A 144,179-nucleotide genomic window follows, 5' to 3' on the forward strand; every position below is an offset into this window, starting at 1 on the left:
TATTTTAGACCATTCAAAGTTCTAATGCAACGGTTACTTTCTTTCTTTTCTGAAAATATATAATTTAATTTTTGAAATCAACTATGCAATCAGTCTATGAAGCCTTAAAAGTCATTGATTCTCAACTCGGCGAGGGACATTTGAGGGCAACACAGATTATTGTGGTCACTGACTCAAAATCTGTACTACAGGCTTTGCAAAGCCCCGGACCATGGCCTCCCAATATCGACACTGTCATCTTGGCTTCACACAACATAAAACAACGCTATGGCACCCCTGTAATAATGCAGTGGGTAACGAGTCACATAGGTGTGACTGGCAACACTGTTGCAGACTCCTTGGCCCACCAGGGAGGGCAAATTCCACCCATTGAACAGGCTGTAAGTTTCCACCATGCTCTGGCTATAATTCAAAAAAACAGAAATGGAAAAGTGGTTTGAGTGCTGGGACAATTCCCAAAAAGCCCGTAGAGTCTGGGAGCGCATATGCGCCCTGACCGCACTTCCCCGTGGTGGAGGTTGTCCAGGCCTGAGCAAGCTATTATAGCACAGTGCAGGCCAGGCCATTGTCCTGTTGGCTCATATTTCTCACGGCTATGGCCAAATTTCGATTCACGGTGCCCCCGCTGCGAGGAGGAAGAGGAAACCGTGCCTCATATTCTGTTTGACTGCCCCAGACTTGCTGATCTCCGTCTCGACAGGTCTGGGAAACCAAAAATTCTCGACCTGTATGGGGACATTCATGCACTACGCAAGACAGCAGGGTTTCTGTCCAGGGCTTTTGCAAGAGAGGATTTGAGCCTCTCAAGCCCTAACTCAAATGGAGTTTGATGATGATGATGATCAGTTTTTGTTTCATAAAATTACTCCATTTTTACAACTTTTCACTATTAATACTAACTAACACGAGAGGCTATTTAGATAGGGAAATTTCAAATTACTATATTTTGAACACATTTATGCAAACGGTTTATGATTTTTCGTCAAAAAAAATCTTTTACAATTATATTGCTAAGTTAAGTAAGTTCTGTCATACGAACTACTACATTTACAAAAAAAAATGTTTACTTTTATTTTTGAAGGGAAAAAAATCTATTTAGTATGCTCTGTATGCATATATAATAAGTGGAACATAATTTAAAACAACAATTAATAAGTAGTTGTTCATATTATCTCGTGTACTGAACTGCAGTAATACTGCTATGGTATACGGAACTAAAGGAAGAGGAGAATTGTTTCAATTTGTTTATGGAATTTTTTTTTTCTCAAGGCTTTGAATAAGAGATTTACCCTTTTCAGAACAATAAGATCAATTAGATAATCATTATATGACATTAGTTAGGCCAGGAACACATCTAACTTCTCCTTCACTTTCACCTATTCCAAGATCTGTCAACCTTCTTTCTCTATTCTTCTCTGTCATTTTCCATTGATAGAGTTTCATTCTGATATTCTTTCTGAAAAAAACTGCCATTCTACCTGCCTGGGTGGAACACTTCGGTGGCCGATTTTGAGTTTGTGTTCTCACACAAACTGTCGTTGTAACCTTTTTTTTTTCATTTGGAGTGTAAATAACAAAGAGATAAACCACGTTGCTTTCTGTTTCATCTTATCGTCATCATTATCTGTCCCTTGATTTTCGTCCTAGGGGGGCGCTATGACAGTTCGCGTAACAAAATTCCTCCATTTTTCCCTGTCAGAGGCCGTTCTTAGCATGATATCAAGAGAGAGGCTGGTCTATTTTGAAACGTTGTCCAGCCAGCCTTTCTTTGGACACAGTTTCTTCGTGCTTCCTCCACTGTACGTTGAGGAATGACTTTTGACAGTGAGTCATATCTTACAATAGGACCAAACCAGCTCATCTTTCGTCTCTTTACCGTATAGAGGATTTCTTCCTTTTTTCAGTCTGAGTGATGACTTGTTGAATTACAAACACATTTGTCTTCTTTTCCTTATATCTGATACCCAATATTTTTCTGCAGCATTGCTCTCAAAGCTTCTTGCAGAAATATAGAGACCACTGGCGTAGAATACAGTTTTCAGTGTCCAACTTTCACAACTATACAGAAATACAGAGACCACTGGCGTAGAATATAGTTTTCATCTTATACTAGTGATATAACCATATAACGTGATTCAGAAATGAAACATTCATTACTTTGTTCCTGAAAGTCTGTACAGCAGAGCGGTCAGTTTCAAAGTTGCGATTGCAATATATTGACATAAAGCAGACTGACTTTACTCTCCACTGAGCGTTAAACAACAAATAGTTTAGATAGGAACACACTTTAGGTACTTGAGTTAGAATGGTCCTGTGTATATTTTCTGATACACATTTTTATTGACAGTTTAGCTCGATTCGGTTTTTGTCAATTTGAAGGTGGGGCGCCACCATTACATTCTTGAACCGAGACCAGTCGTTATGGGAGGCCTGAACACTGATCTGCTACGTCACAACCTGTGGGCAGTTGCCACGTCACCCGGATGCACGGCTACCTTGCTACACCACATTAAAAAAAAAAGCAAAACAAAGAGACATTTTTTTTATTTTTTTTTTTTAAATAGGTTAGAAACACTTCTGTTTTTCTTTAAGCCATTTAAATGTACAGTTTTTCCGCCAATATCTATATATAAATTATATTGATTCTAAATTTTAAAAATCAAAATGCTATTCAACTTTTCATTGGATAGATAAGAATATTATTCTTGATGCTTATATTTTGTTACATTCATTTTGTTTCAATATTGATATTGTTTTATTATGAATAAAGATACCAAAAAAGCTTTGACTCAAAGACACAAAGATAAAGGCACATACCTCGTTCCATATGCTAGGACAAATGTGTACAAATGTTCCTTCTTCCCTAGTGCTATTAGAGCATGGAATGGGTTGCCTGAGCTAGCCAGGAAAACCAGTGACTTGGCAGAATTAAGTCATTGGTTAACATAATATGGATGACTAGATGTATAACGCGTAGGACGTAATCATCTTTTATTGAAGTACGTCTGTATTTTATAAGATAAGACATTTCCCTCCCCCTTTTGTTTAAATATAAGCCAATGTAAAAAAAAAATCCTAAGTAGCATATAATATATAGCCCTATACTTAATAAATTGATAATAATAAAGATGTAGACATGGGCGCCCGCAGGGGCGGGGGGGGGGGGTGCAACCCTGGATTCTGGGCAGCCAAATTCTAGCCATTTTTGGCACCATCAGATCAATCAAAATCAAATTAAAAACTGAACAAGTAGTGCTTCCACTGGTGACTGAATTACAGTTGTAGTAGACTAGCCTAGGCTTATCAGGAATTGATGGCTTACCATGTACGTGCACCCCTCTGAATTCTGAGTAACCAACTTTTAGCAAGTTTTTTTTTTTACACCTTCAAATCAATTAACTTCTGCTAGGAAACAACTTAACAGTTAATAAGGATAAGCTATTATTGTAATAAACTAGAATAGGCTATATATATATAATCTGTAGTGCATGTCCGACCATGTGCGCTTCATTATAGGCTTGCAGTTCAATATTCTATAGCATGTTAGTCATGACGATTTGTTTTCACCTGCACATTATTATAGTTATCATTATATTTAGTAAAGGCCTAGAATATTAAAAAAAATAATTTTTGTCTTGGAGGACAGCTATCTTTTGATTTGATATATGGGAAAGTTTCTTTGAACAAGATTGAGGAGTGCAGTTATCTTGGTCAATGTATTTAGGCCTACGACTTGTGGAGTTGTGTTCCTAGTCAAATTATTGACAGTTTTGGCAGCGTTTACATTTTTTTTTTGATCGACCGTTGGGATGCACGGGCCGTACGGATAAACAGTAAATAGTTTTTACAGGTTAGTTATTTTGTTTGTTTGTTTGTTTCATGAAACAAGTATTTACAGTGAACCTAATATCAAATAGGTAGGCCTATAATATCTTATCTTATCTTATATATTACAGACGTTACTTCAAAAAAAAGATGATTACGTCCTAAGCGTCATGCATTTAGTCATGCATATTAACCAATGAATTAAATTCTGCCAAGTCACTGGTTTTCCTGGCTAGCTCAGGCAACCCATTCCATGCTCTAATAGCACTAGGGAAGAAGGAGTATTTGTACAAATTTGCCCTAGCATATGGGATGAGGAATGTGCCTTTATCTTTGTGTCTTTCAGAGTATTTTATTAAATTTTGCATTTGAAGATTATGGTTCAGTGTTTTATGTATAATTGCTACTTTACTTTTGAGTCTTCTGTCCTGAAGGCTTTCTAAATTTAGTGATTTTACTAAAGGTGTTACTCTAGTCAAATATGAATATTCGTTTGTTACGAATCTCACTGCTCTATTTTGTGTCTGTTGCAGTTTCTTAATGTTTTCTTGAGTTGAGGGGTCCCAAACTGAGGACGCATATTTTATTATTGGCCTAACCAAGGTTAAATAACATTTTAGTTTTATGTTCTTATTTCATTTATAGAAATTTCTTTTAATAAACCCTAAATAAACCACTAAATGCTTTGTTTGATTTTTTTTTTATAGTTTCATCAATATGTGGATTCCATGGCAGTTTTTCATTTATTATAACACCTAGGTATTTTGCGTTTTTAGTCTGTGTTACCATGGTTTGCCATGAATAAGATATGTGGAATTAATTTGATTTAGTTTTTTTGTTACTCTTAACAACTGACATTTTTCTGGGTGGAAAGACTTATCTTATCTTATATAATACAGACGTTACTTCAAAAAAGAAGATGATTACGTCCTACGCGTCATGCATTTAGTCATGCATATTAACCAATGACTTAAATTCTGCCAAGTCACTGGTTTTCCTGGCTAGCTCAGATCAAGACTTGCTCCAATTTGATTCCCATTTCTGTAATTCATCTAATTCTCTTTGTAAAATATCTGTATCTTGTGTTGTTTTTATTGTTCTATATATTATGCAATCGTCTGCAAATAAATCTGCCTTTTGTTCCTGAAATAATGCAATTTGGTAAATCATTTATGTAAATTAAAATATGGGGTGGGGGGGGGCAAGGGGGCACCAATTCTTTTCTTTAATATTCTCTGTAATAAAAAAGTTGAAGCTACGACTTTGAGCCATAGGTGGCAACTTGCACGCCTCTGCAAAAAATCCTGCGGGCGCCAATGGATGAAGATCTTTTGATGGCCTCCTTCAGTACGTCATAGAAGGATTATGGTATAACACACCCATTCTGATTCTCGAGAGACACATTGCCGTTTACATGGAAGGCATTTCCTTAGGTGGTAGAGATGCCAGCTTTTCTTCCAGAGCAGATATAGGTCTCTATATAATTATGTGGAAACTATTACATGAATAAGTAGATCTACTAACTATATATATAGAAAAAGAATAAATATTTTTTTTTCATTGATTTAGATCTATATATAGTATATATAGGTATGTGCATATAATATAAGTAAAAAATAGAATGTAGATATAGAAACGAAACAAAACGAGTTTAACAAAATGGCGGAAGATACAAATGTTTACAATGAAAATTTGTTGTTAATAGTCTAAATAGACCTACATGGAATATAATGTAATATATCCAATAACGAATAGATCTAGATTCTATATCTCATGTTTTATCGACTCCAGTAAGTACTAATAACTATTATTAGATCTAGATGTGCATAAGATTTAATTAATTTTAATTAATTAATTTTACTTGTCTTTTATTTAGATTAGATCTACTTTATTAATAGTAGAGGTCACTACTAGAAGACGTCTAAAAGACTTTAGTTACTTTAGTTTTAGATCTAGAATCTATAGTAGATTCTTATACCTGAACACCGACTTACGGGAACTAGGTCAACTTTTTATTTTATTTTTTTATTTGGTGAAGGTTTAACTTACAAAAAAACTGAAAGCAGATTCTTATTCTGCAACTAAAGGACTATAAAAATAGCTGTATTCCTTTGTATTACCACTCATAGTCAAGATTTTATTTTAAAATAAAGTGGGTCACTTCATGCTCCTATATTGAACGCAGTTTTTGGGCTTTCTCCTCAATTGGACAGTGAGCACCGTCATTGTACACCACTATGTAATTGCTAATAAATTATATCTGTGCTACTTAAATTTTTTTTTAGATTGCATTAAAAAAAGTAGATTCACTATTGCAATATGTATTTATTTCCTCATATACTCTCTCTCTCTGTCTCTCTCTCTCTCTCTCTAGTACTCTATATATAGAATATATAAAGAATATATATATATATCGTTTATAGTTTATTATTTATATACCTATGTAATCAATGTGTAGAAACAGACAGAAATAAATCTATATAGATTATATATCTATAAATTAATTATTATAATTTAATAAACATGATATTTTCAACTAGGCTACATTGGCTACATGTATTTCCTAGGCTCTGTCTTTCTTTTCATTGCCATCCAAGGACCCTCTTCTTGTTTTCATAAGTTGGATGTTCGTTTTGTGACACATTAACACCCCCCTCCCTCCTATAGATGCTTATAATTCTTTTCATGACTCTCTCCCCCTTCCCTCCACTGCATGTTGGATAGTTTGTGACACTACAAGCTGAGTGTATACTTCTCCTCACTGCCAGCTCATCTGGAGTGATCACCTGCAGTGGGCATGGTCTCTGGCTTCAAATTAGCAGCCCGCACTTTTTCTTTCATTCATAAATTATATATTATAGACATCTCGATCTAGGTCAAGCTTATTCATTGAAAAAATCATAGATTTATTAATCCCAATAATATTTCTTATTACGATTTTGCTGTGTCCAATGAAGGAGAATGAGCTGAATTCATTATTATTCGTTGTACACCCCCTTATTAAATTTTATTTAGCAGCTAACGGTATAAATGTGATTGGCATGTCTTTCTAAAGATGTTTGGAAGCTTATTTTGATATGCCCATCAGCCTACAATCAAACAGGCTCATAATATAGCCTTCATCCCTTGTATGGGTATGAATTGCCGGGGGAGGTTAAAACAACAGCTTTACATGTATACATGGTTACCGAGAATCTAAAAAACTGCCATCTGCTTTGGAAAAACGGAACAAAATTACCGGAACTTATCTAAAATTGGACATGCGCAGTCCCGAAACGTTGATTTTTGCTCCAAACATAAAAACAAATGAATTACAAACAAAAAAAGCAACCCGTTCATTGAAGGAGAATTCAATGGGGTGTCCAAAATATAAGAAGCTACTATAGATCTTCTAGACTTCTAGAATCTAGAGTGTAGAATTCTAGATAGATAATTTTAGATTGATAGATCTAGAAAGTAGAATCTACTAAGAGTAAACGCATAATCATGATTATCATGTCAATCTCAATCATGATCACGACTCATTATTTATAATAATTTTTTATTTATAATTAGATCTATTTGATAATGGTTTGACATAGTCGACATAGAAAAGAAAATGAAGTACCAAAATGTTTTTTAGTTTAAAAGGAAACTCTGATGGTTTTGACAATTTTTTATGTGTGTGTTTTGATTTACAGATAATAAATGCATTATTCTTTTTTTTTAAATTTGCAATAATAACTTAGTAATTGATGTTTTTCTGGCGTAATTTTCCTGCGCATCCAAAACGATCAGATTTTCACTGGGTTTCTATGTGACGTCACACTAGCCTATTAATTAAAAAAAATCTATTGATTTTTCTATTTGTATAATGGGAGACCATGTACAGTAAAGTTTACATTTTTGTAAAAGAAATATATATTAATATATCTTCGTCTATGCAGTTAGATCTAGATCTTGTAAGCGAAGAAAAAAATGCGTGTTGAAAGTAGATTTTCATGCATAATTAACCACGGCAGTGTGTATTTTTCACTTGACCACTCAACATACAAACAAACACTATCGCACTTGGTTGTTTTGTCATGACCGTCTACACGCAGTCTAGACTAGCCTTACACTGGCTAGTTTGTGAGAATCAGTCAGAATCTATTTACTTTTTAGGACAGGGAGAGGCTTAGATGAAAATGTTACTTTTTTCCTCAAGTTAGTTATAAATAATCCTAATGCTTTTAGAGATCTTTCTCTTATAACTGTACCATAGCTCTGGACTAGGCTGTCTCTAAACCTAACAGCTACTGTAAGATTGAAGCAATACGATTAATATTAACTAAATTTTAAGATCACCAGGCATAGCCCCTCACATGAAATCATAAAGATGTTTTCAAATTATGCATAAAAACGAAAACAAAAAATAAAAATATGAACACACTTATTCTACTAAAATTAGGTCACTTAGATAGTGACTTCTACACTGACTTTTATACAGATGATCTTTTGTAGTCTAGTACAGGCTAGGATGGCCATTATTGTCTAAATAGCTGAATCCTTTATATTCTCTCTTTATAAATCTAGATCTATCTAGTAGGTTTAGATCCAGACATTTAACTTCATTCAATGTATCAATCTCACTCCAAACATTTGCCCATTTATTCTCTATTTTAAAAAAAAAATCAACAAACAAACAAATATAATATATTAGATCATTAACATTGATGTCTAAAACTGGTTGTTTGGTATACATTTTGCTAAGAAAATCGTAATTTAAACAAACACCCTATTAATTTGTTTTGTATGGAATCAAACAACTTGGCTTATGAATCAAATAAATCAGCTTCAAAAACTGAATAAATATTGCCAGGCTCATTAGCCAACCAAAAAATATAGTCTTAACCCTAGGAAGAGGTAGAGTCATCCTGGTAACAGAAAAAAAAAACAACCCTTACTTATAAATTTGAAATTCTTTTTTCTTTCATAAAAAGACAGCTAAATGGAAGGAAATTGTGTCAGAATCATTGGAAAAAGGAAACGCACATTATAAAGCATGCTAGTTTCATATTAAATATCAACATAAAGATGTAATGACCACAAAAACAGTGAATTGTACTGATTCATGTCCGGAATAAATAAATACTCTAGATATGGAATTATAAATCAAATAAAAATTAAAAATACTCAGAAACTGACAACAAAGTCACAAAGATAAAGGCACATCACTCGTTCCATATGCTAGGACAAATTTTTACAATGCTCCCTAGTGCTGTTATTTCATGAAATGGGTTACCTGAGCCAGCCAGGAAAACCAGTGACTTGGCAGTATTTTTATTAAGTCTAATTTTATGAAGTCATTGGAGTGAGTCATTGGTTAACATGCATGACTAAGTGCATAGGACGTAATCATCTTCTTTTTTGAAGTAATGTCTGTATTATATAAGATAAGATACTAGAACTCTAGATTAGATTAGATCCCAGATCTTTCAATATATATATATATATATATCTTCATAATCTAGAACTTCTATCACTAATATAATAATATATTAATTTAATAATAATATCATTATCAATGAATATCATTATAAATCTTAGAATTAGAATCTAGATAGATCTAGACTCTAGATCATAGAAAATATAATTATAATATATTACAGAAGTTACTTCAAAGAAGAAGAGCTATACTAAAAACTAGACTAGATCTCTAGAGAGGAGTCTAGTAAGGTAGACATTGATTTAGATAGCCTGACAGCATAGTTTAAGCCACTGATTTAGATGATAACATGCATGGCTAGATTTGATCTAGAGACTTTTTCTAATCCAGTCAATTTAAGTTCATCTATCTGTCTTTTTAGTCACAATTTTTTTTACAAAGGCTAATTTTTTACTACTAAAATTGTCATAACTTCCTTCACAATTAACTCAAGAAAATAAGATCATTGGTATCTTTGGAAAGTATTTCTCAAGCTCTATCTAAGTAGTTTCCATTGCATTGTGATCTTTTTGAATTATTTATCGAAGTTGATTTGTTTGTTATTGAAGGCTTTGAGATCTAAAGGCTTGTATTTGTTTGACTGTTTTTAAAATTTAACCACTCATCAAGCTTTTGAATAGCAGAATAGAATATTTATATATATGCTTACAAATATACAATTGATGGGTTTTATGCATCTTCTTAGATCTCTTTAAAAAATGTCTTATGATTCACTCAAATTTGTAACAACCATATATAGTATTGGATCAAAATTATCCCCAAGCATGGTGAAGAAAAAAAAAACACCATTGTAAAGAATGCAGCCTCCTCCTTGATATACAACACTGATTTTAATCGTTTAGATTGCGTAATCTTCTAATTAATTAATACACTTAACAAAAAAAAGATACTACTAGGGCTATCACTCATGGCGCCCCATATTATCCTCTTTTTTTTCATAGAGAAAGTAAATTTTTCTACGTTAATAAAAAAATGCATACCTTTGCATCTACTTAGTATGTGAAGCAATTGGAAATATTTTTGCAAGTTATAACAATTTCCTTGTTTGGAAATCCTATGCCGAACTGGGAGTTGAACACCTTGTGAGGTTGTGACAGAGCGTAGTGTGAAGCTTGCAGGACATGTTCTCTGACTAAATGAATTGCATTTATGCATACTTAAAGCTGCAATGACAGGAGGCCTATACGAGAGGAAATCGCAAACAGGGACCTCCTCGTATAACTTGCGTATAACTTGCATCACACTTTCATGGAAGACCTCAAAGCAGTGGAAAAAGTTGGGAAGAGGCTTCAGACATTGCCATTAACAGATCTTTGTCGAAACAGCTTACAGCCCAATGTGCCAAATAGTGCAATTTAGGTTTTATTGGTGTTTTATCATTTTGCCTAAAATTTGTCTATGATCTATATTTAATAAATACTAATATTATGATATCTATCTATGTATCTGTGTAAGTATGTATTTTAATTTAAAAAAACACAATACATGCATGTATATGTGAATCCTAGTATTAATTATTGATATCCTTTGATAAAAAAAATGTTTAATTTCTTTTTTTATTCAACAGCTACAATAACTTGAAATGGCATCTGTCTTGACAAGATCAATGTCACTAGAAAGTAGCCCACAACTAGAACCAGAGTCTCCTTCCAAACGTCGTAGTTCAGCCCTAAATAATGCTATGAGTTTTTTTCTACAATGTATGCATTTCAGATTTTGTTTGTTTCTTTTATTTTAATGTTTTGTTTTTTTTGACTGAAAAACCAACTTTACTCCTTTTAGCCATGTAAATATTAAATATCTTTTTGACTGCCTCAGACTTGCCTATCTCCACCTTGACAGGTCTGGGAAACCTAAAGTCTCGACCTGTATGGTGACATGTAGGCACTATGCAAAACAGCAGGGTTTCTGTCCAGGGCTTTTGTGAGAGAATTTGAGCCTCTCAAGCCCTCACTCAAATGGAGTGTGATGATGATGATGATAATGATGATTACACTTAATAACCTGCTACACATAGAATTATTTGAAAAGAAATAAATTCAACTAGTGGTAGTAGTAGACAAAAAACAACTAGGTTAGATTTCATATAATAGACTGGACACGTACACACATTCCTTCAAAAGAAAAGGTAATTACGTCTTAAGCGTATCTGTGTGGTAATCAGTAATCATTCAGTGATTTAAAGTTATAGAGCTTTATTACATATTGTGTATAAATAGTAGCTGTTTAATAAATGTTAAAAATGTTTTCTTTCTGATTCCAAAACCCTTTAACCATCATGTGATATGTGCAGTGGATGCAAACACAGTTCTTAGAGGCAACGTCAAGTTTCATCTCTCAGTTGATCAAATTGTCAAGCATGCAATGAACCATGGATTAACTCGAGAGCAAATAACTACTCTGATTAAAATTATTGTTCACCCTAATACCAAGATCTGTGAGTATTTTTATTTATTGTCTTTCTTTGCAAGTTTCTCTAACTATGTGAAAGCTAATCTATAATCTATTTCTCTCGGGTGTGATTGTTGTCTGATTGAACTTTTGTTTTTGTGAGAAATCAGAATAAAAAAATTTGAAGATGTAAATTATATTTGAAATATTCAGATCTGTTACTCTAGTTATATAATGCTGATAATCAGATAAACTGACATTTGTTGCTTTAGTATTGTTCCATCCATTTTTTTATAAAACTAAGTTTAATTCTTTTAAAAAAGAAAAATATTAAATGTTGAATACATTAGATTTAAAAAATGCTTGTAAAAGTTTAAATCTCATTAACTAATTCACTTATATTAAATAGTCATTCTTGTTTGTTTGTTTCATTTTCTTAGCCCAAGCCATTAGGACCAAGTTAGTCAAATGTCTTGTTCCAAGTAGTAAAGTTCCACAATCTGCTGTTGTCAGAGTTATCTCTTGGATCAGTACTAGAGTCTTTAGTGACCCAGGACCTACCAATCTACATGTAAATGTGCTGCAACTAATCAATTATACATTAGTGTTTTTTGTTTGTTTCCCACTGTTGATCTTACATCCATCTTAAAATGATATCTTATTGTTATCAAATGAAATTGTATTTTAGCCATTGGATTTATCAATGTATATACTATTCATGTCTGCAAAGGAAAAAAATTCTTTGAAATTGTTTGGTCTTTGGTAAACTTTAATCTAGTTTGTTCTTAGAGGCTGCTAGTTTTGTCTAAGAGGCTGCTAGTTTGTTCTTAGAGGCTGCTTTTCAATTGGAAATAATGAACAAAACAAAAGTAATGTATTGAACTTCAGTATTTACTTTTTTCAGTGTAACTCTAATTTTCTCTGAAAAAAAGTTTTTGGGCATTGTCAAAAATAACAGCTGAAGAAAATATCAATATTTTTGTTCATCATTGATTTTACACTAGGCTACTAGCAGTTTAGAAATATTGCTCTGTACACAAAAATGACATTTTTTGTCTTATTTTTTTTATAGAGTGTGTTGCTCCGTTGGATACTTCTGATCTATGATTACATTGATGGTTATGACCAGCTTCATAAGCTCTATGATATAATCTTCTGTTTTATTCATTCATATCTTTTGGTAAGCTTTTTGTTCCAAGTGTAGGCAACAAGTCCCTGTAACAGTCATTCATTTGGCAGTTGTTAATATGCTAGAAAATATAATGAATTTATTTTACAATTGAAAGTATATATCATCATATATATTTCACACTAAAACCTAAAATGTCTATAAATAGAGCTGCATTAATTTTAAGACGAAACTGAACGCATTAATATTGTACACTAATTAAAAAGCTTGAATGTATCTTTGTAAATAGTTTTACCATGTGTAATGAATAAAAAACAAAAAACAGACAATATTTTGATAGGGTCATCTATTTGGTTTTGTAATACATTGAAGGAATTTTGACCTTTTCTGTTCCAGCTACCCCATGCGTGCCATTTGTTGTTTTTATTGACTAGAAAGCATGATGTAAAGTTGTTCAAAGTGCAACAGTTGCTACAGTTAACACGTAAAGTTGTAAGTTGATCCCAGCCTTAGTATTAATAAACATTTGTGTGTGTGTGTGTTGACTGAATTTGCCCTATAATTACATGACTTCATATATACTCTCGTCTTGGCTATAACAATAGGGCACTTTCATTATAGGACTGATAGATGAAATAGAGGCTGTTCTAATTTAGTCTTATATTTGTTGCTGATAGGTCTTAGGTAAAATATAACTATTTATGATCTTTAAAAGACTGAGAGACCTGTGGACCACTCTAACATGATTAGTGTAATGGTCAAACATTGATTTCTTCAGTACAAAGCATCCAATGTTTGTTTTTTTCTTTTTATTTACAGGGCCCTGAATCTTGTATCATTGGGCTATTGACAATTTATAAAGTATTCTGTCCACATTTAGTTCCCATGAAGTTGGAACATTCTCACAAGGTAAGTGAAACATTTATTTCAGTAAAGCAAAAGACTTTATCGACTTGTTTACAGACCTGCCTACCGCCAGTACGCAAATACGCATTTAACCCATCGCGTTACGCATTTCGTATGCTTTTTTTTCTCCTCTCTAGACTAGCTTACAAGCGGTCACGGAGGTCACGCTAAGCCCACCTGTGGGGAGAGGGGCGAAACAGAAAAGGTGGGGTGAACACAATGTGCCCAGATCTATACATTGATTGGTACTTAATAGTAATTAGATGTCTAGAAATGAAGAACGTGTGAGTGAGGGAGTGGCAGGCTGGTACCAGGTTGGTACCGTCAGTTAGCTGATACACCAACGTGACTTTTTTTTTTTTTTTGTAAGTTCATGAGTAGAAATTAATTATGTTGGTGCATTCCTGATTCTCGTATTCATTTGTATAGAAAAAAAAATCGAAGAGCTATCGATTCAAAACACATTGAGTGACACTGTAGATATCTAGTCTAGATCTGGATTCTAGAATCTAGATAACTTGTTATACAGGAATAGATCTAGCTCGAGTCTAGCTAGTCATTACGTTATGATTCTCTACATTACCCTACAAACTAGTTATAGATCTAGATCTAGAGCTAGTATGATTTAGAATTTAGATTGACTAGATCTAGATCGATAACATCTACTACCATCTAGTCTAGATCTAGACTAGATTCTTAGTCTTAGTATAGAATAGATCAAGTATGAAGGATCACGTAAGTGTTACGCATTCTGGTGCCAAAATACGCATTTTGACCGTAAGTGTTACGCATTTGGACTTTTTTTGGTAGGCAGGTCTGTGTTTAGAAACAGGTAGCAGTTGGAAGATTTTTTTCTCAGTTTTTTTTTACAAAGTTTATCTTTTTTTGTTGTGTCAAGATCTTTCCTCTAAGTTTATTTCAAAGCTCTGCCAATGAATGCAAATCCTTCTTCTAGGTTTATTTTAAAGCTCATGATTCCACATGGAGGTCCACTATACAAGAAATAGTTGCAGCTAATCAAGCAGCAGGAGATGATAATGGCCTTGACACAGATAGAGCAGAAATTAAAATCCGTAAAGAAAAAGCTTTTATCCAGGTGGTATGTCCTCACATTCTTTTTCAACATTTTTAAAATTTTATTCCATAAAACTGATGTCAAAGTGCAAAGTACATGATACTCATGTTGCATTGCTTTGAATCTGTTGCTGATGTAGAGCTTGTGACAAGCAGCAATATTCTTTGGATCGGGATCGGGCCAAGACATTTTAAAAATATAAAAAATGACACGTTGAAAAGAACCAAAATAAGTACATAATCAATTATAATTGCAATACTGCTGGTTGGAGAAAAGATTTTTATTTATTTTTTTGAGTTAATGGTTGAAAAAAATAATAACAAATGATAATAAGGTACTTAGTGTCTTTGAGATAAAAGGAAACCCAACAGTGACCTACAAATTATGTCAAATCTAATTCACATGAAGCTTTTGTTTACTAGGGGTTGATTAAGTCTGATTTTATAAATTTACTCTATTTGAAGCATTGCATTGAAGGAAATGCTTACTAGTATGAAAACATGAGTATGGTTTCTAAATTATCTTATAAGCAAATGGGAAACATAATTTTGTGGCTTTAAATTTTTTTTTTTCTTTCACATTTCTATAACATGAAGCACATAAAGACTCAATAATAAGATTAGACAAGAAGGCAACAAAGATCCTCATATTTCTGTTATTAAGTCTGTTCAAAATAATAATGATTTTATATTTATTTATTCATTGTCAATTGTGAGTGTGATTAGGCATGAGTTTGTGTCTAATGCTTGAGTACGACTGACCCACAGGGTCACAAGTTTAGTTCTGTTCATTACTTTTGTTTTCTATATTTATTTATACATAGTTGATAATTCTTTTCATCCAGAAGTCCAAACGTCAAAAGCTGTTGGTACCTGAACCTCACTCAGCTTCAGAGGAGATATCTGAGGAAACTGATCTGAACACCACCAGCCTACCTTCAGACTTTGAACATATTCATTATGCACAGCTGGACTCTTTTAGTGCCTACTTAGAAGCCTTAGATAAAATTGAGGTGAGGTTGAAGAGTTCAGCTCTGTTTGATTGGTTGTTTCTTAAGAAAGAATGAGATGGTCTCCACATTATTTTTGGTTGTAGCTTTTGTTTTGCAAAATGTCTCGTGCCTTTTGGATTACTACAGACTCAGTGACTATTTGACTTAGCGGCTGCAGAGCTGAATGGTTTTCATGTTTTTAAATTGTCATAAGCTAAGAGAAGATCAGGTCGTTAGTTATAAACTAGAACTATTTAACACATTTAGCAATGTAAGAGTCTAGGCTGGATTGATGACTTAATTTTATTACACACTAAAACATTACACATTACAATAATAAATTCCTTGCCAAAGTACATAAATAATATAACAGCATCAAATTCAGAAAATCCTTAAAAATTCTTGACCAAAAAAAACCCACCTTTTTTTTTGTTCTAGTGATCTCAAAACACTGTTATAAACTGTCCAATGCACAATACTTTGATAATAAGCTTTTCTTTTATGTATGAGAATTACTTGTGATCACAGGACACTGACGTTTCTTCCTTTCTAAATTATTATGTTATCTTATTGTAGTATCCAAGTCAGATAGCTGCTGCCCTGAAAGACAAAAAGTTACAACTATTGTTGTCCTGCCACCCAGACCAGATTGTCATCACACGCTTATGTTTGTGGATACAACATGTGTTTGCTTTTGGTAAGTCAGATCAATTCTACATTCAATGAAAACAATATATATGGCAGGTGAGGTCAAGGCTACATGCCATAAGCACAATCTACATGATTGGTCAGGTCAATACTACATGCCATAAGCACAATCTACATGATTGGTCAGGTCAATACTACATGCCATAAGCACAATCTACATGATTGGTCAGGTCAATACTACGTGCCATAAGCACAATCTACATGATTGGTCAGGTCAATACTACATGCCATAAGCACAATCTACATGATTGGTCAGGTCAATACTACATGCAATGAAAACAATATATTATATATATATGACAGGTTAGGTCAATACTACATGCAATGAAAACAATATATTATATATATATGACAGGTTAGGTCAATACTATATGCAATAAGCACAATCTTATTTTTAAGTAGTTGATAAACTGATTCATAAAGGACTGGTACTAATATTGTGACTCACCAAAAAAAAAAATTATTGACCTTACTGTTTTTTTTTAAATTATGCTTGACTAAAACAATACAATTTTTTAAAACTGTATTAGATTTTTTAAATGTCACTAAAAGAAACATCATATTGTGGTGTTTATAATTTTTGTTTTAATTCTTGGTAGGTTTCAGAAATACTGATAAAGATGAATGTGAAAAGTATGAACAGCTGTTACAAATGTTGCTCAGTTTCTCACAGAATGTTCAGGTAAGCTTGAGTTTATCTTTACTTACAATTGTTTCTAGATATTGATTAAAGGTCAACTTTAGCTGTTCAACTTCTCTCGGTAGGTTATCTCTTTTTTTTTTCACTCAAGGTCATTGATGGTGTACATTGGAATAAATTTGAAATATAGTGGGACTTAAGCTTAGGGCAACAATCTGTTCTGGAAAGTTGGATGGCACCAAAATGTTTAGAATTTAGAAATTTTCCCCTAAAGAAATAAAAGGAAATAGATTTAATTTGTTCCCAGTCCCTGTTGACTTTGTAATATATAGGTGTGTTGTTTTTTAATGAGAAGTTATAATACAATATACATGAAGTTAAATAAACAAAAACATTATAGAAACATATTTAAACATAAGAAAACAGTAAGTGAACATAGGGAAAACTTACAGACTGCAATGTGATTCCTGGCTGGGTGAAGTTGGTGGGAAGAAGGGGTGGAATTACTGTTTGGAGGGGGTGGGGAAGTCTCGTCTAAGAGAACATGTCACATTATAATATTAGGGGTTGTTTGGTGTCCAAATTTCTGTTCGGTGTCCAGTGCTAATCTTTGATGAAATTTTTGGTTGTTATCCAAAATGTTTGTTATTGAAGACCTTCACTAGATGAGATTCCACTGTACAGTGGGACTCTAAATGATGGGAGATTTTTGCTCTCTCACCCCCCTTCCCCTTTCACACATGGTAAATATTTCTTTACAGTAACAACATAATAGATATTTTATATTCAAAGGCAGTTTAATGAACAATGTTTTATTTCTCTCTATTTTAACACTATTTGTTTTCAATGTGACAATGTCTAGTTCTAAATATTGTGTTAGAATGTTGTTGTTGTTTTTTTCTTTGTATATTGTAACAGTATTTTTTGTTGTTGATATAGTAGAATAATGTTTAGTTCTGTATATTGTGAAACAATGTTTTTTTTTTCTGTATATTATATTGTTGCAGAGTTTCTCTGTTGTTGAAGGATTCCTAGAATGTTCGCTTCCTCTTTGGGATGGACAAAGATTTACACCTTTAATTTTTTCTCTCATCACCTGTTTTAAGCCATCAACGTATAATGGTAATGTTTCATGTATACTTTGACACTTCTTAATTGTACTCCCTTATTTAAAAGCTGGCTCAATACTTTAATTTATTTTATTTCAGTGTTTTTTTTCTTGTAAGTTACTTTCATTTCTTTTTCTTTAATGTTTCACTAATTAATTTTTGACTTGTGTGTGTGCAGAGCTTCACTATTGTGTTTTGGATCCATTACATAGATTGTTCTTCTCTTGTGATGTCTATTTCAAGGTCAGTGCTTATTTTTCTTCTCAGTCTTTAATTTTGTTTTTGTTTTAAAATATTGCTTTTATTACAGCACTTTTATATTGCAAAACAAAAAAACACAAAAAAATTAAGGTCAAATAATGTAACTAGTTAACACTAGTTTGAATGCTTCCTTAGACGAGAGAAAGAGGAGGAGGAGACCTGCCTAGGGACAGAGTCATTCTCATACTTCAACTGTGCAAAAGTAGGACACTTTTGAACTTCTGACAATTCAAATTCATGCAATTAACACGAGTAATTCATCGGGTGGAATGCATTGTATCTCACGAAAGAAGGATCAATATATATATATATATTGACATTTGACTTATTATTCTCTCTCCAGTTATAATGCACCTAAGAAAATCTAAGAGAGAGCAAGAAGGCAAAAGTGTTGCTTTACTAAGTTGTAAAAAAAAATTCTGAATGAAATGATTCATTCTCTCAGGCCTTGTGGTTCAAGTACCATACTGAAGATTAAACAAAATATTGGCTACTCCTTGCAGCTGGCTTAAAACTTGAATTCTCCTACTTTTAATTTGTTTCATTGCTAGTGCCACTACATGGTTTCAATATAATACAACCTTTGACCTTGTTATAAAACAAAGCAAGCAAGCCCTGTGTTTTCACTTCCTTTTTCCTCTTTATGAAACTAGTTTTTTTTATCTTTTTTTTTTTTTTTTTTTTGTGTTACTTTTGGCATCAAGTCTCCAAAAGAGTGTGTCTAGCCAGGAGGCAGGTAGAACTGACAAAATAATAAAGTATGGGGATGACAAGTAGAGTGGAAAAAAACATAGGTCTATTTCAATATAAACAATATTTTTGTAAAGGTCTGTTTAAATCATATAAACCTTTTAATTTTTTAAAATAACAGTTATAGACAACAGTTGTAATGTATGCATCAAGATTTTTAAATTAAATACTTTTTAAATACTTTGTAAATACTCTGTTATATAATATGTGTCAGATGGCATTTCATAAGCAATTATTTGGATACAAATTTGTTTGTATTTCAGTCTATGTGCATTACTGCCCTGACAAAATTGTTACATAACCTAAGCATCATTAACTATGGCAACATGTCGAGTCAAGAAGAACAAACGCAACAAGAAGGGTATTGTCTTTTTTACAGCACTATTTTTTTGTATAACTTTTTAAACAAATTTGGTCTATTTTTGCTAGAGTTATGACTACAAATTTAATTAGAGGATGGGATCTTTCATTTGGAATTTTAGGATGTCTTGGAGTCCAATAATCAAAATAAAGTAACAAAAAAAAAGTTTATCTTTAAGGAGGGTCATGTGACACCTTTGTGCAGCTTGACATTCACTCTTCCTCCTCCTGTGTGTTCTCTAAAGTAACTTTTTTTCCCCGTAATTTTTCCCTTGAAGGGACTAAAAAAAAAAATTTTCCTTAATGAATACTCCCCCCCCCCCTTTCCCCTCCCAATTTTATCCCTTTCAACCTTGGACAGAATTTTGTTTTTGTTTAAAGTAGTTCTTTTCAAACTGACAATGATTGTAATGGTATCAGTCCATTAGGATGAAGTATTGGTTACAGCTGTACTGAAGACATGTTTTGATTCTAACAGTAACAAGTCAGCAAGAGATGCTACGGGAGACACGGTCTTGAATGAGACACATCTTCCCTCTAGCACACTGGACAACACCCAAAGCATCTTGCTCAAACTTATTAGTTTTCTAGATGCAGTGATTGTAGCCGGCATGATGATGGAAGATGACCACTACCTGCTACAAATGACCACTCTGGACTTCCTGGAACTGGTAAAGTCATTTACTTTAACTTTTTAAAAAAGTGTGATTTACTACAGTTTCTTTTTCAAATAATAGAAAAGTAATAAGCTGTTCAAAATTACTTTGTAACTCCTATACATTGAATTAATTGAATTTAACAAACTTTGGTAAGAGTTTATATCAGGTTGTTACATTAAAATTAAGTGTCTGGTATCTATTTAAGGCTAAATGTCCTCAAGGATTCTTGTCCAAAAATCCAATTTAAATGAAAATAACAGAACTACTTTAACAGATCAGACTATCACATTAATGCTCACTTTGGCAAGACATCTGACTATCCTGCAAAAAAAAATAATTGTCTTGATGTGGCATATTGTCAAATCACTGAGTCAATATCTTAGAGTCTGTAAATTATGATTACTTTTCTAGTATCGAGAGGCTAAGTATGCTTGAACTTAGCTTGGCTTGGCTACCTTTGAAGAGGGTCTTGAGGTTCGACACCTGACTCAGGCAGAGTTGTGTTTACTGAGCGCCTAAAGGCAGCATGGAAAACATTCTCCCATATATCCCCCTCCCCCCACTAATTCACATATGAGATTGGACCAAAGGGCTCTGAGCATGCTATAAGCATGATAGTAGCGCTATATAAAAGCCATAATTAATTTTATCAGAGCTAAAAAATCATGACTACTTTTTTGAAACATCAGTATATATGAAAGAGCAGAATACATGAAAACTATTTGACAAAAGAAAAATAGTGCTAAAAGTTTCCATACATACTTCCTTCTTCTATGTTTTTTAAACTGGGACAATTGTATGGCCACAATGCCGTGTTGTTTTTCTTTTCCTATTAATCTTCATTTTTTGTTGATGTTGAAAACAGGTATCAAGTTTGTTTCAGAAGTGTCACATACCATTAGTCTGTCTCCCACTTCGAGTCATTCATAGACTGCTATTGTCTGATTGTCCAGCTACTCTAGCTCGTCTCTGTGAAGTCATCAATTCGTAGGTGTTTTTTTTTCCTTCTCCTTTTTTTTTTCTAGTTTAATTAATTCTGTGGCATTTTAATTTTTTTAAAATTAGGTATTTATATAGTTAAATTAATCAAATATTTTAATTACTACCATTCTTTTTGGTTGTAGTTTTCGGGAAGCATTTACTGCTGTAAGAAGCAGCAGACGAGATGCAGTGACCTGTGATACAACGCTAGCCAATCAGGTGTCTGTTCTCCATCCAACTGGGTCAAAGAGTAAAGGAGTCGACAAATTTAATGGTCTACTTCTTGACATCATGGGCATGCTGTGGCAAGGTATGTATTTGATCTCTTCATAAAGATCAACTTGATATATATAAACATCCACCTGTACTTGCTTTCTAAGTGCTTGGATTTTTCATTGGGCAGTATAGTTTCTATGCTTGAAGATCTTTCATTTGTAAATCTGAAAATGTGTCTTGAAAGTTTCAATTTTTTAAAAAGAATTAGTTGTTTTTTTTGTTCATTGCAGCCAGAGATTTTATTTGTAACCTTTTAGGCTTTAAGTCACTTTAAAATTAAGTGAATTTATTAATTAAATACAACAAAAAAGTTGGTCTGCTCCCCCCAACATCTAAGTTAAAAGTGGTAGCTCCTCCTCTGTAAGGATATTACTTCCCTGCCTTACAGTTTGAGAAGTGCTTGGTTAAGGTTAATGCAACTGTTGTTGATAGATTGACAATTGATATCAAACTAATGTATTATCATGTATACAGTATACTTTATTTTATGTTCAAAGTATTTTTTTAAATTTTTCATTTTTAACTCATATAAAAATGTTCATTAACTATCTAGGACAACTATAGTTATTTGATAATGGTAAATAGAAGTTCTCTGGTAAAATGACAACGATAAAAGATTGGGGCAATGATATAAAAAGGATTTTGTTGTATTTTTTATTTTTTGATTGCTTCTGGTCTGGCCTTAAAAATCATGTAAACTACATAAGTATGGAATGAAAGGGAAAGGCCGGTTGGAAGAGTATTTCTTTTCCAAAGTACTATGAGCCACTCTTGTTAAGGAAAGATTCTACTGATAAATTTCTCTATATTACACCCTTACAGGTCGTTTGTTTCAAGAGCGCTCAAACAAGCTCGAGTCGATATTTCACTTTAAGCCGCCATCACACCTGGCAGATAAAATCAAAGACAACGCCTTGACCATCTACATGGGACCTGCTTTTCTTGGTCTGGCATACAAGTTCTTGAAAGAGGTTTGTTTGGCAATCTAAGTTATATATATATATATATAATGATAAAAGAAATACTACCATAATCTTGTTAAAAAAATCTATTGCTATGAACTAGTCGACATTAAGACTATTGAAAAGACAACATGTCAAGTGAAAAGAGAAGACTATCTAAAAAGCAATAACAAACTGAAAAGACATAACCATCAAATTGTAATAGTTATATCCCTTGTTTAGGCCTCCAGTCCTAAGAATTGATTTCCTATTTCTCTTTAACATCCTGTTCAACTCCTTGCATCCTCGACCCCATCCATGATGATGTGCAGCACCAAGTCATAATAATATCATGATCAAAAGATACCTATACAGAACAACGCAGCTCGAATAGTCCTTAGAAAAACAAGACGAGATTCTGCTACTATGCTCTTGGGCATGCTCCATTGGCTTCCCGTGAATACAAGAATCGACTACAAGTTGGCCACACTTTGTCATCAGTGTATATATAACAATGAAATACCTTAGCGAACTGATCACTCCATATGTCCCTCAGAGAGCCCTGCGCTCAATGGACTCAACGCTTCTAGTGGTGCCATCTTTCTCTTTCTGCTGGCTTTTTCAGTTCATGGACCAAAGGTTTGGAACTCAGTCCCCATTGATCTCAGACAGACAACATGCTACTCAACTTTCAAGAAGAACATTAAGACCTACCTGTTTAAACCTTTTTTAGATTAGTTTGTCATGTTAGCTCTTGTCTTTGTGTTTGTAATGTTATAACAGCGCCTTGAGCCTACGATTTGTTTGTTAACAAAATAAATAAAATGATTGTAATATGATGGTCATTCATGTTTTGAGAAGGTTAAAATTAATGCTGTAAATGAACTAGGTTGTTTACATTTTAGTTTGAATCTCTTTCTGGACCCTTGATGCAAATATTCTTTGTCCTTCAATGATACTCTGCGTTTTTTATTTTTCATTTTTTTTGTTCTCTTTCAGACTCAGAGAGAAGATAAAAAAATTCATCCCTTGCAGATAGAGGTGAGTCTGCTATTAAACTGTATGCATTTCAAAACTTGGTTTCATTAGGATACCACAGGAAAGTGTTTGTAGATTTGTGCAGTTTTTTATAGTAAATCAAGGGACATAATCACACTTTGTTTTTAAATCTCTCTATTTCAGCCCTTCAAAGACAGATACTTGTTGTTCCTAGAGAGAGAAAACTTTCCTGAATTCAAAAAGTTGGTCAGCACTAACATCAAAAGTCGAATAGACAAAACTGCCCACTTGTAACCATATAGAAATGTGTACAGACTCATATACTCCTTTAATGTGATCATACAACATTTACTTGTATGCAATAGAAACTATTTCTGTCACTTTCTGTCGGTAACAAAATTTTACCATATAACATTGACATTGACCGAATGACATTGACTGTCCATTAAAAAGGTAGAGTCCTTCAACTATGTGATGTTATAATGGTCCTGTGTTTCTACATCTTGGAAAAAATAGGATCTGATCCAAGTTTGAATAGTTTTGCTGTTCTTGAAACATGTTTCTTTCCTATTCTACCATGTTTAAAGAATTTGTATAATATAAGAACTCATCCATGGAAGATTAATTTTTTATTTTTTAATTTCAAAATGTGTTCTTATGTTTCTATACAAAACGCCATGTCTACACCAAAACTTGTTGAGTGTCACAAAATGTCATGTCTACACCAAAACTTGTTGAGTGCCACAAAATGTCATGTCTACACCAAAACTTGTTGAGTGCCACAAAATGTCATGTCTACACCAAAACTTGTTGAGTGCCACAAAATGTCATGTTTCTCTTGAGAAATTGATCTATATATAAGTCTTGCTGTGTTATAGCTGGTATGGTCCAAAAAATTGATCAAGTAGCATTATAGGTTGTTGTTTTTTTTACCAATGTATTTGATGCTAAAACTGTTTTATGTTGCCTTATCAAACCATCAGGACACTATAGTATGACTGGAATCAACTCTTAAGTAAAAGACACAATTGTACCCTTGCTCCCCCCATATTTTGATCCTGATATAACACCCAAGTTACTGGCGTAAATAACAAAACAAAAACAATAATGAATGTGTAAGATCTAAAAGAAAAAAAAAAGGATGGGGTCAGTCAAAATTATTAATTAAACATGACCAGGAGTGGACTGACCATGACAACATGGGGGTAAAATGCCTAGTGGACTGACCCTAAAATGGGTTGGTGGGGCATTAATGAGGCACTTGGAATGGCAGTAAGGTCTATAATGTGCTGTATTGATTGGTCCTTACCATTTATAAAATGATCTTTTACAGACTTTACATGGCAATACCAGCCTAGCAAATTTTCTGTAATAATGGAATATCCCATACAAATAAGCCATGATTCTGAGGAACAAAATTTAAAAAAAAATTCTGTTTCACCTTGACCCTTATCAATACACTCTTCTACCCAATTGCTTGGTTAGTTTAATATTCTGCACATTTGGGAGTTTGTAAAGGAAAAGAACTTTGAACAAGAGTTTTCTTACTTGAACCAAACCTTTTTTTTCTTGCCCTTAAATTTCCAAACCAAGCTTCCAAACATTAAAAAAAAGGTGGATTGCACTGCTACTTGAAGGGTTCATTCTAGGTTTAAGTCTGCCTTGAATGCTTGAGTTTTTGTTGACAGTCTGCAGCTACTTTATGTGTAAATGGAAGCAGAAGTTACTAGTCAAGCTGCTGGTCAATTAACACTCAGATCACTGGTTAGAGACTTGGTGGCTTAGTGGGTAAAGTGCTTGGCATCCAAACAGATGTGTCTTGATTTCAACCCTGGAGAAGAATTTTAGGACGCCCCTGAGTCCCCCAAATATTAGTTGTGGAAAAGTAAAGGTGGTTAGTCGTTGTGCTGGCCACATGACACCCACATTAATAGTCAGCCATAAAAACAGATGAGCTTTACATCATCTTCCTCCATGGATCAAAATGTCTGAAAGGGAAAGTCACTATTTACACAAATGTGTGTACTGGAAAATGTAAATTGGCCAGGCTTTGTAGCCAAGGCTTTATTGAAAAGTGCTGTACAAAACTGTATGATATATGTGTAGCCCATTCTTGAAATGTGGGCTGATTTAAAGTAGGGATGAGTTCTGTTTTTTTAAATGTACAGTTTATAAATATATATAGGCCCTACCCTTTGCAATGTCACATGACTATTACATTGTTTTATTGTGTACTTTTACATTCTAAATATTGATGTACACTTGATGATTGTTACAGAAGCTGTACAGCCAGACAAAATAAAATTGTCATTAAATGACATTGCATAGAAAGAAGTTTTCTCTTATTGATCAAAAATATGTTGACTTTCTCTTCCTTGTCCTGCTTGTACCCAGACATTTTGTCCCATTAATTATTGTCATAAATCATTTGCTGGTTCTGTTTGGTCTCTCACTGGTGTGTTCCACATATTTTCACACATGTTGTGGGCCGCACTACAGATAAAAGAATAAAATAAAACAATTGTAGACTCTCTGCTTCATTATCTTATCAATGACAAACGTTGCTTCCAATAAGAAGATAATTACATCTGTGATCTAAAGTATCAAGGAACTGAATAGAACCGCGTCATGTGCTGCAGATTTTGTGGGTTAGAAAGTAATGTATTGAGACAAGTAAGTTGTAAGTTGTAAGTAAGTAAGTTCATTTACACAGAGAGAAGACGTCAAGCTTCACTGGTACTTCATGGGAAAAGTTCAGAATTTGATATGTCACCCTAGGTAGCTAGCCTAATTGATGTCACCCTAGGTAGCTACCCTAATCGAGTGTATTCCTACAGAATCTTGAATATGACTTAAGTGTTGTAATGGAATAGAATAGTAATACACTAAGACTCCCAAGTCATATTTAAATCATTATTTTTAGTGTAAGGACTTAAAAGTGAAAGTATCAACTTATCAATGAAATCTTGGTCTATGGAAAAATCCCCAAAGAAGTTTATTGTTCGCGAAATATTTGAACCTTACCTATAACCTCTAAGCTTTTTTTTTTTGTTTTTGTTTAGTGCAACTTTCATGGTCCAATCACTTTTGTGAGCAAGTTTTTTTTTTTTTGGGAAAGGGGGGGGGAGGGGAGAGAAGGTTTCCGTGCTGCCCACTTCCCAGCTTGCTTAGCGGTCACTTAGCCTCACAGCCCACCTACTTTTTCTCATAAGAACTTTCTGTTGGAGCTAGCTTAGCGGTCACTTAGTCTCACAGCCCCACCTACTTAGCGGTCACTTAGTCTCACAGCCCCACCTACATTTTCTCATAAGAACTTTCTGTTGGAGCTAGCTTATAGCGCTCACTTAGTCTCACAGCCCACCTACATTTTCTCATAAGAACTTTCTGTTGGAGCTAGCTTATAGCGGTCACTTAGTCTCACAGCCCACCTACATTTTCTCATAAGAACTTTCTGTTGGAGCTAGCTTATAGCGGTCACTTAGTCTCACAGCCCCACCTACATTTTCTCATAAGAACTTTCTGTTGGTGTTAAGATTAGAGTAAATGTTGGGTAAGTGTTCAATCCAGGCCAGATAACGTTTCATTAAATCTTATGCACAAAAAATATGTCATCTAGGTTAAGCTATCGCCTGGGCAATGGAATGATCCCACTTGAATAAAATAAGTTTATAATAAAAGTTTTACTTTAGATCAGAGGTTAAAAGATGTAGCCAATCAACGGAATAGTTTGGTCGTAAAACTATTGAAAATCACAACAAATTCGACCCTGTTGTTATAATAATAATAATGTTAACCAACAAAATGTAAGTTCAAGGCACTGCGATAACATTACAAACATAAACTCGAGATAGAGTAAAAAACAAACAAACAACAACCCTAGCCCTGTTCAAGTGAACCTTCCTTAACCCTAGCCCTGTTCAAGTGAACCTTCCTTATGCACTTTTCTTACATCGCCTCTGACAATTGGGTACAGTTTGCCTTTCGTGTGACATGATTGTGTTTCCCGTCTATGTAATTCAATTCCATCCAGCTATTTGGCCAACCACTCAGAAAATATCTGGCAAGCAACGATCTTTCTTGCTATTCAGGGGCGAGAACATCCCTAAGATGACCTACAACATGAGATAGAGATACTGGTAGTCAAATTCTGTTATTTAATAAATAGGTTAGATCTATTTGGCTTATGTTGGGATCTGTGTCAAGAGTAAACACACTTAGAAATCTCAGAACAATGAATATTCACATTTACACACGTCATTGGCAATAAGGTTTGTGCATCCTCATGGTTTGAATTACGCTCGACGGCATCCTAGAGTTAGTTTGGAGTTGGATAAGTCTATCTCTAGCAGGCATGATCTAGTTAGCTTTACGATTTAGTCTTTACATATATATCAAGTTAAGCTTTATTATATAGTCTTTAGATAAATATCAAGTTTAGCTTTACAATCTAGTCTTTGCAGAAATATCAAGATAGGCTTTACAATGTAGTCTTTACATAAATATCTAGTTAAGATTTACAATGCAATCTTTCATACATATCAAGTTAAGCTTATAAAATAAGTCTGTGCAGAAATATCAAGTTAAGCTTTACAATGTAGTCTTTGCATAACTATCAAGTTAAGCGTTAATATGTAGTCTTTACATAAATATTAAGTTGAGCTTTATATTGTAGTATTTACAGAAACAAATCCTCAAAGATTTCGATGACTTATGTTCTCTCGGAACGTTCTTCCTACATGTATGAGACAAACAGACACAGTTTCTATTGAATGCATGCAGCTCGCACTTTGCTGGTAACAACAACAACAAAAAAAAAACATTCTCAGAAAAAGAGCAATCCTAGTCATGATTTGACATAATTCTTATTTGATCGACTCCAGTTTTGAAATACTTTTCAAAATTGTAAACCTACGTCACAAAGACACAGTAGGCCTACTCGTGGCCCTTATGACCATTGCTCGCTCTTTACAGTCACATTTTTAAAACCATAATAGTTGAACATTTAATTTCATTATTTGTTAATTATAAATCTTAAAGTAAGTAATACAGTAAATAAATACTAATGGTAGATTATTTTTTTGGTTGGATTATTCGATAAGATGATCTCCTCTAGTGCGCCTTCTTCCACAGTGCCATTAGAGCACAGAACCAGCCAGGAAAACGAATGAATCAACGAATCAGCAGAGCTTGTCTATCGAACACATAGAGACGGGTAGCACTTACCGGAAGGAACGTTTCTAATTTAGAAGATCATATGAAATAGATTTTGAAGAAAAACGCTCTCTCTCTTTCTATATATAGGCCTATATATAGAGAGAGAGACTCTTTCTTTAAAATCATGTCTTTGTCGTCTTTTTTGTGCCTTCAAGTATTTTTTTTTCTGTTTCCGCTACTGATTCTCTACAATGTCATCTCTCCCCTGTATGGATCTATTAAAAAAATGGCACGCAACCACCAAAACAGACGCTAATCCTAACCCTAACCACTGAAGTATTTTCCTCTATTGAAATCCCTTTCGTCTGACTGACAAGCCCTTGTCTTCCCCCGCCAAGTCTTGTGTCTGCTTGAATGCTCCAAGCAAATTAGTTTCCTGGATGAAATTAGCCCGCACGAACATTATGCAAGATCTAAATCCAATCAAGTTTTGTACGCGCACATCTTTTTTTTTTCACCTCTATTTTCACAATCATAATTCTTCTGTTCAGCAAATACTTTCGCGACATCTTTTTCCCCGACAGATTTATTGGCTATTCGATTTAGCCGGATCATAGTGGCCGACAATTGAACTCATGGAGACAGATTTAGGCTATTCGATTTAGCCGGATCATAGTGGCCGACAATTGAACTCATGGAGACAGCTCCTTTTTTTTTTTTAGTGTTGTGAATTGTGGGCTTAGAATAATTTATACACTACATCACGATACCCCCCTTTTGTTGACATGGGCGTGTATGAGGAATCTGGGAAAGCTTTGAAGAGTTTTTCACGTTTACTTTGTCTGTGTAGAGTTCCAATGTTACAGCGTTACTGCGTTAGATTCTCGTGTTGTTTTCTTTCTGTTTCGAAGCCAACTCTAGACCAGGATCTCTGCCTCTGGTCGTGTAGATTGTCGTCTTGTTGGTCCAGGGTCTGCCCGCCGCCATCCCGCAGGAAGTTGGGGCTAGGATGTAATAATCTTTGATTCTGACTCCACCCATCCATTCCAGTGGCGTTACAGCTCTGGCTTGCTTTAACACATTTTCCATTTAGATAAGTCTTGAGAGCATTTCATCTTCAAGCCCGAGCTCTTTAAGTTGTAGCTGTGCATCGCCAATCCATTGTATTCGTGGTCTTCCTTTGGTTCGCCTGGTGGGTGCTTTAGAATGCCCTTTTTGTCTTCTGCTATTCGTTCCTATATTTCTGTCTGTAGGTCATATTTGCATTTTTCGATTTGGAAGAAAAAAACCTGAAACATTGCTCAACACTTGTATAACGTGTGAGATCAGTGGCCTAAAATACAGACACTTCTGTAACATCTTTTCTTTTGTAGAGTGTCTGTAGTACTTGAAGGAAAGCATCGTGGTAATGCATCTTCTCATGACAATATTAGAGTTTGTGAAAGTAAAAGTTTGCTTGATCTGACTTTAACCTTGAATTTCGAAATTCCTGTCTCAAATCATGAAGGAAAGAATTGCATCGAGCAAGTTTGTTTCATTAAAAATGTAAATGGAGAAGACTTTGTTATAGGGGGAGAATATTTTTTTTATTGTCTCCCTGTCCTGAATTATTTGCGTTGTTTGTTTCTTTTGTTTTTCCAAACATGGTTGCTTAATTGGTTTAAATGTTTGTGAATGAATTGCGTTTTCCTTCTCATTTATTTTTGCTTTGTTTTCAAAAGCATCATTAATGAAGCGCCATTTTCCAACATTGTCTTTTATTCTAAGCTCAAACACAACAGACAGCGATCACGTGATAACAACAAAAACCTTCACTCCGTAGACAAAAAAAAGTTTCGTAATAAATAAATTAAAAAACTGTACAATTTCCTTATTGAATCTATTCAATGTATTTATTCAAAGAACGACGAAACATGTCCTTCAGCGCAGTTAGGATTAAATAATAACAAATGTTAATATTGTTAACCATTACGTCCATACAAGTAGGCCTCTAGCTTGAAAAAGAAAAGAATAAATCTGTCCTGTTGGTATACTGTGACTTGTTTCACCAAATGCACTGCGAGTTGTTGTTTTTTAAACCTTTAAGAATCACGTTCGTGTTGTCCAGCTCAGCTTTCGATTCTCCAGTCTTGAAGAGTTCCTCATTTTTGCCAGCCAAAGTGTTGATTTGTTAAAGTACAAGCTCATTTGTTTCGCGATAACCCGGTACCCAGCAGTTTTCTGAGGCTTTTACTCTCAAAGGCTTCAATTTTTCTTTCAGCCTCAGCGGTCAGTGTCCAGCTTTCACAACCATATAGAAGTACAGAGACCACTAGGGAAGAATACAGTTTAAATTTGACTGGGAAGCTGATGTCACTCAGTTCACTCACGACTGAAGATGCCAAGCTCATACAGGCTTGTATCTCTTATTTAATGATCCTTCGTCACTTGTTATGTTAGAGCCTAGATACTTCTATGAGTCAACGTGAAAGAATGGACCGAACTCTTTTTTGACATTCTGCAAAAGACAACTGATCGAAAAGCGTGGAAAGATTTGGTTAAGTAAACCCTTAACAGCACCCTTACGATGCAAGTCAAGGACTGATAATGATGATGATGATATAATAATATCAACCATTTAAAACTTCCAAGATTTAGCTTTCGTTCTACAAAAAATATCCAATGATTGTGGTAGGTTTTCAACATCTTTGTATGTCTTGTTTAATACCGCCATTAAAGCAGGTGTTATTTTCTAGTCCTGTTTCTCTTTAAAAAACAACACAAATCGCAATTTAAAACTTTGCCGCTATAATATTATGCAGAAATCGTTTGCAAGTTTGAATCTGTTTGCAAAGTGCATGACGGGATAGCTACGTCTCAACGTGCAATCAAACGAGCATTCACGTTCAAACATAGAAACTTAGCCCGTCGAAAACTGGTGAAAAAGTCTGCTCAGCACTAGGATGCAGCCATGTTTGTGTTTCTCATTACGTGGGTTTAGCCAGCTCACGTCTAATCACGTCTTGGTCAACAGAGCACGAGACGAGCAGAAGCATGCAGAGCTCGCCATTTCTCCTTCTACTTCAAGGTTGTTTTTTGAGCTGTCATTAACATAAGAACATTTGTAAAAAAAAAATGATATCCAAAAACAGGTGTGATGACTAATTATAATAAAACGAAACAATTTAGCATTTAAACAAATACATTCACTACATTGTAAATTATGTTTAGTTGAAATGTGTAGGAAAAGGGGAGGAGGGTGTATCACCTGCGATCCGTTTGCAGTTTTACTGCGTCCAGTCCCTTGAAGGTGAACAGATTCATCATAATACAAGAGTGACAACATATGTACAAGAGTCACTTGGCGGTGGTTGAACATAAAGATTTCAGGTGATAGAAACACAACATTGAAAGAAATACACACACACACACATACAATAAATAAATCGTATAAGGTTTTAAAGATAGTTTGTGTGAAAACATAAACTCAGAATCTGCTTCCGGAGTGGTCCACTCATGCAGGTAAAAATGCAGGTAATTTCAGCATGACTATCAGAAGCTATGAACTATCAACAACTACAACCTTATCTGCGTCCAATTGAGAAGAAGAGACGTGAGCGTGTCTAGCGTGTTTCCGATATAATTTTCTTGTTAGTCCGACTGACGACATGATACTCACAGGCTACGGAGATATTCTAATATTTGTATTCTTATCACATTGTTAATATTCATATGTATTCAATGAACTGGTTGTTGTTCAGTGTGAATAATCGTCTAATTGATGGTTTTGTAAAGGACTAAATTAATTGTCTTGTGCCTCAAGGAAGAAGCCTTTCCTTTTTATATGAAGTCCAGATTTGCACTATACATACTACACTCGACATGGATAATAGTAAACACTTCTTAGACTTAAATACTAAATGCATTCTTTCTCTTTTAAAACTAAAGTAAACACTTTTTTTTAAAAAAGAAGTCTGTAGCTGTAATAACAGATAACAATTTAGTAATACATCTACAAATGACATTTATACATCTCCCCCATTTTTTTAAACTATCATGTACCGTATAAATTAATAGTTTAGTTCCATATTAGTTAACATCTTCATTCTACTGACTTGGTCTTGTAAAGAACGCGGGCTACAAATTAAGAATTCATCGACAGTGATTCTTTAGCATAGTGGTCCTCACACAGTGGTAGTTTACTGGTCCTCATCTTGTGGTAGTTTATTGGTCCTCACCTAATGATACTTTTGTTTACTGGTCCTCACCGAGTGGTAGCCTGCTTGTTCAAAAAAGTTTGAAAATCACTGGCTTAGACTACTTCACCTAATAACAGGTTTGTCTACCTAAGAATTAGACAAAACTCTACAGCAGACGTCACCATCTAGTATTATGAAATCTCTTGACAGTGGTACTTATCTAAGAATAGATTGCCTAATGACGGTGGTGTCTAGCCTAGAAACACTGCCATAATGACACATTGTGAGTATCTATGCCGGGATTTCAGCAGCAAAATATAAACACGTCGCTATTGAACTGAATATGGGGATAAACAGACTTGATGTTAGCCGCCATTAGATGGGGATTTGTGGAGACCGGAGTCACGGCTCACTTCAAACATACACACACACACACGCACATTCTCAGATGAAAACACAGTGCCCGGATGATGACGGCAGTTTCTAAATGTAATTTAAAGTGATCAAGTTTGGCATTAAAAGAGAAAGAAAAAAGTCGCCAGTTTTTATTCAATCATAGAACAGCGTTTCTCACTCTTTAGTCTTCTTAGTACCCTGAGTAGATTTGTTCCTAGTACCCTTAGTAGATTTCTTCCTAGTACCCTGAGTAGATTTGTTCCTAGTACCCTTAGTAGATTTGTTCCTAGTACCTTGAGTAGATTTGTTCCTAGTACCCTGAGTAGATTTGTTCCTAGTACCCTTAGTAGATTTGTTCCTAGTACCCTGAGTAGATTTGTTCCTAGTACCCTTAGTAGATTTGTTCCTAGTACCTTGAGTAGATTTGTTCCTAGTACCCTGAGTAGATTTGTTCCTAGTACCCTTAGTAGATTTGTTCTTAGTACCCTGAGTAGATTTGTTCCTAGTACCCTTAGTAGATTTGTTCCTAGTACCCTGAGTAGATTTTTTCCTAGTACCCTTAGTAGATTTGTTCCTAGTACCCTGAGTAGATTTGTTCCTAGTACCTTGAGTAGATTTGTTCCTAGTACCCTGAGTAGATTTGTTCCTAGTACCCTTAGTAGATTTGTTCTTAGTACCCTGAGTAGATTTGTTCCTAGTACCCTTAGTAGATTTGTTCCTAGTACCCTTAGTGGATTTGTTCCTAGTACCCTTAGTAGATTTGTTCCTAGTACCCTTAGTAGATTTGTTCCTAGTACCCTGAGTAGATTTGTTCCTAGTACCCTTAGTAGATTTTGTCCTAGTACCCTGAATGGATTTGTTACTAGTACCCTTGTATAGATTTGTTCCTAGTACCCTGAATGGATTTGTTACTAGTACCCTTGTATAGATTTGTTCCTAGTACCCTGAATGGATTTGTTACTAGTACCCTTGTATAGATTTGTTCCTAGTACCCTGAATGGATTTGTTACTAGTACCCTTGTATAGATTTGTTCCTAGTACCCTGAATGGATTTGTTACTAGTACCCTTGTATAGATTTGTTCATAGTACCCTGAATGGATTTGTTACTAGTACCCTTGTATAGATTTGTTCCTAGTACCCTGAATGGATTTGTTACTAGTACCCTTGTATAGATTTGTTCCTAGTACCCTGAATGGATTTGTTACTAGTACCCTTGTATAGATTTGTTCCTAGTACCCTGAATGGATTTGTTACTAGTACCCTTGTATAGATTTGTTCCTAGTACCCTGAATGGATTTGTTACTAGTATCCTTGTGTAGATTTGTTCTAGTACCCTTGTGTAGATTTGTTCCAAGTACCCTTGTGTAGATTTGTTCCAAGTACCCTTGTGTAGATTTGTTCCTAGTACCCTTGTGTAGATTTGTTCCAAGTACCCTTATGTAGATTTGTTCCAAGTACCCTTGTGTAGATTTGTTCCAAGTACCCTTGTGTAGATTTGTTCCAAGTACCCTTGTGTAGATTTGTTCCTAGTACCCCGAGTAGATTTGTTCCAAGTAGTAGGCCTCCTCTGTGACAACAACATTTCGAGAATTAAAAAAAAACTAATTCATTGTCATGGCACGGTCTCCTACTAGATTTTAGTAAAACAGTAAAAATAAGTTTTTCTTTCCCTTGGATTGATTTATTGTTAGGAGTCACAAATCGAGTGAAAATAGTTGAAAAAAAAAAAGAAAAAAAAGTCTAAATGACGTTGACAATATGTTAAATCAATAGTTCTGCCAACAGCAACCTTACAGAGAACTAAAAGAAGCGTCTAATACAATTACACAGACTTTCGCTTCTGTTGGCCTATTTGCCTTGCTCATGTTCCGAGCCACCACATGTGGCTCCCCCTTGTGACAGCTTGCTAAGCATGACGGGTAATTCTACGATGACCTACTCATCTACTAATCTTGTTCAATCAGAGTGACGGGGCTTTGTTTTGCAGACATAGAGCTGATTGGCGGGGTGTTGAGTCAAAGGGCGTGACACATCAAGTGTTCTCAAAGTATGACTGCTACAATGGGGTGGTGAATACGCTTGGGGACCCAATATTCAGCTGTATACCGGAGATCCATGTCCTTGTGTCGAACTAATATTAATATAATCACTCTTTACGACTTGACGAGATAAAATAATTCAATCCTACAAGAAAAAATTATATTTGAAGCAATAAAAGGCCTATACTTTATAATTCATCTTCAATAATAGATTCACAAAAGTAGACTTAACATAAAGCTTGAAACTTAGGGACGTTTAGACCGTGATATAAGCGTGTCACTTGTAGCCTATTTATAGATTTTCAAACCTAAACAACTTCAAGTATCGGAAGCTATATAAACCATTTCGTTTTAAAACATTTTCCATACATAATATGCACATTGTAGAGACTTGAAGATTCAAAAAAGTTTTTAAGTAATAAAGTATTTAATAGTTCTCGTGGAAATCTCCAACTGCGAGATTATGACGTAAGAAATGAAACTCTGTTTATATTTTTGTTTGTAAAATCCGGCATGCATTTCAAAGGCATCTTCTTAGCAATACAATACTGAAAGAAAGAAAAAGAAGATAAAGCAATAGGGAGAAATTTGAAAAAAAAAAGTGGAGGGCCGTTAACCTAAAGAAATGATATGGAAATGAAATCAACAAATGAAAAAAAAAAATTAACAATGTCCTATTAAAAGACGGGCCTGCCATTAATAGAGGTTGTATTCAAGGGAAAAGACAAGAGAGGAATGGAGAAAGACCGTTGACAAATCTTGTGTGGTGCCCCAACGGTCCAACAGACTAAGGGATAGGTGAAGGTGATTGAAAGATCCGTCTTGAAAACTATATACAAACAAATAACTTTATGTAACTTAGATAGTCCATGCTTAGACATTTGATTATCAACATATTTCTTTGGACTTAACGAGGAAAGCCTAGAGCTTAGATTGTGCACTGCTTTAAAGTGCGAAAAAATTATTGTGTGCATTTCAAAATACGTAGTTTATCTATCTTATATAATACAGACGTTACTTCAAAAAAAGATGATTACGTCCTACGCGTCATGCATTTAGTCTACTATATTGTGTACACCAGTTACACCTTGAAGCTGGCATAGTTTTAGATGCGCCTCCATTTATGACAATGCACCATAGAAAAGTGAAACTTCCGCAGATATTCATCTAAGACCACTTAAGTATTACAGAGTACAGTACAACATGGAAACTTCATTCTATTTCAGGAAGAGATACTATTTTATACAAATGACACACTATGGCTGAAATATAGATATACTATAAGCCATTCTTCAGTCACAAGAGATCGAATGGCATCATTACAGGATCCAACTGACACGAGTTAATGCCCATGATTTAGAGGCGACTGACTGGTAGCTTACGTAGTGACTCCCAAACACAAACCAATAACTAACGTAATGACTCAAACATATAGAATATAGAGATTAGATAATGACTCAAACATATAGAATATAGAGATTAGATAATGACTCAAACATATAGAATATAGAGATTAGATAATGACTCAAACACATAGAATATAGAGATTAGATAATGACTCAAACACATAGAATATAGAGATTAGATAATGACTCAAACACATAGAATATAGAGATTAGATAATGACTCAAACACATAGAATATAGAGATTAGATAATGACTCAAACACATAGAATGTAGAGATTAGATAATGACTCAAACACATAGAATATAGAGATTAGATAATGACTCAAACACATAGAATATAGAGATTAGATAATGACTCAAACACATAGAATATAGAGATTAGATAATGACTCAAACACATAGAATATAGAGATTAGATAATGACTCAAACACATAGAATATAGAGATTAGATAATGACTCAAACACATAGAATATAGAGATTAGATAATGACTCAAACACATAGAATATAGAGATTAGATAATGACTCAAACATATAGAAACTAGCATAGATAATGGCACAAACACATAGCAGCTAGCTTAGCTAACAACACCCACACATACACACACAGAGAGTAGATAAAACGCCATATCTATTGTTGGGGCAATACAACGTACACGAATGTAGAACCAGAGAAACCAAAGGCCACGATAAAAGAAAATCAATAACTCAATTAATTATCTATCAAAGAAGATTATTTTCTCAAAGAATCTTATTCCTGGCGATGGTCACCTCAAACACAATCAGTTTAGCATTGTGACACCTTGACTATCCTGAGGATCACAAAAGTACAATGAAAGGCCAAAATACACCAAAAGAGTGTGTAAGTCTGAAAGAGAGAAAGAAAGAAAAAGAAGTAGAGAGAGAGAAAGGGAGAAGAGGTATACAGTGAAATGTAAAGAAAGAGAGAGAGACAGAGAGGGGGGGGGGAGAGAAAGGAGACGAAAAAAAAAAGCGAAATAAAGAATGAAGTGAGAAAGGAAAAAAGAGAAGCAGAGAGAAGTGGCTAGAAAGAAATTATGAGAGAGAGAGAGAGAGAGAGAGAGTTATATAAATAACGTGAAAGAAAGAGGAAGAGAGAAAAGAAGATATTGAGAATGAGATACCTTGGATAGGGAGAGATAGAGAGAAAAAATAAAAGCAGTGACTATAGCTAGAGAGATAAAGAAAGAGAGATATAAGAAGCAAGAGAAAGAGAGAGAGAAAGAGAGAGAGAGAAAAAGAGAGAGAAAAAGAAGGCAAGAAAGGGAGAGAGAGAAAGAAAATAGAAGTAGTGACTATAGCTAGAGAGATAAAGAAAGAGAGATATAAGAAGCACGAGAAAGAGAGAGAGAGAAAGAGAGAGAAAAAGAGAGAGAGAGAGAAAAAGAGAGAGAGAGAGAGAGAGAAAGAAGGCAAGAAAGGGATTACTAATAACTTCCATCATTTATCTTTCTTAAGGCAGTCAGTACTCGAGTGTAACATGTTCCCCAGGGGACACTTTCTGATAATTACTGTCACCACGTTGTGTTGGTGCGTCAATGCGTGTGTGTACTCACACTCAAGTGCGTATTAAATGGTCCTCGTTTGGTCAGTTACGACAGTACAAGTTCTATCACTGTCATATTCTGTGTGTGTGTGTAGAATACTTTTTTTTCCACAGAAAACATTGTTATATCTATATCTATATATATCTAATTAAAAAAGCAAGCTCCTCTTTCAGACCTTGTGGTCTATCTATCTATCTATCTATCTATCTATCTATCTATCTATCTATCTAATCTATCTATCTATCTATCTATCTATCTATCTATCTATCTATCTATCTATCTATCTATCTATCTATCTATCTATCTATCAATAAATCTATCTATCTATCTATCTATCTATCTATCTATCTATCTATCTATCTATCTATCTATCTATCTATCTATCTATCTATCTATCTATCTATCTATCTATCTATCTATCTATCTATCTATCTATCTATCTATCTATCTATCTATCTATCTATCTATCTATCTATCTATCTATGTATGCTTAACTTTAAAGAGTAATAAAACCTGCAATTTGAAAATGTTTACCAACTGCTAATATAAAATGGATTCAGTATATATGAAATAAACACTATTAAAAGCATATCGCTGTGCTGATTAGAATTTTAAAACTGTTTTATTCTTAATATTTGCACATGTTTTCATTATATACCAAACATAATAGGATAGCTTACATTGAAGCATTTAGACATCCTTAATAAAATGTGATGTAATGTAAAGAGGACCATCAATTTTCTAAAAGCACTTTATGAGACTAATATTGCAATTCACAATGTGAATTTAAATTGCGAATGTTGTTTCTTAGCTTAAGCCTCGTTTCCACTTCGCCAAATTTTATATGGTACCGACATAGACATAAATAAATATAGACTGGCCGATTAAAGAGTTTTAAGAAACGAAAATTTGTGACGCAATTTTGTGTACTTTATTATACAGCATTTATGAGCAGTATAAAAGTTAAGTATTCATATCTATTTCAGCCACACACCTATATATATATTGTAAATAAGGGGGCAGTATAGTTTTGTTTAATCTCTAAGAATGAAGGTCATGCAATTTTCATAATTCGGAAATCCGAATACAATAGATATGCATGTTTTCAAGTTACATGAAGTTACTTCCTTCGGCCAGTCTATATTTATTTATGTCTATGGGTACTGACCATAGACGTATATATATATATGGTACCGACCTATGAAAAAATACCTACCACAAATGCTCATACTCACCTATTTATAGTCATACGAACCGAAACTATATTGGAAAGGGGGTTAACATTTTTTTACATTATTATTATCACTATTATTATTATTATTAAACTTCTCTTATATTATCCGCAATATAATATAGAAACTCGCATCTTCTCAAAGTGTTAAAAAAAAGGTTACATTTCTATGTCAACCTTGAACACTACCTAATACTTCAAAGATATAATCCTATTGTATGATACTGCTGACACATTGAACTGCGACATTAATTGTCATAGAAGACATACTAAAAACAAAACAAAAACAAAAACCTGAACGGACACATGCGTATCTTGACATTGAGCGATGAAAGAAACAAAACCAAAACCAAAGCTGCTTACCAGATCAGCAGGAACAATTTACTTTCTCTACCCAATAAGGCGATATGGCTCTAGGAAAAAGGTCAACACATCAGACACTTCTAGCACCTGATAGTTTAGCTTGAACGAAATGCCCCTGGTCAGTTAGTTCAAACTCAGACACTTTCTTTCTAGAACTTACTATTCTGATACAAAACGAAATTCCTGTCAAAGTTTACATGGTACCCTGAGATAAAAAGACGAATACATGAATGATGTGCTATTTTTAACGCTGGAGTATAAATATGTCATCTTTAATGTTACTTTTTACAAAGCTTATATCAACTCACTCTGTCTGTCTGGTAAATAAATATGAACATGTTTTTTCTCCCATTTCCCAATCTCGGATGAAGTTAAAACTTTGCACGATTATTCATTGAAACTAACAAGACACGAATCATTAAAAAATTAACCAATTAGTTAAGTAATTAATTGTGATTAATTTCTTAGTTTGATATTGAAATAAGGGGAATAAATTCTACTTAATGAGAAATGAGGATGTATTTATGGATTTAATCCACTTATTTACGTTTTGAGACGTTTTTTCTTCCACTTCTCGTTCTCGAATCACGTTGAAATTTTGCAGAATTATTCATAGTCGATAACTCTACACGAATCAATCCAGAAATTAACCAATTAGATAATCAATTAGCATTATTTAATTTTGTTTTATATAGCAGAAAGGGAGCTAAACCGTGCCATTTTTAGATAAGTAGCCTTAATTAGCGATTATTCCCCTTAGATAAGCTTTGTTTTTGGAAAAAAAGTTGTTTTTTTTTTACTGTTTGTTAAAATTTCAGCAATAACGTTTGATCCATTTGTTTTTTTTGTTTGTTTGTTTTACACGTTTTGAATGTTCCTTCCAAATAGACAATGATTACATCCTTGACATAGCAGAACGTCGGAGAGATGGGCAGAGCTCAAAACGAGGACTATCGAGACGCCTGTCCAGAGCGCAGACCAAACGACCAGACAGGCTTCGGCCTAAACCAGATCACTATGAGAACTCTTCTGCCAAACTCTGATATCAAAGTAAGTTATAACCAAGACTTTAGCGAATGTAAGGCCACATCGTAATTAATTTGACAACCATGATACAATAATGGACAACCACGAATCATTCATTGACAACCCTAATTCCATCATAGAAAACTAAGAATCATTAATTGATAACTATGATTCATTCACTGAAAACCATGATTCATTCATTGACAACAACGAATTAGTTATTCAACTATGATTCTTTCACTGACAATCACTATTGATTCACTGACATCTATGATTCATTCACTGATATCAACGATTCGATCATCTACACTTATGATTCGACAACTACGATTCATTCATTTACATCCATTATTCATTCACTGACATCTATGATTCACTCAGCGACATGTGTACGATTCGTTCATTGATACATTTTATCGTGTTTCCAAGTCATTGCACATGCATTGAACACAACACATAGCAGCAGTGGCGTAGCTAAGGATTAGTGGGCCAGGAGAGGCGGGGTGGGGGGGGGCTTGACCTCTTTAGGAGCCCCCGCATTTTGACATTCAACATCATGACATGAGATAAGGGAATAATATTTAACGTAAAAACAAATTTCGGACACTCATTTAGGCCCCCCCCCCTCAAGTGGGAGCCCTGGGGGATTTTCAAATTTGGACCTCCCCCCCCCCACCCTAGCTACGCCACTGCAGACAAGTTTTTTTTTTTTTTTTTTAGCCTGAGTAGATATGACATAAGAGTAATTACAGAGTTGACTGTCCCAAAGAAATGAGCACAAAAGTCTGCGACCTTGTGAATTGTTAAGAGCTGCACAGATGCTGCAAACAGCGACCAATGAGTCGACAAGATGGTAGGGTAGTGGGGTAAAGTGCTTAACAACATTGTGTGCAGTGGTGCAGCGTTGGGGGGGGGGCGTCGTTTGAGGGGAGGGGGCGGGAGCGGGAGAGAAAAGCAGGACAAAAAGAAAGAAAGGAAATAAATAGAAACCACAGACCTATATAAACATTATATCTAGACTGGAAAACGGAAACAAATTCTTATCCACTAGTGATCAACTCACAGACCTATATATATTGTTATGTACGTAAATCTTTTTCAAGATCTTATCTTATCTTATCTTATATAATACAGACGTTACTTCAAAAAAGAAGATGATTACGTCCTACGCGTCATGCATTTAGTCATGCATATTAACCAATGACTTAAATTCTGCCAAGTCACTGGTTTTCCTGGCTAGCTCAGGCAACCCATTCCATGCTCTAATAGCACTAGGGAAGAAGGAGTATTTGTACAAATTTGTCCTAGCATATGGGACGAGGAATGTGCCTTTATCTTTGTGTCTTTCAGAGTATTTTATTAAATTTTGTTTTTGTATTTAAAGATTATGGTTCAGTGTTTTATGTATTATTGCTACTTTACTTTTGAGTCTTCTGTCCTGAAGGCTTTCTAAATTTAGTGATTTTACTAAAGGTGTTACTCTAGTCAAATGTGAATATTCGTTTGTTATGAATCGCACTGCTCTATTTTGTGTCTGTTCTAGTTTCTTAATGTTTTCTTGAGTTGAGGGGTCCCAAACATGCATTGTTTGATGTAAGATGTAAGGGAAATCGCCCCGAATCTAGGAAAATCGATGTTTTCTGTCTTAGAAAAGTAAGGATCTTTAGTTTTCAAAGTTTAGAAATAATGCAATACCATTTTCTCGGATTTTAATTAGAATGGGCTATTAATCACAGAACTATATATTCACGCAAAAATATGAAACAAAACCATTTCCTGTTAGTTTCCATTGAGATAATGTTTCGAAATCCTAGAATGAAATGATTCACGTCTATTTATTTTAATAATCTTATGTATATTTAAATAGATTGATTACCTAGATCTTGAAATAAAACACTTGACTTCTTAAAACTTCTTTACAAAACAACGCCTTGTTTCAGCTTTATTGAACATTTTCACATTTTTGAAGTGTTAAAAGATCTCAATGTCCAGTCTAGATATAATATTTATAGTCAGTGCTTGTAACATAGAAAATGTTGTTGTTTTCGGTCACATTACTTAGGACAACGAAATAGTTTAAATCAAGTGCGGGGATTCTCGTTTAAGCTGCGTCATCAAACGACGTAACTTTTACTTTAATATTAAAATGCTTACGTTTTGAACCATTAAAATGGTCAAACCTGAGTTTTCATTGTGTGGCCTATTAGGTAGTTATTATTTCCCCCAGAGATACACATAAACTGTCAAATTTCTAGAAAACGCTTTAGAGCTTTTTATGTCTAAATCCTTTGCAATTGTAACACAAAATAATATAAATATTAATCAATCTGGAAGAAGTAGAGAGGTTAGCCATAGGACAGTGTCAAAACAAGAAATATATTTAAAAGCAACTTAGAGGTTATAAAGCAGAATGGATACGAAAATGACCTGCTACTCTCAAGATAGTCAACAGCTTTTTCGGCCTTTATCTCCAAATGTCTTTATCGTTATTTGTTTCCCTTTCATATTGTTTGCTGAAGATTTCCTAATATTGCCCAAACGTTTCTTCTGTAATATGTGTGTATATCTCTCTATATATATACAGTGCTTTTTTTTGTAAAACAAAACAGGTGCCGGTACTCAGTGATTAGATTCCGGTACTTAGTAGTTGATTGCCTAACTTTTAACTAATAAAAATTAATAATATACGTTAAAATACAAGAAAAGTAATAATTGTTTCATAAAGGTGCCGGTACGCCGTACCGGTGCGTACCGTCACAAAAAAACAAACAAACCCGTATATATATATATATATATAGGGCCGTCGCGAGGGTTGTGGCCGCCTGCGTGCGAAATAAAAAATGCCCCCCCCCCTTTTTTTTTTTCCAGATAAAATTCCATTGAGACTGAGCTGGACACTGTTTCAAAAAGACCTTTGATTTAAATCTATTTTTTGCAGACCATTCCATTGTTACCTTTCATATTCGTATCGTTGTTGTATCCCTCAAATACAACTATGAACCATGTACTATCAACAAGTTCAGATTTACCGGCCTTCAGAAATCTGACATTTTGGTTCTATGTGATAAAACATTAAAAACTAATCTCGTTCTGACTACTCGCTTTAACTCGCTTATGCTTCTGTATTTGCGACGATTGTAATTAATGAGCTGCAACAGGTAGGCCTATAGTACAATGAAAATGATCATGATCTATGTATCGATAACTTTGGCAGCTCAAAACAATTATATGGTATGGAAGTGGACATGTTCACTTGTTTGTTATTGTAACTTAAAGCAAAAAAAAAAAAAAACTCGAAATACAAATCCATTAACGGTGGAACTTTTTCAACTTTCTATACACTTTCATGATAATTATCACGATTGTCTTTTGAAGAGATGTGCATTATGTATCCACAATCATCTGACATACACGGTATCAGAGTTGACTAGAAATTTATTCAACTAATGAAGTAACTCAGAGCTGAATATTTTTCTTGAGTTTAATACAAAGTAAATAATTAGAATTGAAGGCACGGCAGGTTTCGCTTAAGTCGGCAAGGGTTCTAAACATTTTTTAGCCGCCCCCACCACCTGTTGTTGGTCGGTTGTTGGCTTGTAGCTCCAAATAGCTAGTACAAATGAGTCGATGTAGGTGTTATATATATTTTTTAAATAAATCAACTTTAAATAACTTGAACAAATTCTTTGAGAACAAAAAACTCAATATAATTGTTATTATCAACGATTTAACTTGAGATGAAATATAGATGTAATAGTAATGAAATAAACTGAGATTTAAACAAAATCTAGCTCACAACAAAATAAAATCTTAAAATCGTTTCACATTGGCACTAGGTTCGCTAATTTCATCATTGTCAATGCATAACCAACCAATCAATTGCTTAACCTCTTCTCACTGCCTCTTAGGAAACACACACTCCATATCACCTCTTTTTGTCAGGACGTTGCGCCCTCGCTCTTCCACATGAGAGGAACTAGCGCCCCAGCACCCAGTGAAAATGTTTTTAAAATTGACTTTGTAATTACCGGTACTTACAGTGCGGGCTATTCGACTCAAAAGAAATATTACAAACAACCACCCGCGAATATTCAAGGCCAGAAATAAATAAGAAGCTATAGAAAAACCCGTGGGAATCCCTCGTACGCTCTTCTGTTGTTTTGTTCTAGCTTCCAAAATAGTTTCGTATGTACGAATGTCGTTTATATTTTCAAAGGATAATTGAATAATTGAAATTTATATAAAATATTTAAGCAATTTTTTTTTATTTAACTACATTTTTAAAAATAACCTTGGAATTATGATTTGGCCGCCCCCTAAAGTCGGCCGCCTGCGTGCAATGGACACATTGCACAATAGGTAGCGGCGGCCCTGTATATATATATATCTTCTTTTCCTATGTTTGTGTATTTTAAAAAATGTAAACCGGATCTTGAACTCAAACTGTAAACAAAGAGCAGATTACTGTGAATGAAATTTCTCCCCCCTAAAAAACATCAAGTTATGATTAAAAGAAATATATTACATTTGGTAGAGCGCTAAAAAAAAAAAAGGAATACCCTGTCCTGAATGTGCGTGTGTGTGTTCGTGTACGAGCGCGGGCACCCTGTAGCAAAGTGAATGCTTGCGTCTGGCTGTAATCGACCCCCCTCCGTTTCTTGCCCGCTTCCCTACAGCAGTTGCTCCCGACGCCAGGGCTGACCATTAAGAGTAACGCCTAGGTCCAGGACGAAGACCAGCAAAGCAGTCCCCAAGATTTCTACAGCCACTTAGATCCAATTTCGTTGGTCATTAATTGACTTTGATAGGACAGGAGAACTACGAATTAAGGAGCATCAAGAATTACTTACGAGTACAAAAAAAGAGAAAGAGTTTGTTTTTTTTCTACTTTCGACCTTAGCATCAAGTTCTTTTCTTTCAGTCAGTTTAAGGTAAGTTTTACTTTTTGAAATTCCCATTCACATTTTTTTAAAATTTCGCCTTTTTAAAAACTTAGGCACTTGTATAGTGTTAAAACACTGTATGTCTAAGAAATGGAGTACTGGATACACGTTTACAACTGAAATCCGGGAATCTCTAAAAGGAAATGAAAAAGTTATTATGGAATACACATATTGATGAAATAAATAACAAATCGAACAAAGCATTAGCCTAATCTTTATTAAAAAAAAAAAAAAAAAAAAAAAAAAAACAACGGCTATATTCAATAACACTAAAAAATAGAATACAATAAATAAATGTTATTTTGTTTAGTTTGTTGAGTTCAAATGAATTTCACAACAAAGGCTTTTTAACTCTTAATCTCCGTAATTGTTTTCCGCAATCGGATATAATTTTTTCATTTTTCACATTCTACCCTGTTATGATTAAACTTTAATATTTTTTTTTGTTGGTAATCAGAAAACGTTTTACTTTTGGACTTTTGGTCTAGGATTATAGGAGAATGCGTGCTCTTTTTATATAACACAAATTCAAGTTATAAAGTCAAAAATTAATTTAATTTAATGGGGTCAAATCAACGATGGTATCGTCAATTAGGAGTAGGAGAGAAAGAGTTTTAAAAATATTTTTACTATTTATTATTTGAGCCTTTTTCGTCTTCAACTTTTACACAATCATTTGCGACCACTGATGTCTGCGAGTTACTGTAGGTTTTAAGAAAGAAAAATCATATTTGCGAAAATGGTAATAAATAAAAACAATGTTAATTACCAAATTTATTACAGTTTTCTTTATAATTGATTAATCTAAAAAAAAAAACTACAACAGGTGCTGTTATGATGTCAAATACAGATATGATTCATCATATGATCTGTAACATATAAGTATTTTATTTCACTCAAGCTGTCATTCAATGCTACTGAAGAGCCAGTAGTCTTTTCATTTCCTCCAATGCTACTGAAGAGCCAGTAGTCTTTTCATTTCCTCCAATGCTACTGAAGAGCCAGTAGTCTTTTCATTTCCTCCAATGCTACTGAAGAGCCAGTAGTCTTTTCATTTCCTCCAATGCTAATAGCTTGCTCAGTGCGCTACAGGGATCGTTGTCCTCGCCCCCCCCCACCGCTCCCAATTTTCAAATCTATCCTAGATAAAGCTTTGCTAACAACTATCTTAAAATGTATAAAAACATTTCTATTTCTACTGAGGCTGAAACCAAGGACTTTCATCTCGCATGCTTGTTCTCTATCACTGAGGGCACCATGTTTCTCAATTTTAGTTTTAAAAAATTCTCAATCTAAATGTAATCTTTTTAATTTAAAGATTTAATTAATTACAAGCTCCATTATGATTTTTTTTTAATTGGAGAGCTCGTTCCTTATCAAACCTTTAAAAATACATTGATTGAAGAGATTGAAGAGATTGAAGAGATGAACTCATACGAAAACAAATGCTATTCCTTATTGACAGCATGGAAATATTTCATCTCAACTGTAATGTACATTTTAATAAAAGTCACATGACGATGTTTCTCAATAGTGGATAAATCTAAATAGCTAGCTATTTTGTGTATTCGGTTTAGAGAATAATGACCGTCAGCACTGCTGGGTAAAATGTCCAATCTCTTAGGCCTGCAGTAAAAAAACAAATTTCATAAAACTTTTATCAACTTGCTGTCTGTTAGGTAAAAATTTTAAACAATTTAGTTTTCCCACTATTATGGATGAAGTTGAAACTTTACACGAATCAATAAAAAATTAACCAATTATTCAATTAACTATTGGTAAATAAATTATTTTGTTTGATATTGAAAAAAGGAACTAAATTCTACATTATTGATATATAGCTGTAAATGTGGTGTTCCTTCCCTTAGATACGACTTTTTAAAAAAAGTATTTTTTATATTTCGCTTATTATTTTTTAATTGGGTAAAAGTGATCTAGTGATAGGCACTTAGAACAAGGCACTAAAAACAAGGCACTAAAAACAAGGCACTAAGAACAAGGCACTAAAAACAAGTCACCTAAAACAAGGTACTAAAAAGAAGTCACTTAAAATAAAGCACTGTATACAATGCACTTAAAACAAGATACTAAAAACAAGGCACTTAAACCAAGGTACTGACAACAGGGCACTTAAAATAAGGTACTAAAAACAAGTCAATTAAAACAAGGTACTCAAAACAAGTCTCTAAAAACAAGGTACTGACAACAGGGCACTTAAAATAAGGTACTAAAAACAAGTCAATTAAAACAAGGTACTCAAAACAAGTCTCTAAAAACAAGGTACTGACAACAGGGCACTTAAAATAAGGTACTAAAAATAAGTCACTTAAAACAATGCACTCAAAACAAGGCAGTCATGTTTAACGATTTGCGCCTGACGTGGGTCATGCCCAATAAGTACATCAAAACAAAGCTTGGAAAAACATAATGAAACAATGATCTCTACAAGAAGTTCCCCCAAAATATATTTTACTTTTGACATCAGTAAACAAGTTCAGGAAGTAAAACCAAAATATTTTAAAATTTTATTTTTCTGGAAGTGATTTTCTTCTCCAATTTTCTTTTTAAATTAAAAAAAAATATTCTATAAAACTTGAACTCAAATTTTCTTGTCATCTAAGTACTTCCTTCTAGTGGCAGAGACATGTTCTCTTGCAGCCTCAATGATCTGCTCGAACGTCGCTAGGAACTAATCAGAAATTTCTATCTAACATAACACGATATCTTTGTTATTTCCCTTTTCTCTTCTTCATTCTCTGTCTACTTGGGTGCTGTTGTGGAGTGTGTTTGTGTTTATATGGTGACGCTGGGAAGAGTTAAGAGATTGGTTGTGAATGATGCAATATAGGTGATATGTATAGTTATTACATCCTGGGACAGACGACTCAAGAACGTTAAATTGTACGATTGTGTTACTGTAGTGTAGTGAGTTCGATTTTGTTGAGAAATATTATTACTCAAGTCTACTACATTCATTTCATTTATCACAAATTGATTTTGTGAATATTATAAGTAAAGTTCTATTTCGTAGGCCTATAGTTCACAAGGAAGTTATTCAAGTTATTTGAAGTTGTATTAGTGAAGATACATTACGCCTTCAACGGTTTAGTTGTCTACCAGAAGTTTGGTGTTACAAGACAACGACCTGTAACAATATGTGACTTTTTTTTTTGTTCTGTTACAATAATACTAGTGTTATAGGTATTAAACTATGAATTAATGTGATGGTATATTTTTTAAGGTCTAAAATCGTAGTCTAAAATATTTTGGTCTATAGATGAAATAGTATTTGTGCCTAGATAAAATGGTCTAGAAATGTAATCAATGGTCTAGAAATGTAATCAATGGTCTAGAAATGTATTTATCTAAAATGGTCTATAGAAGTAATGATGTAAAAGACATGCACTTTTTTTTTAATTGTAAGTAAGCAACCGAGTGTTTCAGACAATAAGTCAGCTTGTATAATGTTTCGCCTGTTTAATGGCTGGTATCTGACAATCTAAATGTGCGAATTATTTTCATTGTATTGAATGGAAACTTGTGTATGTCTCAATACTAGTTAATATAGAATTTGTACATATATTGCCAATTTAATATTTGCTGTCATTAATAGACCATTCGATGTTTGAGAGAGAGACAGAGAGAGGCGGAGACAGAGAGACAGACAGAAAGAGAGAGAGAGATATAGACACAGAAACAGAGAGAGACATAAACAGAGAGAGACAGAGACAGACAGAAAGAGAGTAAGAAATAGAGAGAGACAGATAGAGACATAAAGACAGAGAGAGACAGAGAGAGACATAGAGCAAAAAGACAGAGAGAGAGAGAGAGCGAAACAGAGACAGAGAGAGACATAGAGCAAAAAGACACAGAGAGAGAGCGCGAAACAGAGACAGAGAGAGACATAGAGCAAAAAGACACAGAGAGAGAGAGCGAAACAGAGACAGAGAGAGAATTACCTTTTAATTACTTATTACAAAACTTAAAAGTTCGATGCTACAACCGTTTAGTGCTACATTGCTTATCAACATTAGATCGCTACATTGGTTATCAACATTTGATCGCTACATTACGTCTTTACAAACCTGGTCTAATTACGTTACAGATGTTATCAAGGAGTTTCAACTCATGACGTTTGACTGTAGCTTTCAAAGTAAATAAAAAAAAAAATCAAATATTGGAACCCAACACAAAGCAAAGGAATGGAGCGCACTGGCTCGCTGTGTCCACTGTGTCCACTGTGTCCATAACAACAGCCTCCAGAGTTTGAGTTTCCAATATCTCTGTTGAAATCTTCATTGAGTTTGACCCTCACTTGAAATGATTCCACATTACATTGCCCAAATATTGAACCACGTCATGTTTCATGTTGACATTTGAAATGCGTTTTATGTTTGTGTTCCCGTAAAGAAAAGACAAAAGCTTGTCCCATAATTTAAAGAAAAACTTCAGTCCGGTCAAGTGCAATAACATGCTGTCCAATGTAGCGGCTAGAGAGTCTCACTACGGAGTTGTCCAGATGGACACGATGACGCTACTTACAAGTAAATATCACTTGTGGTTTTTGATAGTTGCCCATGACCAAATTGCCTTAACTGGCATAGAAAAGAACAGCTAGCAACAAATGGCTTCAGCAGGAGATATAGTACACGGGCCGCGGGACACACATTTCAGACTAAAAGAAGATCTACTGCAAAATCAGGCATAGACATCGTAAAGAGAACTTAAATCCACGGTTTTTTGTCTAGTTAGATTTGGCAAAATATGTAGGTCACCGCTAGGACTGCTTAGCCACGTGAAATACTGAACTCTTCCTTAATCTTTAGATTCCAAGACAGGCTTTTTTTTTTTAAATCTACCCTCTGACCTTTCTCTACACATGGCAATATGATTGCGATATGAGTTATCTCGCTCTAATAAGAAATATTTCTGTTCATCAAATAGTGCTGTAGATTATAGTTTCACAGTATTGAGTAAAGAACTTATTTTTGTTTATATCGAGATCTAGATTTAAATTTGAATGGTTTTTCTTCCTGTCTAGTTACAATGTTACATTAGTTACTTTAGAATTAAAAATAATTATCAGAATTGTTGTAGACATTAGTTGAAGGTCCTTGAATTTTAAAGTCAATTACTATTAAAAAAAAAAAGATTATTTATTGTCCTGACTACCAATAATGAGAAAGACAAAGAATAGGACATGTCCCTTGAAACTAGGATGTAAGAAAATGAAACAACAACGACAAACAAAACTACAACTTGCGGTTCAAATTCTAAATTATTTGTCATCCAATCTATTCCACTGTCTTCATGATTTCAGCAGACTGCAGGTCACGTGATGCCAACACGATGTCCGAGAGCAGGGCCGGCCTTAGGCCACTGCAACCTATGTGGTCGCAGTGGGTCCCGCGCTTTCATAGGCCCCGCGCTAATTCTAAGTATTAAATTAAACCATTATAACGTATATAAATTAACATGGTTTTCGCGACCTCCTGATTTTCCAGTGCCTCCAGGAAATCTCATGAAAAGGCAAAATATACGATAAAGTCCTGAACTTTTTTTTGAATTTATTTAAATCTCCTGAAGAATAGACCAAATGGACATTTTGGGGTGCCAATAAATAAAAAGTGGCATTGCGAGCTTTCATTTGATAAAAAATTATTGCTAACACAAAAGTAGGCCTATTTTCTAATTCAAAAAAAATAATTTTGACATTATGCTTATCCCTACCCAGACTAGGCCCCGAGCGATCCGTTTCGCATAGGGCCCCGCAAATGCTTGGGCCGGCCCTGTCTGAGAGGTCCAGATATTAGCCAAAAACACGGCTGTTTAAAAAAATACTTTTATTTCGTAACAATTTTGGTTGAAACTGGCGTTCCAATAGTTTCTTGCTGAGTAGGCTCTTGGTGAAAGAATCCTCTCTCTCTAATGATGATGCAATGATGACGCTTCGTGACGTTGAATAAAATGATTTAGTCACGTGACTTATTGAAGATCAATGATTGGTTAGTGCCCCTGAACTTTTTAGTTTCCAGGTATCTTGATTTTCGTAGTTCTTTGATCCTTACCAGGAAACTATCAAAGCACAATTTTATAATCTAGAGAGTGGACAAGCAACTTTTATTTCAAATTTTGTATTTTAAATTGTGTATGTTGGCCTTGAAAATTGAAATACTAAGCAAAGCAGACGCAAAAAAATAAGTCTAAATACAGTTGAAATACAACTTGTAAATTTTGTGATATGTTTACAACATTCATGACAACCACTCTTTTCTACAATTCATTTTTTTTTTAGAACGGAACTTTATTTCTTTCTATTCTTGAACATAATGACAGATACTTGTCCAGTTGACTTTTAAAAAAGAAGTGATTTAAAAAAAACAACTGATTTGAGTTAATTAAATTTAATTAAATTAACTAGTCTAACCCAATTCAATGTCTCTTGCATATATTATGACTTAATTACTCGTTAGTTTGCCTCGCATTCATTAATTTTTTACTATTTTTAAAATTCTAGATTATGAAATTGTTTTTCATAGTTTCCTGGTAAGGATAAATAATATTCATATTTAGTACAACTACTTTTCGAAACAAAATATATTAAAGTTATATTTTTAAAAAAGTATAACACTAATGACAACCTGAAGCACATCTTATAAATAAATGACATTACTACATTAAAGAAGATAATAACGCCCAACGCGTATCTATGTGAAAATCTGGTCAAGCATATTAATCAGTGACTTAAAGTCTGCCAAGTCGTTGGTTTTCCTGGCTGATTCAGACAACCTATTCGATGCACTAGGAAAGAAAGAGCACTTGTAAACATTTGTCTTAGCATATGGAATAAGAAATATGCCTTTGTGTGTGTGTGTCTTTCGAGTATTTTATAAGGTTTTGTTTTTGAATCTTAAAAATCATGGTTTAATATCTTATATATTATTGCTACTTTCTTCATTATTACTCTATCCTGAAGTGATTCTAAATCCATTGATTGTATAGATGGTGTTACTCTAATCTAATGTGCATTGATTTGCCGTAGAATTACTTGTTCTTGTCACTATGTCAAATCTAGACATTCAGTTTTTTTTTATTTTCAACAAAAGCAAGTCAATATTCTAGATCAGTGGTTCCCAAGTTTTTTCTTTAACGGAATTCGCACATTTTGAGTATTTAGCGGACACTTTGCTTATTTGTTTTAGAGGTATTAATAGGGATTAATTCACCTGGTGGTCAACTAGTTAATTATTCAAGTAGTTCGTGGAAAACCTATTCAAGTCTTGCGGAACACTAGAGTTCCACGGAACACAGTTTGGGATACACTGTTCTAGATCTTCAAGATCTAATTACCGTCTAGATAGTCTAAATTTAAACTTGACATCATATCACGTCCCAATGAACCAAATCTTTGAGCCAGAAGAATGTACATTGTTAGAACACGCTCACGTGACCACAATGAGACTGAATTTTTGTGTGGCGGATGTACACGTCATCAGGTCTGTAACGTTTCACGTCTGGCTTGGTCTTTACAAGCAGATTTCACTTGAAAGCTAATACAGGCAAAGAAAAAAAAATCAATTAATTTAACTACAGAAGAGGTGGGGTATAACAAATATACATATATGTGGACATACATATTCATAAAATGTCAAACAGTTTTAACAACGTTCTTATCGTGATTAAAAAATTGTCTGCGCTTTTACCAGTGGCGTAGCTAGCGATTATGAGGCCCGGGTAGCTTGACCTCTTCAGGGAACTCTGCATTTTGACATTCGACATCATGACATGAGATAATGGCGTAATATCTAACGAAAAAACAAATTTCGGACACTCATTTGGAGGCCCCCCCCCTTTAAGTGGGGCCCAAGGGGATTTCCAAATTTGTTCCCCCCTCCCCCCACCATAGCTACGCCACTGGGTTTTACACTACTATTGGATGCACTGGATAGGTTCACATGGAGAGTGAGCATAAAGGCAAGGTCCTGGATTGCAGATGGCATAAACAACAGAAGTAGAAAAAAGGGCGAAAGGGCAACAGCCCCTGGTGATTACAGATGCCAAACCTGCGATCGCAGCTGTGTATCAAGGATTGGCCTCTTGAGTCACACAAGAAGTTGCGAAGGGAAAAGATCGTCTCTCGAGACGTAAAATGCCACAGATCGGAGAAATCTATTAGGTGTTGTAAAATTCTCGAGTATGTCGTATAACGTCTGGCTTTAAAAGTAACCAAAGACATTGACTTTCAAAATAATCCCCAACCATAAACGATGGACAATTTCAAATTTCGGCTACATGTGGTCAGAAATCTAAAGCTACCATCCCATAAGAAACTAATTGATCTCGTTCTATCAGCTCACATAAGCTCCTAGATTCAGGACGATGAATTTATAATTCGGGAACTGGTATGAATATAATACAATAAATAATGTAAATGTAAAATATAAGTGACCCTACAAAATAGCGCCAATATTTTCTTAATTATATCAATATTTCTCATTCATTTTACCGTTAAAATCTTCAGACATCGTAAAATATGAATATGCAAACATAAGAGAATACAATTCATAATAACTAACAATGAACATCACAAATCTAGTTCCTATTTATTCCAAAGCTGACATCAACTCACTCTGTCTGTCGTACTGGTCCAAAGTTTGTACACGTTATTTCTTCGCTATCTAATCTCGAATCAAGCTGAAATGTAGCACAACTATTTTCTTTGATCTAACAACACAAGAATCAATAAAAAAATTAACCAATTAGCTAATTAATTAAGTATTGGTAATTAATTATTTTGTTTGGTATCTCAAATAAGGTAAAGAAAGTGTGCTTGACTAAGATGGTGGTATAAGCTGAGTTATTCCCCTTTAAAGGTCGCCACTTTAAAGTAAGTTGAAACAAACAATACACAACTATACAATCTTCCATTTTCATAGACACCGCAATAGCAGAGTGGTTAGAATATCGGATTGATGACGCTTGAGTCATGAGTGTGATTTCCTCTCATCCTCCTCCCCTTTTTAAAAAATAAAAACTTGAAAAACGATGTAAAAATTCATCCAGATATCCCCCCCCCCAACTTGTCCAGATAAATGATAGGATATTAGCGCAATGAGAAAGATAAAAGCATAACATAGCACTAAACAAACAAAAAAGTTTTTAAAATATTTCTAATCGCACAGATTTATTATTTTTAGTCTACATCTATTGCAAATTGAAACATATACACTTCGTATAAGTTTTTTTTTTTTTTTTTTTTAATTTAAAAAAATATTTTTAGTTTATGTATCAAAGATACACTTCAAAAACACGTGTACTCTTGTTCTCAATGTACTCAGGTACTCAGTGTACTCTTGTTCTCAGTGTACTCTTGTTCTCAATGTACTCTTGTTGTCAATGTACTCAGGTACTCAGTGTACTCTTGTTCTCAATGTACTCTTGTTCTCAGTGTACTCTTGTTCTCAGTGTACTCTTGTTCTCAATGTACTCAGGTACTCAGTGTACTCTTGTTCTCAATGTACTCTTGTTCTCAGTCTACTCTTGTTCTCAGTGTACTCTTGTTCTCAGTGTACTCTTGTTCTCAGTGTACTCTTGTTCTCAGTGTACTTCTGTTCTCAGTGTACTCTTGTTCTCAGTGTACTCTTGTTCTCAGTGTACTCTTGTTCTCAATGTACTCTTGTTCTCAATGTACTCTTGTTCTCAATGTACTCTTGTTCTCAATGTACTCTTGTTCTCAGTGTACTCTTGTTCTCAATGTACTCTTGTTCTCAATGTACTCTTGTTCTCAGTGTACTCTTGTTCTCAATGTACTCTTGTTCTCAATGTACTCTTGTACTCAGTCTACTCTTGTACTCAGTCTACTCTTGTTCTCAGTCTACTCTTGTTCTCAGTGTACTCTTGTTCTCAATGTACTCTTGTTCTAAGAGTACTCTTGTTCTCAGTGTACTCTTGTTCTCAGTGTACTCTTGTTCTCAGTGTACTCTTGTTCTCAGTGTACTCTTGTTCTCAATGTACTCTTGTTCTCAGTCTACTCTTGTTCTCAATGTACTCTTGTTCTCAGTCTACTCTTGTTCTCAATGTACTCTTGTTCTCAGTGTACTCTTGTTCTCAGTGTACTCTTGTTCTCAGTGTACTCTTGTTCTCAATGTACTCTTGTTCTCAGTCTACTCTTGTTCTCAATGTACTCTTGTTCTCAGTGTACTCTTGTTCTCAGTGTACTCTTGTTCTCAGTGTACTCTTGTTCTCAATGTACTCTTGTACTCAGTCTACTCTTGTTCTCAATGTACTCTTGTTCTCAGTGTACTCTTGTTCTCAGTGTACTCTTGTTCTCAGTGTACTCTTGTTCTCAATGTACTCTTGTTCTCAGTCTACTCTTGTTCTCAATGTACTCTTGTTCTCAGTCTACTCTTGTTCTCAGTGTACTTTTGTTCTCAGTCTACTCTTGTTCTCAATGTACTCTTGTACTCAGTCTACTCTTGTTCTCAGTGTACTCTTGTTCTCAATGTACTCTTGTTCTCAGTCTACTCTTGTTCTCAATGTACTCTTGTACTCAGTCTACTCTTGTTCTCAGTGTACTCTTGTTCTCAATGTACTCTTGTTCTCAGTCTACTCTTGTTCTCATTGTACTCTTGTTCTCAGTCTACTCTTGTTCTCAGTGTACTCTTGTTCTCAGTGTACTCTTGTTCTCAGTGTACTCTTGTTCTAAGTCTACTCTTGTTCTCAGTGTACTCTTGTTCTCAATGTACTCTTGTTCTCAGTGTACTCTTGTTCTCAATGTACTCTTGTTCTCAATGTACTCTTGTTCTCAGTGTACTCTTGTTCTCAGTGTACTCTTGTTCTCAGTGTACTTCTGTTCTCAGTGTACTCTTGTTCTCAGTGTACTCTTGTTCTCAGTGTACTCTTGTTCTCAATGTACTCTTGTTCTCAATGTACTCTTGTTCTCAATGTACTCTTGTTCTCAGTGTACTCTTGTTCTCAATGTACTCTTGTTCTCAATGTACTCTTGTTCTCAGTGTACTCTTGTTCTCAATGTACTCTTGTTCTCAATGTACTCTTGTTCTCAGTCTACTCTTGTTCTCAGTGTACTCTTGTTCTCAGTGTACTCTTGTTCTCAATGTACTCTTGTTCTCAGTCTACTCTTGTTCTCAGTGTACTCTTGTTCTCAGTGTACTCTTGTTCTCAATGTACTCTTGTTCTCAATGTACTCTTGTTCTCAGTCTACTCTTGTTCTCAGTGTACTTCTGTTCTCAGTGTACTCTTGTTCTCAGTGTACTCTTGTTCTCAGTCTACTCTTGTTCTCAATGTACTCTTGTTCTCAGTCTACTCTTGTTCTCAGTGTACTCTTGTTCTCAGTGTACTCTTGTTCTCAATGTACTCTTGTTCTCAGTCTACTCTTGTTCTCAGTGTACTCTTGTTCTCAGTGTACTCTTGTTCTCAATGTACTCTTGTTCTCAGTCTACTCTTGTTCTCAGTGTACTCTTGTTCTCAGTGTACTCTTGTTCTCAATGTACTCTTGTTCTCAGTCTACTCTTGTTCTCAGTGTACTCTTGTTCTCAGTGTACTCTTGTTCTCAATGTACTCTTGTTCTCAATGTACTCTTGTTCTCAGTCTACTCTTGTTCTCAGTGTACTTCTGTTCTCAGTGTACTCTTGTTCTCAGTGTACTCTTGTTCTCAGTCTACTCTTGTTCTCAATGTACTCTTGTTCTCAGTCTACTCTTGTTCTCAGTGTACTCTTGTTCTCAGTGTACTCTTGTTCTCAATGTACTCTTGTTCTCAGTCTACTCTTGTTCTCAGTGTACTCTTGTTCTCAGTGTACTCTTGTTCTCAATGTACTCTTGTTCTCAGTCTACTCTTGTTCTCAGTGTACTCTTGTTCTCAGTGTACTCTTGTTCTCAATGTACTCTTGTTCTCAGTCTACTCTTGTTCTCAGTGTACTCTTGTTCTCAGTGTACTCTTGTTCTCAATGTACTCTTGTTCTCAATGTACTCTTGTTCTCAGTCTACTCTTGTTCTCAGTGTACTTCTGTTCTCAGTGTACTCTTGTTCTCAGTGTACTCTTGTTCTCAGTCTACTCTTGTTCTCAATGTACTCTTGTTCTCAGTCTACTCTTGTTCTCAGTGTACTCTTGTTCTCAGTGTACTCTTGTTCTCAATGTACTCTTGTTCTCAGTCTACTCTTGTTCTCAGTGTACTCTTGTTCTCAGTGTACTCTTGTTCTCAATGTACTCTTGTTCTCAGTCTACTCTTGTTCTCAGTGTACTCTTGTTCTCAGTGTACTCTTGTTCTCAATGTACTCTTGTTCTCAATGTACTCTTGTTCTCAGTCTACTCTTGTTCTCAGTGTACTTCTGTTCTCAGTGTACTCTTGTTCTCAATGTACTCTTGTTCTCAATGTACTCTTGTTCTCAATGTACTCTTGTACTCAGTGTACTCTTGTTCTCAATGTACTCTTGTTCTCAGTGTACTCTTGTTCTCAGTGTACTCTTTTTCTCAGTGTACTCTTTTTCTCAGTGTACTCTTGTTCTCAATGTACTCTTGTTCTCAGTGTACTCTTGTTCTCAGTGTACTCTTGTTCTCAGTGTACTTCTGTTCTCAGTGTACTCTTGTTCTCAGTGTACTCTTGTTCTCAGTGTACTCTTGTTCTCAATGTACTCTTGTTCTCAATGTACTCTTGTTCTCAATGTACTCTTGTTCTCAGTGTACTCTTGTTCTCAATGTACTCTTGTTCTCAATGTACTCTTGTTCTCAGTGTACTCTTGTTCTCAATGTACTCTTGTTCTCAATGTACTCTTGTTCTCAGTCTACTCTTGTTCTCAGTGTACTCTTGTTCTCAGTGTACTCTTGTTCTCAATGTACTCTTGTTCTCAGTCTACTCTTGTTCTCAGTGTACTCTTGTTCTCAGTGTACTCTTGTTCTCAATGTACTCTTGTTCTCAATGTACTCTTGTTCTCAGTCTACTCTTGTTCTCAGTGTACTTCTGTTCTCAGTGTACTCTTGTTCTCAGTGTACTCTTGTTCTCAGTCTACTCTTGTTCTCAATGTACTCTTGTTCTCAGTCTACTCTTGTTCTCAGTGTACTCTTGTTCTCAGTGTACTCTTGTTCTCAATGTACTCTTGTTCTCAGTCTACTCTTGTTCTCAGTGTACTCTTGTTCTCAGTGTACTCTTGTTCTCAATGTACTCTTGTTCTCAGTCTACTCTTGTTCTCAGTGTACTCTTGTTCTCAGTGTACTCTTGTTCTCAATGTACTCTTGTTCTCAATGTACTCTTGTTCTCAGTCTACTCTTGTTCTCAGTGTACTTCTGTTCTCAGTGTACTCTTGTTCTCAGTGTACTCTTGTTCTCAGTCTACTCTTGTTCTCAATGTACTCTTGTTCTCAGTCTACTCTTGTTCTCAGTGTACTCTTGTTCTCAGTGTACTCTTGTTCTCAATGTACTCTTGTTCTCAGTCTACTCTTGTTCTCAGTGTACTCTTGTTCTCAGTGTACTCTTGTTCTCAATGTACTCTTGTTCTCAGTCTACTCTTGTTCTCAGTGTACTCTTGTTCTCAGTGTACTCTTGTTCTCAATGTACTCTTGTTCTCAATGTACTCTTGTTCTCAGTCTACTCTTGTTCTCAGTGTACTTCTGTTCTCAGTGTACTCTTGTTCTCAATGTACTCTTGTTCTCAATGTACTCTTGTTCTCAATGTACTCTTGTACTCAGTGTACTCTTGTTCTCAATGTACTCTTGTTCTCAGTGTACTCTTGTTCTCAGTGTACTCTTTTTCTCAGTGTACTCTTTTTCTCAGTGTACTCTTGTTCTCAGTGTACTCTTTTTCTCAGTGTACTCTTGTTCTCAATGTACTCTTGTACTCAGTGTACTCTTGTTCTCAGTGTACTTCTGTTCTCAGTGTACTTCTGTTCTCAGTGTACTCTTGTTCCCTTAGGAAGTGAGTAATCAACGTGTTTTACTTTGGGCCTACTTTACAACTTAGCGTTGAAATAGAAAGAAGTATCTGCTTCAGAACAGAACTAATCCTGACACTCCTTAGTTTGTCAATGTTGTGACGCCCTGATTTGATCAAACAGATCTGCCACATATAATCACAAATTCTGACTATATTTTTTTTAAAGTAAAATCTGCATTTTAAGAATTCAAGCACTCTAATTCTTTCTTTACAAATATTTCATATTTTTAGATTTATTTACCCAGGACCTTTACATACTATAATCCGGTACATATTTTAAATATTATAAATAAATCCACGATATTTAATTTTGTCATTCGCTATTTTGTCGGGACATTGCACTCTACATTGTCAGCACCATTAGCCCTACTGACGCCAAGGTCCAGTAATAATGCAGTAAACACAGAATATGAAGGTCAATTGGAGTTAGTAAAGGGTCAAAGGTTGATTGGTGTTAAGGTCTTAGTGGGTATATGGACATGTCGATGACGAGTGAAATTAGGGATCTTATAAATTGCTCATTATGTATTGAGACAAAAAGATATAGGACTTACAGCACTGTAAGCACGTAACAGGTATACCGTATATGTACACACATTTGTTTTATTGCTTTTGAGTTACTCTGCACTCACGCTTACAGCATACACACTGAACCAGTGGAAGGGGGGGGAGGGGGTATCTGAGAGAAGGTTTCCGTGCTGCCCTTAGGCGCTCAGCGAACACAACTCTCTTCGAGTTTGGATTCTAACTTGTGTCCCCTTGCTGTGTAGCTTAGCGGTTCATGCCACTCGGCCATACATTGAGTTTACGTTGTTCACAGAAGAGTATTTGAAGTTTCTAACGTGTCGAGTTAATGCACATACCTACAAGGTGTGGTTGGATTAGCTATATACAAACTTTATTTCAACACAGAGCTACACAATACTATCGATATGTCCTCCTTCAGTCGCGAAACGACTATGGATCATCTCATGGAAATGAAATGAATGCCTGGGCATTGGCTATTGTCGGATCGATGTCAGCCACACAGCAATTTTTCCCTCTCCACGCAGCTGATGTATAGGCAAGTGCCCATAAATATTGGTGTCAGCAGCTGAGGTAAACAGCTTAAGGTGTCGTCGGCTCCTGACATTTCCTTGTGATTGTCAATCGAAGCCTTTCCCACGATTGGGTACAGCTGAAAGGCAGCATGGCTTTGAATTCCCTTTCTGCCCGAAGCTTACTGGTTTAGGCGTCAGCTACTTCTCCCGTGAGTGAAAACAGTTCCGCTGGACTCAATATATGAGCCACACGTAAAGGCCTGGAGTTGATAAAACTTGGTATAAATGTTTCTCAGGTCATGGTAGAGACCGTAGTGTTTGTTTAATGTCCCTCCCACAACCGGAAAGCCCCCAAAACAAATAAAAAGTACCCAATTGTATATGTATTAAAGGATGACATTTTTTAACAAATCTGGTGAACCCGCTTTCGCAGTATTTAATATTTGATATGAATATGTCTGCTGAAAGGGTAAACCCATTTTCATACTACTTTTATTTTCGTAGAATATCCAGCTAGTATTTATACATGATCAAGTTTTTTTTTTTTTCCTATAGCCGTCTATTAGCGTAGGCCTACCTGAAACATTGCTTTGAGACAAATCTTGCAGGTTTAGAAATGTACAACGTACTTCATACTTATGATGTTGCTACTAGTCTTAGAGAATCCAGAATGTGATATGTCCAATAGGTCATTGGATGTATGGCCTGTTAGTCTGGAGAAAAAATGTAGATCAACAAGAAAACATTAACAAAAAAATACATTTAAAAAAGAGACAATACATCCGTTATACAACTTAAAATAATTTTAAAAGAATTTTATTGTAGCTCAAACTGGGTATCGAGCTTGTTATTTTGACAGTCGTCTACGAACGACGCTACCCATTACGCCAGCGGGCATTGTATTTAACTGGGTAATTAAACCCATTTATTGGTTATTTCATTAAATAAAAATCTAGCACTAGATCTAGACTTCTGACTTTAAAACTAGAATAGATCTAGATTCTAGATCTACTTATAAAGCTAGATGCAATCTATGATAGATTTACGTTAAAATATATAAAAAAAAGCTTAGATCAACTTATAGCAACTTTAAATCTACTCAACGGTACACTACGGCTGACTACGCCATGTTTTTTTTTTTAAATTATTTTTCTCTTCATAACTAATGAATGTTAGATTAAAAAACGTTTTTTTTCTCTCCCAATACTGTACATATACATTGGGCGGCCGATTAAAAAACCGTTGGTGTTAAAAAAAATTACAAAAAAAAACAACGCGAAGTATTTTTTCCATTAATAGTTTTTGAAAACCCGTGCTAAGTGAAAGTCAGACCCGGGAAAGTCAAGGGACCGCTGTATCTGTTAATGATAAAAATTTAATGTATAAAACACCTTATCAAACCAAACGTAAGCTCCAGACGCTGTGATGGCATAAACAGGAGAGTTAAAATAACCAAATGATCTAAACAAAAGTCTTTTTATTTCAATTTGAATAATTTTGTTTGTTTTATTACGTCAAAAATCTTCAGATTCCCATCTCTCCTTGTAACAAATCGTAACAAATGTGTGTACCCCCCCATACCCCTCTAATCCCATCAGTCGTTAGGTAAGTATCCGAATATTTCCCATGCAGGACTCGTAAGACGAAGGATTCATTTCATAGCCTAGCTGTAGGTTTTAATTTCATAAAATGCATTTTCCTCAATAAAACTAGCATATTGTCAGCTTGCGTCCAATATTATACAGGTTCCTAATTCGGGGAAAGGGGATTAATTAAAGGGACTTAATCAATAGCTGTGACGCGAATGATCTACCCCTGGCGTCTTGCGGGAGGCAGTACTATGCCGGGCCATCACCTTGGGGAAACAATGAACCCGATTTTACGACGCCGTGAGAGCGAGTCTCCGGTGGTCACACTATGACATAGCCGGTGTGACGTCATGGAGGCAGCAGATCTATCACTCTCAGGAATCATCACAATATTAGTCTCGCACGAAAGGTCAGATCCTACCAGAAGTCTATACCAGTCTGTACAAGTTTCATGTAATATCGTAACGAAGAAATTGCGAAGAGTTTTACTTTCATTTGCGTCTAAGTTGAAATAAATGAGGGAACCATGAAGCACAAGTTTAACCAGCAAGCTTTTCATTAAGTTTAACCAGCTAGCTTTTCATTAAGTTTAACCAGCTAGCTTTTCATCAAGTTCAACCAGCTAGCTTTTGCATAAGCTCAACCAGTTAGCTTTTCATCAAGTTCAACCAGCTAGCCTTTCATGAAGTTTAACCAGTTATCTAATTTAACAGGCTGAAGCCTGCACAGTTGGATAGCTAACTAGTTTTCTAGCTAGCAAGCTAGCTAGCTAGATAGATAGATAGATAGTTAGACAGATAAAAATAATATTAACAATGAGGGCAGATAAAATCCACATAAAATCACACAGACACACACACTGATACACACAATAGATAAATGCTTTTCAAAAGCCATTACAACAGACGTCCTCCAAGTGCAGGGAGGTATCATTGGACTTATAGAACTTAATCCCAGTATTAGACAGTATAGCCCAGCAGTAGCTACCACTAGACTCTAGCAACATTGGTGCTGGCGTGAGTTCTGTAGCGAGATATGGTTAGTGACATCTCGACCGAGAGGCGTCAGAAAGGTTAGCTTATGGTGTCATCCCCTTTCCCCTCTTCCGCAAATTATTACTTCCCAAAGTTTAGTTAGAGTCTCTTGTTGGTTATTATTTTGTAGAATAACAGAAATAGCTATTGACCTACATTAGTTGATTGGTACTCAGCTCATGTGACCTACATTCATTGATTGGTACACGACTCACGTGATCTACATTCATTGATTGGTACACAACTCATGTGATCTATATTCATTGATTGGTACACAACTCATGTGGTCTACATTCATTGATTAGTACACAACTATTGTAGACTATATTTATTGATTGTTACACAACTATTGTGATCTATATTCATTGATTGGTACACGATTCATGTGATCTATATTAATTGATTGGTACACGATTCATGTGATCTACATTCATTGATTGGTACACAACTCATGTGACCTACATTCATTGATTGGTACACAACTCATGAGATCTACATTCATTGATTGGTACACAGCTCATGTGATCTATATTCATTGATTGGTACACAACTCATGTGATCCATATTCATTGATTGGTACACAGCTCATGTGATCTATATTCATTGATTGGTACACAACTCATGTGATCCATATTCATTGATTGGTACACGATTCATGTGATCTACATTCATTGATTGGTACACAGCTCATGTGATCTATATTCATTGATTGGTACACAACTCATGTGACCTACATTCATTGATTGGTACACAACTCATGTGACCTACATTCATTGATTGGTACACAACTCATGTGATCTACATTCATTGATTGGTACACAACTCATGTGGTCTACATTCATTGATTAGTACACAACTATTGTAGACTATATTTATTGATTGTTACACAACTATTGTGATCTATATTCATTGATTGGTACACAACTCATGTGACCTACATTCATTGATTGGTACACAACTCATGTGATCTACATTCATTGATTGGTACACAACTCATGTGACCTACATTCAGTGATTGGTACACGATTCATGTGATCTATATTCATTGATTGGTACACAACTCATGTGATCCATATTCATTGATTGGTACACGATTCATGTGATCTACATTCATTGATTGGTACACAGCTCATGTGATCTATATTCATTGATTGGTACACAACTCATGTGATCTACATTCATTGATTGGTACACAACTCATGTGACCTACATTCAGTGATTGGTACACAACTCATGTGACCTACATTCATTGATTGGTACACGATTCATGTGATCTATATTCATTGATTGGTACACGATTCATGTGATCTACATTCATTGATTGGTACACAACTCATGTGACCTACATTCATTGATTGGTACACAACTCATGTGATCTACATTCATTGATTGGTACACAACTCATGTGACCTACATTCATTGATTGGTACACAACTCATGTGATCTACATTCATTGATTGGTACACAACTCATGTGACCTACATTCAGTGATTGGTACACGATTCATGTGATCTATATTCATTGATTGGTACACAACTCATGTGATCCATATTCATTGATTGGTACACGATTCATGTGATCTACATTCATTGATTGGTACACAGCTCATGTGATCTATATTCATTGATTGGTACACAACTCATGTGATCTACATTCATTGATTGGTACACAACTCATGTGACCTACATTCAGTGATTGGTACACAACTCATGTGACCTACATTCATTGATTGGTACACGATTCATGTGATCTATATTCATTGATTGGTACACGATTCATGTGATCTACATTCATTGATTGGTACACAACTCATATGACCTACATTCATTGATTGGTACACAACTCATGTGATCTACATTCATTGATTGGTACACAACTCATGTGACCTACATTCATTGATTGGTACACAACTCATGTGATCTACATTCATTGATTGGTACACAACTCATGTGACCTATATTCAGTGATTGGTACACGATTCATGTGATCTATATTCATTGATTGGTACACAACTCATGTGATCCATATTCATTGATTGGTACACGATTCATGTGATCTACATTCATTGATTGGTACACAGCTCATGTGATCTATATTCATTGATTGGTACACAACTCATGTGATCTACATTCATTGATTGGTACACAACTCATGTGACCTACATTCAGTGTTTGGTACACAACTCATGTGATCTACATTCATTGATTGGTACACAACTCATGTGACCTACATTCAGTGATTGGTACACAACTCATGTGACCTACATTCATTGATTGGTACACGATTCATGTGATCTATATTCATTGATTGGTACACAACTCATGTGATCTACATTCATTGATTGGTACACAACTCATGTGACCTACATTCATTGATTGGTACACGATTCATGTGATCTATATTCATTGATTGGTACACGATTCATGTGATCTACATTCATTGATTGGTACACAACTCATGTGACCTACATTCATTGATTGGTACACAACTCATGAGATCTACATTCATTGATTGGTACACAGCTCATGTGATCTATATTCATTGATTGGTACACAACTCATGTGATCCATATTCATTGATTGGTACACGATTCATGTGATCTACATTCATTGATTGGTACACAGCTCATGTGATCTATATTCATTGATTGGTACACAACTCATGTGACCTACATTCATTGATTGGTACACAACTCATGTGACCTACATTCATTGATTGGTACACAACTCATGTGATCTACATTCATTGATTGGTACACAACTCATGTGGTCTACATTCATTGATTAGTACACAACTATTGTAGACTATATTTATTGATTGTTACACAACTATTGTGTACTAAATTCATTGATTGGTACACAACTCATGTGTGCCGATACCTTTTCTGAGATCTTATTGTTTCTGACTATTGACGAATAGATGCCACTTCTGATAGGTTCTACTTGCTGCAGTCAGCAGCCTCTAACTCCCCTTCTCTCGCGATGCCATTCATTGTCTCACTAATTTGTATTGCAACAATTTTTTTATATAATATTTTTGTAGGGGCACCAAAGTATTTACTTCAATATACCATTAAATGAGAGACATACATTAGGGAAAGTATTTAAAAGTGACTTCCCTCTGCCTCCTAGATATTAAACTCTTAAAATCACTTCTACCCTTTTAACTAAACCCACATCACTTAGGGAACAAAAATTTATTATAAAACTTAATTTATTAAACGATAAGAACAAAATAATAAAGGCAAAGAAAAACACTAAGTATTATAACAATCGTCTTGATTGCTGCTTCACGTACAAGTCTATCCTCCGATTGGGCCCTAGTCTTAGTAGGTCTAATCAAAATACATTGCCAGAGAACTTCGCTGACATTATAGGATGGAGAAGTCGTGTCTGGCAAAGCGCAGACGTACATTAAGAATGAGGACCAGGACTTGTAACTAGTGGGCTACTATTTATCACATATTCCACTGCTACGGACAGTATTACTTAAAGCATGTTTCTTTCTCTTATTTAGAATATTACATGCATGTGTTATCAGAGCTAGCCTACTTATTTCTCTCAATATGCTCTTATAATATAAATCTCGTCATGTAAATATATAAAACCAATTTCTTTCCATGGAATAAGAACATTTCACGTTGGATAGAACTTTGAAACTGCTATAAACAAAAGTCAACCATGTCGAAATGCATATACACATTTATTTGGGCATTACTGAATCGCAATGAGTAGAGATTACTTTTATTACAAAGCTTATCTCAGCTTACTCCATCTGTCTGTCTATCTGATACACATTTTGGACAAGACACGAATCAGTCAAAACTAACCAAGTAATGAATTTTGTTGGAGGAAACTAAATTTGATAGTAATTGTGATAATAGGGCTACTATATAGTGAAGCTCTCCCTCCCTTTTTACAGTTTTGTTTTTCACAAAATTATTTGTTCACATTTTGTCATTTTATACGTACAGCTCAACTTTCAACTTTCGATATCTACGTTTTTTTTTTTTTTAATTCAAGCTTTTTTCTTTATCCCTTAACAAATCTTCCTATTAGGTTCATGGGTTGAAAAGTAAACAAAAATTTGAAGCCTGGGTGGACGGGTAGTTAGAAAATGTCTCTAACAATTTTCTAAGAAATTTGACAGTTCATTTACTTATATTGTATATAAGTATCTATTAATGTGAAATGTCTGGCTCGGCTAATATAATATTTCAAAACATAGTCATCTTAAAATTACATAAGACTTACGCTTCCTTTTTAAAAACGTCTTCAGCGGGGAATTGCCGCACTGGATCAATTGTTTCTTTGTTTAAAGTTATAAACAGGAAGACTTTATCTATCATATCAGTTAGTCAGAAAATGGATGAAGTTTTTACAGATCTAATCAAATATAGTGTAAGGAAGTTTTACACTCAATGCAGGTCAATCCATGTGGCTTTGGCATCATCATTGATTTCTCAAAAAGGTACGATGCGAGGAAGAAAATAGATGCGCGACGGCACTCTGCTCATAAAAACTCGGAGCTGTTGTTCCATTTGTATAGTTCCATGGTTTAGTATAGTTCCATGGTTTAGTATAGTTTCATGGTTTAGTATAGTTCCATGGTTTAGTATAGTTCCATGGTTTAGTATAGTTCCATGGTTTAGTATAGTTCCATGGTTTAGTATAGTTCCATGTCTGGACTGTTTACAGAATTTGATTTCGTAAATCTCACAGGAAGTATTTCAGTGGCCTCGTTCTGACTACTGAAAGGAACACCACTCTGTTGAAGACAATGTCACATCTTATGTTCTAGCTAACAAGTTACCCGTGACAGCCCAGACTTATACTGGTTACAACTTTACGATGAGGTCACAAAAAGAGATGACAGCGGCGGCCGATGCCAGGCCTAACTAGAGGCGCACTGAGTCAATAAAATCCTTCCCAAGTCGGCCTCCTAAAAATGGCAGATTCCATTCATTGACCTACTTTAAGGATCAAACGCTGGCCCGACGTCATTATCTCTGATGGTGAGATGGCGCCAATCTCATTACATTATCTGGTGGCGGGGATGACTCAAGGACTCTTCGATATTGTTCTTGTATATTTATGTAACCGGTGTTGTGTTAGTAGCTGACTATGTGACAATGTGACTATGTGACTATGTAGTTTGCTGGGACTGATTCAAAGCAATGTAGTCTCGACATCTCATCAAGATTTACTTTCCTGCTGTTTGAAATAATCCTAGATGTTTAATATTTAGAATGTTCACTTTCATACATCACACTTACATGTTTTTTCTTTAGTTTTATAGAGTATTACCTTCGTAGTATAATCAGAGATGATAAATACAGACTGAGTATTGGTACATATCAGCACACTCTGTCTGTCTTTCTGGTCAAAATCTAGTACACGTAACTTCTCCCACTTCCCAGTCTCAAATCAAGTTAAAAGTTCGCACAATTAGTTATTGCCCATGACAATACATTTAATCATAAAAAAATAGCCCACATTTTCATGTATTAGTCGAAGTGAATTAATATTTTTGATGTGGACGTTTTTCGTCTAAGTTGATGTGACTATGCATTATTTCATATGCATGAAAGTTGTGCTTCTTAAGCTTAACTCCCCTGTTCCTATATTTAAATCAAACCAGAAGAGTTAATTTGTGGGTAACAGCATGTCTAGAAGCTATATCAATGGCTTAGATTGGAACAGTGTATTTTGACGACCTGTTGTTGGAGGATCACCCATACCACAGCAGAAGTGAGGGGTTCTGGGAAAGGAAGCCACAAAGTATTTGAATGTATTAAAACACTTGAGACGAACTGTATTTTGATAAGAAATACATGACAAAAACACGAATAACATTGTGAAAAGAATAAACAAATACATTACAAATACATAAACAAATACATTACAAATACATAAACAAATACATAAACAAATACAAAAACAAATACATTACAAATAAATAAAAAAAAACACACACACATAACAAAAACATAACTTTATAACAAAGTGGCGGGAGAAAAACACACGACCTTTGTTTGTCGGACTTTGGAAGTTGAACCCTTGTCGCGTGAGCAAGTAACTCATTAGCGCGTGCAATGACTCCCCCAAGGACAGTTCTAGTGGCTTAAATCCTTTGAACCAAAACAATGCGAGTAACTTAAAAAAAAAGACATTAGTTTGGAAAGGCTTAGCACCACACTAATTAACTTCCACACTCTTAGAAATACAAAAAAAAAAAAAAATATAGATAATAAATAGCTGTTAGCCTGATGACAAAAAAACCCACATAGGGGAATGTTTGTCTATGAGGAATAACTCTAGCCGGACTTTTGGTGGATCCGGTGTACAGAGCAAGGAAGAGTTATCTATGTATTTGAAATGGTTTACGACAACTTTTTGCGCATTATTTAACACTGTCTCTGGCTAGTTCTCTTGGGACACTAAATTATTTCTATTGTTTAGTTGACAACAGTGCTCTTTCAAAATGGCGTCCTTGACACTGTTTCTGTTGCCAATGTATTTCAAAATCTCAGCTTCCTCTTTTCATTGTCTTACGTATTTGTTAGGCTCCATTATATCGCCACCCCATTTCTTCATATTACTTTCTCTTGTTTTTCTATTTTATTGCCTAAAAACTTAAATAGACTCGTAGAATTCAAGTGTTACAGAGAGAACACACGAGATTAAAACTAAATGGTATAATCAGTCTTGGTATAATCATTGTAACCTGTTCCTAGACCTTAATCTTGCCAATCACAATCACACACATAGTCACCAAAGCAGACTCCCTGTTCTAAACTAAAAAAGAAAATGTTCCCCTTTCAGACCTTGAGATCTATAGGGCAGATGATGTAGATGTCATCTGCTTCTGTGGCCCACGGTTAACGAGGGTGTCATGTGGCCAGCACAACGACCAACCGCCTTTACGTTTCCCCAACTATTGTCAGGTACCCATTAGAGTTGGTTTGACTCAGAGGCGCCCAAAGATCCCAAAATCCTAGTCCTCACCAGGACCCAGGACCCCGGGGGGACCCCTGGTTCTGAAGCCAAACGCTTTACCGTTTCCTCACTGTTCTAAACTACACATACAATTAAACTAAAGAAAAAAAAGTCCAGTTTAAAAAAAAACTGTATTGAAAATTGTTCTTGATTATTTATTTGTTTACAATCAATCTTTCTAACCATGTCAAACTTGTGTTCCATATAAGTCTAGAACTTGATGTCGGGCAGACTCCCAGCATGTGCGACAACTCGTTGGAGAGTCTCCGATCAAAGTCTGGTCTTGGAATCAGAAAATTAAAATTAATGGTGTTGAAGATCAGGAAGATCAAAGGTTTTTTTTTGTTAATCATCATCTCAGACAAAATATTATCCATCGTTCACAGTGAAGAGAGAACTTTTTTTTTTGTTCAAAGGATGGCTAGAGCTTCGATAATTATATTTACATAAGAATTTATATTTATACCATCTCATTCTCAGCAGGCACGTAGCTAGGAAGTTGTCATCATTTGAGGGATGGGAGGGGGGGGCTTGACCTCTTTGGGGGCCCCTGCATTTTGCGTAATATTTAATATTTAATGTAAGATGTGGTGGCCCCCGGGGGGGGGATTTTAGAATTTCCCCCTCCCTCTTCTCCCTTCCCTAGCTACGCCACTGATTCTCTGTGTGTTCTGTAAAATTTGTTTATTTTTTCATGATAATTTTTGGCCTTGGCTCCAAGATATATCTAAAAAAAGTTGGCGCTCCGAGAAGTGGCGTAGATAGGAATTTGCCATCATTTGGGTGCCCGGGGGGGTGGGGGCTTGACCTATCGTGGGCCCCTCCATTTTGCGTAATATTTAATGTAAAAAAACCCACTCATTTGGGGCCCCTATTCAAGTGGGGATTTTCAACTTCTCCCTCTCCCCCCTTCTCCCCCCCTTCCATCAGCAACGCCTCTGCTCCGAGACAAAGCAAGTAGTTTAAAGTAATGTCTGTAGACATCATGCAGTTCTAACTTTAAGTTTTCAATATTAACTATAATAATAATAATAATAATGGCAATGTCTTCTATTCCGAAAATTAAGAATGAGTGCAGTGTTTCACGTGACTACGCAAACCCAGTTGCGACCTGCATATTTTCCAGCCTCACATGCAGACAAAGCCGTTGTCTACTAGTGGTCTATTAAAGTTTTCTTTCCGTCTTCTGCCCCTGTCTTCAACGAGGACTTTTCTTTGGGTCTCAAATGTGGTACCCGCGGCCTTTGTGAGAGCTCTACAACTGTCTCTCGCCAGCTACTATCTTCTATGCCAGTAATGGCAAAATGGCGCCTGAGTTTATAGCGCATTCCGGGTCATCTCTGTTACGCCGTCCTCCTTTAAGCTTGAAAAGAAGACCGCATTTGGCATACACTGCGTCCGACCCAGCGCAGCTGTCGAATGGTATTTACTATTAAGTGCTTCTAACAGTAGCGTTTAATGCATGAGCAATCATAAAGGAAAACAAATTAAATGAAGATGTTGCATTGTAGTTGGTTTCACAATCTAAATTGTTTCGTTTTTTTTAAATCGTGTCCTAGTTCGACTTTTGTGTTTCGTGCTACTCATAACGTCATAACCATTGAACAGAAATGTAAAAAAACAAACAAACAACAACAATCAAAAGCTCTAAATTAAATCTATATTTAACGTTTGACACTAGAAATTGATTGCTAAATGAATCACTCACGTCTTCTCTGTGTGAAATAACACTTAGTCTGTTCAATAAGGCATATCTCAGAGTTTCTCAAACTGTCAGTCGCTCAGGGGGTTCCGAAGCGAAGGTAATCTATTTTTTTTTAAGGCGATAGAAACTTCCTGTACTTGCATTGTATTTATAAACCCAGATTTTATTATTAATCAAGTAAGTAGGTCAATATTACCTTTTGGTTCATTCATTCAATTTAGTGAGATCGTTTCATCTTCTAAAACTAAGTAGGGCCCATAACTGTTCTCGCTAGAGAGTCGTCTGCAACAAGATGAAAACATGTAAAGAATGCCAGTTCAATACGTCACCGATGTGATTCTAGTCTCTGACCGTCTTTCTTACATCAGATCAAAACGGACCGATTTCTCCTGAGTGACGTAACATTTTTCTGTTTATGTCTTTTTGCGAGCCCGCTTTACGTCCCCTTGCTGAGCTCGAGGATTATTTATCGAAGGTTAAGCACATTATAAACTACTTGGAAGCGACGTCATATAAAGGGTACTAATACAGCTTATACCACCACTTCAGTGAAGTACAATTTCTTTCCCTTGTTTGAGATACCAAACAAAATAATTAATTACCAATAGTTAATTAACCAATTGATTAATTTAAAAAAAATTGATTCTTGTGTTGTCAGATAAAAGAAATAAGTGGGCAAAATTTCAACTTAATCTTAGATTGTGCGTTGGAGAAATAACGTGTACACTTTTTTTACCAGACAGACAGACAGACAGACAGAGTGAGTTGAGAAAAGCTTTGTAAAAAGTACACATATGTAAATTAAATATTGAAGGTTTGTTTTTTAATATTCTACGCATTTTATATGTAGTCTACTGTTTATGTAAATTTGATGTCAAGCTTAGATTTTAAAATTTAACAACGATATTGTATTGAACAAGATTTGTAAATATAACAGTGGATAAATCCTTCTACAACAATTACATTTGCTATCAGTCGTTGAATGTCCACGAATTCGCGCGTTCTGCTTTGGCTTCTGTGTAAGTAACATTAATTTGTTGACGATGGTAACAGAAAACTGGCGGTGAACTGTCCGATTTGCTGGTGAAATGTCACGTCTGCTGGTATCACGTGGTGTTTCAATGGAAACAGTTTAAACGGTGTTTGCTAATTAAGTCAATTAGATCTAACTATAAAACTATTTCTTTGTCACGTGGTCACGATCTCATAACACCAGATAACATGTTGCCACGAGAGAGAGCGAGAGAGAGAGAGAGATGGGATTTCACAAAGTGTACAGTAACAGTGGTTCTAAATTGGTGCTGAGGTGACACTTGCCAAACATTTGTTATTGTTCTTGTTCTCAAATTCTATCTAGAACTACTTCCAGGCCAGTGATTCTTGATATTATTCTTGATTTTATTTATTTATATTAAGGAGAACTCTTACCCAGCTATTCTCAAATAGGTGTCGTCTCCCTTTTTGTAATACAATGAAATGGACGTCCCTATTATTCAAAATCAAAAACAGAGACGGGGTGGGGGGTGGGGGGGGGGGAGGGTGTGATATGGAGGGTGTAAGTTTCTAATGTGACGGTGAGAAGAGGTTAGGCGATTGGCTATGCAGTGTGAATGATGAAATATGAGCTGATTGGTCGTCATGCACAAGTTGAGAACGGAAGACGAGCCATTCTCTTTTATATAAACTTAATTAATATCAATAAAATACAGTGGTAATGGTAATGGGTTATGAATACTCCACTAACTATAACATGCTCCATATTGGCAAGCATCTCAAATGGCCTCTGACAATCAGTCCAACTCTTGGCCTTCTCGTGAAGCTCAGAGTGTCCGGTGGAACTGTTCTTACTAACAGTAGAAGGGGCGAAGGCGAGTAACTGGCCCCTAAAACCAGTAAGCTTGAAGAGGCTAGTTACCAAAGTCTGGCTACAATCCTAAGAGAAACTCTGAACTCAAACCTCTGCTGCCTTGCAGCAATCATGGGAAAAGCTTTAGAAGTCAACCCAGAGGAAACTTCAGTAGCAGTTTGCAGCACAAAGTAATACACCCTGACAGAGCCTTCAGGAGTCAACCCAGAGGAAACTTCAGTAGCAGTTTGCAGCACATAGTAATACACCCTGACAGAGCCTTCAGGAGTCAACCCAGAGGAAACTTCAGTAGCAGTTTGCAGCACATAGTAATACACCCTGACAGAGCCTTCAGGAGTCAACCCTGAGCAAAATTCAGTAGCAGTTTGCAGCACATAGTGATACACCCTGACAGAGCCTGCGAAGCTTCTGACCCCAATTTGTATCGGACCTTGACGTTCCTTTGGATACATCAGCTGCGCGTAAGAAAGGTGGCGTGAATGATTTGTGGGCGACAACGTTCCAACCATAACTAAGGCCCTGGCATTCCTCTCATTTCCGTGATGCATAGTCACTTTGCAAATTAAGGAAGCCACACACACACACATATATATATATATATATATATATATATATATATATATATATATATATATATATATATATATAATTTATGTTTATGTGTTGTTGTTGTTTTTTATCTGTGAGCAGTTTTTGTATCTGTTTCCACAAGGTTTTGGTCCAATCTTCTATTTGTAATGTGTTAACATTCATAAGGTCGTCCTGTTACATTCTCTCTCCACTCCCCCTAACCGAAAGTAAAAACTTAATAATGAAGCAATCATGTTGGAAATTGAATTAAATCATTAAAAGCGTTCCGTTCTTGAAAAGTGGAATTCATATTTAATTTAAAACCAGAAGAAAAAGAAATGAATGAAACTTCAAGGCTCGATGGGTGCGTTCGTAAATTATAAATCTTGCCATTTCTCTGAAAGCATTATTTGTTTCCTTTGTTTTTCCTGTCCGATGGTTGTACGAGTTTCACTAGAAATACATCTTTTTAAATTCCATGTTCTGTAATAGTGTTCAAAGATTTGTCAGGCAGCCATGTTAGGTCAGACAAGCAAGTCTAGTGTCAGGCAGCCATGTTAGGTCAGACAAGCAAGTCTAGTGTCAGGCAGCCATGTTAGGTCAGGCAAGCAAGTCTAGTGTCAGGCAGCCATGTTAGGTCAGACAAGCAAGTCTAGTGTCAGGCAGCCATGTTAGGTCAGACAAGCAAGTCTAGTGTCAGGCAGCCATGTTAGGTCAGACAAGCAAGTCTAGTGTCAGGCAGCCATGTTAGGTCAGACAAGCAAGTCTAGTGTCAGGCAGCCATGTTAGGTCAGACAAGCAAGTCTAGTGTCAGGCAGCCATGTTAGGTCAGACAAGCAAGTCTAGTGTCAGGCAGCCATGTTAGGTCAGGCAAGCAAGTCTAGTGTCAGGCAGCCATGTTAGGTCAGACAAGCAAGTCTAGTGTCAGGCAGCCATGTTAGGTCAGACAAGCAAGTCTAGTGTCTGGCAGCCATGTTAGGTCAGACAAGCAAGTCTAGTGTCAGGCAGCCATGTTAGGTCAGACAAGCAAGTCTAGTGTCAGGCAGCCATGTTAGGTCAGGCAAGCAAGTCTAGTGTCAGGCAGCCATGTTAGGTCAGGCAAGCAAGTCTAGTGTCAGGCAGCCATGTTAGGTCAGGGACTTCAGACTTCATTGAAGTCATTTCTTTTGGGACGAACTTCATTTTTATTTTTGGTCTAATCATGTTGCGTTTTTTTTTTAATTATTTTTATTCCTGCTTCAAAAACATTGTTTCCTCTTGTTTCAATGTTTAATTTAATATTCTGCTGACATGGCAACACACTCACTAGTAGGAGCCTTGAAATTGTTGACCGGATGTAAATAAATAAAAGCACCAAAAACAAAGAAACAAACGTCACTCATGGGCAAAACTTGTATTCAAAGCTCCGTCTTGTTCTGACAAATAACATCCTAGATAACATATGTGTTTGTTTTTTGTACTAAATCTAAGATAACACATATGTTTTTTATTTTACTAAATCTATAATAACACATATGTTTGTTATCTGTACTAAATCTATAATAATACAGGTGTTTGTTATATATACTAAATCTATAATAACACATATGTTTGTTATTTGTACTAAATTTAAGGTAACACATATGTTTGTTATTTGTACTAAATTTAAGATAACACATATGTTTGTTATTTGTACTAAATTTAAGGTAACACATATGTTTGTTATTTGTACTAAATTTAAGATAACACATATGTTTGTTATTTGTACTAAATTTAAGATAACACATATGTTTGTTAATTGTACTAAATTTAAGATAACACATATGTTTGTTATTTGTACTAAATCTTAGGTAACACATATGTTTGTTATTTGTACTAAATCTTCGATAACACATATGTTTGTTATTTGTACTAAAACAAAGATAACACATATGTTTGTTATTTGTACTAAGTCTTCGATAACACATATGTTTGTTATTTGTATTAAATTTAAGATAACACATATGTTTGTTATTTGTACTAAATCTAAGATAGCCCATATTTTGTTATCTGTACTAAATCTAAGATAACACATATGTTTGTTATTTGTACTAAATCTTCGATAACACATATGTTTGCTATTTGTACTAAATCTAAGATAACACATATGTTTGTTATTTGTACTAAATCTTAGATAACACATATGTTTGTTATTTGTACTAAATCTAAGATAACACATATGTTTGTTATTTGTGCTAAATCTAAGATAACATATATGTTTGTTATTTGTACTAAATCTAAGATAACACATGTGTTTGTTATTTGTACTAAATCTAAGATAACACATGTGTTTGTTTTTTGTACTAAATCTTCGATAACACATATGTTTGTTATTTGTACTAAATCTAAGGTAACATATATGTTTATGTTTGTTATTTGTACTAAATCTAAGATAACATTTATGTTTGTTATTTGTACTAAATCTAAGATAACATTTATGTTTGTTATTTGTACTAAATCTAAGATAACACATATGTTTGTTATTTGTACTAAATCTAAGATAACACATATGTTTGTTATTTGTACTAAATCTAAGATAACACATATGTTTGTTATTTGTACTAAATCTAAGATAACACATATGTTTGTTATTTGTACTAAATCTAAGATAACACATATGTTTGTTATTTGTACTAAATCTAAGATAACACATGTTTGTTATTTGTACTAAATCTAAGATTACACATATGTTTGTTATTTGTACTAAATCTTCGATAACACATATGTTTGTTATTTGTACTAAATCTATAATAACACATATGTTTGTTATTTGTACTAAATCTTCGATAACACATATGTTTGTTATTTGTACTAAATCTATAATAACACATATGTTTGTTATTTGTACTAAATCTAAGATAACACATGTGTTTGTTATTTGTACTAAATCTAAGATAACACATGTGTTTGTTATTTGTACTAAATCTTCGATAACACATATGTTTGTTATTTGTACTAAATCTAAGGTAACATATATGTTTGTCATTTGTACTAAATCTAAGATAACATATATGTTTGTTATTTGTACTTAATCTAAGATAACACATATGTTTGTTATTTGTACTAGATCTAAGATAACATATATGTTTGTTATTTGTACTAAATCTTCGATAACACATATGTTTGTTATTTGTACTAAATCTATAATAACACATATGTTTGTTATTTGTACTAAATCTAAGATAACACATGTGTTTGTTATTTGTACTAAATCTTCGATAACACATATGTTTGTTATTTGTACTAAATCTAAGATAACACATGTGTTTGTTATTTGTACTAAATCTATAATAACACATATGTTTGTTATTTGTACTAAATCTTCGATAACACATGTGTTTGTTATTTGTACTAAATCTAAGGTAACACATATGTTTGTTATTTGTACTAAATCTATAATAACACATATGTTTGTTATTTGTACTAAATCTAAGATAACACATGTGTTTGTTATTTGTACTAAATCTTCGATAACACATATGTTTGTTATTTGTACTAAATCTAAGATAACACATATGTTTGTTATTTGTACTAAATCTAAGATAACACATATGTTTGTTATTTGTACTAAATCTAAGATAACACATATGTTTGTTATTTGTACTAAATCTAAGATAACACATATGTTTGTTATTTGTACTAAATCTAAGATAACACATATGTTTATTATTTGTACTAAATCTAAGATAACACATATGTTTGTTATTTGTACTAAATCTAAGATAATACATATGTTTGTTATTTGTACTAAATCTACGATTACACATATGTTTGTTATTTGTACTAAATCTAAGATAACATATATGTTTCATATTTGTACTAGATCTAAGATTACACATAAAGTTTGAGTGAAACTAAATGTACATTTCATTTGCAATCGTTATGACCTTTAATCACTGATGCACAATTCTAATTGTATAATAAAGATTATTATTTATTTATTTTTAAACGGTAGTTCGTTTGTTAGTCTAAAGTCTAAACCAATTATAGTGAACTAGTAACATGAGAGGGACATACTTAAAAAAACTGTATTAGGTTCAGAAGAGAAACTGCAGTTAGTTACGAGTCAACCGACGGACTAAAGGCGCCCTAGGGGAGAGTGTTTTTTATATTTCAATAATCAGTGCCAAATGATCAAATGTCAACAGTCTTATGCCTGCCAGCATCTTGCCTGCATCTTTCAAATCTGAGTTAATGACTAAGTACTTTTAACGTTTTTTGCAGCAACTAAATCATTTTATTTTGGTACGCACCGTGATGTGATTTATTTGATGTGTTCACTGGTGCGCAAACTTCGGTCCGCGGTTCAAGTCCAGTCTCTGGAAACTTCTGCTCACAGAACGCAGGCCTCCGTTCTAATGGAATGGACATTAGGCCTATATATTTCGGTGTGGCGGTGTTAGGCGCTTCGCGCCGTGTCTTATGCAGATAAATCAAAAGGAGGTAACTCTCAAATAACAAAACCCAATAACACAGGCGAAAGGCCAACACTAGAAGTTAGTCGACGCTGATAATGTCGAACAAGAAGTTAAATAATAACGAAGGGAACTGTCGAATGTCGTCAAGCTAAATCTTTACGTCCATAAAAATTGCCTCTCTCTAAAGCCTTCAGAAGTTTTCTGTTATTCTTCTCAAATCCTAGACTTGTTTTTACTAGTCGCGTCATTGTCTCTAAATCAAAACTTTCCCTTTCTAATAGTGCCATAACATCGGCTAGTGACATGCGTTAGGCAAATGTTAATGACCTGTAGGCTGAAACAGGATGGCATCAATGGATTAACTCACTCTATGCTTTTCAATTAGGCGAAGACAATTCACTTAGATGTCAAGACAGTCTCTGCTTTTCATTTGAACGTGAAGACAGTCTCTGCTTTTCATTTGAACGTGAAGACAGTCTCTGCTATTCACTTGGATGTGAAGACAGTCTCTACTAGACGTGAAGACAGTCTCTGCTAAACGTGAAGACAGTCTCTGCTAGACGTGAAGACAGTCTCTGCTAGACGTGAAGACACAGAGACGTGAAGACAGTCTCTGCTAGACGTAAAGACAGTCTCTGCTAGACGTGAAGACAGTCTCTGCTAGACGTGAAGACAGTCTCTGCTAGACGTGAAGACACAGAGACGTGAAGACAGTCTCTGCTAGACGTGAAGACAGTCTCTGCTGGACGTGAAGACAGTCTCTGCTAGACATGCAGACAGTTTCTGTTAGACGTGAAGACAGTCTCTGCTAGACGTGAAGACAGTCTCTGCTAGACGTGAAGACACAGAGACGTGAAGACAGTCTCTGCTAGACGTGAAGACACAGAGACGTGAAGACAATCTCTGCTAGACGTGAAGACACAGAGACGTGAAGACAGTCTCTGCTAGACGTGAAGACAGTCTCTGCTGGACGTGAAGACAGTCTCTGCTGGAAGTGAATACATTCTCTGCTAGACATGCAGACAGTTTCTGTTAGACGTGAAGACAGTTTCTGCTAGACGTGAAGACAGTCTCTGCTAGACGTGAAGACAGTCTCTGCTAGACGTGAAGACACAGAGACGTGAAGACAGTCCCTGCTGGACGTGAAGACAGTCTCTGCTAGACGTGAAGAAGTCTCTGCTAGACGTGAAGACAGTCTCTGCTGGACGTGAAGACAGTCTCTGCTAGACGTGCAGACAGTTTCTGTTAGACGTGAAGACAGTCTCTGCTAGACGTGAAGACAGTCTCTGCTAGATGTGAAGAAAATCTCTGCTTGCCACTTAGATTGTGAAGACTTTAACTTTTGACTAACAATATTGTTTTTGTTTTGTTATTTCAGTAACCTAGCAACAATGCGTTCTTGGCTCACAACGTTTCTCTGTTTGACGGGAACACTGATAGCAGCTCACGGGCTCAGACATAGCGCTCACCTAGAAAAGCCGTTGACCGACACCTTGAACCATGGGACCGACTACCAAACTATTTTTTTAAACCGCCAAATTAGGAGTGCTTCAGACGGATTGGTGAGTCTTTTAAAAATCACCTTTTTACAATGTAGTCAACATTCTATAACTACAGCGTATCTCAAACTAAGGGGCACCCCTCTCTGCGTGGGTGGGTATTCTTTATATTAAATACTACAATATGTCCACACTTACAGTTGAATTGTAATTGGATTGCAGAGGGATTGTTAAACAAATATAAGCTTTGTGAAAAAAAAATGGTACCTTCAAGATGGCTTTGAAAGTATTTTGTTTCAGTTTCAGAGAAACTGATACATTAAAACAATGTTTTCCGACTGATGATTGATTTCACATAAAGACATATAGATCAATGCTTTTCATCATAATGATTGATCTAGCTAGTATCGATACATTACAACGCTCGAATATACAATCTGACACTAAATTGTGACTAAATAAACGCTTGTGGTAAACATCAACAACTTCGGCTGAAAGTCTAGAGATTGAAACTCAATAATATGACTTTGTTTGCAGCAACGAATCTCTCTCTCTCTCTCTCTCTCTCTCTCTCACACACACACACACACACAGAGGGAGAGAGAGAGAGAAAGTATTTCCTATAATGGAATTTTAAAAAAAATGTGAACCAGACTGTTGAATATTCAAAAAGAAAAAAAAAGTCTTTAAAATGTTTCCAATCAGGGAAATAAGAGACGCCATTTGTTGGATGAAGCACATGTCATTAAAACAATCTTAGATAAGGAGACAAAATAAAACAGCAACAAAGACAAAAAACAAACAAACAAACGAAAAAATGTGTAATTATTTACAGAGAAAAAAAAAATATAACATCTCCCTTGATTTTTTTTTCTTTGTATCTGTCTCTGTGGTGCAATAATCACGTGACTTTGTAGCAAGGACACTTTTATTGCTCTTACATTACTGCAACACTTCAGAAACACAAGTGAAATAATTTCTTAAACAATTAAACCAAATGTAACTCCTTTCAAAACCATTGTAAACACACGCCCATCTTTCGGTCTTCCACTTCTGCTGACTTCTCTCAGCCGTTCAGCCCTACTTATAACCTAATGGTCTTACTCGTGGCTACATCAGAATCAGGATGTCATCCACTGTGTAAAGAGAATGTCTTCCACTGTGTAAAGAGAATGTCTTCCACTGTGTAAAGAGAATGTCTTCCACTGTGTAAGAAAGATGTCTTCCACTGTGTAAAGAGAATGTCTTCCACTGTGTAAGAAAGATGTCTTCCACTGTGTAAGAAAGATGTCTTCCACTGTGTAAGAAAGATGTCTTCCACTGTGTAAGAAAGATGTCTTCCACTGTCTAAGAAAGATGTCTTTCACTATGTAAGAAAGATGTCTTCCACTATGTAAGGAAGATGTCTCCCAATGTGTAAGTACGATGCCTCCTACTGTGTAAGGAAGATGCCTTCCACTGTGTAAGAAAGATGTCTTCCACTGTGTAAAAAAGATGTCTTCCACTATGTAAGAAAGATGCCTTCCACTGTGTAAGAAAGATGTCTTCCACTGTGTAAAAAAGATGTCTTCCACTATGTAAGAAAGATGTCTTCCACTGTGTAAGAAAGATGTCTTCCACTGTGTAAAACTGATGTTCTTCATCTTGTTCATATCTAAAGTACATTCACCTAAGCTCTGTCAAGTGTCAGCCAAAATGACAAGTTGACACAGTGACAGATTGACAAGTTGACACAATAACAGATTGACTAGTTGACACTGTGACAAAGATTGACTAGTTGACACAATGACAAAGATTGACTAGTTGACACAGTAACAGATTGACAAGCTGACACAGTGACAAAGATTGACTAGTTGACACAGTAACAGATTGACTAGTTGACACAGTGACAAAGATTGACTAGTTGACACAGTAACAGATTGACTAGTTGACACAGTGACAAAGATTGATAAGATGACACACTAACAGATTGACTAGTTGACACAGTGACAAAGATTGACTAGTTGACACAGTAACAGATTGACTAGTTGACACGGTATCAGATTGACTAATTGACACGGTAACAGATTGACTAGTTGACACAGTGACATATTGACTAGTTGACACAGTGACATATTGACTAGTTGACAAGCTAATTGATAGAAATAAAAACACTGAGGGTGTCTCTCGGGTACAGATGGTGGAGGAGCGAACATTTTGAAAAGTTTAACGGTCGCGATTTTGTACAAGGCCGACTTGAAATATGTTCTAATCAGACGTTCGACAACTCTTGTTATTACCTAAAATATGTTCATCGATTACCTCCTCTTCCCGAACAAGACATTTAAGTGCTTTCTTTTTTAACAACAGCTTCACACACCGCTTTTTCTTTCTCTTTTTTTTTCGCTTTAGAAACACATTTTTAAGCCGTTTCTTTTTCAACTTTTAAAAAAAAGATTCGGTACTTGATCTATAACAAATGAAGAAGAGAATTTAAAAAATTCACTGTGTGATTCTGGGAAGTGGATAATGGAATCTGTCATCTAGTTCATGTTTATAGCAAAGCATGGGTGAAGCCAAGTCCCAACTGTCTATCTAGAACAGACCTTTCTCGAATAAAATAAAAATAATATTAATAAATATGTAGCTAATAGCATGGAGTCTACAAGTAAACGCATACAAGACATCTTAAATAGATAGGTACCCGAAACTAGCCTTGGATGGAACCAAGAGTATGGGAGTATGATTGTTGATGGTAAGTCCTTGGATTCTAGCTCCAAACAGCTAGTACAACTAAACCGATGTTGGTGTTTTTTAATTTAAATATAGATTTAACTTTAAAAAAATTGATTAAATAAAATTTAATGTATCATTTATTAAGAAATCAACACAGATTCACCTTGAAAGTAGATGGATATAGAACAAGATAAACTGGATGTAGAAACAAGAAAGAATGGATGTAGAAACAAGATAGAACTCAGTACAAAAATACAGGTCCCATCTGCCTTACGTCTCTGATTCGTCTCACGTTCAACTCTCACACACGTGAATTAACATTCATTATGACAGACCATTATGACCAGGATATCGATACGCAAGTCAATATGCTAAACACAGCAGTCACAGATACAGCCCTGGAAATATTAGGGAAGCTCCGCCCGCCCAAAAAACCCTGGGTAACAGAGGATATACTCCAACTCTGTGACAAGCGACGGGAGCTTAAAGGGAAAAAGCTGTCCGACCCAAAATATGTCCAAGAATACAAAAGCGTCAACAAACGGATTAGAAAGGGAATGAAAGAAGCGAAGAAAAAGTGGATAGAGAATAAGTGTCAAGAAATTGAACAGGGACTTAATAGAAACAACAGCAAAAAAGCGTACCAATTAGTAAAGGACCTCACTACTTCAAAGCATGGAAGAACCAACACAATACAAGACAAAAACAACAAATGCTTAACCGAGGACAAAGATGTGTTGAAAAGATGGACGGAATACTGTTCAGAGTTGTATAACTTTGAAATATCAGGAGATCCAGAGATACTAAATGTCCCGACAGTTTCCAACATTGACGACTATCCGATTCTTCGCTCGGAAGTAGCAGCAGCAGTAAAAGCCCTGAAAAAGGGAAAATCGGCCGGAGTTGACAACATTCCTGGCGAACTTCTTCAGGCGGGAGGAGAAACTATGATAAACGCACTCTATATGATTTGCAACAAGATCTGGCAATCAGGAGATTGGCCCAAACCCTGGACCCAATCACTCATAATAACCCTTCCAAAGAAAGGCAACTTACAACTCTGTCAAAACTATCGCACCATCAGCCTCATAAGTCATCCCAGCAAAGTACTGTTAAAAATCATATTAAACCGGCTAAAACCGATAGCAGACAACATCATATCAGAAGAACAAGCAGGTTTTAGACAAGGTCGCAGCACAACAGAGCAAATCCTAAACCTCAGAATACTCTGTGAGAAATATCTCCAACACCAAGAGAATCTTTTCCATGTCTTTATTGATTTCAAGAAAGCTTTCGATCGAGTATGGCACGGAGCACTCTGGGCGACAATGGAAAAGTACAACATTAATAAAAACATAATCAAAGTTATCCAGAACCTCTACAAGGAGGCCACCAGTGCGGTGTATTTCAACAATAATATTGGGGACTGGTTCAAAACCACAGTTGGAGTAAGACAAGGCTGCCTACTGTCACCAACACTCTTCAATATCTTCCTTGAAAGGATAATGGAAGATGCCCTCGAGGGCTATGAAGGTACTGTTAGCATTGGAGGAAGAAGAATTACTAACTTGCGCTTCGCAGATGACATAGACAGCCTAGCAGGGACAGAAGAAGAACTAGCTGACCTGGTGATGCGCATTGACAAGACTTCCGCAGCATATGGCATGCAAATAAATGCCGAAAAAACACAAATTATGACCAATAGCCATCAGGGCTTTAAAAGAGGCATCAGTATTGGAAGTGAAAAGCTAACTAGTGTTAACAGCTTCAAATACCTCGGAGCTATTGTCTCAGATGAGGGAACAAAACCCGAACTATTGGCCCGAATAGCACAGTCCACAGCAGCCCTTTCAAAACTTAAAATAATATGGAAAGATAAGGGCTTAGCCCTCGGCACCAAAATCAGACTGATGCGCTCTCTGGTCATGGCCACATTTTTATATGCTTGTGAGTCGTGGACGTTGAATGCAGAGCTTGAGAGGAGGATCCTAGCAATGGAATTGAGATGCTACAGAAGGATCCTAGGCATCACATTCAAAGACCGCATCACAAACCAAGAAATCAGAGACAGGGTTACTGTAGCGATCGAAGCTCATGACGACCTGCTTACTATTGTGAAAAAACGAAAGCTTAAAACCTTTGGCCACATTACGAGATCTACGGGGCTCGCAAAGACCTTTCTTCAGGGAACAGTGCCAGGAAAAAGAAGAAGAGGCAGACAGAAAAAGTGATGGGAGGACAACATTAAAGAATGGACAGGCCTGCCATTGAGAGAGGTTCTGAACAAGGCAAAAAAAAGGGAGGAATGGAGAAAGACGGTCGACAAATCTTGCCTGGTGCCCCAACGGTCCAACAGACTAAGGGATAGGTAAAGGTAAGGTAAAAGGTAAAGTATGACAGACCAGCCCGTGATTTCATCAGCCTACACCTAAAAATAACAAAACTCTCCCTTGCCTCGTCGTTCTCTTGGAAGCACACACATACACTCCATAACAAGGATAGAAACTTTGTCCATCAAAGGCTGAACATTCTTAGGCAGCATCAAACAATGGGGATGACCAACATGACGTGTCATGCCGAAGAAGAAAGGCAGGAGACATTTCCCAAAGGTTGCAGCCTATCAGGACACGCCAAGCTATTGGTCTTGAGGCAAACATCCACCAACTAAACACAATCGTCACCCCAACGGCGACGTATACATGCAAGACATCATCTGCGAACACCGAGAAAAGTCTATGCCGAACTTAATGAGGTTGTGACCGAAAGTTGTATGTGGGTCATGTCGTCCTACAGAATGAATAGTGCATCCCAGTGGTAGCAATGACCTGGAGGCCGATAGAAAACGCCAACATGTCGTCTTTGTATAACCTGGCTCCGCAGCTTCAAATCCCACCATTCTTCTAATAAAAGATAGTGCACGTGAAATATGAAGTCTCTCTCCCTGCTGCACTTTATGGGGGAGGTCAGGGACTGGTAGTGAGATCACGTCGTCTAATCCTGAACATTTCGACCTATTTCCAATTAGAGCATTGCTTGTTACCGAAGAATATTTTAGAATTATAGAGATTTCTTTTTTAGTCTCTTTATCATCAGAATCGATATTATAAAATAAAATAAATATATAAACTGAAGAGAGAAAATTCAAATGATAGATAGATGTTAAAAGTTATATATTTTAAAATATATGCATTTCTATAGATATAATCTGTGGGTGCATGTAATATCTGTAGTTGTCCGCGGGCCGCATAAAAAAGCTCAGGTAGGTCGCACGAGGCCCTCGGGCCGTAATTTGCCCACCTCTTATCCTATATCAATAAAGATTTAGATGCTTTGTCGTTCATAAAAATTCAAGGGAGGGCATTCATAGCTCGCTCCAACAAGCTCGTATATCTATCTATCTATCTATCTATCTATCTATCTATCTATCTATCTATCTATCTATCTATCTATCTATCTATCTATCTATCTATCTATCTATCTATCTATCTATTTATCTCTCTCTCTCTCTCTCTCTCTCTCTCTATATATATATATATATATATATATATATATATATATATATATATATATATATATATATTATAAAGGGAAGTTAACTGTGCTTGGTAGGGACTCATTCATAGACAAACGATGGGATCGGATAGGGGGTCGGAAAGGGGGGTCGGAAGCTCGTATATCTATCTATCTATCTATCTATCTATCTATCTATCTATCTATCTATCTATCTATCTATCTATCTATCTATCTATCTATCTATCTATCTATATATATATCTCTCTATCTCTCTCTCTCTCTCTCTCTCTCTCTATATATATATATATATATATATATATATATATATATATATATATATATATATATATATATATATTATATTATAAAGGGAAGTTAACTGTGCTTAGTAGGGACTCATTCATAGACAAACGATGGGATCGGATAGGGGGTCGGAAAGGGGGGTCGGAAGCTCGTATATCTATCTATCTATCTATCTATCTATCTATCTATCTATCTATCTATCTATCTATCTATCTATCTATCTATCTATCTATCTATCTCTCTCTCTCTCTCTCTATATATATATATATATATATTATATTATAAAGGGAAGTTAACTGCGCTTAGTAGGGACTCATTCATATACAAACGATGGGATCGGAAAGGGGGTCGGAAAGGGGGTCGGAAGTGAGTGATTTCTGGACACTAGAATACCTTAATGTGAGCTAAGTCAAAGGATTCACTAGGTCGTTAAGGGAATGCCCTTTCCCTCTCGAAGGCTGGAGTGTTGATTCTGTAGTCTGAGAGGGAGATGGGGCTGAGTGAAGAGAGAACATCGTCAAGGAGTAACACTATTGTCTGCGTGAGTGGAGGAGAGTATCGATGAGCAGTAAGAGCTGTGGTTCCAATACTGGACTCGATTATTACAAAAAATATATATGAAAGAAAAGAGAATCGATTCGGACAAGGAATTCTTTAATTCTGCTTAGAGATTCCTTACATAAAATTTCTTTAATTAGTTGAACTATTTGATCTATTTCGCCTTAAAAAACAAATCTTTAAAAAAACGCTCACCCTTTATCAAACACACCTAAATATGCTAAACATAAATCACATTTTAAGGATTATCTTACCGGTACAAACATTATATTATTGCTTTTACTTGATAAGTCTTCATCAGGCCTCGTAAAGAAGCTAAATCGTTTAGTATTTTTTACAAAGCTTATTTAACTCACTCTGTCTGTCTCCCACACCAGACCTCGGTTCAAGTTGAATTTTCGCTTATTTTGCACCTGACAAAAAACAAAACAAAAAAAAAAACAACAACAATTAGTTAATTAAATATTGGTAATTAATCTTTTCGTTTGGTATCAAAGAAGGGAAATAAATCGTACTTGACAGGCATGGTGGTATAGATTGAATTAGTTCCCTTTATACTTTGGGTAGAGAACTAGGTCGACGCTTACAAGTTTGAAACTAAAAATAATATTAGTTGGAACTAATGATCTTATAATAATGCGTCTGGTAAATTTATTTCAAAATATTTTTCAATCATTTTCATAAGTTATTTTTTTCTTTAGTTTCCATTATATCACTACCACATTCCTTCAAATTACTTTATCTTCTTTTTTTTTTATCGTATTTTATTGTTTATAAAACGTAAACGTGATCTTATAAATCGAATTATTCACTTTTATTGTGAAGATCCATAATAATATGTTAAAACAGAAATTTGTATATTTACCTTTAAGAGAAACAGATATTATAGAAAGAGTGAAATATCTGAAAACAGTTTTACATGTGACTTACCTTTCCCTGTTTCTATTTGCAGCCCTGTGTATCAGTTTCATTTTTGACAGGTCAGTAAACATTTTTTGGTAACCTATTTTAAACATGCATTTATGTATGTATCTATGCATGTACAGGTGTGAGGGGGTGGAGGGACGTATAAAAGTACATGAAACATAGCCGCGTGAGTTATGCACAGTGGTCTCTAGTTCAAGTCTGGAATGTTCGGCGAGAAGAAAATGCTTTTTATTTTGGAACTAAATCGAAATAACTAATAACTAACAAATAAATAACAAATAACTGATAACTAACTAACTAATACAAAATTAATACATGATTAATAATATTAACTTTAGTTAAAAATAAAATTGAAATAAAAATATGTAAATGGTAGAACTATAAATATAAGTACAAATAAATATATCTAACTATATTTTTTCGTAACACAGAACGATGTTCGCTGGTAATAAATAGAATTGGGTTGCTTTGAAATTAAGTAAAAATAATTTAATCACCACTTACAAGCTTTTGAATCGATCACAGTGACAGAGAAATGTTGCAATACTGACCCACAGATATGTTATACAGAGTTTATTTAGATTTCTGTGTTAAACTTAATTAGTTGTATTTATCAATGCATTAATTAACAAGGCGGGAGAAAAATAAAAAGATGCAGACGACCAACATTTGAAACACTGACTTGTCGTCTGCTGATGTATTTCCATTAGTTTGGCCTTCAGTAAGTAAGTCTCTCAGCTAGTCAATCTATTCTATGTTTAGAAAAAAAAAGTCATTATGGTGCACTGAAAAAAGAAAAAAAAAACTTGAACACATTCTATATAGTATCATTTTACTTTAGAAATTATATTTTCATTTCAATAGTGTTCTTTGTACATATGTAATGGTGTGAAGCCTTTAATAAAGAGTCGGTTTTAGCCAGGCTAGATCCTATTTTAAAAAAGAAGCATGTTTTACTGTTGGGATTAGGGTGAAGTTGAATATCATAGTATCATAGTACAGTAGCTCCACGAGCGTAAACTTTGTATCAAAAATTCTTCTTTTCTTTTTAAAATTAATTCAGATTTTATGTTCATATAATAATGTCAACGAAACAGTCATATTTTTTGTCCATATTTTGTCTTATCTTTGCACATGCTCGGCTGTATGAAGATATTGATATAACTGATACATCATCAATAGTTTCCAAAAGTCCGATAGTCTTTAACTGTAAATAAAAAGTAGTTTATTTTATAATTAATTATGTGAAATGTCTTAAATACGCCATACTATCACCTATCGCTTATTACAGGCAGTCAAAGAGAAGTCCATCCAAAGCATGTACAACAGTTCAATCAAAGAAACAATTCTTTACATCTAGTCGTTCTTTTAGGTCATCAGTTTTCCAGGCTGAATCAGACCACCCGTACTATGCTCTGACGATCTACATATATAAAGACTAAGAGATATAGTGTTTTGTTAGGTGCTGACGCAGTTAAGTCTAGAAGTTGATCCGATGTTCGTTTTGGTGTTAAAACATATCAACCTAGCGTGCTGCCTAAAATGTTAATCTAACCAAACAAGCCTAGAGTTATATCCCTTGTCTACTGTTGTCCAGGTCAAACTTGTCTGCCACAGAGCAATGTATTGAATTTCTCGTTGGTACCAGACTATTAGGTATAATGATATAACCATAAATAAGTATTCTAGTAAAGGATATGGAATTTTATAATTAAGTTAATAAGAAGGAGAGAGAGAGATAGAGAGAGAGAGAGAGAGAGAGAGAGAGCTGTCAACTTAAAAGTCTCTGAAAATAATTAGCTGATTTTTTTAAATTTTTTTTTTGAAGTTTCTGGGTTCTGATAATAATGATGAATGAATATGTCTACAAAAATATAACAACCAGATTTGTTTGATACAAAAGACAAATATAAAAAGAAAACGGTAGTTTGCGGTAGAGAAAGTCTACGAAATGAAAGCCAAGCTGGCATGAAACTCAAGTTAATCCACAGCGTGTTCGCTCGACTGTCACGTGATAAGTCTGGCCAAAGTGACGGACCAAGTTTTGTCAGGACTAATCAGTTGGGGCTCTGCTTGCTGTGTGAACAAAGGAAGCATAAGAAGAGGAATCACTTCAGCGATTCTCAATCTGTGTGTGTGTGTGTGTCGTGGCAACTACTTGCTGATAGAAAAAAAAAAAGAACAAGTTCAATATAAAAAAAATACTTAAAAAAAAACAATCGCTTATATTGAGATGTCATCAATTATTTTTAAAAATCAAACATAGCTGTACACAATTGCGTAAGTTACTCTCTCGGTCTTGCAACATTCTGCCATATCTCTCAGTATTGTAAGGCTTATCTCCCGTTAGTCTAGTACGTTTTCCATATAAGACAAAATTAATTAATTAACACTAATTGATTTACTAAATGTTTTTATTTTAATTGATTCATGTGTTGCCCTCTATCCATGAACAGAAACAAAGTTTCAACTTGATCCGAGAATGGGAAGAAAAAAAAAAGTTTACAAGATTTGTACTGGACCCGGTGGGAGAGAGTTAATAGAAGCTCAGTAAAGGGAAGGGAGGGCAATAGTTTTTTTTTTTTTTTTTTTACGAGATTAAAAGACCAACAATTGTTTTTAAGATACAGACCCATGTTTGAATAATGAACAAGTAAAACCAAGCATATTTGCCCATGTTTAAAAATTAGAAAATGTCTTTTCAAAAATCAACGTTTCAACCTTAAATACAGTTTTCACGAGTGAGATCCACGTCATTTTCGTGACTAAAACAGGCCCGATAGGCTACAAATGTCTTGCTAAATGCAAATATGATTTTACAATGATCAAACCCTTTACAGACTTACGCTTAAGTTTTTAATGTGTACGCTTTAGACGCCAGGAGAATGTGTTTTTGCGTTACAAAAAAAGTAAAAATAGTGGTTCTTCTGTGGTATTAGATACTCTTAGTAGTTATTTTAGAAATGGAAAATCACCCTCTGGGTCAGGATTTGTGATTTTTCCATCACAAGAGAGATACTTGGCACCAATAGCAAAGACAAACAGACACAACAATTCTCTTGTTCTCCTGGCTACATAATAATTCAATAGCATTCAACTATCTGACACCAACTTTTCACATGTACATTTAGAGTGAGTCTGGTGTGAATGTATATTTTGATGTTCTATAGTTATAATCTTTTGTTTGATGTAATAATGCACTCATTGCCAGACACATTTCCTTTTGGATACTAAAGGTGATTATTATTATTTTATTACTAGTACAACTTTTATAGTATATATTCCACATGGTATTATTGTGTTCCTATCTTGAAGTGTTGTCTGTTTGTCTGTTGGTCAGAGTTAAAAGAACGTTTTGTCCGGTGGCTGGACCACAACAATGACGGCCAGTCCACGTTCGACGAGGTCAAGAACTACATTCGAAGGTTCAAAGCTGGCGTCACAGATGACGTAGTGGCAGCGTTTATTAAAAGGCGAGACAGTAACGGTCAGTATAGCGTGAGACATACTTCATAGATTAGCATGTGCTAAACATGTGTATGTGTATGTGCAGTACATGTATGTGTGTAGCAGGGCCTCTTAGGCCAATATATCAATGAAGTCAATTGTTCTTCACTTTAAGATCTAAGTCAAGTGCATAGCCATCTATTGATGCGCTCCCTGGTCATGTCCACATTCTTATCTGCTTGCGAGTCTTGGAAGCTGACTGCAGATTTAAAGAGGAAAATCCTAGCAATGGGGATGAGATGCTACAGAAAGATCATAGATATCACTTACAAAGACCGCATCACAAATGAAGAGATTAGAGACAGTGAACAGAAGTAATGCTACATTAGGACTCCTTGATGACCTGCTATCCACTGTAAAAATAAACGCAAACTTGAACCCTACTGACCATATTACAAGAAAGTCAATCCAAGGCAAAAGACAGAGGTATGAAGAAAGACGGTCAACAGAGCCTGTGTGGTGCCCCAAAGGTTCAACAGACTAAACGATTAGTGAAAGTGAAGGGGATTTCATGTAGGCCTACAAAAAAAAAAAAAAAAACCATTTGTCGGAAATGATCAGAATGAAAAAGACTAGGTTATTGACATATTCACTGAACACATGTATCCTAGAGACATCCAGGGTTTCTAGGTACTGTCAATGACTTTAAATTTATATTTTGTAATTGAAAACAAGATATTGCATTATTACGAAGTTGTTTATTGGGGATTTTCATAGCCTACAAAGCCCTACATGGTGAAAAAACTATAAATATCAGCTAATAGCTATCTTTCTGATGTCTCCGATTTACAAAATAATTTAAGTCTTGATAAGCTAGGTTTTTTTTTTAAAAGGTAAATGATAATTTGTGTTCACTGCAGAATTATATTTTTTTAAGCTCTTCCATTTGTAGCTTAAAATAATTTCAATATGGAGTAATCATTAGACTTTCAACTTATTGACTTCAAACATTTCAAAACAAACTAGCAACTAACTAGCGGTAATAGAGGAGAGTTGATAGGTAGACCAACTGCTGTCAATTCAGATATGGATAAAATTATAGCTCAGTCTTTTGTTAAATTTTAGTTGGCATTGGTGAAGCTCAAGCTAATGTCCTTGACATTAGTTAAGTTATCGTGAAAAATCTCAATTAGAAATGTATGGAAGAATGAATGGAATATACTCTCTAAACAAATTAGACAGAAATGTATGGAAGAATGAATGGAATATACTCTCTAAACAAATTAGACAGAAATGTATGGAAGAATGAATGGAATATACTCTCTAAACAAATTAGACAGAAATGTATGGAAGAATGAATGGAATATACTCTCTAAACAAATTAGACAGAAATGTATGGAAGAATGAATGGAATATATTCTCTAAACAAAGCCATCAGAGCACAAAATTAGACACCCTAGTCATGTGTGATACCAGGCCAAAACTCCACCCTATTTAAAGATGCACTGTGCAAAGGAAGCCACGCCTTTGTAAGTCTAAATGGAAGCAGGCAGGAAGCAGCTTGAAGTTCTAGCAATATAGCGGCTGTTATAAGATAGTCTATTTCCTTTCTCAAATACAATATTTTCAGGCTGATACACATAGTGCATAACAAGCTTGTGTCTTGTATTCTCTAGGTAATGGAGCCTTAGACTTTGTCCCAGAGTACGTTCAAGACATGTCTGTTCCTGATAACACCCCGGAGGGCGCTACAGAGTGGTTCCGGCTTCATGATACCAATGATGACGGCTTGGTCACACGTAAAGAATAGCTTTCATTTTTTTAAATTATTAATATACACATTGGATGGAACATGACACAAAGATACGGGTAGAGGCAACATTAAATATCTTTAAAAAAATTAATACTTTTATGGTTATGAAAAAATGAATATAATGATTTGTTCTGTTGTCAGTGTGTATTCTATCACTGTGATGCAAATTTAGCATTATACTTACAGAATCAGAACTTGAGAACGTAGCGATTGCTATCGGAATGTCTCCCGAAGATGCCGCGGCGACAGTTCAAGGATATTACATGTCATCTGATCTAGACAAAGATGGCAAACTGACATTTGATGGTAAGTAGAAGTCATTATAAGATTTTTTTTTAAACTCTATATTTCAAGTGACGGGATGTATAAACCTGTAGATATTATGTCCACAATTCTAAAGATGAAAGTATACACCTATAGATGGTATGTTCACTATTCTAGTGATGAATAAATTCATCTAAAATATGGCTTGTTGACTTTTGTAATATTAATTAATTCACAGCTTAGATTACGTGTCTTAACATCAATTCATTAAAACCAAAGGATGTGACCTTTGATCTAGTTTCTATTGATGACCCGCATATATCAAAAACCAGATCTCCTAAAGATAAATTATAACTTTAATTTAATTTTAACTTGAACCACATTTAGATCTACTATGACAAAGTCAGGACCTGCACTACATGTGTGTAAACTTTGCAAATAGAGAAAAAGACCAAAAAAAAAAGATTGTTAGAGAGAGAGGGAGAAAGAGACAGAGATGGGAAAAGTAGTGTCTCTGTATATATATATATATAGACCTATCAATTTTGTTTTCACTTATTCTTTATTAGATTTACGTCAGAAATATAAGCAACGCTTGTAAACTTCATAAAATGGAAGCAACTTGAAATGTACTGTTATCGCATTATTACGGTAATACGGCTGACTGCGCCATGTTGGCTCTAGTCAGTCTAGACTAGACCTAGATTTGTAAGTCTCTGGCCAAATTTACATTTATTTATTTTGTACTTTGAAAAAATTAAAACGATCAAAGTAGAGTTTCCCCCGTGTGGCCAACGAGCTAGTCATTCTTTTCTCAGCGATATACATCAACTGTTAAATTTGTAGGAAAATTGTTAGACCAGTATTCGAGATCAGCGTCCACCATCCATGAAGGAGTGACTTTAGAGGTGTTGTTAAAACTGGCTCCAGTTTATGTAAATCTCTAACAGGACTGTGTACATCAAGTAGATAATTCAGTTTGTAATCTTAATAAATCAACAGATCTTGGTCAAGCTGTAGGTCTTTAAGTATTCATCTGTAATAGAAGGTGTATGATAGACATGACAAGTTGGATATCCAAAGACTCTTAGTGTTTCTTTATTCATCTGTAATAGAAGGTGTATGATAGACATGACAAGTTGGATGGACTCATAGTGTTTCTTTATTCATCTGTAATAGAAAGTGTATGATAGACATGACAAGTTGGATAGACTCTTAGTGTTTCTTTATTTATCTGTAATAGAAGGTGTATCATAGGCATGACAAGGTGGATTGGCGTTTCTTAGCCTATCATGTGTGGCGACCACAAAGACGAACCGAATTTCTCTGTAAGTGGGGTCAAGAGTTAAACCCCAAGTGTTTACGCCAGTGGCGTCACTAGTGTGGGTGTCACCCCCCCCCTTTTTCAGCTTTTCTAAAATCTTCCCAATAAAAACTTATTGCTTAGTTCTTTTTGTTGCAGCGAGGATCCCCCTGGTGACGCCACTGGTTTACGTGCATTCTGAGTTTCGAAATGCATTCACCAGTAGTCAACAGCGCACTGCTATCCAATGCGCAAATCAAAGTAGTTCAAGAACCGTGGCCCCTAAAATACAAGAGACTTTTGAAGACATATAGATCATGAAACATCTGTAATGGGAGTGATCGTGGAAAGCATCTTCATCTTGCGTCTTCACTGGCCTTTCTCTCATGCAAAAGTTGTCAACAGGATGTTGGAACGACACTCGGGAGAGATTTGACTGTTCTGGCTTGAGAAAGACGGATAGAATCAAGTTGGCGTTTAAATATTAAAATGTCTTTTTCTTCAAAAAAAAAATCTGTATTATCCATGAGGAAATTTGTCTTACAATCTGTGCATAAAAAAATACATTATAACTATAGAAACAAAATGTACATTCACACTAGTTTCACTCCAACGTAACAAGTGCTCAGATTAGTTCTATTCAGTGATTTAATGGCCAGAGGAATAAAGGAGTTTTTGTGTTTGTTTTGTAAACGGTATCTTGTATCTCCTTTGTGATGTAAAATCTTAAAATACTGGCCCAGATTTTTTTTTTAATTTTAAAACAATCTTTCCAGCCTTCTTATTAATGTTTCTCTCATCTGTGGCATTTTCCTTTGCAACTTCTTGTGTGACTAAAGAGGCCAATCCTTGATACACAGCTGTGATCGAAGGTTGGGTATATATAATCACCAGGCGCCGTTGCATTTTCACCCTTCTTTCTGCTTCTGTTGTGTATGACATCTGCAATCCGTGACCTTTCCTTTATGCTCTCTCTCCATGTGGATCTATCCAGTGCCATCTCTTCCCAGCTGCTAGTGTCGATTTTGATTTTTTCTCTCATACAGTTGTATAAATGGAGTTTGTTAGCTACCAATGACTTTAATGGCAGCATTTGAGATTTTCTGCAATTAATTTTTATTTTTAAATGACCAAACCGCCATATCAGCAAGCTATAATAGCATGGTAAAACATTGACAACCCATTTTCGCTTTGAGTCGATCTTGTTGCAGTCGCTTCTTGCGAAAAAGGTTTACAATAGAGAAAATTGGTCTTACTTAAAATATGAAACAATGTCTTAATAAATCCTTTTAATTTTGAAACATTGGTACTCATGTAATAATAACACGCAGACTCTATTTATAGCCTCAATGTAATTACAAAAATATTTTTTCCCGTTGACCAAAACAAAAAAAAAAAAATTAAAAAAATTGGTTTTTCAGAACGTCGCCCCTATGGGAGGGGGAAGGTGATCCCCAGGTTGAGAAGCGCTGATTATACAAACAACACATAATGAATTACAATTAACTGATGTCGAGAACTTATACCAACTTATCCTGTCTGTCTGTCTGTCTGTCTGGTCAAAACGTTATTTCTCGCCTTCCCATTCTAGGATCAAGTTGAAACTTTGCACAATTATTCATTGTCCTTAACAACACATGAATCAAACAAAAAATTTACCGATTAGTTAATCAATTAATTGAAAATTAATTACATTATTGATTCAGAATAATTGACGCAATTTCACCGAGTAAAAGCGAGGTTTTAAAAAAAAATCTTATTTTTTACTATTTAACTTGTTATCTTCTTTTTGGTAAAAATTAATTTACATTTTATAATTTCTATATAACAACTTTTTTTTTCTTTACAGAGTTCAAGAAACTGTACACGCTTTAAGAAAGAAGGGAAACAGCTTCTCAAGAAATCATTACATGATTATTTTAATCCATTTTTTAAACACTTCTCATTTTTAAAAGCATTCCATATTTTAAAATCGTAATATAAAATCAATTAAAAATTTAATTAACTTACTTGAAATTTTTTTAAAAATTTAATTCCTAGAAAAGATTTTTGAAGATATAATAGCGGCTGATACAATTAATTTTGTAATTATAAATACAATTGAAGTTATGATACTTTGATGTTTTCAGGCTACACAGCACCCACCTTAGCACGTGACTTAGAAATATGTTAACCACGGAACTGTAAGGAACACAAAGTTATGGTCCTCATTACATTTCAAATCCTCCTCTTATTTACGCATCCTATAGTCTTGATGACTATTTTTCTTCAAACCAAATGAATTGAGCAGATTAGATCAATACAAAAATATGATTACCTTTTGTATGATTTCATGGTGACGTCAGTCTGTTACAAGATATTTCTTTTAGGACAAATCTGTTTACAGTTTTATTTCTTTTAAAGATCACAAGACTAAAAACTCATAACATCATAGTCAGGCCTCATACCGTTTGGCTTAGTTGAACACCTACCGCTGATATTGTTTCCAAGTAATGTCGGGGAGGTGGAAGAGACATTTCAATCCCCCCCCCCCCCAAAAAAAAAGGTGTATCCCATCCAAGACCCATGCTCATTATTTGCATGGACATTAAAATCACCTGGAAGATATTCTTTAGTAGCCTCGTACTTTAGACCAAGTCTAAGAGCTTATTACTTACAAACTGGTAAGCAGATTATATAGATATAGGTTTCAGTTCTGTACTATACGTTTGAAGCACAACTTGAGCCATATGGAATCTCCCACAGAAACAAGGCGTTGGCTAATGTTACTTATAAACATTGATCACGTGACTGTTGTCTAGTTGTCCTAGTTTCTGTCTCAAGAGAAAGCAATAATCAAATAAATTAATGGCAGAAACTTTCAGATTGGTTTTTTTTTTATAACAATACATCTTGTAGTTTTGTTTTATTCTCGGCATTATTTAGATATGACATTTGATCATTTGACTTCCACCGCAATTTCCAAAAATTAATCACTAGTTGGAATAAGCTAATTACCGATTTCTATTATTAGAACCGGGGGTCCAGGGTTCGAATCCTGGTGAAGACTGGGATTTTTAACTCCGGGATCCTTGGGCGCTTTGATTCCAGCCAGCTTTAATTGGTACCTAACACTACTTGAGTAAAGGTAAAGGCGGTTGGTCGTTGTGATGGCCACAGAATCAGATGACCTTTACATCATCTGTTCTATAGATGGCAAGGCCTGAAAGGAGAACTACTTTTGACTTTATCATTAAAATTGGACCAAGGCCTTGAGGAAGAGAGGAGGACATATAAGAAAAAGATAGTTCACGTCGATAGTGTAACATCATAATAATGGAATATGTAGGACTGGTTTATAGAGACATAACTGTTCTGTTACTATTTGTTTGAAAACAAACTTGTCCGTTAACTTAAAAGTCAGGCACATTCAGTTTGTCAATTCTTAAATTTTATTTATATAACATATTATGTGAATGTGAAGAGACTAATTTTAACAATGAATCTTATTATACATTTTTCGAAATAAATTGATAAATTTCCCGCCAAGTTTCATCCGCTGAAGTGAAGGTCAAAATTCCAGACGGTAGTTTAGGCGCCAAGAAGAAATGGGACTGATTGTGTACATGTTTCAACTCTACTGACACATTCGCTGCCCGCAGCCTTGACGCGTACAAAAGGCCATCGTCTCTCACGACATCCGCCTCGGCCACCAGTATATACGTGGGGGGCGATGCATTCAAAACGTCAGCAAGTAATGGAGACACAAATGGATCAATGACTTTGGATTCAACTTTGAGTGCCAGGTTCTGGTCGTATTGATTGGAGTATCTGTCCAAAGAGCTTGCTGGGCTCTTCTCTCTGACAGATTCTGGCAACTGAGATTCCGATAAGTAATGAGAATAGATAGAGGTTCTCAAACTGGGTGACACGTGATCATTTTTCTGGAATGATGACACCACGTCTTGTGTTGGTTGTATGCCCAGATAATAGCACCAAAATTTGAGGATTTGTGAGCTGACAGAAGAAAAAAAAGAAAACATAAGAAAAATATTAAATGTAAATCAAGATTGGCTACAACAGCCAACAATGTCTGCTAAGCTGGGTTAGGAGCAAAAAATTGACAATATTCGTAAGAGTGCAAAAAAACCCCCACAAACAAAAACAACAAAAAAACAAACAAGGATAGTAAGACTCTAATATGTTAGATCAGCGACCTCTCGTGTGGCGGGCCACATGACCGATAAGGTAATAAAATGAAATTGACTTGAAACTAATATTATGAGAAACCCCTGGATCTGGTACTTACATTAATTAATTGGATATTTGAAGGCTATCTTTTTTTTTTCAAGCGTCTCAAAATGAGTTTATTTCTCTACGTATTAATATGAGAAACATTTTAGCAAGCCTTATCACCGACTTATCTTCTGGTCTCTTTTTGTTATCCCCATCAATACCGCCATATTTGTTTCATAATGCTGTTCATATGTTGTTGTTTTTTTTTGAACAGCCACACGATCTTTATAAAACAAATCTGTTGTCTTATTATCATGTGACATTTATGTCCTACACAAAAAGTAAAGATCCGTTCAATGGTACTGATACGTTTTACATTAAAGTGTTAAAGGTCGTGGTGTACCACTCCATTAGAAAAAAAAATGAGGGCCCTAACGTAGGTAAAGTTACATTTTAAACCTTTTGAAAGGGGGGGAGGATTTTCTACACTTTTCACAAACTCCTATCTATATATATATATATATATATAAACGATATATAGGTGACACATACCATGTAAAATATGTTAGGATTTTTATAAGAACAAACATCCGTAAACAATACACCTACTGATTGTATTGATGAGGTCTGAGAATAGGAACAATTTGGTGTTACTTTAAATAAATAAGCTATGATCATCGAATAGGTGCAAAAGCTTAAAAAAACAACAACATTTATTAGTTTCTGTTATTTCCCCATCATATGCTGGTAGTGGTACGTAGACACGACCACATTAACACCAATTTCTTATTGCATAACAACATAGAACGGCATTGCTAAGAACATATATAGAGTATGAGACTTTTGAAGACAGAACTACTCATTTCGTTTGTTCTGACAGACATTTAAAAAAAAACAACAACTAGAGTTACCCTCACAGACGCTGGATATGGATAGATCAGATCCTTCTCAAGCCTGTATCCAACATAACAAGGCAAGCCCTAACCTAAAATCCACAAGAAAAGAGAAAGAGGAGACGGCCCAGGAATACATGGCGCCGCGATTTGGAAGCAGATGCCAAGCAGATGGGCAAGACGTGGAGACAGTTGGAGAGATTCACCCAGAACCGAGATACCTGGAGGAAGCTGGTTGGTGGCCTATGCCCCAGAAGGTACCATAGGCAGAGATGAGTATATGTCAAGGCTCACCCTCGGCTTGTAGAAGTAGATAAACATTTGAACTTTATAAACAACTTAGTTGTAAGTCTGATATTAATTCTTCAACATTGTGACTTATAGTTTTTAAGAGAATAGAATTGGACTTCTAATAGAGAACAACATCGCACTGTGAATGTCAATTGAATTTATCAAGAGTCATGAAGAAACCATGCACTAACACACAGACTCACCGCCCAGGAAATGTATGGTCGCTGTAAAGTCTGTAGGATGGAGTATCAAAAGTAAAAGCCTGTAGAACTGGTTGCAGTAATACCTGGTCAAGAAAATGAAACAATTGTAACACCAAGGTATGAGTAGAATGCAGCTTTGTTAGTTGGTACAGACAGACAAAAGTGTTAGTGCAAGCAAGTTTCTTCAAATAGAATTAAGAGTGAGTAAGCTGGATCACAAAGCTTGCATCAAAGTAATGAACTATGTTTTTAGCGGCATTTTAGCTTGTCTAAAGGTGATAAACTATGGTTTAGTGCGTCTAAAAGTAATGAACTATGGTTTAGCGTGTTTAAAAGTAATGAACTATGTTTGAGTGTGTTTAAAAGTGATTAAACGTGTGATGTCATGTATCCGCAAAATAGTCACAAAAATCTAAAGAGATATTTCTCTACATAGTGAGATAGTCAAGAATTTTACCTGCAGTCTGACGTGTGGAGTAAAGCCTGGGTCTTCTTCTGAGATGCGCAAAGCCACTGCCGCTGCAAGGTTTGCTCCAGTACTGTCCCCTGAACGCCAACATAGGATTTATAGGATTTATTTTAGTCTCATTTTAGACATCAGTTTTGCATTTACTGACTGCTCCTTGTATCACTGCTTGGTTTAAAATTATTTTTATTTTGTAAAAAAAAAAAAAAATAGGTGCCGGTACTCAGTGATGGATTGCCTAAATTTTAACTACTAATAAATTAATAACCAATGTTAATATACATGAAAAGTAATCATTTTTACCCACATTGAAAAATATGCCGTACCGGCACAAAAAAAAAAGCACTAAGTATAACTAACTACAGGATCTTCTACCATGTCTGGTACTGTAAACACATACATATTGAGTACTTTTATATACTTGATTGACAGACTACAAAAGATATAAAATTAAGATAGTTTATCAAAAATTAATGCAAAAAGAATTTGTGAAAGCCAAATCCATATCGTTACCATTTTGCTCTAGGATCTAGTTACTAGGAGATCTAATAAAGAAAAGCTAGAGGATAGTAGAGAATAAGCTTTTTGAATAGACAACGTTATACGATATGGCTATACTTTTTACAGACAAAGGGAGACAACCAAATGTCTCTACCAAACTGTGTTTGGCTTACCAAGGAGAGCAACTCTGTGACTGTCTATCTTGTATTTCAGCCCATTCTGTAGGATGTGTTGTGTTACTCTCAGACAATCGTCAAACGGTACGGGGAAAGAAAACTCTGGAGACTGTCGGTATCTACACAATAGCAGAGAATTGTCGGTGAACCATCAAATGTATGAAGTCAAATCATATTTGGTGTAGATGTTGGTAAAAAAAAATAATTAGATGAAAGAGAGATATTTTTTTTTTTAATTTAACTTCTGTGGATGTGACTCTAAACGGCTGGGTGTAACTGGTATGTACTTCAGTTTGTCGACACAATGGTAGGTAGTTCGAATCTCCTTATACCCAAGCACCGAGCTTGTGAATTGGAGAAAGGAAAACAATGTTTCATTCCACGAACAAGAAAAAAATAATTTATAAAACGTTTAAAAAGATAACACACTCCTTTGTACAATGTAAGGAGCGATGAGCTCTTAATAACTAGTTAGAATTAGAAAAATAAATCTTATCTTATCTTCTTATCTTATATAATACAGACGTTACTTCAAAAAAAAAGATGATTACGTCCTACGCGTCATGCATTTAGTCATGCATATTAACCAATGACTTAAATTCTGCCAAGTCACTGGTTTTCCTGGCTGGCTCAGACAACCCATTCCATGCTGTAATAGCACTAGGGAAGAAGGAGTATTTGTACAAATTTGTCCTAGCATATGGGACGAGGAATGTGCCTTTATTTTTGTGTCTTTCAGAGTATTTTTTTAAATTTTGTTTTTGTATTTGAAGATTATGGTTCAGTGTTTTATGTATAATTGCTACTTTACTTTTGAGTCTTCTGTCCTGAAGGCTTTCTAAATTTAGTGATTTTACTAAAGGTGTTACTCTAGTCAAATGTGAATATTCGTTTGTTATGAATCTCACTGCTCTATTTTGTGTTTGTTCCAGTTTCTTAATGTTTTCTTGAGTTGAGGGGTCCCAAACGGAGGATGCATATTCTATTATTGGCCTAACCAAGGTTAAATAACAATTTAGTTTTATGTTCTTATTTGATTTATAGAAATTTCTTTTAATAAACCCTAATGCTTTGTTGGATTTTTTTATAGTTTCGTCAATATGTGGATTCCATGACAGTTTTTCATTTATTATAACACCTAGGTATTTTGCGTTTTTAGTCTGTGTTACTGGTTTGCCATGAATAAGATAAGTGGAATTAATTTTAGTTTTTTTGTTAAATTAACGTTTTCACCCAGCCCCATTCTTTCCCTCCCCCTAGCCCTCAAAAAAAAAACAAATCGCTAGTTCAGCGAATGTATACAACTACAAGATATTCCAGTGATAGGCCTTTAGATCTAGACTTAGAAGACGATGCGGAAAAAGTTCCTGAACATTATATTTTTGAACTGCTTAATTAATAATATAATTCTAACATGCGGAAATACTCGAAGACGTTCAGGATAAATATTTTCTCGTTCTCTAGACAAATTTTATACTTTGAAAAATTATAACGGTCAAACCACAGTTTTCCCAGAGTGGCCAACGAGTTAGTCATTCTTTTCCCAACTATATATATAAACTGTCAAATTTCTACGAAAATTATTAGAGCAGTTTTCAGGTTTTTGAGCCCACCAATCCCGGGGGTTTAGTTTCTACTGAAGGTAGGAGTTAAACAGAGGTATTGTAAGACAAATATGTTCATTGTTGGCTTTATGTTAGAGACTCCTACATTGCACGAATGTGTCTGATTCGATACAATACAAAATGAAGTATTTTGCCACTCACTCGACAGATATGACCACAGTATTGGTGTGTTGCGCCAAGTCTCTTGTAACAGAATCATAGGAATCTAGTCAGATACAAAGTAGTTTAATTAGAGCATATGACAAGACGGCAAATTGAATATACTTTCAATACCAAAAGAATGTCTTTTATTTTCTAAAATGTTATTGAAAGTAGAAACTATTACAAGAGTAACGTAAGTTTCTGATCTACGTAAACCACCAAGCTTACATCCAAATATACAACATAACTTTGATACTTTATCTACAAATCCAAAAAGAGAAGATGGACTTACCGATGCTAAATAAGCTCCAACCTCCACCATGAAAGTAGAGAATACAGGGAGATAACTCCACAGCCGACTTCGGTCTATACAATCTGACATTCAATCCATTGATTTTGAAATCTTCAATCTGAAATAGAGTTCATCTTTAGTAGATATGTTTATTTCATAAGCATTTTATTAGCGGCCCCCGAAAGGGGAAAAGACGCTATTAGTTTTGTGCAAAATGTCTGTCCGTCTGTGCGTCCGTCCCGTTTAGATCTCGTAAACTAGAAAAGATATTGAAAATCCGACATCACAATATTTTAGACCATTCAAAGTTCTGATGCAACGGCTACTTTTTTTTTCTGAAAGCGAAAAATCTAATTTTTAAAATCAGTTATGCAAGCAGTTTTTTTTAAAAAGAAAAAGCTAATTAGTATACATTATAAGTTAGACCTAGATTAAAACGAATAGTAATATTGTAAACGTCATTTTCGTGTCCTTTTTTTTTTTTTTTTTTTTTTGTATTGCGAAAATGTAGGCGCGGTAGCTGAGCGGTAAAACGCTTAGCTTCCGAACCGGGGATCCCGGGTTCGAATCCTGGTGAAGACTGGGATTTTCAACTTCAGAATCCTTGGGCGCCTCTGAGTCCACCCAGCTCTAATGGGTACCTGACATTAGTTGGGGAAAAGTAAAGGCGGTTGGTCGTTGTCCTGGCTACATGACACACTCGTTAACCGTAGGCCACAAAAAACAGATGAACTTTACATCATCTGCACTATAGACCACAAGGTCTGAAAGGGGAACAATTTAGGCCAGATTCACATCTTACTTTGCATTCACTTGCACCTATCCTTTGATCTGCTGGACCGTTGGGGCACTACACAAGATCTTTCAACCTTCTTTCTCCATTCTTATCTCTCATTTGTCTTTGATATAATTTCATTTGGATGTTCTTTCTGAAAATATTGAAGCCTGCCTGGGTGGACCACTTCGGGGGCCGATTTTGAGTTTGTGTTTCCACACAAACTGTCTTTGTAACCTTGTTTTATTACAAATGCTGGTGGTGAATCTAGCCCCCAGTGGGGAATAAGACAATGAAATGCATTAGCGTGTGAACTTAAAGAAACAAATTGTAACAGCAGCGCTCCGAAGAACTGCTGCAAAACACAGCCCAGATCATTTGGGACAAATACAAATCATGACCAATAACCAACAGGGCTTTTAAAGGAACATCAAAATTGTAGGTGAAAAACTGACAAGAGTCAGTAGTTTCAAACATCTTGGAGCTATCATGTCAGTTGAAGGAACCAAACCTGAACTACTGGCCAGAATTGCACAGTCCACAGCAGCCCTTGCAAAACTTAAAACAAACAGGAAAGACGGAGGCATAAGCGCTCTTTAGTCATGGCCACATTCTTATATGCTTGCGAATGTTGAACACTGACTGCAGAACTAGAGAGGAGGATCCTAGCAATGGAGTTGAGGTGCTACAGAAAGATCCTAGCAATTGAGGTGCTACAGAAAGATCCTAGCAATGGAATTGAGGTGCTACAGAAAGATCCTAGCAATGGAGTTGAGGTGCTACAGAAAGATCCTAGCAATTGAGGTGCTACAGAAAGATCCTAGCAATGGAATTGAGGTGCTACAGAAAGATCCTAGCAATGGAGTTGAGGTGCTACAGAAAGATCCTAGCAATTGAGGTGCTACAGAAAGATCCTAGCAATGGAATTGAGGTGCTACAGAAAGATCCTAGCAATGGAGTTGAGGTGCTACAGAAAGATCCTAGCAATTGAGGTGCTAAGGAAAGATCCTAGCAATGGAATTGAGGTGCTACAGAAAGATCCTAGCAATGGAATTGAGGTGTTACAGAAAGATCCTAGCAATGGAATTGAGGTGCTACAGAAAGATCCTAGCAATGGAGTTGAGGTGCTACAGAAAGATCCTAGGTAACAAATACAAAGACATCACATTAGAGACAGGATTAGTTCAGTTATCTGACCCCACGATGACCTGCTAACTAATGTCAAAAAACGCAAACTTAAACTCTATGGCTCAAAGCTCGCCAAAACCTTCCTCCAGGGAACAGTAACAGGAAAAGAAAGAGGTAGCAGACAGAGACAACATAAAAGAATGGACGGGCCTGCCACTGAAAGAGATTATATTAAAGGCAAAATAGAGGAATGGAGACAGACGGTAAAAAGCTAATGCGTGGTGCCCCTGGAGTGCCCCAATTGTCCAACAGGCAGTATGTGAAGGTGAAAATTATACACTTATTACTGAAAACAGCATCGCGAGACTTGTGTCAAACCCAGCAATATGTACATATTGGATTCACGAAACAGTCATCATCGGAGATCAAACATGGAGAATGTGTCAATCAAAACTAGTTTATAGTCCAATCTTTTTATCTAGGAAGTGGGATACAGCTATCTCTATCTTATTATGACTAACCCTATAGCCCTTCTCAATAAGACAATATTTATTTTTTTGAAACCAGTTCGTGAAAAACAATTTTAATTATTGCGTTTTTTTTCAAAAACTGTAGAAGGTTAAAGAAACATGATCGATCTAATTTAAAAAGAAAGATTTTGAGTTTGATTCTCATTAGAGAGTTTCTTACTCCAATACTCACATGGAGAAGTGTGTTGGGCAGTCTGATGGGAAAGTAAGCAGCTTCCACCAGATAGCGTAAAGTTGTGATAGAAGGGACAGACGACAACAGCTCGAGTGTGTTGGCCTAAATAGAAATATGGAAACAAGTTCAACGTTGAATTGTGTCACGTTTCAATTACACAAGAAAAAATAAATAATTTTTTTTTTTAAATATTAAAAACCAAAAAAACAAAATAAACCTTATATTAAGTGTAATTGTATCAATCAGTTTGGATCAGTCATGTCATTAAATTTTGTAATGGATCTAGATCAACAATAATTAATCTGTGCGATTAATAATATTTTTACCAGATGTTTTTTGTTTAGCACAATTTCATGATTTTAGCTTTCTGCCCCTATCATTTATCTGGGACAATTATGAGAATGGGGAAAGGAAGGGGGAGGGGGAAGAAAGTAATGAACATCTGGCTGGATTGTACAGTAGTTGGTTTTTAAAAGCATTTTTGTATTTAAAAAGGGAGCGACCTGAATTCGAAATAGTGGCTCACTCCTCCTCGGTCCGACGTGCTAACCACTCTACTAATGAGATAATTATGACTAGAGAAGATTATATAGTCATAAATTGTTTTAAGGGGACTAATTCAGCTTATATCACCACTTCAGTCAGGTACAATTTCCTTTCCTTGTTAAAGATACCTAACAAAAAAAATAATTACTTATATTTAATTAACTACGTGTTTGATTTTTTAAATTGATTCTTGTGTTGTCAGGTAAAAGAAATAATTATGAGAAAGTTCAGCTTGATCCAACATGGAAACGTTTGACCATACAGACAGAGCGAGTTGATCGCTTTCTGAACAAAAACAACACAACACACTTCTCGTTAGTATTTTAAAATAGGCACCGCTCTCGAGACCGCCACTCCAGCTAACGGAACACTGATGTCGGTCCCCTTTGTGGAACGGTGTGGCGGACTTATTGGACTGGGGTGCTGGCTATTTGTTCCATCCCCACCCCGAGTTAGATAAAAAAAAAGCTCATCCAAGGTGAGCCCTTATTCGCTTCCAGTTCTTAGCCTATCTAGTTCCACTACTAGACGTTTTCACGGAGGCGCCACGCTGTAGCAACAGGAGCTGGAATCCTCCTGAGCAAGTGTTTCAGTGAACTGTGGAACTGTGGGGAATTCAGTTTCGATTTGAAAAACATTTTAATAGTATATAATCTCACTCAACCAAGCAGACAGAACAAAACCATGGGACAAAATGTTCATACAATGAATCTAAATTTATTTGCGTACTAACACAATATCTACCAAAAAAAAAAAAAGCGCACAGTGCCGGCTCAACGCCCATGCAGCACGGGAAGTGTGGAAGCATCATTATGACTATCATTTTTTTATCCAATGGACCTCCTTCACTCAGCCACGTGTTTCCCTATCTCTTCAATACAAATTACGATCTAATTTTAATCAACAATGGTTACCACTTGGCATTTTTTTACGTTGTTTTATCAGTATTATCACGTGACCGTTCGTTTTTGGTGAATGAGGTCCATGGAACTTCAAAAATTCATTAAAGTTCTAAACACCCCAATAGCTAGCACAATCAAGGAGCTAGCATAGTCAAAGAGTTGGCACAATCAACGAAATAGCACATTCAAGAAGCTGGCACAATCAATGTGATAGCTCAATAAAGGGGGCACAGTAATGGTGCTACACAGTCTTGGAGCTAGCACAATCAAAGAGCTAACGCAATCAAGGTATTAGCACAATTAAGTTTCTAACACAATCAATGTACTAACTCAATCAGCCAATTAAAGAACTACCCTCCCTTCCACCCAAAAAAACAAAAACAAAAACGTGTACAGCCTTCTGAAAGAGACAAATAAGTTATTGAGGGCAAAAAGATCTGTTTATTATTATAATATACTAAATCAACTCATAACATTAGAAACAAGGCTTTATTTCACTAAAACACGACTGACACACACAATAACACAGTACAGACTGGTCACGATTCTCAGACTACAATAATGCGAACACAATTACAAATACTAGCACGATTACAAGCACGGGTGACACGCAAGTTCATTTAACGATCACTCCAATTATATTCTAAATTACGTACCAAAAAGTTGGCCGATCTTAAAGCAGCTATATATGTTCTGACTATCCACGGGTCTTCTAGATCAGCCGGTACAGAGGTATATAAACTGAAGGAAATTAATAAAATTATCGTGGCCAGAAAAATGTTGATCTTTTGTAGCCATGTGACCATCTGTTGAAAGAAAAAAAGCCACATGCAGTATACATGAGTTCATTCCATCAAACTATAAGGAACTTTCATGTATAGCTGAAAAGTGTAACCTATTTAGTGTACAGAATAAAGGAAGTAATTTTGTAAAGATATATAAAAATTTGTACAGCTTGTTTTGTTTCTAACAGTGGAGAATCAGCGTTGTAAGCGTTTCCGTTTCAAAGCATTTTATTTCTAGTTAGTTGGCAACATTAAATTTTAATGTAGTAGGCCTATAGTGTGAACATCTCCATTCATGATTCAAAACTTTTTTTGATAATGTATTATAGCATTAGTACACAGTATGTTGACCTGCTAACTATCGCAAAAAAACGAAGCTAAAAATCTATTGCCATATTCCAAGGTCTTCTGGGCTTGCAAAGACCTTCCTTCATGGAACAGTACCAGGAAAAAGAAGAGACAGACAGAGAAAGTGATGGGAAGACAACATAAAAGAATAGGCAGGCCGGCCACTGAAAGAAATTCTATCCAAGGCAAAAGACAGAGAGGAATGGACAAAGATGGTCAACAGATCTTGAGTGGTGTCCCAACGTCCCTGCAGACTGAAGGATAGGTCAAGGTAAAAAAATGTAACACAGTAAACACCAAAATGCTACCCTTTATTATTTTATTCGGAGCTTTAAAAAACTTTTCATACACAGTACGCCATTGATACTCCACATAGTGATGGGTGGCTGCACTGCATGGCATGGGGTTGGCGCTTTCGGACTCTTCTCACGAGGTTCTCAGGTTCAAACCACTTCAAACTTTCAAATTCAAATTTGACTTTAAATTTTAGTAAACAATTGAAATAAAGAGCGACTTCAAATTCATCCTATAAACATTTTTTTGTTTTACAGAAAACTGTTTTATATAATAACGATGTACTCTTGCATGAACGTAGAGGATCACGGTTCAGATCTCTGACCAGCTAGGCGTTAACATATCTTATCTTCTTATCTTATACGATACAGACGTTACTTCAAAAAAGAAGATGATTACGTCCTACGCGTCATGCATTTAGTCATGCATATTAACCAATGACTTAAATTCTGCCAAGTCACTGGTTTTCCTGGCTAGCTGAGGCAACCCATTCCATGCTCTAATAGCGCTAGGGAAGAAGGAGCTTTTATACAAATTTGTCTAGCATATATAACATAGCATAGGACTAGGACTGTATCTTTATACACAAAAAAATGTAGGCCCACTACAGACATCTTTTTTTAAGTTTAAAAATATATGACTTTACTAAATTAGAAGTAAAAATAAAATTTTTGTTATTATTTATTATTAATAGAAAGTATTATTATTAATTATTTCTTTTTTTTTAAATTGAACTTTCTGTTACTTGACATTTGAGGTTCTGAACTAGACTAGATCTAGATCTAATAATCATGGGCGTAGCCAGGATTGGGGATTGTGATGTGCCTATCTGTCTTGTAGTTAATAAGACCTGTCTGACTTCTACAGATTACTCTGGAGATGTCTGGGTTTCTTCTGCGGGTGTATTCAATGTGACTAACCAACAGGACAGATGACACACACACACAATTAACAAGTGAAGAAAACCAAGTCCAGAAACCATTAGACAATTCAGATGAAGGTTTAATCCAACAAAAGGCCACAGGTCGATGTCTGTCGATAGATAGTCTTACCCTTATGAAATCCTATCACCAACTGATTTTCTGTCTCCAAGTAGCCTCTAACCCAACTAAGTCATAAACGTCACTAGTCGCGTTCAAAGCCGTTAATTATGGTGCGTCACTACACAAACTAATAATACTAACTAAATGTCTAACAATATATATATATATATATATATATATATATATATATATATATATATATATATATATATATATATTTGTTTGAAACCGGATTCCCCCCCCCCCCCCCGCGCCCGGGTTCTTGCTATACTGCGAGAGGAGCAATCTACACACGATGATAATGTACACACAGCCCAACAGTAAGGACTCGCTAGCGTGAAAGAAACGCAAAGAACACACGTGAGGTAGCCTACACATCACTGTCTACAATCAAGCAGTAAATGTTACCTAATAAAACTACTTACGTGAAGAACAAATATATATATATATATAAAAACAATTTCGCTGTTAAAATTATTGTGCCACATATAGATGTCCATCTAGTTTGTAACAGACGACAACAGACTAAATAAATCAAAAGATAAATTTGTATCAAAATTTCCACTTACGTCTGCCAAGTATCGTAATTTTTTTTTTTACCACGGCGTCTGACTCGTCTGCTGGTGTGTCTATTTTTAGGTGAGTGCCAGGAAGCAAGAGTTATTCCAGCTTCTGCTAACCCGGTCTAGCCGTCCAGACATTATTCTAGACCAGTGGTCTTCAACGGGGGCAATATCGCCCCCTAGGGGGCGTTTTCGAGATTTTGGGGGGCGCTGAGAGCCAAAGGGGCGGTAGGGGGGCGCTGAGAGCCAAAGGGGCGGTAGGGGGGCGCTGGGCACAAAATGGGGCGGTAAGGGGGCGCTGGGCATAAAGGCGGAAAGAAGAAACTAAAGGTGCTCTGAAACAGAACAAATTTAAAAATTCTTCAACATTAAAGCTGGGAAACTATATATAGACAAATTATAGTTAACTTGCTTCTAATTTAAGAACAGAAACAGCGTTAGAAAATGAGTTCGGGAATCCCATTTTCTATTTGTAAATTCTTACTTCTTTTACTGCAGGGTTCTCAACCTGTGGATCGCGACCCCCTTTGGGGTCGATACACGATTTGCCAGGGGTCGCCTAAGACCATCGAAAATATAGATTATTAATGTCTATTCTTCTACTGCCGTATGTGTGTGTGTGTGTGTGGGGGGGGGTCACGGCAGATAGACGGATTGTAAAAAGGGGTCGCCTAGCATAATAGGTTGAGAACCGCTGTTTTACTGTGATTGGAGAGTAATTATTGTCCTTGGATCTTGCGCGTATAAACGTTTAAGATTTGATCAACAAACTAGGTTATACGCCTTTTAGATTATATCTAGATATGTTAATATATTGATATTAAAATATTAATTGCAAAAAAACATTAAAGGTAACATTTAATAGAATAATTTAACTTTTTAAAAACAAAAAACATTGATAAAATGTTTTTACGAAAACTCACTGGGATGTCATGTAATATTTCCTTGAGATTTAGTGAATTGCCACTAGAAAAAAAGTAAGTACTACTTTGATGGTGTGACAGGTGGGGAAATGTGACGTGTGTTTGGCACGTTTTATGTCTAGGGGATGATTATTTTTAATGCTATCACACCCCACTTATCAGCATATGAATCGGGAGCAGACACGCAACGAGACAAAGCAATGAAAGATAGATACAAAAGTTAAAATAAAGGATATTTATTTACATAAATATACATATAATAATAAAAAGGGGGAGGGTTTGCATCTATCTCTAATATATTCTATGTTTAATCATCACTCTTGCACCTAATAAGAGAGCATGTCACTTTGTCCTCTGACTTAGCTGGTATTCCTGTTGATGTCGCAGCTGGCTGTGTCCTGGCTTGAGGTTCTGCAGCTGGAGGTGGCGCTCTAGCGGATAGAGGGACGCCGGCGATATAGTTCTTGTGGAGTCTCAATCCCCAAAATCTATTATCTGTAGTGGGCACAGTAGGGCGGGTGGCCGGCTACCGTGGGCACAAGGTTACTGCGGGCAGAGCTGATCTGCCGTGGGCAGCGTAGTTGACAGGATATGTCCAGTGAGTTGCCGAGGGTTGGCGTAGCTATGACGTCTCGCACAGATCTGACTCTATAGGGACGTCGCGCCTAATAGCTTGACAGGTGGGCTGTCGAATAGGCGGGCAATGCCGATAGCGCCAAGTAGTAGAGTTGAGTAGTGTCGTGTAGACACTGAACAGCAACAGCAAATAGGCAGATCTCAGTAGGAAAGTGTAGTGCTGAATAGCACTAAGCACAAATGCAGGTAAATAGATCGTTGATCCAATAAATAAATAGTTGATTCTTGGTAGCAACTAGGCAAGTGCAGCGCTGATTAGCACTAAGCACATAGATAGGCCAGTAGGCAAATAGGCAGACACCTGAGGGAGGCTGCGGATAAATAAAGACAAGTTAGGACATGTCTCTCATGCATCTTATCGATGCCCTCGACTGAGGTGCATTCGTCAGATTGGTAAAATTGCTTTAGAGCATAAAGGGGAGATGATGACAAATGGGATTTGGAAAATAGATGGCAGATAGTAGCAATATAGAAATGTACATAAAAGGGGAAATAATAATATAAGAATGTACATAGAAGGGGAAATAATAGTCTCAAATAAACAACACAGGTGGATAGAGAAGGAAAAAAGGGGGGGGGGTGAATTAGGCGGTGGTCAGCGACCCAGACGATTTGTTTACATATGACCGTGGGTCGAGAACAATGGAGAGTGTGTCCGTTCAAGGGGCGCAACTCTCGTTAGAGTAAAATGACTACAGGGGAGATAATTCAATACAGGGAAGATAATTCATATCTCTTCTCTAGACGCAGTATTAGTGCGATAGTAAAATCATCAAGGCGATCAACCGAGATAAAGGAAATAAAATAAGGTGTACAAACATATACATGGTTGCATCAATGATCAATTGAGCAACGTAGCATTAATAGATTAATGCAATACATAAATAAATACATAGGACATGTTTATGTTCTCTACTTACGCCAGTGAGAAATACACAATGCACTAATTAAATATAAATGAAATAATAAACTACACATGATAAAATCCAATGGAAATATACACAAAGTAACTAAGATGGAACTTGTGATTAAGTTCGGCTTACCACCAGGTATTCCTCTAGGAGAGAGAATAAGTGATATAGTCCAGACTCGATAGCTCAGCTCGAATGAAAATGAAAGAGAGTCTGATTTGAGTTGGTTTACTTTATATATGCCTGGGAAATGTGGGCGGACACAGGAAACGTCCTAGGCTAAGAATTAGCTTACACGTGGGTGAAGTCCGACAAGCGTCACACCTTGGAGTACCACGCGGTGTATTGACCCGTGTAATCTCTTAGATCAAAGAGAGACGTGGGGGGAAGAGTGACCTGCATTCCACCCAAGGGGGGGGGGGTCAATCGCGGCGGACATCCGCGGATAAGACTAAAGAGAACGTGTCTATCTTTGCCCCGGTCAAGGGCAGATAAATGAGAGGACTGGCCTAATTTCCTCCAAGGTGGTGTCAACCGCGACCGTCCTTCAGACATCCGGCGGGCAAGATAAAAGAGATTGGGTGTTTACCTTTCCCCGATCAAGGGCAGATGAATGAAAGGACGCGCTTTAGCTATCTCCAATGTGGTCAACTAAGTCTAGCCTGGAGCGGAAAAGGTGGTGAGGGTGGAGAATTCAGGGGTAGGATGGGGAAATAATTAAAATAAAATAAATAAATAAGGAAAAATAATAATTAATGCTGTGATAATTTAGAGTGACTCTGACAGCGAGTTTTTGACTTGTCACAGATGGCATTTTCAGATGATAATAAATGACAATTATTAAACATCTGTTACTGACGTTCAAATTGAGTTGCATGAAAAAATAGATTTACAAAACTATGTCTTCAGTAAAAAGAATGTAAACATAGGAGGCACACAGTGGCGTAGCTAGGGTGGAGGGAGGGGGGAATGGAAAATCCCCCCGGGACCCCATTTAAGAGGGACCCAAATTAGTGCTTTTTTAATTAATTTAATTAAATATTACGCAAAATGTAGCGGCCCCCGAATATGTCAAGCCCCCTGGACCCCAAACGATGCAAATTCCTAGCTACGCCCCTGGGGGCACAACAGAGATGTGGCTGCATTTAAATGTTTCAGTAAAATTCCAAAACTGTGGTCGAAATTGGAATTATGTTTTAGCTTTTCAACATACATGGGTAACCTAGATTTAGTGCGTAACAAAGTTAATGAATAAGCAAAGAAAGAGACTGGATGTGCCCACTAGAGGAGACCTTCGCCTAGCTTTGGCTAATTTAAAGCTTGAAATTTCTAATATTGTCAGACTGCAGGAGGTACAAGGTTCCCATTAGCTTAATTTCATTTTGTAGTGAATTCAGCAATAATAATATTTATATTACAAAGTAAATCTAAATTTACAATTAAAACTAAAAACAGTAGGCCCTAATATTCCAAAATTTTAACGGAGACTATTCTTAGGATTTGAAAGAAAGTCTTTACAATTAATTTTTGTGTGTAATCACTGCAAATTATTTAACATAATTTTTGCATAATGATAATATTGCTTGTTTTTGCCTTTAATTCCGAAGATTACGGCTGAGTCCAGTGTTTCATATAACTAAGCAAACCCAACTGCGACCTACATAACATATTTTCCCGAAATTTATGCATACAAAGCTGTGGTATGCTGACATTTATTTGAGTATCAAATGTTTGTCCCGCAGTTTTTGTAAGAGCTCTCAAACTGTTTCTCTCAGAGGCTATCTGCTGCCAGAAAATGCTGCCAGGTACTTTCCTCTATGCCAGTGAGAGCGAAATGGCGCCTGAATGCCTGAATAAATCTTTATAGCGCTCACGGGGTAGGGGGGCACCTATGTAACTCAGTCCTCCTTAAAGCTCATCAGTCATCAGCCAAGAGTTCACAACAATCGCCTTTGGCATGCGGTCGTCTCCCAAGCGGGATAAGTGTTATTGACAGCATAAAAATTAATTGATAGATGATATTTTGTTCAAATTTGCCTTCTTACGCTTCTTTATAAGTTTTTCTTAGAGGGGGGCGCTGGAGAATTTTTGTAAAGAAAAAATTCGAAAAGGGGGCGGTAGGCCTAAAAAGGTTGAAGACCACTGTTCTAGACCAACGTCTTAATTTGGCGGGAAAAGTAATTTTTTATAAGTATTTAGTATGATTGAAAGTTTTGAAACATACCAAAAAAAAAGTTTCATAAGCGAACTAACTTGAACTTGAACACTAAGTAAAATGTCCAGGTCGGTTGAGGTACAGCAGTGATACCCAACCTTACTCGTCCTGCGGGCCATTTTAATTTCCAACTGTGACAAGAGGGACAATTAGGGTGGCTACCATAATTCTTTTTTATTAGAGTTAGTCTCCTTTATTACTTGATTTAAGTCCCTGTTAACTGTTACAATTGTCACTCTCTTGAGTCTTTCAACTGACCAGTGTAGTTGGAACTAAATCTCTATAATGTTTAACTAATGCTTGTGTTGTTGTGTTATTGCTGTGTTACTCAAGAGGAGTGTGCCACTGTTGTGGGAAGAGTATTTCGATAATGAGCTAAGTAGACTTTATTTATTTGTTAGTACTAAGTTGGTTTATGTAAAGAGTACTGTATAGGTCTACTCTACTTAGTCTCTTATCCTCTCCTGTATGTTTTTTTTTAAAGACATCTTTTGATTAGATACCAGACAGTAGTGTGTCTCATGAATGACGTCATTTCATTGTTAATGCATATATGATATTATTGTAAACCATCTTTTTGGTTTTTCGGCATAAGACATTATTGTGCCTCTATGATGGTGGTTCTTTCATTATATTGACCGGAAACTGTCTTGCTACTTTGCTTTGTTTCATTATGTCATTTTCTTTTGTGAGCCTTTCTTGCCGTTTATATTTTCCAGGATCTTTTTTCTTTTGTTTGTAAATAAACTCCTTTTTTTTTTGCGACTGAAATCTCAGAATTATTATTTGTCTGTCTCAGTAGTTTTTGTACATCTAGAGGCTATAGTTATTAGCCTAGATAATATAATTGGGACCACAAAGTACCACTGGACTAACTTGCCAGTACAGTACAGGTCACTGGTCTTATGACCTATCCTAATACTAGGTCACACCAACACTCATGTAGCGGGCCACAAGTAAAGTTCCCCTTTCAGACCCTGTGATCTATAGAGCAGATGATGTAAAGGTCATCTGTTTCTGTGGGCTACGGTTTAACGAGGGTGTCATGTGGCCAGCACAACGACCAACGGCCTTTACTTTTCCCCAACTAATGTCAGGTACCCATTAGAGCTGGATAGACAGAGAGGCGCCCAAAGATCCCGAAAATAAAAATCCCAGTCTTCATTAATTATTAGTATTAACTCTTTCTCTCCTAATCGACGATACCATCGTTGATTTCGACCTCATTAAATTAAAAACATGTATAAATTTTTAAACGTGACTTTGAATTAAATAAAATGAGCATGCATTTCCCTTTTATTCTGATAACAAACAACAAAGCTATTGAAGCCCATTCATAACAAGGGTAGTGAAATAGTAATGAGCAAAATGAAGAATGTTTTAAAAACGTGGAAAAATAATTACGGAGAGAAAGAGTTAATTTATTTACTTTGATTTTGGTTAAGGGAAATAAATCTTACAGTTTTTATATATATGGCTATGAATATACATTTCTTTCTCCCTAAGATAAGCTTTGTATTTATAAAAGGACTATTTTTTGTACAAGCGTAGTATGATTATTTCTCTGTATTTCATAAATACTAAATAACCAAGTACTTGTATATCCTTGTTACAGTTCAGGCTAAAGATTGTTATTATAAAAAAAAATAGAGTACACACGTGAACGTGGCCTGGTCAGAGTTAGTGAGTCATGTGCTTTTTGTGTGGTGTTATGTATTGTTGTGTGTGTCATGTGCTTTGTGTGTGGTGTTATGTATTGTTGTGTGTGCCATGTGCTTTGTGTGTGGTGTTATGTATTGTTGTGTGTGTCATGTGCCTTGTGTGTGGTGTTATGTATTGTTGTGTGTGTCATGTGCCTTGTGTGTGGTGTTATGTATTGTTGTGTGTGTCATGTGCCTTGTGTGTGGTGTTATGTATTGTTGTGTGTGTCATGTGCCTTGTGTGTGGTGTTATGTATTGTTGTGTGTGTCATGTGCCTTGTGTGTGGTGTTGTGTTGTGTATTGTGTGTGTTGTGTGGTCTTGTGTGTGGTGTTGTGTGGTCTTGTGTGTGGTGTTGTGTTGTGTATTGTTGTGTGGTGTTGTGTGTGTTATTGTGTATGTGTGTTTTGTTGTGTTGTGTATGGCATTGTGCTTGTTGTGTGGTGTGTTGTTTGTACATCTGTCACTTAATTCATCATCTTGCACTCTCAAAAGATTTTCTTCTCTTCAGTGAATCTCGGTCCTCGTAGCACCCCTCCCCCAACCCCCCCCTCTAATATCAGGATAAAATTATAATCATAATCGAATTGATAATAATATTAATGATAATAAGTCGTAAACATTTTTAAAGGAAGATAAATATGATAATTTTATTTTCACAAATTTATCACGAGTTGCATCCCTTACTTTCACGCATTTTGAATTTAAAAACAAAAACAAAGTTGTAATATTATTTCTTGTCAATCTAGGTCATGGAAAATTGTATATACCTCAATTTTCAATCTTTTACATCTGTCCTGTAAGCAAATAATTCACTATCTGTCTTAAGTGCATGTCGGAGTGTACAGAAATACACTTGTTGTTTTTTTCTTGCAATAAATACAACTAGATCTCTACTTTATTTACATCTTCTGGAGTTACGTCAATAATTGTACACATTTCTGGGATTTAGCTTTTTTACCTCTTGCAATAGAAGTTTGAATTTAGAAGGAAAAAAAAAGAGATAAAGATTATACAAACTGAGTGTTAATACAACAGGAGCGTCTTTATTTCTCTTCGATTCACTTAGCACAGCGGTTCTCAACCTTTTACGCTCGGCGACCCCTTTTTACGATCCCCCACTCTACCGCGACCCCCCCCCGCACACACATATACAGCAATAAAAGAATAGACAATAACAATCCATATTTTCGATGGTCTTAGGCGACTCCTGGCAAATCGTCAATCGACCCCCATGGGGGTCGCGATCCACAGATTGAGAACCCCTGTGTCTTAGCACCTCGTTTTGGAGTCTCTTAACTTTGTAATGAGATTGATAGAAACTGTTCCTTCTCTGCTGAAAGTTTTATGTCTACTAATGTGTTCTAAATGTGTCAAACATTCCGAGCAATCCATAAGACATCTTGATTATTTTTATTAATGATACAAGCAGGTCTAGACTAGAGATGTTAAACGAACCGAACCCGAACCGAACGAACCGATCTCGAACCTCACTTATGACCGAACCGAACCGAACCCGAACTTTGAAACTGCTTGGTACGAACCGAACCGAACGAATCCTCCTTTTCTTAACCGAACTAATTTTGCAATTTGTACATCCTTTTTTTATATTTTTGGTTTAAAAAAATATAAAAAATTACTTAAATATTTTATTTAAATACTAATGATTCCATTATACTTTGAAAACTTGGGAGGGGGGGGATGGTACTTTGAAAACTTTAAAAAGAAAAAAAAAAAGCGGCGCGCAGGTATTCCCATGGGTTTTTCCGTACGTGCCGACTCCCCCCTGGCCTTGAATTTTCGCGGGCTGTTTGCAATATTGGTATTGAGTCGAATAGGCGCCCTCTAATTAGACCTAGATCTATACTCCAATTCCTAGTAAGTACAAAGTCAACATTAAAATATTGTAACTTTTATTTGAAATGGCTGTTAGTTGAGAGTAGAATAATTTTGCCGATTAGAGAGTGTAGATATCAATCTACATGTTCATGTGTGTTCTAGTTATCTTCTATTAAGTGATTTATTTTTACAAAATTGTGAAGTATTAAATATTGGAATATTATCAATGGCGTAGCAAGGGTTGGGGGGGGGGGAGAAATGTAAAATCCCCCCGGGCCCCACTTGAGGGGGCCCCAGAGTGTTTTTTACAATCAATATTCAATATTACGCAAAATGCAGGGGCCCCCAAAGAGGTCCAGCCCCTCCCGGGCCCCCAAATGATGAAAAATTCCTAGCTACGCCCCTGAATATTTGTTACTATTATTCTGTTTTGCATTATTGATCATCAGTATTTTTAATGCAGCGTTTCTCAAACTTTGGGTCCTCCCCCGTGGGTGGGGATGGCGAGTACCTTGAATTGGGGGATGGGGAGACGCAACTTCCTGACAAAAGGGGTGTCATAGAGTGTGTGTGTGTGTTTCTTGGTGGCGGTAAGAAGAGGTTAAGCGATTGATTTGTGTTTATGCTTTTGAGGATGATGAAATTAGAATAATGCAAATGTGAAAGGGCAGACAATCTTGAGACATGAAAGAGTAAAGACGTTGTTTTGTCGTGACCTAGATTTTGTTTAAATATCAGTATATTTCATTAATACTACATCTCTATCTCAAGTTAAATATGTGAATATTGTAATAACAGTTAGGCTATATTGAGTTTAAATATCAGTATATTTCATTAATACTACATCTCTATCTCAAGTTAAATATGTGAATATTGTAATAACAGTTAGGCTATATTGAGTTTAAATATCAGTATATTTCATTAATATTAGATCTCTATCTCAAGTTAAATATGTGAATATTGTAATAACAGTTAGGCTATATTGAGTTTAAATATCAGTATATTTCATTAATATTAGATCTCTATCTCAAGTTAAATATGTGAATATTGTAATAACAGTTAGGCTATATTGAGTTTAAATATCAGTATATTTCATTAATATTAGATCTCTATCTCAAGTTAAATATGTGAATATTGTAATAACAGTTAGGCTATATTGAGTTTAAATATCAGTATATTTCATTAATATTAGATCTCTATCTCAAGTTAAATATGTGAATATTGTAATAACAGTTAGGCTATATTGAGTTTAAATATCAGTATATTTCATTAATATTAGATCTCTATCTCAAGTTAAATATGTGAATATTGTAATAACAGTTAGGCTATATTGAGTTTAAATATCAGTATATTTCATTAATATTACATCTCTATCACAAGTTAAATATGTGAATATTGTAATAACAGTTAGGCTATATTGAGTTTAAATATCAGTATATTTCATTAATATTAGATCTCTATCTCAAGTTAAATATGTGAATATTGTAATAACAGTTAGGCTATATTGAGTTTAAATATCAGTATATTTCATTAATATTACATCTCTATCACAAGTTAAATATGTGAATATTGTAATAACAGTTAGGCTATATTGAGTTTAAATATCAGTATATTTCATTAATATTACATCTCTATCACAAGTTAAATATGTGAATATTGTAATAACAGTTAGGCTATATTGAGTTTAAATATCAGTATATTTCATTAATATTACATCTCTATCTCAAGTTAAATATGTGAATATTGTAATAACAGTTAGGCTATATTGAGTTGTTCACATAAGAACTTTATTTTAAAGTTTAAGTTTATATATTATTATAAGGCTTTTCTTCGAGTCCGAAGATTAGTGAGGAATGCAGTTTTTCCCATGGCTGCGCAGTCCCAGCTGTGACCTACATATTTTGCCACATCCAGAGCAAGCATAACCACTATCCGCAGGTGGTCGATTTAGTTTTTCTTTTCGCGTCTGCGTATCACGCGGCCTTCGGGAGTGAACTCCAACTGACTCGTTCTGAGGCCGCATGTAACCAGGTGCTCTCTTCTATGTCAGCTAAGCAAAGCGTCGAAAAAAATGTTTTATTTTCAGTGTAACTTAGTATAATTACATGTTTAAAAATTAAAATATATTAAGTAGGAGATGTCATTTTATTTTCTAATAAGACCTTGTCAACTGAAGACTGCTTTTTGCGAGGCACAATTTGGGTCAAAACGTTTTGAAGTAAACATTTTAAAACATCTCCGCTATTGAGATTCTTCTGCATTTTTTTATCTCAGAATAGTCGAATTTCTTCCGTATATTGCAATTTATTTATAGTGATGACTTATGTGTGAAAAAAAAAATCCCCGATAGAGACGTCTTTACACGAAAAATATTTGTTTAAAAAGATCACGCCCATTATAGAAGGACGTGCGCAATATGTAGGCCTACCAAGAATGTCCATTGCATAATTCTATTGGCCAGGTCTGCCTCTTTATTATTAGATTTAATATGACCCTCGAATTTTTTTTATTATGATCAATGGTGCGTTCTGATAGAAAGCACATCGATATTAGCATTTAAAAAAAATTCTCTTCTTACTAAGAGAAAAAGGTTAGAATACGCTTAGCGCCGAGTCACGCCCAGAATTAAACCACTTGCCGACTTGAGCGAAAACCTGCCGCATCTTCATTTCTATCTCCATTAAGAAATTTTTACAACGCTTAAAATGTATGTAGGTAACATTATTTTGGTAAAAGTATTGCCCATAGGCCTATTATATGTTTCAAAGTATTTGTTTTATGTAAAAATTAAAATGACAGTGTTTTAACTGATAAATTGTATTAAACCTTATAACTTAATTTTGCTATTACATAATTTCATAACATCGAACCGAGCTGAACCCGAACTTTAGACCTGACCGAACCGAACCGAACCCGAACTCGAACTTAAATCTGACCGAACCGAACCCGAACCTTAAAGTTGGGTTCGATTCCCATCTAATAATAATAATAATAATTTTATTTATAAAGCGCTGTTAACAAACAAAATGTAGGCTCAAGGCGCTGTAACAACATTACAAACATAAACACAACTGCCGAAATAACAGTTAATCTAAAAAAGTTTTAAACAAGTAGGTCTTAATGTTCTTCTTAAAAGTTGTATAGCATGTTGTCTGTCTGAGATCAATGGGGAGTGAGTTCCAAACCTTTGGTCCGTGAACTGAAAAAGCACGCAGACCGTAGCTTTTGAGGGAGAAACGTGGCACTACTAAAAGCGTTGAGTCCATTGAGCGCAGGGTTCTCTGGGGGACATATGGAGTAATCAGTTCGCTAAGGTACAAGGGCATCTCACTGTTATATATACACTGATGACAAAGTGTGGCGACCTTGTAATCGATTCTCGCTTTCACGGGAAGCCAATGGAGCGTGCGCAAGAGCGTAGTAGCAGAATCTTGTCTAGTTTTTTTAAGGACTATTCGAGCGGCGTTGTTCTGTATACGTTGCAGCTTGGCTATTTTGTCATCAGGTATACCCGCTAGCACGGCGTTGCAGTAGTCAAGGCGGGAGAGTATGAATGCCACAGCTAGCGTTTTTGTTGACTCCGTTGTTAAATATGGTCGGATCTGGCCTAATCTGCGCAGCTGCAGATAAAGACCTTTGCAGAGCTGATTTATGTGTGGGTCGAAAGATAGTGTTGAGTCGAAGAAAACTCCAAGATTCCGCACTACATGGACAAAAGGAACATGGCAGTTCGTGATAAAGAGAGAATCTGTGCTTTCAACTTTTGAGACATTGTTCCTAGTGCCAATCTTAATTATTTCTGTCTTGTCTTCGTTCATCTTGAGTTTATTTTCAACCATCCAATCGCTCACCCTTGCAACGGTACCACTGATATTCTCTGCCAGATGGGACACCTCTGAGGGTACTGATGAATCGTATAACTGTGAGTCATCGGCAAAGAAATGGTATAAGATGCCGGTTGGCCGTATGACACCGCTGAGTGGATATGTGTACATAGTGAACAGTACTGGGCCTAGAACTGATCCTTGGGGTACTCCGTACTTCAAAAGTAAGCTTGTTGATTCCGTCCCGCTAACAACGACACTTTGGGTGCGTTCCGTCAGGTAGGATCCAAGCCACTTTAGGACGACTCCTGCTAAACCAAAAGTTGCAGAGAATCTGGCCATCATAATTTCATGGTCTAGCGTATCAAAGGCTGCGGACAAGTCCAGCATAGAAAGAATTGATATGTGGCCTTTGTCGGAATTGTGAAGTAAGTCGTTTAGTACCCTGACCACTGCTGTCTCTGTGCTACGGCACTTCCTATATGCAGATTGAAATTCTTCCAAGAGACAGTACTGTTCAAGATGAGAAAGAATTTGCACTAACACGATGCGCTCCAGAAGCTTTGACAGGAAGGGAAGATTTGAAACCGGGCGATAGTTTTTTAGACATTCCGGGTCAAGACTGGATTTCTTTAATAAGGGCCTGACAAGTGCATGCTTAAATTGCTGTGGTACAATGCCTGAAGTCAGTGAAGAGTTCACAATGTTGGTAATTGTAGGTACAAGCTCATCTAAACATTCAAGGAGCAAGGAGGTTGGAATGGGATCAAGGTCACATGACTTATTTGGCATCTTCAAAATAGTACTTTTGACATAATCTTCAGATACACGCTGAAACTCGCAAAAAGGAGTATTTTGAAAAATTGGAGAGTGGTCAAGCTGTGATGAGAGGGATGGCATGTCATTTCTAATCTGCTCAATCTTCCCAATGAAGAATCTATTGAAGGAATTAGGAAGTTCAGATAATGGGATAGATGACGGCAAACGTTCGTTATTTGCTCCCCCTAACATTTCAGCGGTGATCCTGAATAGCTCCTTTGAAGAATCAGAATTTTCGATTTTTTGTCGAATATGACTAGCTTTTGCGTCTCTAATCATACGGTTAACCTTGTTTTCTTCTCGTATGTATATTTGTCGATGTATCGTCAGACCTGTCTTTTGAAATGTACGTTCGGCACGTCGGCGAATAAGTTTGGCAGTCTAGTCTAGACATCCTGTATAGGCCTATACTCTATTGTGACATTCATCCTGTATTCATTGTGACATCCTGTATAGGTCTATCTTTATTGTGACACCCTGTTTAGGTCTATTTTTATTGTGACATCCAGAGCCGGTCCTACAGATTGCGGGGCACTATGCAAAACGGATTGTGCGGGGCCCAGTCTGGGTAGGGATAAGGATAATAAGAGAAAATCGAAATTTTGTATTAAAAAAATCGTCTCTGCAATTTATTCATACTTTACTAAGTACAAAATCACTGTCAAATTAACTTTACGAGCCATCTACAGTAGATAGTAGTTGTCCAACAAAAAGCCAATAAACATTCAGATCTGCCTTTTAGATTTACTATCGAATAGCAAAATATCGTTTTTCTTTTTTTTTAAAGGTCGAGATAGATTTAGATCTATATTTGTATGCCAATGACTATAAAAGTAACTTAAGTATTTGAACTTCTTGTTTTGGTTAAAATTCGTCTTATTATTACATTTTTATTAAATGAAAGCTGAAAGTGCCGTTTTTTTTAAATCGCGAGTAGGATAAAGTAGGATTGGAGTTTTCCATATTGAATGACGCCCCGAAATGACAATTTTGTCTGTTTTTAAGAAGATTTGCATCAGTTTTCAGAAGATTTTAGTATAATTTCAGGAGATTTTCATGACTTTTTCGTATATTTTGCAATTTCATGAGAATTCCAGGAACCCTTAAATAATGTTAAAATGGTTTAAATTTAATTATTTACAACTAGAATTCGCGCGGGGCCTATGAAAGGTTGGGGACCCACTGCGACCGCATAGGTTGCAATGGCCTAAGACCGGCCCTGGTGACATCCTGTAAAAGCCTATTTGTGACATCCTGAATAGGCCTATACTTTATTGTGACATAGTGTATAGGTCTATCTTTATTGTGACATCCTGTGTAGGTCTATATTTTATTGTGACCAGGGGCGTACTGGCTATATGGGTATTCGGGCAAATGCCCGGTGGGCTGGTACTCAAATGGGCCGCATGGATGCCACTATGACACTGTAAGTTGAATCCTTTTAGGGCCTAAACACTGAGCGATTAAAAAGCAACATAAGGACTATATTTCTTTTAAAGATGTAGAGTTCACTGTATCCATGCATACAGTTATCGATACATTATCAAACTTAACATAATGATTTTGAGGTCAGTTGGTTATAAATAGATACCCATCATATGATATACAATTTATGGACTGGATTGTAGGCCTACAGAAATGCCCGGGGCGATATTAACACCCAGTCCACCCCTGATCATGACGTCCTGTCTAGGTCTATATTTTATAGAAAGACATGCTGTAGGTCAATATTTTATAAAAAGACATTCTGTCTAGGTCTATATTTTATAGAAAGACATGCTGTAGGTCTATATTATATTAGGACGTCCTCTGTTGTGTGAAAACAGGTTGAGACTCCTTGGCTACGGGACCTGTCATCCCTCACGTTGAAATATTGCACGTGACATTGAAATGACATCTGTCAACTTGGAGAGCTGGTGTATCCAGTCGGACATGAAAATATTGGAGAGCTGGTGTATCCAGTCGGACATGAAAATATTGGAGAGCTGGTGTATCCAGTCGGACATGAAAATATTGGAGAGCTGGTGTATCCAGTCGGACATGAAAATATTGGAGAGCTGGTGTATCCAGTCGGACATCAAAATATTGGAGAGCTGGTGTATCCAGTCGGACATGAAAATATTCCCCTCCTTAAAACATAGTTTGGTCTTCAATGAAATCCTATACTCTTAAGCGAGCAATTCTTGTATGTATGTATGTATGTATGTATATGTATTTATAAATTTTATTTCGAAAACGGCTCTAACGATTTTCTTTAAAAGTTCACGGTATGTGCATAATAGTGAGAAAAAAATTCTCAACTCATTGGCCACATCGGGAAAACTCGAGGTCGACCGTTATATCGGTTTGAAAATGCCTCATTATCGAAAAATTAATTTTGGCTAGAATGTTTTATGAATGAAAATTTTCCGTGACGTGAACGGGAAAAACGCTGCCTACGTCACTAGGCTTACCGCAGTACACTAAAATATTTCTTTGCAAACAAGAACGAGTTCTAAAGGATCAATAGACCTAATTAAACATTTGCACACCATCTTACTGTAGATTGATTTATTATAGAACTATGAAAGAGAAGTAATGAAATTAAATGTGCCGATGTATGATTAGTTATTGTGTTTTGAAGGCTTTATAAATTGATAACACTTGAATTGCCTAGAGCGGTGTAGATACCTTGTACTTTGTTGTTTATTTTGCTGGTGACCTTCAGCTGTTCTATTTCAGCTAAAGCAAGTTGGCGCCTAAACTGGTCTTTTAAGCGTTTCGGTATTACGTCGTATACTTTTTTAGCTCACCAAAAAAAGACTGCCTTTGGCATGCGTTCGTCTGAGATTCGTCTTCCATACAGGATACCGCTCTGTCCAGCGTAACTGACGGACTTAAAGAATTACCTCTATTCAAAGCCCCGGATACACCTTTGAGACCAAAGAAAATCTGCTGCCGAGAACAGAGGCAGACGCGAAAAGAAAATCTTAATCGACCACTGTTTGACAATGGTTATGCTTGCCCTGGATGTGGCAAAATTTGTAGGTCACAGCAGGGACTGCGTAGCCACGGGAAATACTGCAATCCTCATTAATCTTAGGAATCGAAGACAAGCCTTATTATTATTTTTTTTGCTGTTGAATTATTACCATAAGTTCGTGCTTTGTGTCTACTGTCCAGTACCAAAACAAAGGAAATGGTCATAACACAGCTTCTCTACGCCTTACGTGCTCACACTGAACATAATATCTAGCCAGCGGCCAACGAGTTTGCGTACGCTGCAGCCTCTTTTTATTTAACTATACACCTCGGTAAAAAGCTTGGGGTTAGGGCTTGGAGATGGAAGGCCCAGTTGAGATCTGAATGGAGGGATGTGTATAAGCAGGCCATATCCCTCCACGGGCTGTAGCCCCACTGGGATGGATGGATGGTATGAATTTCTTATAGTCCAACAGTCAGGCTGGGCAGGGCACGTATCCCGTATGGGTAACGAGCATATTGTTAAGCGTAACAAAGGTGTCCCATGGAAACGTTTCTTTAGAAAACTAATGCAATGATTTAAGTCTATTAAGAAAAAATGCGCCATTTTACTTTGTCACAAAGTGAGTGTTTTACCCTATAACGTAGAGATTTGCGTCACTTGATGTTTCGTACTAAAGACATAATGAATAAACTACTTCCATAATGAAATGTTTGAACGCAACCATCTAAGAAGTTACACTGCAAAGACTTTCTTCTAAGCCAGTAATAGTAGACCTACAATAGTTTTACGCAAAAAATGGATTGTTAAACTATAAGACGGATGTGAGCTGTGGTTTGTCTAGACTATAGAAGGACTTCAGAGACTTTATATTTAATCGCCATGTATAATTACATTTAGAACTAACAGAACACTAAATGTAACTCTTCAGATTAGTAGTATTTATATGATCGTTCATTTTCGTAATTACAAAAATATTCCCAAATTGACTTAGGAAATTATTTAACCGAGCTAGGATCGGTCATCCAGGTACTCTGGTTTAAAGAACAAAAAAAAAAAAAGGTTGTACATTTTACAACGTAATTTTAACATATTTATTACCATCGACTAATGAGGTTTTATTTCGATTAAAAAAATCAATTTATTATAATCTACGCCTTTATTCTTTATCTGTTTGAGAAAATAATTCATTTATCAAAGCTCAAAAACATGATTGCAATGGGAACAACTTAATCATAATCTCTGCAGTTGTATAATCATTTTCGATGGACTTTTTTCCCCTACACTAATTATTAACTTTCAAAGTCTTGAGTTATCTTCTGTTTCGTTTTGAAGAGAGAGAAAACTAACCCTGAAATTTGGTTGCCGACTAGTGATCGGGAAATTCCGGTACCGAATTCTAGCAAATCATCAAACAGGAGAAGAAAAAAACAAACAAAAACAAACAAAGACATGCCGCTTTTCTTTATTCCTAGACTGTTAGGGGGGAGGTGGGAGAAAGTGTAGCACATTCTGTTCCCCTAGTTGAACATTAATCTCCGAAGTCTTGAGAAAAAAAAGCACGCTTGTATCATGTTGTACTAAACTGCTCTAGTTCACTATGACTAAACCACAGCAGCACCAAGCCACATCAACATCATATAGCAAAACATTAAACCACATCAACACTAAATATTAACAAAAAACAAACAATAACATTAAACCAAGGGCCGGTCCTAACAATTGCGGGGCCCTATGCGAAGCAGATTGTGCGGGGCCTAGTCTGTGTGAGAATAAGCATAATAAGTGAAAATTAAGATTTTGTATTAGAAAAAAAAATTCGACTTTGAATTGTATTCATTCTTTACTAAGTACAAAATTGCGATCAAATTAACTGTACTTTACAAACCTTGCAACCTATGGCATATTTATATGCCAGTGACTATAAAAGTAAATAAAGTATTAGAACTTCCGATTAAAGTGACAATTCGCTAGAGTGTTACATTTTACTACATGAAAGCTGACAATGCCTTTTTTCTTTTATCGCGCGTAGGATTGGCGTTTTCCACAATGAATGACACCCACTAATGACAATTTTGTCTAGTTTTCATGAGATTTTTATGAGTTTTCAGGAGATTTTAATAAATTCAGGAGATTTCCAGGAATTTTTGGCATATATTTTGTAATTTAATAATTACACCTAGAATTAGCGCGGAGCCTTTGAAAGCGCGTGGCCCACTGCGACTGCCCTGATTAAACCCCGTCAACACTAAATAATATCAACATTTAACAGCATCAACAGTAAATTTTTGAATTCCCTTTTTATTAATAAATAATATAACTTCAGGTTGTTAAATTTAAAACAGTATCTGTACCAGTAAATTGAAACACTAGAAATAGACTCTTGAGGTGCTGTAAACATCATTAGTCATACAAAGACAAATTATTTTAAGTTTGGAATGTGCGTGACTCTCTGATGATTTATGTACTGAATGTGACATTGTAATTGTCAGTCATAATTATATGGGTTAAAACTGTTCACATCAAAAGGTAATGGGTTGTACTACAAAAGGGAGATACAGAGAGGGGGAAGGGAGTTGGTGAAATGGGCCGCAAGGGAGGTTTCTGAGGCCCAGTTTAAAGAAGTGCGTCAAAAAGAGAATACATATGAGGGCCTTAATAACGGTCTCCGCAAGTTGACAAAGGTTTCATCACAGACTTTGTAACTGTGGATAAACATGTAGTTAAAAAAAAAAGATGCATTAATTGTTCATAATATCCGGGCTACAAATAAATGCTTAGGCTATTTATGGTCCTACAAAACTGTTTTTTGTTTTAATTATTTATGCATATTTTATGCACCTACATGTAAACAACTTTTTAAAACAATATGAACTCTGCAGTTGGTGTTATTCAAATGCAACACTACAATCTGTAAATCCCTAAAATATCTTCATGTTTAATTTACCATGCCTATTGTTTATAATTATGGTCATATTGGTTAATAATAACTCATGGGTAGGGTGCGCCTAAGTTGTGAGTTTGTGTGTCCTAGCGTGTTTGTGTGTCCTAGCGTGTTTGTGTGTCCTAGCGTGTTTGTGTGTCCTAGCGTGTTTGTGTGTCCTAGCGTGTTTGTGTGTCCTAGCGTGTTTGTGTGTCCTAACGTGTTTGTGTGTCCTAGCGTGTTTGTGTGTCCTAGCGTGTTTGTGTAACAAAAGCTCTCGATGTCACTTTGCTCTTTGTTTTAGAATCTTTACTATTCTTTACGTCTAACAGATTACTATTATAGAACATTACTATTACAGAACATTACTATTACAGAACATTACTATTACAGAACATTACTATTACAGAACATTACTATTACAGAACATTACTATTACGTCTAATATAGACAACAGTTCATTAAGATCATTCACTTTTAAATTCGACACAGGGCTAAAGCCACTTGCGTACTAGCGTAAAACATTAGAAACCAGATATATAGGACCAAAACTTTATAAAGGACCAGATTGATAATAAATTACACAGAAAATCTTCCTATAACGAGGCTATTTGACAAATCCAAAGTTCCAGTTATGACAACAAAAAAATAAATAAATAAGTTTAGTATCCATAATACAGTCAGAGCAAAGCGCCTGCCTTCTTTATCCCCTGAAAACCAACTAAATTTCAGAACTTACGAATCTCTCTATCTCTCTCTCTCTCTCTCTTTCTCTCTCTCTCTCTCTCTTTCGCTCTCTAACACAGCATGATTAAAACATTCAGCCCATACATGCATGGGAATATAGAAACAAAGGAATGTAACTCTTGCATACCTGGATAACACCCAAGAAACACTGCGTTAAGTTTCACCATACATGCTACTGACAGTTGCCAACAGATGAAAATGTATATCTTCAGAACAAATTACTTTGTCACTAAAACACGCCTAGCAGGCATATAAAGGAGCCCAATGTATGTATTCTAGGAGGGGGAATGAAGTATTCAATGTAGTAGTTGGGAAGAACTAGAAATATCTTTTGGCCTTTCGCTTTCCAAAGCAAGACCTTTAACCTCATCCATACTCACATAAACATTTTCGCATACATATTTGGTTTCATTGAGTTGAAGATATTGAAGTTTATACAAAAAAAAAAAAAAAAAAAAAAAAAAAAAAAAAAAAAAAAAAAAAAAATCAATAGCAAACACACACACACACACAAACACACACGTTGACACATATATAAACACACAGAAACACACTGAAGAACATATAAAGACTTTAAAAAAATAATTTATTTAATTCTTTTCTTACTGGTATTTATCCATTTGTAATGTAATAGTTACTTTGACCATTTCACGTGTCTATCCAAATAAAGGCTAATTTGCTACTCTATGCTATCCCATGTGTCATGGTCACTTTCCTTCTCCAAAATACATTTCATGTCACGGTGACTTAACAACCTGTCCTCTGGCTATGATTAATTAATAGACTCAACTGCTGACTCTCTACGTGAAAGCCTGCTAAGCGGACATTCCATCAAAATATATGTCTAGTAAGGGAGATAATCTTTTGACATCTCCACTAGCCTAGCCATCTGTCTGCAGGAATTATTTGCTTCATTCGACGATGTCCCCGCTTTACCGCAATGGGCCTGCTCTACGGGGATGGCCCTGCTTTATTGTGATGGTCTTTCTCTAAGGTGATGGCCACGCTCTACGAAGATGGCCCCATTCTAAGGTGATAGCCCTGCTCTATGGTGCTGATGGCCCTTCTCTACCGTGATGGCCCTGCTTTACGGTGATGGCCCTGTTCTATTGTGATGGCCCTGCTCTACTGTGATGGCCCTGTTCTACGGTGACAGCCCTGCTCTATGGTGATGGCCCTGCTCTATTGTAATGGCCCTGCTCTATTGTAATGGCCCTACTCTACGGCGATGGCCCTACTCTTTTGTGATGGCCCTTTTCTACGATAATGGCCCTGCTCTATGGTGACGGCCATGTAGTACGGTGATCATCCTGTTTTATGGAGATGGCCCGGCTATACCGTGTTTTTCCATGCTCTACGGGCATCAGGGCATAAGCAATGTAACACACAACAAGCCAAATTAGATTTGAAAACCTCAACAAAATGAATACTGTTCAAATTTTTTCTAACAGGCCATACAACGAGATTACACAAAGAGTTTCTGTTATCACATAAATTCATAGTTGGACTTCGACAAGCCCACTCATGGGTAAGCAATGCGAAGACAGGTTTCGACATTTTCAGCACAAATAAAAGGAACTGTCTTTAGTTTCTATGGAAGTCCAAAGTTTCCAAGATATATAAATGTTTTTGTTGATGCGTTTACCAGCCGACAAGCATGAATTCCTATTGTAACTGTTTTTATGTACAACAAAGTGTACTTAGAGCTGGGCTAATCAATGCACAAAATGTTCCTGTACATCACTCAGTCAATATCATGTGTATTTTTTTTTGTTGAAACTATCAGGTAGAGTTGAGCCTTTGGCTCTGGAACTCTAGGCCAGCAAAATTGAACAAGAGCTCCCTCTCACCGGCCTCAATGAGAACAGTGTACACTGTTCTGTCTGGCGGGTGGGTCGATTCGCGGCAAGAGGTCGCATACACTAAGACCCCCGCTATTTTCCTTTTCTATACGAGGCTAACCGTGCGGGACACGCCATTTATGTAACGGCCCCTTGAGGAACAGCAACTGGATTGTGACAAGGTTGTGGGAGCTTTTTTTACAACTCCGCGCAAAACAATGAGGATGCTCTCTCACCCCCTTATCCATCGAGCAAAACATTCAAAGGACTAGAGTAATAGACTCAGATAATTGACAATATGGGAAACTTTACTGAGAACAAGGAGGAGATTATCAATGCGTTCACGCGTCATATCACAGAGATATATAGCAATGAACCTACGGATAAAGAAATACAGCATGGGTTCTTGAAATAGTGTAGACAGTTGCAAGAGTTTGAACAAGAACATTTAGAATCTCCCTTTACATTGGAAGAACTAGAAACCGCTCTACAGTTAACACAAAACAACAAATCTACTGGCCCTGATGGACTAACATTTGAGTTTTATGGGCCCTTTTCTCCTGCGAACGTATAGTGATGCATTTCAGTCTGGACAATGTCCTGCCCAGTTTAATGAGGCTTACATCACACTAGTACCAAAGTAATTGGAAAACAACACCTCTGTTAATGATTTTTTTTTTTTGATTTGAGGCACATCGGCACAATTTAAGCCATGTCGTGCCTGCCTCTGTTAATGACTATAGACCCATTTCTTTATTGAATACTAATTATAAGTTGTTATTGAAAATGATCTTTCTTAGATTAAAACTTTTAATTCCTCAACTCATTGGTCATGACCTATTCTGCTGCAATCCTTTTAAATAGGAAACCTCAGAATCTGCCCTATTCAATTTTAGCTCTATCATCATAGGAATCCTTAGGCCTCTTTTCTTAGCCTTTTTTTTTTTGGGGGGGCTTTATATGCTTCTTTTATGGACCCTCTTGCCTCTTTTGTGGGCTTTTAAAAAAAAATTATTTGTAAGTTCTCATAATTCACAAGTATTAAATCATAAACAATTGAAAAGTGATTAACCTAAAAATATAATAATAGTAATAGAAATATTATTTAATAGCAAAGACACAGTAACTACCTATTGAAGCCACCAGATACAGAAAAATGATACAAGGATCCTCTACACCAGATCAATCAACACAATATCTAATATCCCTGACCCCCAACACCCCATTTCTGGAATACTGCCTGAGTATTGTACAATCATATGAAAATCAAACTAGATGATTTCCTACCCTGATATCAATAATTTTCCTATATGTCAATTCTAAGTGATTAGGATCAAACACTTTATTATTATGTAGAGTGTAGAGCTTTAAGCCAGGTAGCCTAAACAAGATTCCTGAACTTGGACTCAACAATTTCAGAATGTTTGTAGAACATGAAAATGATATTTTGCTGCCTCTTAAATCTCAATTTTGTATTTTAAAAAAGGTTGAAAGATATATTCATGCAATATGCATTTTAGTGTGCATTAGGTGCAATATGATGAAATTTACTTGAATAGCTTTTCTAGTTTTTATAAAGGTCAATATAAGACAGACAGACAGACGAACAGACTATACAAAACTAAAGGAAGAAGAAATTGTAACATCAGAAGTCTGGTTGCTTTATTTCTTTTAAATTTTTAAATGCGATAAAAATTCATGTAGCTTTTTTTGTTAAATAATTCATTTTTAAAGTTGGCAGTGAGCAATCAATACGTATCTTTCGATATTCATTGTTACATGGGCGTAGCCAGGATTCATTTTTCGGGGGGGGGGGGGGATGGGTGGGTGGATAAGGGGGGTGGATTTTTCTCCCCTACCCGCAAATATATATATTTATGGTTGTATGTATGGATGGATGTGTGTGTGTGTGTACATAAATATTCTTTATTACATTCTGACCGATTATTCTTTCGGAAAATTTTATTGTAGGTTCCTCCGCCCTCGCCAGCAAGGGGTCTGCAGGAGCGCTGCGAGTTCCCTCCCCGCCGCCAAGCACTATTTCCGGTATTGAAAGCCAACAAAATGCATATTCTGAGGTATCCGCAGTGCATTATACTGCTATTAAAAATTTTATTTCAAAAACCTAATCTGCTATTCTTGCTTATTTATATCCTCCCGCGCCGTTTGGCGCATTGGGCGGCAAGTTTATTCCACAAAATCTGTCACTGGCAATCTCTGAAGCCTCTTTCCCCATCTGCTTTGAGGACCTCCATGAAAGTGTGGCGCCAAGTTGTCCTTGTTTGCGTTTTCCTCGTAATGGCCTTAATGCCATCGCAACTCTTTGTATGCGTAATTCATTTTGTGGGAGAAAATGTCTCGCAAACCTCATGCGACGCTCTGTCACAACCTTACCAAAGGGTCGACTCCCAGTTCGGCATAGGATTTCCTTGATTAAGACCCGATCTCTATAACTGACTCCTAAAATCTGTCTTTGTTGAGCCACATTTAGTCTTTTTCAATTTTGGCAGATGACTATTCACTGCAATTTAGTAATGGAGCCTAGCCACTGGTAGAAATTAGTAACCTCTCTTGGCTACAAGCTCTTGGAATCAGGTGACTAGTTTGCTTTAGATTTTATATCGAAAATGGAAGTTTTATCGTCAAAATCATCTGTTGGGGGGTTTAAACTAAAAAATGTCAGGACTTACTTTGTTGTTTTTTAAAATTCAAAACCCCCTTACTTACGGTCATAGAATTTGGTGACTGTAGTTTGCTTTAGATTAAAATTGAAGAGAGAGATTTTTTATCCTCAAAATTTTTGTAGGGGGATTTTCAACTCAAAACTAAAAAAAGCCCTCTGGAGCAGGGGGTTTTAAACTCAAATTCTCCCTTGGCTTGGCTACGCTCATATAATTTTTAGTGTGTAATTTGCTTTTTTTTATATTGAAGAGGTATTGTTTGGCTTCAAATCCCGCTGAAGGGGGTTTAAACTTCAAACCCTTTTTGGCTACGCTCTTAGAAGTTTGTGTGTGACATTTGCTTTTTTATATTGAAGAGGTTTTTTTTTAGCTGGAAACCCCACTGCAGGGGGGTTTTAAACACAAAACCCCTCTTGGCTACGCTCATAGATTCTGGTGACTGATGAATGGATAGTCTTATATTGAAGAGGTGGTTTTATCGTTAATCAAAATCTTCCTTAGCTATGCTCTTTGAAAATGGGGATTGTCGTTTGCAATTTTTTAATTGTTTTGTTTTATAGAAGAGGGGGATTTAACCCCCCCCCCCTTGTCCGCACTGGGGCAATGATGGTTTAGTATTATTGGCATTGGCAAAAATCAAATCCCATTTGGGCAGCTGTTTGAGAAAAACATCCATAAAAAAGCTAAACAGATTCAAGAAATAAAAAATCACCCTTTGGGTCAGGATTTTGTTATTTTACCATCACAAAAGAGATACAAGACACCGATAGCAAAGACAAACAGACACAAACACTCTTTTGTTCCCCTGGCAATCAAATCATTAAATGGAAACAATTTGATATAAACTTTTCACATGTAAATTATGAGTGAGTCTGGTGTGAATGTACATTTTTTTTTCTAGTTACAAGGTTTTGTTTGGAGTAATGCACAAATTGTAAGACAAATTTCCATACGGACAATAAAGATTATTATTGTCATTATTATTATTATTAAAATCTCACCTAAAATAAACAAAATCTAAGCAAAATATCAGTCACTAAACTACGACCTGGACCCTACTTTAGGGGGGGGTGGATTTTCATTTCGGGGTGGGGAGTTGGACCTCCCCCCCCCCATGGCTACGCCCATGCATTGTTAATTATTTTGCTGTTGTAATTGATGATCTGGATCACATTCTAATTTATTTCTTCTGGTAATGAGTTCTTTCTTAACGTCTTCATCAAGGAAATAGGAACCACTGCACTCAATGCGACCCCTTCATTACATCTTATTGTACTCTCTCTCTCTCTCTCTCTCTCTCTCTCTCTCTCTCTCTCGCCTGTCACCACATTCAAGACGACATGACAGCAAAGGGAACACAACTCTTACCACTCTCCATGACGTCTTCGGTATCTTGTCCTTTCTTCGTGGACAAGGGTCACGTGATAGTTTGTGCAATACGTCCAAAAACAAATATCAATGTCGCGCAAGTTTCTTTTATGGATTAAGTAAAGACAACGGTGAGAATAAAAACGTTGTCAAAAATAGTTTATACCTAATACTAGGCCAATAATTGTGATTTTTTTATACCCTAATACTTGTGATATGTTATACCTCATACTTTTAATATTTTATACCTAATACTAGGCAAATAATTGTGATTTTTATACACTAATACTTGTAATATGTTATACCTCATACTTTTAATATTTTATACCTAATACTAGGCAAATAATTGTGATTTTTATACACTAATACTTTTGATATTTTATACCTAACATATCGACCGGCGGCGTATCATACGCCGCTATTTTGCAGGGCCGGTCATAGACTACTGCAAACTATGCTACCGCAGTGGGCCCCACACTTTCATAGGACCCGCACTTTCATAGGACCCGGGTAAATTCTAGGTGTATAGATTAATAAATTAAACCATTTTATAATTTATAACAGATTTCCCGCGGCCTCCTGTCGATTTACCAGGAGCTCTTGGAAATCTCTTGAAATTGCAAAATATACGGAAAAGTCCTGGAAATATCCGGAAATTATTAAAATCTTTTGAAAACTCATACAAATCTCCTGAAATATATAGACAAAAATTGTCATTTTGGGGTGTCATTCAATATGGAAAACGCCAATCCTACGCGCGATAAAAAAGAACGTCATTATGCAATACCCGTAATTGTGGAATCTAGTGAAAGAAGCTTTTCGCGCCTCAAATTAATGAAGAATTACTTGAGGTCAACAATTCTCAAAAATAGATTGAAACATTTGTTAATTCTTGCTATTGAGCGTGATCTATGTAGGAAATATAATTTTTATGATATACTGTATGACTTCGCTACACGCAAGGCTCGTGTAGTAATTCTGTACGTAGTAAAGAATGAATAAAATGCAAAGACGAATTTATTTTCTAATACAAACTCTTTATTTTCACTTATTATCCGTATCTCTACCCAAACTTGGCTCAGCAAAATCCGTATCGCATAGGTCCCCACAATGGTTAAGTCCGGCCCTGCTATTTAGTGAAGGGTGAATACTACCTGCTCTCTCTCTCCCCTTCCCCTCTTTTTTCCCCTCTTAAATTACTTAGGGTAACTCTAGTCCGTTCGACTTGCAAAAATAAAAGAGTGATCTTTCCTTTACGTTGTGTCCAAACTATTGAGCCAGGAAGAGAATTATACATAGAAATACTAAGATAATTATAGATAGAGTTAATAGACAAATAAATGAGATTTTTATACCCTAATACTTGTGATATTTTATACCTAATACTTGTGATATTTTATATCTAATATTAGGCAAATAATTGTAATATTTATACCCTAATACTTGTTATATGTTGTACCTCATACTTTTAATATTTTACACCTAATACTTGTGATATTCTATACCAAATACTTTCATATGGTATACCTAAAACTTGTGATATTTATACCTAAAGCTTGCGATATCTTTTGCCTAATTTTTGTGATTTTTTTATACCTAATACTTTTGGTATATTTGGTATCACGTGTGAATCTTATACCTAACACTTATATATGTTATACTTGTAACATCGTATACCTAAGATTTGTGAAACATTTTTTTTTAAATACCCAATACTTATAATATCTCTACCTAATACTTGTTTTATCTTATACCTAATAATTATAATGATATCTTATAAATCCGGACGTTCCCTTGAAAGAAGATAACTTCTTCCTTCGCGTACTCATGTGTCCATCTAGTCATGCATGTCATTTAGAGACTTGAGCTTAATGTCATTTTTTTTTACTGATTCAGGCAACCCATTCCATCCTCTAATGGCACTACTTAGCAAATGGAACAATAAATGTGCTTTTTATCTTTGAATCTTTCTGAGTATTTCTTAGTCTGTTTTTTTCTAAATATTTGTTTGTTTTACTGTTTAGTTAGTAGTCTAAAACCAGTGGCTTCATTAGGATCTGTGTCACCCGGGCAAGGTGCGTTAAGCTGAGTGTGTCATACCCCCCCCCCCCAACTCTCCACAATCTACTGTCCCATAAACATTTCCAAATAAAATCCATCTTTAGTTCTTTATTCGCACTTGCCCACAGCGAGCTACTTTCATCGATTTTTACTTAAATGTAAAACAAGTGTCGATTCTATTTTGAATTTTTTAGTATTTTATGACATTTTATCAATAGTTATTACTTAGATCAAAAAAAATAGAAGCGGACTTAACACCGTTCGGGCTTGTTTTCTTTGTTACACTTGAAAGGCTATATCAGTAATGTTCAACCCTTTCCATATGCAGGTCATATTCATTGTAAAAAAAAATGGCGTTGACCGGAGCATCGCAAAAAAAAAAAGTCCGAGGAACCAGTCCTAGGTTTCATTAGATACTGTAAGCAGTAATTTTTTTTGGAAAGGCTGGTGGTCTATTTAAGTTTTCTTAACGTCTTTGCGCCAGGCAAAATAGTCAAAATTGAATTCAAGTTAGTCAAAAATTACAATTGAATCTGCACAACTCGACTCTGTCTTAAGTGGGCTTTAACTTGAAGTTGCCTTAATATGAATGCCCTAACCTGAATGTGACTGTGCCCTGACATAACTCTGCCTTAACTTGACTGTGCTCTAACATAACTCTGCTCTGTGCTCGGTTTGGCTCCAGTGGTTGTGCCATTTATTAAACAAACAAAAAAGTTAAGTTACATCGTCTCATAGTAAGAGGATGGTGGGTAGCGGGATTGGATCCCATGACCATTGCGTCCACAAGGGGATTAGACATCGAGGGGGTGTGAGGGGGTGTGGATAATTACATGAAGAAAGGTAGTTAAAAGGGTTAGGATGGAAAAATATGATACTGACCGCTGTGGGTGGACGTAGGGAAGTGAACACTGGTCAGTGTATCTATTATGAGAGGATGTTGAAGTGCTTGTTGATTTCAGAGTTCGTTTCATATCTTCTATCTTTCATTAAGGTCTCTTTTTATTTGAGTGAAGACCTTCCATTCTCTCTCTGTTTTTCAATTTCTAATTCATTCACTAACACACACTTGAAGACATATGTAATCCTAAACACAGCTCTCTGACTACATTCTCTCTCTCTCTCTCTCTCTCTCTTTGAGTGTGTTTTTCAATATCTAATTCACTAATTAACACACACTTGAAGACATATGTAATCCTAAACACAGCTCTCTGACAACAAAGTGACACAATATGTTAGTGCTGGAGTGCGAGATGTCGCGATGTCTCGCGGTATGGTGTTACGATGTCTCTCGGTATGGTGTTACGATGTCTCTCGGTATGGTGTTACGATGTCTCTCGGTATGGTGTTACGATGTCTCTCGGTATGGTGTTACGATGTCTCTCGGTATGGTGTCGCGATGTCTCTCGGTATGGTGTTACGATGTCTCTCGGTATGGTGTTACGATGTCTCTCGGAATGGTGTTACGATGTCTCTCGGTATGGTGTTACGATGTCTCTCGGTATGGTGTCGCGATGTCTCTCGGTATGGTGTTACGATGTCTCTCGGTATGGTGTCGCGATGTCTCTCGGTATGGTGTTACGATGTCTCTTGGTATGGTGTTACGATGTCTCTCGGTATGGTGTTACGATGTCTCTCGGTATGGTGTTACGATGTTTTGATGAATTGTGTTGATCCGACAATGCGTTTCTGGTGTTTCAACTTCGAACGGATTTCTCTGTTAAATGAATTATCTTCTTCTTCTTATCTTATCAAATATAGACGTTACTTTAACAAAAAAGATGATAACGTCCTACGCATGTTTCTAGTTCAATTTCATCAGGCTTGTCTATGTAGAATTGGGATGTCATTAGAGGGTATACTTTGGACCACACAAACAATATCGTGATGCCGAGTTACTAATGTAAATTATATTTTAAAAATTCTTAATAAATACAAAACATTTATTCAAGAACTTGGAATCTCAAGAAATATATACACACTTCATAAGTGTACAAAACCTTTTAATTTAAATACATTTACTCTAGTCGGTCCTCTCCCGAAACCGACAATGTATCTTTTTATACACTCTCCAGTTTACGTCCTTGACCTCTTCTTGAACCTTCCATTCTATTAATGGTTATGGAAATTACGTCATCGTTTTAAATAAACTTGTATTTACTTGTCAACATCATACAGCCGTGGCCTTGCGATGCTAATATTCTGTTCTAGTGTCAATGTAACAAGAAACTAGTGACACATTTTCTCACCTACCAGGGCATACGCCTTTTTTTCTAACCCCCCCCCCCTTTAAATATTTATTTTTCTAGTTGGATGTCTTTTTTTTTTTTGTCCAAGCAGGTGGCCATCAAGAACTCGCCATCCCGTAAAAACAACAACAATACTGTACAAATCTATTTCAAATAATAGCCTGCTCTATATTTGACGTGCGTGTTAGAATCATCTTTTAATGAAGTCCAGTCCTGATGTTTACACTCAACAACAAAGGAGTTGTCCCTTAATATACGTATTGCGATGAGCTAACAAAGACTTTATGTCTTCTGTTTCTCTCACACGAGTCACAGATCAATAAGGCACGCGTGAAGTATATACAGGCAGGAGTTGATACGACGACTTATTGTTGCAATATTGTATACAGTGAGTGGACTTTATTCACTTAAGTTCACAGACAAAATGTCCTGTTAGTTTTCTTGAGGATACTATGTGCCTGAATATGTAAGTCTTATAAATATTGGCATTTGACGAATGAATTTATTTTGTAGAAAATGTCGAGGTAGTCAAGCGTTGTTTTATACATTGAGGTAGTCAAGCGTTGTTTTATACATTGAGGTAGTCAAGCGTTGTTTTATACATTGAGGTAGTCAAGCGTTGTTTTATACATTGAGGTAGTCAAGCGTTGTTTTATACATTGAGGTAGTCAAGCGTTGTTTTATACATTGAGGTAGTCAAGCATTGTTTTATACATTGAGGTAGTCAAGCGTTGTTTTATACATTGAGGTAGTCAAGCGTTGTTTTATACATTGAGGTAGTCAAGCGTTGTTTTATACATTGAGGTAGTGAAGCGTTGTTTTATACATTGAGGTAGTCAAGCGTTGTTTTATACATTGACTGACGTGTGGAATTAATTCTTAGCGTTCTTTTTTTTTGTATATAATTTTATTCGAAACTAGATATGCAGACCACATCTTTGTTGCTAAGGAATTTTTTTTTTCAACAATTGAAATTAATGACCATTAAATGTGTCGAAACACCATTACGGGATTAAGCATTTCTATGGGGAGGCTCTAATCACGTGGTGAAGAAATTGAATCAAAGAAACGCCATCGTATTATAGTCCATGTTATTGAAGGATATAATTTCATTAAGGAACAACACATGAGCATGGACACAAGAATGTTAAGAAAACAAAAGAATTCATCAATTGTAAAAGAAGTTCTCCCTGCAAATATTTGAGGCTGAACAACGTCCGAGCTTTACCAATATTTTAGTATTTTAGTTTTAAAAGTTGACGGAGTCAAAAAATTCAGACTCAGATGGTAAGTACCATAATTAAACAGAGCAGCCCTTGAAGATTCTTATTTGGAGGCTCTCAGAATTGTCTGAGCTCTGAAACCTCACACTATTACCAAGGAGTAATTGTCAGCCGCCTCTACATTGCAATAGTTATGACTGGAGACGAATTCGTTTATAACTTGAGTGCAATTTCCATATCTAATGACACTGTTTATTGGAGAATAGTTGACATGTCTTTTGATGTTATCAATTTGGTATTTCAGGAAATGATGTTTGATTTTTTTCAATATTTACCATCCAGCTTGATGAATCCACAGACGTTACAAATTGTTCCCAATTACTGGTGTACATGAGATGTGTACGATGCATACATACTGGCGAGTTTGAAGATTAGTTTCTATGCAAACTCTTGAAACGACCCATAGAACACGTGATGTCATGGACAAAGTTGGTGGTGTTTTTTGTTAAAAGTGAAAGACCTCTTGGAAAAATATTTGTGGTGTCTGCACAGATGGTGCTCTAAGCATGCTAGGATGCCGGTCTGGATTTTCAAAGTTTGGTACAGAATGAGTCACCATGAGAATTCATCGTAACTCACTGTATTATGTATTGACCTATATAAGTAACGCAAACACCGCTACGAGTATTACATCAATAACAATGTCACTTACACTATTTTGTTCTATTGGAGATTTTGTTTACAACTTCCTCTTCCATATCCAACAACATATCTCTGCCTGTTAGTTCTTTAATACTAAACACAGAAATAAACTTGATAAAGGAAATGTGAATTTCCTAATCTAGTGAAATAAAAACAAGGTCAACCTTTGCAATAACTGTGGCGTGTTTGAAAATACTGACGCTACAATTTTGTAGCAATGTAGTTTACTGTATCAAAGACAATACTTTTCCTACGATTAGCAATACCTTCAAAATTTTCAGTTATGAATAAAAAAAAAAATGATTTATCTAAAATGCAATTTTAAAGTAAGTAAATGAAAGTAAAAAAAAAAATATTTTAAAAAATTGAAGAGCGAATTCATTTTACATTAAATTAATTTTTTTACTATGTTCAATCTCTATTAATGAAATTCATATTGTGGATATCAGATGTGTACATTTTGGTAACGATTTTATAACACTAGCTAAGTTACATTTATCTAGTCCTAGGGTTAGGGTCGTCAACTAGTGGAACATTGTATGAATGTGTCGCGGAGCTAAAAAGGTTGAGAACCGCTGTTCTAGATAAAGACACGTAGTGACACACACACATTGAAGTGCTGCATATTTAAAATAATCTCGACCGCACAGGGAGATTCTGATTAAACTTAATACATTTAATTGCACAAACCTCATGAATAAGATTATTTCTATACAATAATGGGGGGGGTTTGAGTTTAGGCACATCGGCACAATTTAGGCCATGTCGTGCCCGTAATCCTTTAAGAATCACTCCCCCTCTACACACTAGGGACTAACTTCTCTACAGTTAAATCATTAAAAACAAGGTCTATTCACAGCTAAAATAGTAAAGGTAGTAAAAATGTAATAATTTGGTAAAAATAATACACTATAATTAAAGAAATATTCAATAAATAAAAATTAAATCAAATTTGAGAATACTGATTTAATTTATAGCCCAAATTAAAACTTTCTCCGAAATTTCCTATCCTTGTTTAAATACATTTCGCAAGATATTCATTTTCTGGAAGATTGTAGAAATAATTAACGGCCCTGAACATTTTTAGCTTTGCTTGATTTCAAGATACTAATAACACAAAACAGATTCTGGTCTTACTAGCAACAAGCGACGCGTTTTGATACGGGAAGACATTCGTTTACTGCTGTCAAATCATGAATGAAGGTCGCATGTCACTGTATTACTTTGGCAATTTGCTTATGGTGCGTAGTGTATAATTAAGTCCTCTACAACCACACTTTCGACATTTGTTAGTAGTATCGGAGTTAGGCCTTGTCCTACTTACTCTAGTTCTGTGACTAAGCCTCCCATGTCGGGGTATTGATGTC

The 144,179-nt window shown here is 35.7% G+C and overlaps 5 protein-coding genes across 12 annotated transcripts in view; 3 read left to right on the plus strand and 2 right to left on the minus strand.

The window, feature by feature from the left end:
* Positions 1 to 5,476: 5,476 nt before the first annotated feature.
* Positions 5,477 to 25,788, plus strand: LOC106055666 (centromere protein I-like). 2 transcript variants are annotated; one of them, XM_013212027.2, is made up of 20 exons: positions 5,477 to 5,619; positions 10,860 to 10,992; positions 11,586 to 11,729; positions 12,124 to 12,254; positions 12,756 to 12,863; positions 13,209 to 13,304; positions 13,632 to 13,721; positions 14,674 to 14,817; positions 15,638 to 15,805; positions 16,361 to 16,481; positions 17,092 to 17,174; positions 18,140 to 18,254; positions 18,420 to 18,484; positions 19,516 to 19,613; positions 20,091 to 20,283; positions 21,137 to 21,258; positions 21,396 to 21,562; positions 22,351 to 22,499; positions 23,469 to 23,510; positions 23,652 to 25,788. In XM_013212027.2, exons 2-20 carry the CDS (start codon positions 10,875 to 10,877, stop codon positions 23,760 to 23,762), a joined length of 2,265 nt encoding a protein of 754 aa, XP_013067481.2. In that variant the 5' UTR covers positions 5,477 to 5,619; positions 10,860 to 10,874; the 3' UTR covers positions 23,763 to 25,788. The 2 variants fall into 2 exon arrangements, with proteins under 2 accessions (XP_013067481.2, XP_013067479.2); XM_013212025.2 differs by having other exon boundaries at positions 5,477 to 5,615.
* Positions 25,789 to 33,370: 7,582 nt separating this feature from the next.
* LOC129923176 (micronuclear linker histone polyprotein-like) lies at positions 33,371 to 34,779 on the minus strand. The gene is made up of 2 exons (XM_056013065.1): positions 34,681 to 34,779; positions 33,371 to 34,042 (listed from the first exon to the last, which is right to left on the minus strand). Exons 1-2 carry the CDS (start codon positions 34,777 to 34,779, stop codon positions 33,371 to 33,373), a joined length of 771 nt encoding a protein of 256 aa, XP_055869040.1.
* Positions 34,780 to 45,510: 10,731 nt separating this feature from the next.
* LOC106055665 (uncharacterized) lies at positions 45,511 to 98,160 on the plus strand. Of its 2 annotated transcripts, none has more exons than XM_013212023.2 (7): positions 45,511 to 45,762; positions 80,334 to 80,517; positions 88,496 to 88,523; positions 91,811 to 91,957; positions 93,594 to 93,716; positions 93,917 to 94,036; positions 97,147 to 98,160. In XM_013212023.2, the coding sequence occupies exons 2-7, from the start codon at positions 80,347 to 80,349 to the stop codon at positions 97,170 to 97,172; spliced, it is 615 nt and encodes a 204-aa protein (XP_013067477.2). In that variant the 5' UTR covers positions 45,511 to 45,762; positions 80,334 to 80,346; the 3' UTR covers positions 97,173 to 98,160. The 2 variants fall into 2 exon arrangements, with proteins under 2 accessions (XP_013067477.2, XP_013067478.2); XM_013212024.2 differs by lacking the exon at positions 45,511 to 45,762 and adding an exon at positions 72,025 to 72,179.
* Positions 98,161 to 98,687: 527 nt separating this feature from the next.
* On the minus strand, positions 98,688 to 111,296 carry LOC106055661 (neutral cholesterol ester hydrolase 1-like). Of its 3 annotated transcripts, none has more exons than XM_056012852.1 (9): positions 111,196 to 111,296; positions 108,813 to 108,962; positions 106,706 to 106,810; positions 104,101 to 104,218; positions 103,809 to 103,872; positions 102,040 to 102,161; positions 101,357 to 101,445; positions 100,900 to 100,982; positions 98,688 to 99,293 (listed from the first exon to the last, which is right to left on the minus strand). In XM_056012852.1, the coding sequence occupies exons 2-9, from the start codon at positions 108,960 to 108,962 to the stop codon at positions 98,786 to 98,788; spliced, it is 1,239 nt and encodes a 412-aa protein (XP_055868827.1). In that variant the 5' UTR covers positions 111,196 to 111,296; the 3' UTR covers positions 98,688 to 98,785. The 3 variants fall into 3 exon arrangements, with proteins under 3 accessions (XP_055868827.1, XP_055868828.1, XP_055868826.1); XM_056012853.1 differs by lacking the exon at positions 111,196 to 111,296 and adding an exon at positions 110,921 to 110,950; XM_056012851.1 differs by lacking the exon at positions 111,196 to 111,296 and adding an exon at positions 110,636 to 110,791.
* Positions 111,297 to 136,551: 25,255 nt separating this feature from the next.
* Positions 136,552 to 144,179, plus strand: part of LOC106055664 (carbohydrate sulfotransferase 15-like) — a 46,213-nt gene continuing 38,585 nt past the window's right edge. Inside the window, exon 1 of one of the 4 annotated variants that reach the window (XM_056012650.1) lies at positions 136,552 to 136,708. Coding sequence is in view for 1 of the 4 variants with exons in the window: in XM_056012651.1 (XP_055868626.1) it covers positions 141,340 to 141,353 (14 nt within the window). In the remaining 3 variants the exon portion in view is untranslated. Of the gene's footprint in view, positions 136,709 to 140,997; positions 141,354 to 144,179 lie in introns of those variants that run through there. The other 3 variants (XM_056012652.1, XM_056012651.1, XM_013212021.2) reach the window with 3 other exon arrangements.

This window comes from Biomphalaria glabrata, chromosome 15 (assembly GCF_947242115.1).
Source record: "Biomphalaria glabrata chromosome 15, xgBioGlab47.1, whole genome shotgun sequence".
Taxonomy (NCBI): domain Eukaryota; kingdom Metazoa; phylum Mollusca; class Gastropoda; family Planorbidae; genus Biomphalaria; species Biomphalaria glabrata.

Coding starts and splice junctions, on each gene's coding strand:
- LOC106055666 (XM_013212027.2), top strand. CDS start 10,875: ATGGCATCTGTCTTGACAAGATCAATGTCACTAGAAAGTAGCCCACAA. Junction 10,993..11,585: donor TATGAGTTTTTTTCTACAAT/GTATGCATTTCA, acceptor TGATATGTGCAG/TGGATGCAAACACAGTTCTT. Junction 16,482..17,091: donor ACAACATGTGTTTGCTTTTG/GTAAGTCAGATC, acceptor AATTCTTGGTAG/GTTTCAGAAATACTGATAAA.
- LOC129923176 (XM_056013065.1), bottom strand. CDS start 34,779: ATGTTGTTGTCACAGAGGAGGCCTACTACTTGGAACAAATCTACTCGG. Junction 34,043..34,680: donor TGGAACAAATCTACACAAGG/GTACTTGGAACA, acceptor AAATCCATTCAG/GGTACTAGGACAAAATCTAC.
- LOC106055665 (XM_013212023.2), top strand. CDS start 80,347: ATGCGTTCTTGGCTCACAACGTTTCTCTGTTTGACGGGAACACTGATA. Junction 88,524..91,810: donor ATCAGTTTCATTTTTGACAG/GTCAGTAAACAT, acceptor TCTGTTGGTCAG/AGTTAAAAGAACGTTTTGTC. Junction 93,717..93,916: donor TGATGACGGCTTGGTCACAC/GTAAAGAATAGC, acceptor TTATACTTACAG/AATCAGAACTTGAGAACGTA.
- LOC106055661 (XM_056012852.1), bottom strand. CDS start 108,962: ATGGTCACATGGCTACAAAAGATCAACATTTTTCTGGCCACGATAATT. Junction 100,983..101,356: donor CTCCACACGTCAGACTGCAG/GTAAAATTCTTG, acceptor TTTCTTGACCAG/GTATTACTGCAACCAGTTCT. Junction 99,294..100,899: donor GACCATACATTTCCTGGGCG/GTGAGTCTGTGT, acceptor TTCTTCTGTCAG/CTCACAAATCCTCAAATTTT.